This window comes from Hyperoodon ampullatus, assembly GCF_949752795.1.
Source record: "Hyperoodon ampullatus genome assembly, chromosome: 9".
NCBI lineage: Eukaryota > Metazoa > Chordata > Mammalia > Artiodactyla > Ziphiidae > Hyperoodon > Hyperoodon ampullatus.
In genome coordinates this window covers 81548151-81685538 of record NC_136922.1, presented here as the reverse complement: position 1 = coordinate 81685538, position 137388 = coordinate 81548151, and the positions used below count along the sequence as shown (strand labels likewise).

General features: G+C 37.3%; 2 protein-coding genes across 2 annotated transcripts; both read left to right on the top strand.

Moving 5' to 3' along the window:
• Positions 1–9058: 9058 nt before the first annotated feature.
• On the top strand, positions 9059–21981 carry NDUFA5 (NADH:ubiquinone oxidoreductase subunit A5; the record flags this gene model as incomplete). Its single annotated transcript, XM_079711663.1, has 4 exons — positions 9059–9079; positions 13541–13657; positions 18602–18667; positions 21801–21981. The coding sequence occupies 4 exons, from the start codon at positions 9059–9061 to the stop codon at positions 21900–21902; spliced, it is 306 nt and encodes a 101-aa protein (XP_079567789.1). The 3' UTR covers positions 21903–21981.
• Positions 21982–34241: 12260 nt separating this feature from the next.
• IQUB (IQ motif and ubiquitin domain containing) lies at positions 34242–95871 on the top strand (the record flags this gene model as incomplete). The annotated part of the gene is made up of 12 exons (XM_079710887.1): positions 34242–34662; positions 37206–37340; positions 40291–40452; positions 40542–40714; positions 40930–41085; positions 61486–61696; positions 69869–70044; positions 77788–77958; positions 80331–80507; positions 89552–89800; positions 90506–90691; positions 95689–95871. 12 exons carry the CDS (start codon positions 34242–34244, stop codon positions 95869–95871), a joined length of 2400 nt encoding a protein of 799 aa, XP_079567013.1.
• Between the last annotated feature and the right edge of the window lie 41517 nt (positions 95872–137388).

Genomic DNA, 137388 nt, shown 5'->3' with positions numbered 1-137388 from the left:
TACATATAACGTTACCGACATCCAAATAGGTGTCCCTTCTATATATATATATATAGCAAGAAGTGCATGTCCTGTGTCAAGTTGATAATTTTAGCAACTGATACGAGGAGCCTTAGGTTGAAATGGTTGCAGCACAGTGTTAAAGGGACTGTCCCTGGAACCACCCACTTTTATTTTGGGAACAGGAGACTTGGGCAGCGCTGTACGTGAACTTTCAGGGAGCCGTGCGGCTTCCCAGTCTTCACATTTAAGGCACCCACTGCCACCACACCTCTCACCTGCCCACAGGTACTCTGTGCTCCTGAAAACAGGTATGGGGCTTGTAGGCCTTTGACTGAGAATTTAAAATACAGCTCTTTGAGCTTCCCTGGTCGCGCAGTGGTTGAGAGTCCGCCTGCCGATGCAGGGGACACAGGTTCGTGCCCCGGTCTGGGAAGATCCCCCATGCCGCGGAGCAGCTGGGCCCGTGAGCCATGGCTGCTGAGCCTGCGCGTCCGGAGCCTGTGCTCCGCAATGGGAGAAGCCACAACAGTGAGAGGCCCGGGTACCACAAAAAAAAAAAAAAAAAAAAGCCATGAGGCTAGATGAGCTCACCAAATGAAAACACAAAGACATAAAAATAACGGCATTCAAGGGATGAGCCCTGTGGCTAACCAAAGACACAAGACAGAATGCAAGCTAAGGAAAGAAAAACATTTGCAGCAGGAGAGAGCAATCAACTGTATCAAATTCGGCTGCTAGGTTAAGTAAGATGAAGACTAAGAACTGACCATGGGACTTAGCAACCTTTCAGTTTGTCTTCTATTCCAGAATCATCTCACTAACTGTCCAGGCTTCATTTCAGAGATTTCCCATCTTTCTCCCCCTCTGCCCTGCTTCTCAGTATGAAGAAGAAAGACAGTGTTCTTACGTTTAGGGGCTCGTAAGACGCACATACAATGCCCCTAAATTTAGGAACGTTACTTCCTTTTCCTACTTCTTTTCTCTCTGAAAAAAATCTCTCTCAGCTCATTTTTATCTCATTTTATGAAAAAGGGCCATTAATATAAAAATCAGTGCTTTTAAAGTTTATATTAGCAACTATCTGAGAATAAAAATAATGTCATATAACAGAAATTTAAGTAGAATCGAAAACTGTTGTATTATAATTCCTTAGAAGGAGGAGCAAGTGCTCCAGGTGGAGGGCAGGACTGCAGCGTGATGACCGCGGTCCGAGAGGACTTCGGGGGCTGCTTAGAATTTTGCTGTGCTTAATAGTCCTCACTTCCAGCTTGTCCTTAGAGCTCACTTCCCATGATATCGCCTCCTGGGACATAAGATCATCAGAAAGGAAAGTGTCGAGATACTTTGAAACGGGTCAGTCTCACCTCTCGGGATCCTCTTTCTCAGCTGAAATATTGAAATTAGGCCTGGAACTATACGAACTTGAATTTCTCTTTTAATTTTAAGAATCTATAATGCTATCATTTTATCTTCAATAGCCTGAACGTTTTACTTTTTTTTTTTTTTTTTTCAGTACGTGGGCCTCTCACTGTTGTGGCCTCTCCCGTTGCGGAGCACAGGCTCCGGACGCGCAGGCTCAGCGGCCATGGCTCACGGGCCCAGCCTCTCCGCGGCATGTGGGATCTTCCCGGACCGGGGCACGAACCTGTGTCCCCTGCATCGGCAGGCGGACTCTCAACCACTGCGCCACCAGGGAAGCCCAGTAATGACTTTTTAAATGACAGGTTAATTCTTTTGGGTCCTAGCCATTCCTGGACTGGTTTTTTTTCCTGCTGTCTACATGTATCTGAGACTTTTTAGACCAAACTCCTTTATGCTGTACTGCTTATTAGGTTTCTTAGCAAAGGAATTTGCCAGAGCATCTAAAAGAAATAAAGTTCTTCATCCGGTCAATGGTATAAGGTTACCAAGATTGCCATTAACATCTGTCTCTTTATCACCACCTCCTGGCGAACTTACCACATGGCTTATGAAGTCAACTTAACTGGCTTTCTATGGGGAACAAAGGTAATTTTGGATACTTTATATCCCTATATTACAGGATTCAGTTGTAATGGAGAAAGGCCAAGTTGCCTGAGTGTATAATCTCCCTGAGACTATTTTTTACTACAGTATATATGTGTTATATAATATTATATATGGGAAATAAAGGAGCTCTTGAGAATTAAAGCTATGTTGACCATGAAATTTAGATAAAAGTTTCCAAAAAGTTTTAAAGCATATGGATTCATATTCAGGACCCTAAAAGAATATTAAAAGGAGGTTTGAAATTTATAAACTAAAAGATATTTTTAAAACTCCACTGTGATACCTTTGTAATAATTTCTATAGTTTTAATGAGAAGTTTTGGAGGCCCCTGACAATTTTCTTTCTTTTTTGTCACCATTCTGGTTTTCATGTCCATTTCTCCTTGTGTCAGTCCCTAGTGTAAGCAGCTCTTTAAATTTATTCTTTCATTACTCTCTGAGAGTCTTTCTCAATGCTCCCAGTAAAACATGACTTTTTTCCCAGTTTGCTTTCCTCTGTGGGACTCTTCAGAGTAAGTGGGCTTTGATGCATTTGAGGGTGGAAGGGAAAAGCAACTAGAACAACCTAACGGTATTTGGCTTTATAATTATTTTTAAAAAGGATCCCCTCCAATCAGTTTTTTCTTTTTGGTCCTGAAATTACCCAAGCACCTTAGGCTCCCATGCATCTTAATATAGGGAGCCCTATCTTTGAGGAGGTAGGAAGTAGAATATCCATTGGGTACTGGTAGCTGCTTTAGCCAAAGATCTTTGCTTCACTTTGTGTGAGGGTGTTAAATATTGGGTCTGATGACTTCCAATATTCCTTTTTTAAACCCTCATTTTTTAGTTTTTCTATTTTATTTCTCTAGTCTATAATTTGGCTAATATTTATCTGTTTAAACTTTTGAAACTCATTCTTTTCCTTAAAAAAAATTCTTTGGTATGAATTTTTACCTGCCTTATTGTTAAAGCCAGAAACCTAGGAGCTCTTCTTTCATTTGTCCTTTCCTTCCCTTCTCATAGCCAATCTAGCTGTAGCTTTTGTTGGTTTCATTTTCAAATTAAACAATGATTCTGCCCTCTTCCACTGCCAATCTTATTACAAGATTGTTCAAACCATTATCACTCTTGCCCAGATTACTGCATAGTCTCCTAACCATTTCTTTGTTCTATTCCTTCCCTGCTGCAATCCATCCTCCCAGTATTAATTGGAGTTGTCTTTTAAAAGTGTAAATCAGACAGTAAAATACCATGTTTAAATCATTGCCATTGCACGATCTTTTCAACCTGGTCCTTGCCACTCTACTGTTCACCCTTCTACCCTAGTCACACTCCAGTCATGGCACTCTCCCTCCTCACGCTTTTGCCCTTACTGCTCCCTCTGCCTGGACACTCTTTAACTCACTTTTTATGACTGGATGCTTCTCTTCCTTCATGCCTCAGAATAAATGTCACCTTCTCAGAAAGGTTTTCTTGCTCTAGGTATCCATGTATCCTAACACAGTTAATTCATTCCCTTTTGAAAATAATCTCATTTGGTAATTTTATTTATTAATTGATTTATGTGTGGTTTTTTTGTTTTGTTTTTTTTTGCGGTACGCGGGCCTCTCACTGTTGTGGCCTCTCCCCGTTGCGGAGCACAGGCTCCAGACGCGCAGGCTCAGCGGCCATGGCTCACGGGCCCAGCCGCTCCACGGCATGTGGGATCTTCCCGGACCGGGGCACGAACCCGTGTCCCCTGCATCGGCAGGCGGACTCGCAACCACTGCGCCACCAGGGAAGCCCTGATTTATGTTTTTACTGTGTGTCCAGCCACTAGAACAAAGCTCCCTGATGATTGAGACATGTCGGTCTGGTTCACTGACAGAACCCTAGGACCCATTACAGCTTCTGATACAAAGTAAGCAATCAATATACATTTGTTTAATGAAAGATTATTTAGTTTTTCTGCTGCTTATCCAGTTTTTAAAAATAGTCATATGCTTCCTCTCATATTTCTGAAGTCCCTTCTCTACTTTAGCTCTTGTCTCCCCCTCCTCCCATTTTATCTTGGTTATTTTATTTCACTTAATTTGTCCTTTTACTTTGGAAGAGACTAGTTAAAAATACAATATTGAGGGCTTCCCTGGTGGCGCAGTGGTTGAGAGTCCGCCTGCTGATGCAGGGGACACGGGTTCGTACCCCGGTCCGGGAGGATTCCACATGCCGCGGAGCGGCTGGGCCCGTGGGCCATGGCCGCTGGGCCTGCGCGGCCGAAGCCTGTGCTCTGCAACAGGAGAGAGGCCCGCGTACCGCAAAAAAAAACAAAAAAACAATATTGACATTTATTATATCTTTTCACCATTTCAACTTTTTTCTTATACCTTATTTTATCTTCCTATTTCTAAATTCTGTTAAATATTTATTTTTTAAATCATTATTGTTTTATTACCATTTTATTAGTATATTCTTATGTTAATAAATATTTATTTTAGTCTCATAAAATAGTTCTTATTTCCTCAAACAACTTCCTGCCTTTCATCACTTTTTTTCCTTCTTGCTTTTATTAATTAATTTATTCATTTATTTTTGGCTGCGTTGGGTCTTCGTTGCTGCGCGCCGGCTTTCTCTAGTTGTGGCGAGCGGGGGCTACTCTTTGTTGCGGTGCACAGGCTTCTCCTTGCAGTGGCTTCTCTTGTTGTGAAGCACGGGCTCTAGGGACACGGGCTTCAGTAGTTGTGCTCGGGTCCAGTTGTGGCTCGCAGGCTCTAGAGCACAGGCTCAGTAACTGTGGCGCACGGGCTTAGTTGTTCCGCGGCATGTGGAATCTTCCCGGATCAGGGCTCGAACCTGTGTCTCCTATATTGGCAGGTGGCTTCTTAACCACTGCGCCACCAGGGAAGTCCCTCCTTCTTGCTTTTAAATAAGAAGTGGCAGCATTTTGTACATAGAAATGGGGCTAGATATGTCCCCACAGATATCTTTATTATTCCATCCTCCCACAGGTTCTCTCTATTTTTCAATAGCCTATGTTTAATCTCAATTGTTAAACTTAATCCAAATCTGGGTGGGAGTGTTGGTTAGCTCCATTTTTACACATTAGACAACTCAAACACCTGGAAGCCAATAGCCACTCAGATAAAACTGGGTAATGGCTTTTATCTGACTTACAGCCCAATTTAGAATGAAATTCTGAAAACTATCATATTGGAAACACCCAGTTATCTGGTACGAACACTTTTTAGAAGTATCCATAGCGTAGATAAAGAAGAATACAGGAAAAAACCCCAAATTGTTTTGAACACGCCTGATATGAATGGAGGCATAAGAGATGGATAATATCCAAACTATTAGCATTTTAATATGTCAGGTCTGTTCTAAGAACTAACTTCAGAAAAATGAATTTTTTTGGTTACCAAGTTGGGAGAGGAAACAACACTCCCTGAGTTGAGATTATTTTCACTTCTGCCCCCTGACATGAAAACTAAGGGGAAAGTGACCCAGGCAGTACTCATCCCCTCTAGATTTTCAGGAATGAGCTCCTCCTGCCCTGAAAACTGAGATGTTTTCTTCCTTTTCTCATGCCTCTCTCAGGTAAAATCTTCCTGAGAAGATATTCTAGGCAAATACTCTAACTGTTTAACTTTGGGTAAGATCTGGCCCTTCACAAAAGAGTCTGTGTCATTAAGAAGCCATGTAGGAGGTCCTAACCCTTCCAGTTAATTAATTTTGGAGAAACAAGAACTCCCTTGTTGGGTAGGCTAGAGATCGTGCAGAGCAAATTGTGTTACAGATTTTAACTCTAAGTTACCTGGCCTGCTAACTTTATTTGCAGAAGAACTTTTGAACATCTGTCTCCTTCCTGACGAGGATTCCAACATTTATCCCTCTGGGAACTCTTACCTCAGAATATAGTGCATTTGGTGCCCTTGCTACTCACATTAAGACATTCCCAAATCCCCTTCTGATATCACAGATGCCAAGGTTGATTTCCCTTTGTAGCTAATTCTACTGCCACCAGCCATAGGACACCACTATCAAGCCCCTTCCATACATAGCCCTGCACCTCTGCAAAGGGATTAGCTCAGAAAACCTACACAATTTCCCACCACATAGAACTGGTTAGCTATGCAGTGCCTTAGCCAGGATCAGCTAGGTCTGTTTAGCAGTGGTGTCTTCAGCAGATGTCGTATGGCAGAAGCCTGAACCCAAAGTTACAACCAATGAAAACAGGTGCATCTTTTATAATTCCATGATTCTACATTCTAGAACACATCCCACAAGGGCAAAAATTCTAAGAATCTGGAGAGACAGGGAACAAAGACTGTGACCTCATAAATTCCCATTCATCTAAGTTCCAGTGACTATTTCAGCATTGTCTGCTTTGAAAAAGAGGGGCATTTCTTTCCAGTCCTAATGTGGTTTTCTGAATCTAATCTAGTGTGTCCAAATATATATGTCACCTTTGTAGAAGTAAATGGGTACATCAGATGATTTGTTCCAAATCCATAGTTACTTTATGTATGTGTTTACATCCATGCACATGTGTATCTTTAAAATGCCATTGACACATGCATATTCATTACTATATATTTACTCTGTCCTGAATTGTAATTGTGGATGATTTAAATACTAGAAGTTGGAAATTATGATGGAAGTGATGGTAAAGCCTAATTCTTGGGTAATCTGAACTGGAAAGATTATATCCCCATAGCTCATGTTTCTAGGGGCAGCTATTCTAAGGGAAGAGAGGAGCATATGATCAAGCTAATCTATTACTCAGTGTCAGTTTGTGCCCAAGGGGACAAAATTCAAATTCACCCATGGCTTTCAGTCATGGGTTTTGCACATCTTCAACTAACTACTGTAAAATTATTCCCCAAAGTGATTATACCAATTCACTCCCATCAGCAGTGTATGAGTATTCCTGTTGCTTCACATCCTTGCTAACACTTGGTATTGTAAGTCCTTAATTTTTGTCCATAAGATGGCAGTAAAATTATAATTAATTTGCATTTCCTTGTTTAAGAGGGAGGTTGAGTCCTTTTCATGTCTGTTGACTCATCCTGTTTCCATTTCTGTCAATTGTCTAGTCATTTTTTTGGTTTATTTTTCTACTGTATTCACTAAAAATATATTAGTTGGATGCCTATTATGTACCAGGTACTATTTCAGGCACATGCGATATGGTAGAAAAAAATTTCCGTCCACATATGGCTTATATTCTAGAAAGGATGATACCCAAAAACAATATAAGTAAGATAATTAGATAGCATATTAGAAGTTGATAAGGGCTGTGAAGAAAACTGAAGCAGAGAAGAGGGTAAGGAGTGTCTTCGTGGCGATCCGCAATTTTAGATCTCATGGCCAGGGTGGACCACACTGGGAAGGTAAAACTGTGCAAAGATTTGAAAGGGGTGAGAGAGTGAGTCATGCACCCATCTGGTGGTGGTGGAAGGGCTTTCCAAAGAAAGGGTTAGAAGAGCAGCTACCTGAGTATAGAGAGGGGGACTAGGAGGTTAGGTCTGAGAGGTGAGGGGCAGAGGGGACAGTCATGTGAGACATTGTAGGCAGATGCAAGAACTGTGGTTTTTACACCTTGAGTGAAAAATCATGGAAGAATTTTGAGCGAAGTATTTTCTAAAAGGATTATTCTAGCTACTGGGTTGAGAATGATAACAGCAAAATAAAAGATAACAAAATCACTTGTGTGGTTCTGTGTTCCATGCACTGAGTCAGGCACTTTACATATATTAACTCATTTAATATATTCCAGAGAGGTAGGCAAGAATGGAAGCAGGAAGACCTGTTCTGGTTATTAGTTCCTTTTTTTAAAATTAATTTTTATTGGAGTATAGTTGCTTTACAATGTTGTGCTAGTTTCTGCTGTTCAGCAAAGTGAATCAGTATACATATACACATATCCCCTCTTTTTTAGATTTCCTTCCCATTTAGGTCACCACAGAGCACTGAATGGAGTTCTCTGTGCTATACATTAGGTTCTCATTAGTTATCTATTTTATACGTAGTAGTGTATATATGTCAATCCCAATCTCCCAATTCATAGTTCTTTTCTTACTGATTGATGAGTTCCTTATATGTTCTAGGCACCACTTATCTTTTGGTGATTATATGTGGTTGCAAATATCTTCTCCCATTCTGTGGGTTGTTTTACCATTTAAGTTATATATATTCTCAATTTGTTGTGCTCTTCTCCCATTGACTTTTTAAGCAAATGCCCTTTTTTAACTCCAGTCATCGCACAATTTTCAGTTATTTCTTCTTCCCTGCTACCATTGCACTTGGCACAAATCTCTTTTGGAACACTTAACAAATTACTTATTAATGCACGTCCTCGTCATTGTTCTGTAAATCTCGCGATGTGAGATGCTGTTTTACAAACTATGTCCCAGCAACTAACACATAACGGGTGTTCAATACATGTTTGTAAAGGTAAGTGAAAAAAAGGGGGTATGGTCCGGTATCACTTCACCTGGGAAAATGAGAAAATGGATGTTGTACTTCAGTGAGTGAAATGAAATAGAAAAGGCTTGCGATGGGAAATGTCCTCTGGCTCTGTTTTGCCTCATAAGACTGAGAATACTGAACTAACCTTTGCACCTAAGAGATCACTTAGACGATACCTCCACGACTCCCCTCATTTTACTGCACACTATGCTATAGAAGAGAGGAATTCACCAAAGGTTAAGACGAATGCAGGTTCCTAGAGCGACTATTACCTCAATCTCCTGGTGTGTTTTTGTAGCTTGGAGGGTTTCCCTCAACCTTTGGGCAGGCAGATAGCATCAGAGGGACAGGAACTGAGACGTAAGACACCTAACGTAATCTTTGCCCCACCCTCCTGGTTTAGAGGCTTTGTGCACTCATTGCGCATGCGTCACTTTTTCTTTTAGGAATGGGCGGTGCAGAGCCTTTGCTCCATTAAAGAGCCTTAGGGGGCGGGGCCAAGCTGTTTCCAAGGTGACGGAATGGCGGCCTCTGTGGTGGATTGAGCGGGTCTGGGCGAGTTCCCAGAGGGCTGCGCGTCCCCGTTGCTCGGCGCTGTCATGGCGGGCTTGCTGAAGAAGGTGAGGCGGTTGGAGGTCACTGACGGAATTTAGACTGTGGGGACGGAGTCAGCCCGCGGGTGGTGGCCGGAACTGTCACGGGCTTGGCGGTGCTTCTGGGGGACTCATTTTGCTCTGCCCTTAGGGGTGACCAGTTTAGCGGCTCCGATCGGAGAGGAGAAGAAAACTCCGAACCAGCGGCTTTGAGAGACCGGTAGCTGGTCTTAGGCCAGTTTTAGCCAGGACAGCAGTGGTTTTGCTTGTCTTAGCGTGGGTATACGGGGAATTGTAGTAAACAGCATGAATCGTGTTTTGTTTTTTGAACAGACCACTGGCCTTGTGGGATTGGCTGTATGTGAGAGTCCACACGAGGTATGTACCTCTTTTCTTCCTGAGTTTCCAAGGAAGCCTAGAACCCTGCGACCTTGTTTCTTCAATGGTTAACGGGATACGGATATTACAAGCCCCAAATTACAACTCAGCGTGAGCTCTTGAGTCAACAGCGGTATTTAGTACTTGGTTTATCTGGTACCACGTTTTTGTTTGGTTGTTTTGCCATGATCTCTTTCTCAAGCCATTTGCTTGTTGAGTTTTTCCGTGGCATTCTAGTGGCTCACTTGTAGTTTTGCGAGTGTCTTCCCAGATCTGTATCGCCATTTTCCACCTTTTCCCCCGCCTTACCTTTTCTTAGGTGCCTTAGATTCTGTACAATTTCGATTACCAAAGATAGCGGTCTAGCAGTTGCCGCCTTTTGTCATCAATTTTCCCTTTTAGTAGGTCTTTCCCGTCGGTATTCAGACGTTCTTCCATCAAAAAAAAAAAAAAAAGACCTCCCTTGATCGTTCTCCTCCCTCCTATAATCACGCCATTTCTCTCCTTCCTTCCCTTTTCAGGTAACTCAAAAGTTATCTGTACTTAACGGTCTCCTATTTCTCTTATTCCATTTTGAAGGCACTCCAGTCAGGCTTGGCCAGAACTGTTCTTTTCAGTGTCACCATGCTGCTAAATCCGATGGTCAGCTCACGTTTCTCATCTTTATTAACCCAATAGCAGCATTTGACTTATTTGGCACTGTCCATCAAATACTTTACTGTGCTTCAAGACACCTCAATCTCCTGGTGTTTTTTTTTCCCTACTTCTTTTGGCCTTTTCCTTTTCTGCTTATCCCTCATATCCCTACTTCTAAATGGTGGAGTTCTAAGACTTTGTTCTTGGGTCTTTTCTCTGTTTGTATTTGCTCTCTGTTGGTGTCTGGACCCATTCCGATGGTTTTAAATACCACCTACACACTGATAACTCTCGGGTTTCCATGGCAAGCACACTGACCTCTCCCTTTATGGAAGTCTTGTATATTTCATTACTTAGTGGACATCTCCACTTGGATGTCAGGCAGGCAACCTAAACTTAACATGCCCCAAATTGGGTTCCTGATCTTCTCCCTAAAACCTGCTCTTCTCTCAGGTTTGCTCATCTCAGTGAACAGCAGTTCCATTTTTCTATTCACTCAGTCAAAAGGCTTGAAATCATCTTTCATTCTTTTCTTTCTCTCACACCCCACGTTGGGTACTTCAGTAAATCCTCCGGCTTCTACCTTCAAATTATATCCAAATTTTGATTACTTTTCACCACCTCCTCTACTACCCTGTTCTCAGCCGCCATCATCATGGCTGTGGATAATTGCATTTGCTTCCTAACTGCCTCTCCCTGCTTTTCACTGCCTCAGTTTGATCTTTTTTCAACAAAAGTCAGCCTGCTAAAATGTGAGTCGAGTCATGTGACTCCTTTCCTCAGAATTCGCCAGTGCTTTTCCATTTCACTCTAAATACCAAAGTGCTTACAGTGGTTCTCCAGATCACTCTTCAACGGACTGTATTCTACTGATTTATCTTGTATGTTGTCTCTCTCTACTGGACTGTAGGTTTTCATCAAGACAGGGATTTTTAAATTCTTTTGTTCACTGCTAGAACTATGCTAGCACATGGTATGTGCTCAGTAACTAATGTTTGTTGAGTTAATGTCTTGTACTCATTATGAGTTCATAATGCCTTTAGACTCATTGTCTAAAACTGAACTCATGGTTTTCCCTTTCTAAATCTGTTTCTTCCACTGTGGAGTATTTTTCTTGATGGTATCAAAGTCTTTCTACTCTGCAGACTGGGAATTGGACATCATAGTTGATACTTCTCTTACACTCTTTTATCTTCATGTTCACTCCAGCGATGAATTTTGTTGATCCTTTTCTATAACAGCTCTCCATTATGACCTCTCTTTTTTTGTCCTACTATTATTACCACAGTTTAGTCCCTTGTTCTTGTGTAGAGAATTGCAACAACCTTGTTACTGGACTTCTTCTCTGTTGCTCCTTTATCCTATTCTTTTAACTCACTACTGCCACATTAATTTTTCTGAAGCACACATCTAATCACAATTTCCCTAAATCTTTTAATTGCCCACATAATAAAGCCCCAATGCTTTAACTTGCCATGCAGAACCACATACAGTCTGATTTGCTTTTTCTCCAACCTTATCTCCAAAGCATTTTCTCTGTGTCCTATATTCTAGCCTTGTGCTGTCCAATAAAAATATAATGCAAGTCATAAATATAAACCATGCTTGTAGTACAAAATTTTCTAGGAGTCACTTTTTTTTAATAAGGAAAAAGTTAATATATTTTATTTTACCTAACATATCCAAAATATTACCGTTTCAATGTATAATCAATATAAAAAATTAATGATATTTTATAGTCCTTTTTTCATACTAAATGTTCAAAATCCAGTGTGTAGTTACACTTAACAGCACATCTTAGTTCGGATTTGTCACATTTCAAGTGCTCAATGGCCAAATTTGGCTAGTGGCTACTGTATTAGACAACACAGTTCAAGGGAAATAGAACTATATAATAATTACTTTATATTACCTGTATTTTCTGCCATTCAATCCTCTGTATGTATTCTATGTGTAAGATTGCCTTTTCTAACATCTTCAAATGTCTAAGTCCTACCATCCCTCCAGGTCTCTCTCAGATGCTGCCTTTTCTATGAAACCTTCTCTGACGTCTGCTGATGTGACTCTTCTTTCCCCAATAGAATAATAATGCTAACATTTATTGAAACTTAATGTGCGCCGGGTACTGTTCTAAGTTATACAAAATCCTATGAAGCTGATATTATTAACATCCTCATTTTAGAATCCATGTCTCTTACCAGGCCTTTCTATTGTCATGCCCTTTGCTAAAATTGAGAAGAAATGAGGCTAAACCACTCCCCCCCATACACACAATTTAGATTATATGTTATCTAACAAGCTCTACATTAGTACAGTAAAATACCTTCTATTATGGAACATCATATTCAAATATAGAAGTAATGTCTAAATATGCAGAGTACTTTTTAAGAAAAATGATTCTTAGAGGCCCTTAAGGTTGGTTTTGTTTATTCATATATATGGTGAATATATATGAATGAAATTAGGTATTAGCATCTACAGTTTCATACAATTAAACTAAAACAAATTTCAAATTAACTTTCAAAGAAATAATGTAAAATCCTCATCACATATGTATATTTATGATTATACTTAATATTTATGAACTGTGAATTAGGGTCTACTATAACAACTTTTTATCATATGACTTTATTGCTGGCTGCTGTATTGAACTTTAAGTTCAGTGTGCTTTAATATGTGCTGCTTTAATATGTGCAGTGACTCAGTTTTCCTGCTGCTTTTTTCTGTTGAGCCTGTGGTGAAATCTTCACATGGTACCAACTTGATCATAGTCACTAAGCATATGCACTGAAGTATCATCACTACATTCCGTTAAATTTGATCATACTGATAATATACTGCTTATATATTTTTCTATTTCTATAGAAATCCAAATAAAAAATTTTTTAAAAATCAGAATTTGCAGTGCTTAGGACCTCAATTTGAGACATACTGATTTAGTAAGTGATTTAATTTACCAAAAAGATTGTTAGCAATAAGTTAGAATGCAGTTGTGTTTTTTTTGTTTGTTTTTTGCGTTACGTGGGCCTCTCACTGTTGTGGCCTCTCCCCTTGCGGAGCACAGGCTTCGGACGCACAGGCTCAGCGGCCATGGCTCACGGGCCCAGCCGCTCCGCGGTATGTGGGATCTTCCCGGACCGGGGCACGAACCCAGGTCCCCTGCATCGGCAGGCAGACTCTCAACCACTGCGCCACCAGGGAAGCCCTAGAATGCAGTTTTATTTTTGTTATCATACCTTTAACTTCTGTACAACTTTTGTCATACATACAAATATGAAAAGTTTCCATCTTTATATTCACTTTTTCCTAAGCTGTAAAGGGATCGATAGGCATAGACATGAAGAACTTGCAGCAAGGAAAAGTTAAATGCTTTTTAAAAAAATAGTCGTGAGTTGTTTTTTTTTTAATAGTCAGTGAGACTTTAAATCTTTGGTGACATTTTAAACTGGAAATTTGTATTTTTTGTCTTTTCAGAGGCTAAAAATATTGTATACAAAGATTCTTGATGTTCTTGGACAAATCCCTAAAAATGCAGCATATAGAAAGTATACAGAACAGATTACAAATGAGAAGCTGAGTATGGTTAAAGCGGTAAGTAGCTAACTTGATTTTGTTTTCTTGGATGTATGGTATCCAATGCAACATTTAACAAAAAAAATTAAAAATTCAGTTGATTACTTTTTGCATATTCTGCGCACTCTCCTTTCTATTCTCCTTCCTTCCGTGCGTTTCTTCCATCCTTTCTCCCTTTCATTCATCAAACTCCTGTTTATTGAGTACTTTTTATATGACAGGCACTATAAATACAGGAGTGAAAGAATAAGATCAAGTCCCTTCCTTAAGTTAACATTATAGCTTTCATTTATCTCTCTTACCTGTCTAGTCCTTTATTGATCTTTTACTTCTTATCTATAGATTTATCAATCTTTATTTCATTTTTCTAGTTTTAGAGTAGAGAAGAATGAAAACAAAACCGAAAAAAATATGTATATTGTGTTTAACAACTGTCAGGAATAACTGTTTTAAAAAGTGCTTTGTTATGAAAAGAAGAGGACCAAGTTAGTCTCTTAACTACCAAAAATTATATTGAACCTTGTTATGGACAGAATGTTTGTGCCCTCCCAAATTCACATGTTGAAGCCCTAACCCCGCAGTGTGGAGTAATTAAGGTTAATGAGATCATAAGAGTGGTACACTGATCCAGTAGGATAAGTGTCCTTCTAAGAAGAGATACCGGAGAGTTCGCGTTCTCTGCCACGTAAGGACACAGCAAGAAGGTCGCTGTCTGCAAACCAGGAAGAGAACTCCCACCAGAAACGGACTCTGTCGTACCTTGATCTTGGACTTCCAGTATCCAGAATTGTGAGAAAATAAATTTTTCTTGTTTGAGCCATCCAGTCTATGTATGGTATTTTGCTATGGCAGCCCAGGCAGACTAATACAAGAATTTTACAGCTTCTGAATCAAAGGCCCTAGACAGGCACACAATAGACTGCTGCTACTTCTTTTATACCAAACTATATTGCACTGTTGTTAAATTTCCACACTAGCAGTTATTTCGTGGACTTTTGTAATTATCCAAAATAGTTTCATAAACTCCAAAAGTTTAGGACCACTTATACATGTAATAAGTGGCCCTAATATAGTTTTCTTATTATTAGATCACCAAACTCTGTAGTCCAGAGAGAATTCTTACATTTTCTGCAGGTATATGGCAAAACAGTGCAATTTGATTTGGAACTTTTATTCTTATCTTGGCAGTTCTGGAAGTAATTCACAGATTACAAGTCTCTAAAGGGGAAATTAACATTTCTTTTGAATTCATCTTTCTTTAAGGAAAATGGGCTTGTGCATTTTTTCCCATCTCATAGTAAGAAATTTCTTTTTCTTTTCATGAGGTCAGTCTCTTCAACTGTCTTTTATTCTCTGCTTTCCTTCTCCATAGCCGTGTTCCCCTTTAATCATTTCTTCTCTGTTTCTCTTTTAGCCTTCCATTTTATTATCATCTTTCAGTTAGCCTCAAAATGTATTTAGCTTTTTCTTACCTTAAAAGAAAAAGAAAACTTATATTTTCCTTTACTTTTGCCAATGTCACCCAAAGAAGAGTTCACTGTCATTGCTTTCACTTAATAGTTCTAAAATTCTTTTCTCTGACCTAGGCTGTTTCAGTTGCCTTATAACTAAATTGGTCTGTATTTAGTTCTATCATATTTCATTATATGCCCCACACTGCCAATAGAGGTTTTTTTTCAATATGTAAATCTGATCATGAGATCTTCCTGCTTAAAACCTTACTATGGTTTCCTGTTCAGTGTTTCTCAAAGGCTGAGTTTAAGGATTTATGCTGGGCTGGTTGTGTGAAACTCATCTAGCTACCTTTATCTGCATGATTTTGACGTATAGCCAGGTTTGGGAGCCACTGGCTTATAGGATGAAGTCTTTAGCATGGTATGGAAGCCCCCCCAAGATCTGGCTCTAAGTTATCTTCTCAATCTTACCTTGTCATTTCCTGTTTTGTGCATTATACTTCAGTAATACCAGACTGCTTACAGTTATGTGAGTTCCATGCAATTTTATTTTTGGTTTCTTTGTATTTTCTCTTCCCTCTTCCTGAAATACCCTTACCTTGTCTGCCAGGCAGTTCTTACTCAGTCCTCAAGATTCATCACTTCCTCTGTGAAGCCTTTTATGTCTTCTGTACTAGTCCATAAGCTACTTGTGAATTGCATTCATCTTTTTATCCCAAGAATCTAGCTTAGTGCCTGACACTTAATAAGGTCCTTAGAAATATTTGTTTATCCAAAAGGCTGTATACAAATAATTTTTAAAAACACCAAGCACTATGTAATAGCTGTATTGCTGAATCCTGTTTGATAAAATTAACACAGATTTTTAACCCCACCCATAGAGCCATGGAATCTTCAGGGAATATTGTAATGATTATAAAGTGTCTAAGCCTAAAATGGAAATAAAAGTAAATATTTTTTTCAGATTATACTATGGAGATAGAAATAGCGTAGTGGTGAAAAGCATTGGTTTGTGGTCTTTCCAAAATTTTCATCTCAACTCTAATACTTATTTGGTGAGTTGGCATATTGCCCATTTTCTCTGTCTCAATTCCCTCATCCATAACTTGGATATAATAATACCTGCCTTGAACACTTGTTGTTAGGACTGAATGGGTAATATATGTATAGTGCTTAACACAGTTGCAAGCATATAGTGAGCATTCAGTACATGGTACCTTATTAAGCTTGGTGGCATTATGCCATTAGTAAATAAAACTCACATTATTGACCCAACTTAAGTAAGACAAATTTTGAATTGTTTTCCCAACACAGGCTTTTCCTGAGTTGAAAATAATGTTGAATATTCCTTGCCTTCTCTACATTCTCCCTCCTGGGTATCATGACAGTGACCAGCTTCCCTGTTTTGTTATTAATTTTTGGCTTCATAGCTCAGTCATTTTGAGTTAAACAGTGTTTCTCAAACATGTTCATTTGCTTTGTTTCCCTCTCTTTTCTAACTACTTTGTATTTATTCAAGAAACACTTAATGCATGTCTATCATATGCTACGTGCTACGTATGGTTCCGGGCATGGAAGCTAGTGCCTACATGGCAATGAACAAAACATAAAAATCCCTGCCTTGGAGATTATACATTAATGATGGGAGGCAAAGAAATAAATAAGAAAAATAAGTGAATAAAGAAGTACATTCTATAGTGTGTTAGAACATAGTAAGTGCAGAGAAGGAAATTAAAGAAGGAAGAATGGTGTGTATGAGGGTAATGAGGGGTGTTACAATATGTATTAGTTTTCTATGATTGCTGTAACAAATTACAACAACCTTGGTGAGTTAAAATAATAGAAATTTATTGTCATATTTTTGGAAGCTAAAATTAGTATCGGGGCCAAAATCAAGGTGTCGGCAGGTCTGCACTCCCTTTGGAGGCTTTAGAATGGAATTCATTCCTTGCCTTTTCCAGCTGTGGTGGCTTTTGTTATTCCTTGGCTTGTGGCTGAGTCACTCCAGTCTTTACTTTTTCTTCTTCCATGTGTAATTTCCCTCTGCCTCTCTCTTATAAGGACACCTATAATTGTATTTAGGGCTCACTCAGATAATCTAGGATAATCTTCCCATTCCAAGATCCTTAATCACATCTGTGAAATATTTGCCATATAAAGTAACATTCATAGATTCCAGGGATTAGTTCATGTACAGTTTGTGAGGCATTATTCCAGCCTATCACAGTATAAATTATCAGAGTGGTTCTCACTAAGAAGAAGATATATGAGCAGAGACTTTGATGGAAGTGGAGGAACAAGCCATACAGATATCTTGGGTCAGCACACAGATGCCCTGAGACAGATGCCAATTCCTGTAGAAAATACCTTTTTTTTTTCTCCCTCTTTTCACTCCATTTATAGGCCAAGAAGCTACCCTATTTACTCCTTATTTACATATGCATGTGTATATATAGATCATGGTTTCTGGCTCTCAAAAAGCTTGGTCTACTAGAAAATAAATATATGTCATTGAATGTTCTAGTTACTATATTAACTTTTTTTTTTTTTTTTGGAGTCAAAGTGGGGAAGCACAGTGGCTATTTTATTTTTAATTATTTTTTTTAACTTCTTATTTTATATAGGAGTATAACCGATTAACAATGTGATAGTTTCAGGTAACCTTTTATTGAAGAATAATGTACATAAAGAAATGTGCAGACATTATAAGCATAGAACTTGATGTATTTTCACAAAGTAATCACACATGTCAACACTAAATCAAAAAAGAGGACATTTCCAGAATGCCAAAACCCTTTCTTGTTCTTCTCAAGGTTCCTACCCTCCTGAAGATAACTACTCTTCTGACCTCTAACACCACAGATTCATTTTGCCTGGTTTTGAACTTTTTATAAGTGGAATCATCAATATGTATTTGTCTGGTTTCTTTTGCTTAATAATATATTCGAGAGAATCATCTATGTTGTTGCATATAGTTGTAATTTGTTCATTCTCATTGTATAATATTCTATTATATTCAAATACTACAGTTTATTCATTTATTCTATTATATATGGTCATTTGGATTGTTTCTGGTTTGGGGATGTAATTTATGCTGCTGTGAACATTCTTGAACATGTCATTTGGTTAATGTATTATGCATTTCTGTTTGGCATATACCTAGGAGTAGAGTTCTGGGTCATAGGGTAGCATTTATTTTTAATGCTAATGCTTAAGAGGAAATATAGGAAGTACTAAGAAAATAAAATATTATTTTAAAATCTGTATTTTAGAAAAACTGAATTAAACATCATATTCTTACCCTTGATAAGCACATCAATAAACGTTTAACACTTTTAATATTAAGACAGAAAAGCAATAAAATAGTAGAGAGATGAAATGGCTCTTAACCAGATATTTGGTAAAAATTAGCAAGGGTACAATGAAAGAAAAATTAATTACATTTGTCATATTAAGTGCTCTTTGTGCTTCTTTAACTATTTTTTTCTTTTTTTCCCTTAAATTATAGGAACCAAATGTTAAAAAATTAGAAGAGCAACTTCAGGGAGGCCAAATAGAAGAGGTGATTCTTCAGGTAAAGAAAAGTTGAATATTCAGATGTTTAGCTTCAAATGTTCAAAGGCACAATGTTATAGAGGTACAAAATGACATTCCAGAAAGAAAGGAAAGCTAAACTTTTAAATTTATATCAATTCATCCAATAGAAGACTAACCACATAAGAAAATGCATACTCTGACATGTGTATGTCAGCTAAATATTTATCATTGATTATAATTTGAATTTATGAGGCTTTTGTTGGAAGTTTAGAATTTAATTAGCATGTTCTTGTTAGCCTTTCCTTAGTTCAGATTAGTAACAGTATTATTGCTGTTTGGATAATTTATCTTTTTAGATACATATACTTTTACATTTTAAAGGGTTACTATATTTTTAATATGGAAAAATACAGGTCTTTTGAGTCATAAAATTAAAATGTAGTTTCATTTTTATTTTTGACTCTTGAAGGTTAAATTCTTAAAATATGTTTTTGTATTTCATGTTTTGTAATTTATATTGTTAAAGTTTTTACTCTGTCATTTGTTTTTAGTGTTTTTCTTATATATTTCTTTGAGGGTTTTTTCAAATAAAAGATATTCACCTTAGATTTTTGCTATATATATATATTTTTTTTTTAGTCTGTTCTTTGCCTTCTGACTTTAGTTATTTTCTCCCATATGTAGAGGTTTTAAAATTTTTTACTTGGTCAAATCATTCTCCCTCTGCCCACTCCCCTTTTAATCTCCCCTCCTTCCCAATATTATGTATAGGTTTAGAATGTCTTCCCCTTATAAGGGTCTGATAAATGTTTAATTCTGTTTCATGTAATTTTTACATTTTTCATATTTTTTAAAAATGTAAACATTTTTTTCTTACGTTTTCTTGCCTTTTATCAAAATCTCTTACCAATAGACATAATATACAAATTTGAAAGAATTGTTAGATGGCTCTGTTAAAAGAGGAATGGAGTATTCAGACAGCTTTCTATAAATGTAGACTGTTTCAGTCATTCAGGGACCTATTTTCTTGGCCTTCCTATTCATTTGCCAGGTTGAATATGGTACTAGATAAAGTGTTATGGGAATTTAATGCAAACTTATTATTATTGTGTTCCTTCTGTTCCTCTTTCTTTTCTACCTGATTTCACTTTGATCATAACTTTAGTTTAGCTGGTACATTAATTTATCATGCAGTTATAGTCGTAGGGTACATTAAGTATTTTTACGTTATCTATGCAGTTCTCAAATTTTCATGGGCTATGCTAAGGTTAAATTTTAATAATGCTTTATTTAACCCAGTAGATCTAAAATAATATCATTGAAACATATCATCCATGTAAAAAATTAAGACATTTTACATTTTTTTTATACTAAGTCTTTAAAATCTGGTGTGTATTTTATACTCTCAGCACATCTGAATTTGAACTAGCTACATGTCAAGTGCTCACTCAGTAGTCACAGGTAGGTAGTGGCTACCATACTGGACAGCCCATTTCTAGAGGGACATATGAGAGGAATGAGGAAAGGGTAGTGTGTCGGAAGCCAGAGAAGAGGGAGGGAGTGGATATAGGCACCACATGCCAGCTGAGTCCAGCTCCCTGAAGTAGGGCTGACTTAAGTGGTGTTCAGGGGTAGGAACCCTCCTCAGCATGCAGTGACTTTTTGGGGTCATAGAGAAGGCATGAATGTTCAAGAGACAAAAGTCAAAGGGCATTCAGAGAGAGAGTCATCCTTAGGGATAGTTTTAATCAGTATTTTCTCATTTCAGCATTAGGAAATACCTCTACCCCCAGATTACTGTTAATCTACTCTTTTTAACTCATTATTTATGTACATTTTAGACTGTTGCTGCTAAACAGATTGGCTGTTTCACACCACTGGCATAAATGAGGCATTGCCTTTTTTTTTTTTCCTTAGTCGTGGCTCGCGGGCTCCTTAGTTGTGGCTTGCTGGCTCCTTAGTTGTGGCATGCAAACTCTTAGTTGCAGCATGCATGTGGGATCTAGTTCCTGGACGAGGGATCGAACCCAGGCCCACTGCATTAGCAGCTCAGAGTCTTAACTACTGCACCACCAGGGAAGTCCCGAGGCATTGCCTTTTAACTGGAGAATTATAGCCTCTGATAGAAACTAAGCATTTATTCTGTGTTTGAATTCTTTCTCTGATGTCCTGACAAGTGTTCAACAGTGTTCTTCTTCTAAGTTGGCCAGAGTTGTCATAGGTCTTTTTGCTGTGGAAAAAATGTGAAATAAGAAGATAGCTAAACAGGGAGATCAGCTCGGTGCTTTGTGTCCACCTAGAGGGGTGGGATAGGGAGGGTGGAAGGGAGACGCAAGAGGGAGGAGATATGGAGATGTATGTATATGTATAGCTGATTCACTTTGTTATACAGCAGAAACTAACACACCATTGTAAAGCCATTATACTCCAATAAAGATGTTAAAAAAAAAAAAGATAGCTAAAATATATTTGTTAAATATGTTGTAAATTGTGTTTGAGAGGAAAAATTAAATGTAACATAATCTGACTAAGGAAACTGATTTGATTGATCAATAAAAATACAACTATTGTATTCTCTTACACTTCACAGATCACAATTTTACAGATTGTGTGTCTAAAGGATTATGGATCATGAAATCAGTTTAGGTGGATTGTGACTAGTATTTTTTTTTTTTTTACATTCAATAGAAAATAGAGTGTATGACAGCTAGTAAAGGTGATGATATTTTTAGTTTTGTTTTAGTTGTATGTGCATCTTGTGGATCCCTTAGTTAAAAAAAAAATGTTTTTAAACGGTGGGCCATGGTAAATAAAGTTTGAAAGCCATTAACATAGATTAAGAGACATACTTCTTCAGAGAATTTGTAGTCTAAATGGTGAAACAGACAATTAAGATCAAAAACTCACCAACTAAACTTTTGAACACTCTAAAAGCAAATTTTAATCAAATAGAAGAAATCAAAAGCCATCCTTTCTTACTCATGATGATTGTGTAGCTGTGAGAATTAAGGTAATTTAATTAATGATGTTCAACATGTGATGGTGGAACAGCTTATTATGTATTAATATGAAAGAAGTAGCTCTACTAGGTTATATTTCAGTTATTAGCTGTGATAAATATCTGTTACACAATATAATCAAACGATCTTTTAAAAATTTCTTATTAACAGGCTGAAAATGAACTAAGTCTGGCAAGAAAAATGGTGCAATGGAAACCATGGGAGCCTTTAGTGGAAGAGCCTCTTGCCAACCAATGGAAATGGCCAATATAAACATCATTAAATGACTTGTGTGTTTATGGGAAACTGATGTAATTAAATATTCTGTTGTATTAAAAATATTTCCATATTATTGACATCTTATAATCAAGAAAACTGATACAGAACATATATAGGAGACTTGATAAAATCGTTGATTATGTAATAGGGACTTGTGAATCGGTTTTTGATTTGTAGAGCATTCATTCAAATTATTTCAAAAATATTTTTTAAAACAAATGTTGTGGGAAGATTTGAAAGTTAATTGGAAAAATTCCTATAGATCTCCAATGCAGGGGCCATATTCAAAAGGTGAAGTATTTTTAGTAGTATCTTCAACACATCATTTAATTTTTTTTATTCTGAAAAAACATAAAAGGTACTTAATTATTATTATTGTTTAAACAAATTTGTAGGTCACTGTTTGAAATGAAGTAGTAAGAAAAAAAACTATCAAATTAGAATTCATTGTACACTTGAGAAAATTGATTTGGTATTTGAAAGAAAAATTTTTATTCATAGTGGTAGTTGGAAAAACTTTTCCTTTTGTCTCATTTTTAAGGAAGTTAGCTTTCTGGCCCTTTGCCTTTAGTTTTCTTGATCAACCAAAGTACAGTAGGATAGAGATAGAATTTCTGTAAAAGAAGAGACACTAAGAGTTCTTAAAGTTTATCTGACTTACAGATAGGCTTATATTCAAAACATCTTAGTTGTATGGTTATAACTTCAAAGTGGAATCATTAAATAGTTTTCACTAATTTCCAATTGAGTGCAGCTGGGTATCAAACAAGATAAATGCTGTTCAAAGAAAGAAGCAGTTTGGTAAGTTTAAGGTTAAACAAAAATAAAATTACTTTTCGTATGTCCTCACCTTTTCTACCTAGCCTCCTATCATTTCTAAGTATTTAAATTTGGTAGTTCTTACCTTCAAAGATAAGAACAAAGTTCTCTTGTTTTTTGTGTGTGTATGTGTGCATGTACATATGTGTTTTGCTATCTCTTGTGGCCAAACAGAACATTTCAGAATTTTTGGAATGAGGGGAAAAAATGTATTTTTCTTTTTTTCCAATATTTCTCCCCTTATATAGATGTAAATTGAATGCTAAAGGAATATTTAAAGTGGATTGAGTTAATTTTTAGCAGTCAGACTGCAAGAGGACGCTTCTGTGTGGGAAGTGGGAAAAGCATTTGGGGACGAGTCCAGGGGCTCTCATTCCCAGGCTCTAGCACTACCGTGAAATCAGTGACTAAGTCGAGGCACATGGTCAGTTTCTCCAAAGAACCTATTTATTTCCTTCTCTGTAAAAGAAGTAGAATTTATGATTTATATCTTCCTTTTCAGTTCTAACCATTTGCTTTAATATATAATTTTACTGAGGTCAAAATATATGATCTTAGAGCATGTTTGCATAGGTGCTTTCAAGCTATTTTTCTGGCCAACAATTTTTTCAGGTCCTTTGGGTACATGAAAGCAGAAAGAAGACTTGATATATACTTCCAGCTCCATTTCTCCATGATCCTTGGCATCTTATATATTTCACCAGCAGAGCTCCTGTGGCTGTTAATAAAAGGGGACCTTATATGATGTTTACATTAGAAATTAGAATGCTAGTTGTAGAATAGCAGTAGTAGTCATAATAATAATGACTAATGTTTGTTAATGTTTGCCAGGCAATTTTCTAAGTACTTGACTAATGTTACTCATTAAACCTGCATTACAACTCTTAAGAGTGAGATCCTGCAAATTTTTCCAGATAAAGAAACCAGAATTCAGTTGCAAGTAGTGCTCCCCTGCAATTAGGCAACATGGGGACCCTGGAGAAACTGAGGCAAAGAGACAGTGTAATAACATACCCAAGGTTACATAGTAAGATGTGGAGCTAACTTTTGAACCTAGACAGTCTTGCTCCAGAACTCATGCTCCTAAACATTGTATTTTTTTTATGAATATGCTTGGGATGCTGTCCCTCCTGCCTGTACTGTTTGGACTGCACCAAAATAATGTAGATCTAAAAAAAAAAGAATGTAGGTCTGCTTTCTTAACTTTTTCTGTTAAAGTACCTATAAAAAACTAAAGTAATAAACTGGATTTCATTTTGTACAGAAATCTTCACATGGATCATAGGCAGATAATGTTAATGGGGTAGGTATTTTAAAGACATCACTGTGTGGTCCACTCGTACACTTCCTAGCTGCCATTCCAACTGCCCCTGTAATCTTACACCTGATTGTTTTTATGTCTGCAGATGTTTTCCAGGTGCTTTTTATAAACTTCCAGATTAACCTTTCCTGATCTTTTGCAGCTGATTCTTCTATTTAAAGATCTTCAGTTGTTGCTGAGTGGCTTCTAGACTAATTTGAGTAGTTTTCCGAGTGGCCCATTTCAGTCTCCCTGGGCTCCTCATAGGTCTCATTCAAGTAAATCACCATAATCCAGGCACCTCAAGAAAAAGAAGCTAATCCGTTTGAGCTTTGCAGACAAGAAAGTAGCAGCAAAGTGATGCCCCCTTTTTCCAGTCTGTGAAGTGAGTGCAGAATATTCAAATTTCTGGCATTCTTTTCCTTTGGGATGAAAATGGCTTATATCTAGGATAAGCATATAATTTTTCATTCATTGTGTAATGATTGTGAGAGTGAAAGGAAGTGTGATAAGAATAATAGGTATAAGCCATGGCTATCCTGGGCACACAGGATATGGCTCAGCCTTGAGGGTTGCCATCCTTCCTGATCAGGAGAAGCTGGGAAGTTGTCTGCCTTTCTGAATAGAAAGGATATGATGCCAGCAGTGGCAGCCATCATGTGCTGCCAGACCTCAGGTGTCATTTTGCCTCTTCCCCATTATTCCATTCCCTGACTCCTTTCCCTCAGAATTGGGGATGGAGGTAAGGAAGCTTATCTCTGTTTTAATTTCCTTTTCTAATCCTAAAGTATAGTTAGAGAAGTGAAGCTAATTGAGCTTTTTTTGTGGTTACAAGGCAAAGCAGATTTATTTCTGAGCACAGCAGTGAAGATTAGGATACTAGATAAAAAGGAAAGCAATCTTCTGTCAAATCTATCAAATGGAGAAGATCAGGATTCTTTTTTTTTCACTGTAAAAAGGCAGCTTACATTATTCTTGTGATGCTGGTGGGTGCAGGGGTGAGCAACCTGTCGGCCTCCATTTCTGAGCTGGAGGGGCCCCAGAGGCCCTGAGGCCAGCTCTCTAAGTGCAAGGGTCCCTGAGGGCTGCCTCGTCCACATTTGCAAAATGGAGTGCAGGGCAGCTTCTCCCCGGGTCAACCCAGCTGGTCAACCCAGCCATTTGCCTGCCTCTCACTTGGCTCCAGGTGGGAGCTTCCTCAAATTCACATGACTCTTGTTACCAGATTCTTAAGTAGCTGAATTTAGGACCTACTACGATGGGAAGACTTGCTGTGTTGCCTTCAGAAGTTAAGTCTCTTTACCTGATGCTTCATCAGGCTTTTCTATACTACGGCAGTCTATACTACAATTACAATGGAGAAGAAAGTAAATGAGAAGATAGGAGTTTTGTTTAGAGGAGAATGAAGAGGTTTATTTTCAATAGAATTCAGAAGAAATTGTAGGGGAGCAAAACTTGCCACCCCAATGTGTCTGTGGCATGCAGATTATTTTGAGCTGAAAACAATCAAGGCCTAAAAGACTCAGGAAGAAGTTTTGAAGGAAGCTATCACCATACATAACTATAGTATGAGCTAGGTGTATAGACAGGGAGGAACCTAGCAAAGTTTGTTAAAACTTCCGTGTCCCGTTGTCTCTGCATGGCCCAGCAAACATTTATTTACCAAACATTCGCTCTTCTATATCCTTGTGAAATGCCTTCCTCCCCTCTGAAGTCCCAAACCACTACCCACAACATCCTCTTGTCTTTAGCTAAAGATGGTATTTAATATGAGGGTTTCAGCCATTTTGGTGAGTTACTCAGTTTTCCTGGGTCTCTCCCATGTATGTGTTATTAAAATTTGTGTGATTTTCTCTGGTTAATCTGTCTCATGTCAACTTAATTCTTTGACCAGGCAGAAGACTCTAGAAGGGTAGAGGAAAATTTCTTCCTCTCCAACAAAATCAAAGTGGGAATGTGATACAGAAATTGAATTATTTATGGGGACTGAAGAAATTTATTCGAATGTTTTCATTTAGAGGTAATAAGCCAAAACTCTCCTAGTGAAGGAAAATATGAGAAAAATAGTGAATTAGAATAGGCTACCCCTAAATCCCAATGTCTTAATACAACAAAAGTTTGTTTCTTATTCATATTACATGTCTAATGAGGGTCGACAGTGCTCAAAAGAGTCACACAATGGATCTGGGCTGAGAATGATGACATTTCAACACGTGGTTTCATAAACACAGAGGCAGGGGAAAGGGAACATGGCAAATCATATATAGAAATAAGAAATAGAAAACCAAAGTTAAAAAAAATTTTTTTTGGAATGTACTATAGAACTCATAAATTTAACTTGCCACACATTGCTAACATAGAGTTTTCAAAGTGGTCTTTTGGTTTATATAAGTTGCTAATTTTTTGTTGTGTGTGTACATGATATGTATGGTCAATCAGCTTCTTTCTATACATGACTGTACATGAAAAGCATTGCAGAGATTCTTTTTTGGGATTTCTCATAATCAAATATGTTGGTTTCTTTTTCAGGTGAACATTTTAGGCATTTCTAAAGGTAAACATTACTATTTTATGATAATATTTCATTTAACTCTCTTTTTCTGTGACTGGAGGGTTGGTTCTTTTTCATAGGGTAAAATAGGTCCACAATTCCATATCTAAATTCTAAACTCCAAAAATGTTTGAAAACGGGAAGTGTTTTAATAACTCATTTGGAAGCAAAACCTGACCTGAATTGAGAAAAGGCTGTTTATGGTCTTTATCCCACTTTAATGTGATTATGAATATATTTTGTTACAGAAGTATTAATGTATTTGCTTTTGGAGTACTTCCCCAGACCCACTGAAGGTGTTACAGAATATACAGCATATGTCCATATTACCTTCAAAAATCTGAAAAAAACCTGAATTTCAAACACATCTGTCCCTTAAGTTTTCAGAAAAGGGACTATGGATCTGTATTTCCAGTCTCTTAACAAGCTCATAAAGGTATTATGATCCAAATTCAGTTCTTACCGATAATTTCTAAAGAATAATTTTCAGGTCCTTAGTATAAATTATTCTAATATTTTTTTCTGATTCATTCATTTGCATTTTAGCATGAAGTAACAATGGGAAATACTTTGAAATGCTTGATTTCATAAAGCCACTAGATGGCATCTTTGTAAAAATAAAAATATTTTAAAAGAAATGTTTATTGTATAAATAAAGGCTGAGATAAAGGTGGATTCTTATTTCATGAGAAATAAAGATAAGTCATTTTGGGCAATAAATCCTGAGAAAAATGCAAAGGTTTATGGTGAAAAGTAAAATGGTATTTTAAATTACTTTTCCACCTTCAGAATTGAGGGTCTTTCTCTGATTGGTTGTTTTCAGCTTGCACTTACATTTATTTTATATAACCAAACAACTGTATATCTGTGTGTGTGTTTGTGTGTGTATATACACATATATATGTATGTGATTTTGATGTGCTTTCCAACTTGTATAGACTGCCTGGGAAGCCTACCAATTAAGTTAGGCTTATATTGTAAAACTGAGTTGTATAAAATCGCCTCCACAGCAAACTATAAATAAAATATGAACATATAGTGGGTATCAAGTCACATTTAAAATGGTGAAGTACTTAAGTTATCTACTGCCAGGTTTTCATCCCTGCATCTCCTGCCTCTATGACTAAATCTAGCTTTTCATACTGTCCCTAACAGGGAGGGCAGTGAATGATACATTTTAAACAGGAGACCCAGAAAGGTGAGTGTTTAAAACCAATTAAGTTCTCATTACTAGTAAAATTTAAGGTACATTATGATTTTGGAGATGGGAATAGGGGAGCACTGGGAAGAATTTGCATATCTCCAGCAACATCTGGTTTATTCATGAGAGACTAACCCTAGTGGTTATCAAAATGCCCTTTGCTCTTCATGAATATGTGGATTCATGAAATGATTTAAATGCATATGCTTTGAGACTTTTTTGGTGGTCCAGTGGTTAAGACTCCAAGCTCCCAATGAAGACGGCCCAGGTTCCCTCCCTGGTCAGGGAACTAAATCTGGCATGCCGCAACTAAAAAAAGATCCCACATGCTGCAACTAAAGATCCTGCTGAAACTAAGACCGGGCGCAGCCAACAACAAAACAAAACAAAACATTTTTATCTAAAACCATTAGCAAAGTCAATTTCATCTGAGAATATAACACATTTTATATTGTTCTAGTAAGAAATATCCATTTTAAAATGAGATAAAGAAGGAAAAAAATTACATTGGCCATTAGGAAGTTATTGGGGAGAGGAGAATGCAATTTCAACAGAATGGCATAAAGGAATGAAGACATTGAACATTATGAAGGAAGAATGGACCTGTACTATATATAACACAAATTTTAATTTTATTACTTAATCTTACATCCTTTTTAAATATCAAACGGTTTTAGGTCAAAGGCAGCATAGAATAGTGGTTTAAAATGGAGGTTCTGGAGTCACACTGCTTGGGTTTATTTCTGGTTCCCCACCAAACCTCTTCTGAGCCTTAGTTTCCTCATTAGTAAGGGGAAGCTGATCACAGTTCTTCCTTTAAAAAATCATTGTAAAATTTAAATTAGAAGTATATGTAAGTGCTTAGTAACAAATAATAAATGTTAGCTATTTTGAAGTCACATGAAGTTTGTTACTACATATATAATAGGAACACAATTGATCCTTTCCTGCAATAATACGTGCTTCTTTAAAAACCTTCTCAATTTAAAGAATTTATAGTCATAGGAAAAAAAACCGTTTATAATTCAGTGATTAACAATAGCTTTGCTTCTCCTGACTTAAAAGGGGAATTATTTAATAGCTCCTATCTCCCTTTTCTGTTTGGCTGCAAGGGAGCTAAGAGCCAAGTTCCAAATTTAAGAAAAGCAAGTAGGCACCTGCTGTTGTACACCTGTGTTCTCCTTTGCTTAGGTCCTCACTCACTTCATATTTACATTTTCTCTAACCCTGATTTTTTATATCCATAGCGCGAATTGCTGTCAGTATTTGGTTCGGAGAACTGTGCCATTTCACAAGTGTGAAAGACAGCTTAGAGAGTGGTTACCATCAGAACCACTTTCGGACCTAGGTAGCGAGTAAGTAACAAATCCGCTGGCTCCCTCACCCCGCCCCAACCTCTGCTTCATTCCTTCTCTCCGCCCCCTCCCCTGGCTCCGCCCCCTCCCCGGCTCCATCCCTCGCCCCTTTTTTTCTAAGCGCGGGCACCGCCTCTTCTCGCGTGAGTGGTGTCCTGGTGGGAGGGAGTGGTGCCGGGGAGGTTGCTAGGATACAACCGGAAACAGAATTCGGCGCGTGTGGACTCTGCTTTCTAGGAGCCGGGGAAGCCGCTTCTACCCGACTAACTGCGTTTCTTAGGTAGGAGGACAGGTTCTGGCTGCCCTCGACTGGCCCGACCCGTAGGCCGACCTTGAGCGGGTGACTAAGGCGCTGGACTCCGAGGGCTCTGTGCGGGGCGTTGGTGCAACTTGGGCTCTGGGGACTGTATGGCCACTCGGGAATGTTTCACCTTTGCCTAAAAAACTGTGCAAAGCATCCCATCGGGCTCCCCTGCTGGCGCAGTGGTTGAGAGTCCGCCTGCCGATGCAGGGGACACGGGTTCGTGCCCCGGTCCGGGAAGATCCCACATGCCGCGGAGCGGCTGGGCCCGTGAGCCATGGCCGCTGAGCCTGCGCGTCCGGAGCCTATGCTCCGCAGCGGGAGAGGCCACAACAATGAGAGGCCCGCGTACCGAAAAAAACAACAAAAAACAAACAAAAAACTGCAAAGCATCCCATCTTTCTTGGTTCCTTTTCTGGCTCTTATCTCTAATTTGGGATTCGGAAGTAGCGGCATCAAGCTAGGAGGTGTACCTCACCTCCCACCCCGAGTGCTTATCACGGTTAATAATATAGAAGCAAGACGTGTGTGCAACCCAGCCTGGCATTAGAAAACGTTTAGCCATACATGGTGACCATTTTTAGTCTTTAGTAAATAGAGCGCTTTCAGACATTCCTCTTTCACTCCTCTCCACCCACGGTCTTTGCTGTGCCCTCTTAAGAAACTTAAAAGCTCAACAAGGCTATTTGGTAGAAGGGAAAACTGGATCCCTGCCTTACTACTTACACTAATATTCTAGATATACCAACGAAATTATGCATTGTAGGTGAAAGGGGGACGTTTTTGTATGCAATCATAGTAGAGCTTTTTTTCTTTTTAAACAACTTTTTAAAGATTATAACATTTACCCTTGAATACATAATACATAATTAAAAGTTCAAACAGTAAAAAGAATGAACAGTGAAAATCTGTCTTGCACCCATGTTCCCCACCTCCCTGTCCTCCATGGAGTTCACCTTCCAGAGGTATTCTACACATATACAAAAGTAGTCGTATCTGTAACGTTGTACATACTGGTATATGCTTTTGGTGGAGGAGAGGTCATTGAAAGGACATGACCTCCGGTTTACCCACTACCCAGGGGGCAATTGGAGGCTCTTTCCCCCTCCCCTGTCCTTGGAATGTACCTTCTGCCCATTGTTCCTGAACTAGGAGATGTGCTATTGAGACCATCGGAACTGTATACCTGACTGAACCCAGTTAAGATCTCATAAACTCAGGATTTTGGCGGGTAGATGTTGAGATTTACTGTCTTTAGGCTGCCTAAGACAACCCTCCTTTGTAAGTTTCCTTGCTTATTAAACCTGCCACCTGCAATCTGGAGCGGTCTGCCTCTTCGATTCTCCTTGCCCTTTGTGTACCAGGCTCAATTTCTGTTTTACCCAGGGAATTCTGGAGGTTGTGAACCAAGAGCTTTGCTTTTTCACTTAATTGAACAATACAGTATGTAGCCTTTAGAATTGGCTTCTTCATTTATCATAATTTATTTTAGATTCACACATGTTGTGTGTATCAATAGTTTATTCCTTTTTATTTATGCGTGGTATTCCATTTTATGAATGCATCATAGTATGTGTATCCATTCCTCAGCTAAGGAACGTTTGTGTTGTTTCCTGTTTTTGGTGATTAAAAATAAAGCCTTTATTAACTTTTGTGTGAAGGTTTTGAGTGAATGTAGTTTTTCATTCCACATAGGTAAAGGATACAGATTGCTGGGTCATATGATAAATGTGTTTAATTTTACAAGAAACCTGACAAACAGTTATCTCAAATGCTATATCAGTTTTCATTTTTGCATCAAGGTATAAGAGCTCCACTTGTATTCATACTTACTGGCTATTGTTGGGCTAAAATTTTTTTTAAACTATTCTAATAGATGTGTAGTGAAATCTCATTGTGATTTGAAGTTTCATTTCTCTAATGACTAATGATATTGTGCATTTTTCATGTGCTTGTACTCAGGGTCAGGATTAGAGTGAGGCAACTGAGGCAACTAGGTCTAAAATTTTAGGAGGCATTTATTCTCAGGTGCAAGTGCAGTATAGGGTAGTGCAGGTGCCATGCTTGCCTCAATCTTGTCCTGGCTCTGCTTATTTGCTTTCTTGTGTATATTCTTTGGTGATGGATCTGTTTAAATCTTTTACTCATTTTTTTCACTGTTTTTTTTTTTTTTCTTATTATTGAGTTCTGCAAGTTCTCTATATATTCTGGGTACAAGTCCTTTATCAGATAAGAGTTTTGCAAAAAACTACATCCCAGTGTATGGTTTGCCTTTTGATTCTTCTAGTTGTCTTTTTTGAAGAGCAGAAGTTTTTGATTTTGTTGCTGTTGCTGTTTTAGAAGATGCTATCTTGGCCATTTTGGGGGGAGGATGACCCACCAGATAGAAACAAAAGCATTATCTCAGATTCTCCAAAAAGGGTAGATAATTATGTTGCTAGGAGTTAAGGCTTCTTTATGGTGCTCTCTTTCTAATCAGGCCACTAAACTTTGTTATAGGAGAAAATAACCAAAAGGAAGATTTGTGTGTGTGTGGGTGAGAGCCTAAAGAAGTTTCTCGAACTTCTTAAAAGTTGAAGTTTTGTTCAGTTTTGTCTCATTTTTTTCTCTTTATTGTTACGGAATTTTAAAACTTAATTTCAGTTCTTTTATTGGTTGTTCTTGAAGTTTAACTATGCATATTTAATTTAACAATGTCTAGAGTTAAGAATATCATAGCTCTCAATTTTGTAAACAGTATAAGGAATTGATAATAGTTTATTCTCATCTTTCCCTTCCCAGTTACATATTCTTATTGTCTCATATTTTAATTTTCTGCTATTATTTTGTGTTGACAATATTTATTGGGGTTTACCCATATGTTTTTGATTTATTTGTTTGCCTTTCCTTCTTGCACTTCAGACTTACATTGGGCCCATTTTACTCCTCTTCAAGTGTATCCTTTAGAAGTTCCTTTAGAGCAGATATCTTGGTGATAACTTGTCTGTAAATGTTTCTGTTTTTCTTCTTGAAAGATAGTTTTGCTGGGTGTATAATTCTGGGTTGATAGTTTTAATTAGTCTATTATTTTAATTAGTCATGTGCTAATTTAATTAGTCATGTGCTAACCTTCTTTTAATTAGTCTATTATTGCCTTGGCTTCTATTTTTCTGATGAGAAGTTGCAGTGATTTTACTTTTCTTTCCTTTGCATTAATGCCAGCAAATAGGATTCAAAACAGTGGATGATATGTCCTTGATCACTGTTTGCTTTTCGGATTTTCTGTTTGTTATTCTGTAATTTAGTTACAATATAAATGGCTATGAATTATTTCTATTTATCCTGTTAAGTATATTTTTATATTGTGCTTCCTGGACCTGTAGATTCATATTTTTAATCAGTTTTGAAAATTTTTCAGCCATTACCTTTTATGATATTTTTTCCCTTCCATCTTTGTTTTCTTTTAGGACTACAATTTGAGACATGCCAGATCAGGGGCTGGCAGGCTTTTTCTGAAAAGGGCTTCACAGGCTATGTGCAGTCTCTGTTGCACACTCTTTGTTGTTTTTTTAATATATTTAATTTTTTTTTTCTTTTATTTATTTATGGCTGCGTTGGGTCTTTGTTGCTGTGCACATGTGGGAGCTTCCTGGACCAGGGCTCAAACCCGTGTCCCCTGAGTTGGCAGGGAGATTCTTTTCTCCATGGCTCTTAATCTCTCATATTTTTCATATCCTTATTTCTTTGCAACAGTCTATGTAAAATCTTTTGATTTATCTTCCAGTTCACTAGTTCTCCCTTCAGCTCTAATGTATTCATTGAATTCAACAAGTATACATTTTTATTCAGGATTTTATTATTATTAATTATTTTTAATTTGTCATCTGGTAGCCAGAGAACTTCACTAAGGTTAATTTTTTTCTCCATAAGGATCTATGCTTAAGTGAAAGTTCCAAACACAGCTTTTCCATCTCACTACTATTTCAAGTTTTAATCTTCCCTGTGCTTTTGCCTCAGAAATCAGCCTCAGGGTCACTTCCCCTATCTCCTTTTCCTGGCTGCCAACCTCTATAGGTAGGCTCCTGGCTATACTGGCTTCTCACTGCTCTGATCCAGCTGCTGCCTCTGATGCCTGGCTCTGGGCTGCTCTGGCCCACCCTGGCCCAAGCTCCTGTATGCTGTAGTACTGTTTCCCAAGCCCAAACTCTTGGTTGCTGTAGCTTAGGCCCTACTTAGCTCCAAGATCAACCCACATTTGTTTGTTGATATGTTTGTTTTGGGGGACAGAGGTCATTGGACACCTCTGCTACAATTTGTGAGAGCAAAGCTACTACAGTGTGTACTTTCCAGCGTATAGTTGCTGTGGAGATGTCAGGTTCCTTGGAGCTTCTATTCAATTGCAATGTCAGAAGCATAAATAGCCTTTTTTAGAAAAAAGGCTATTGAAAAAAATTCTTCTTTCACAAGGCATTGTTCATTGAATAAGAGATGACAATATATTTTAGAATTTTTAAAATATATTCTTCATAGAATATTTCTCTCAAATTTATTGTGTTTTGAGGTTCTTTTTTTGGTACACATTTTAACTTTTTGTGGTGTTTTTATTAAAAATTCACCAATGTCTTTTACCTAATGCCATTACTAAGATAATATTAAACAAATAATGAGCCACATTGTAGTATACTATGAACATTGCTGTATGCCAGCAATGAATTTGATATTTGGTGTAGAAGTTTTAAGTGTAGTAAATATATATATATATATATATATATATATATATATATATATATATATATATATTTTTTTTTTTTTTTTAAATTCAGGACAATGTCTGACCAGGAGGAAGGATCTGATGCTCAGAATGTTGATTCATCAAAAGAAAGAGAGGATGCTTTTGGGACTATCAATATTCCAGTTCCCTCAGAAGAGGTTCCAGAGTCAGATCAGACTGAAGACTGTGAATCTGAACTAGAACCATCTAGCGGGGGCCGTGAAAAACGTGTTGAGGAGCCGAGTGACCAGAGCGTTTTAAGACTGGAACTAAATGATGTCGAGCAACTCGTGGAAGACGTTACGGCAGATGAACAAGTTTCATATTCTCCAGGAGACGGTGGAGACTCTCTAGCTAAATCTGATAATGCAGTGCAGTCAGCCGAACAATATTCAAAAGATTCTCTGGCAATTCTGGAAAAAATAAAGGCTGTAAAGGAATCTCTGAAAACATCAATGAAAGATTCGTCAGCAACAGGTATTACCTAGGGAAGATAGGGTATTTTTTTCCGCCTCATTTTGAAGAATGGTGGTTTTTTCTTGAAGATTTATTTTATATTTGATATTACTTTCCCACTCCCTTATCCACCAAACCTCTGTGGCTATGCCACTTGAATCTCTTAATTATGTGTGAAGCCTCTCCTCTGTTCTGCCGCATCTACTTCCCTAAATAATGGAGCATCAATAAATTTTAAAGTATTGTTTCTCTGTTTTTCCAAAGTAAAATAGGTTCTTAAAATGTTTAGGGAGAAATTTTTGAGTATAATTGTAATTCTTTTGCATGCCATGTTGGAATTAATTATGTACATAGCTAGCAAGAGGTGGGATGGGAACTTGACACCATATTTTTCTGGTTTCATATACAGTACTCATTCCACATATCTCGTTGCTTTTACGTATTTCCATATTTCTGCTTAGTGTTAACTTTATATTAAGCTTCAGAAAAATCATTGTTGTCTTTCATTATGGGTTAATTTTAAAGACATAATGTTGATCACATGGCATGTGGAAGTTATTACTACGTTGTTGGTAACAAAGCAGAGGGGAGCAGCAAGAAGGTGGTTACATGGAGAATTCTACTTGGGTGGTTAACTGACTGCTCCTTCCCCCCTTGTCCATAACTTTTGAGAGAGTTTCCATCCATAGAGTGGAGAACATGGGTCATCATTTAACAATAACAGCAGCTTAGTCTGGCTGGTAAAATGTAGCTTTTGAATCTAGTGGAGTCGTTAGCTCTTGTGTGGTGTGTCCACACAAGTAAGAATAAAAAGGAGGAGGAGAAGTAATCAAGGCCATTTATGCCTAATTGAAATTGTTATCCCTCAATTACATTATTCATTGTGAATTTGGGCTCCATTTTTTGATAATTCTGTGATTCCCTGTGATGATAGCTTTTACCAAATATATGATGATTAAAAAAAAGTGGTCTTTGTCCTGTACTTCCTGAGGCTCACAGATTCCTGAACAAACTTTCCCTTCCTAAAGCTTAGGAAGTCGCTGCTATGGAAAATTTAAAATACATTAATCATAGAATTTTGAATCCAGGAAACAATTAAAATAGCCTTCTGATAATGTAACATCTGTGAGAGTGTTCTCTTATTAGGAGAGAACTGTGAAAATAATATTTAACAAGCTTGAAGAACCTTAGCATCAATAATGCCTTGTTACATTTCATGCTGGGATTAGTGATGAATGTCTCGTAGAGCTTTATGAAAACTGTCATGTCAGGCATCTAGAAATATATGAAACTTTTTTGGTCTACATGTGTACTCTCCACTCCATCTTACTTATATTATATCTTCTCCATTAAAATTTAAAGTCTGTAGATAAAAAAGTTAAAAGTTTACCCCGGGGCTTCCCTGGTGGCACAGTGGTTGGGAGTCCACCTGCCGATGCAGGGGACACGGGTTCGTGCCCCAGTCCAGGAAGATCCCACATGCCGCGGAGCGGCTAGGTCCGTGAGCCATGGCCGCTGAGCCTGCGCGTCCAGAGCCTGTGCTCCACAATGGGAGAGGCCACAGCAGTGAGAGGCCCGCATACCGCAAAAAAAAAAAAAAAAAAAAAAAAAAAAAAAAAAAAAAAAAAAAGTTTACCCCATCATAATTAGTTTTTAAGTACTATATACCCTCCCTATAATTTCTGAACAGATAATCATTTTATAATAACAGTTTTTCTCTATTTTTAACATGTGTCTTGATTTTTATTTTATAGAGTTGGGAGTGAGCTACATAATGTCCATTTTTGTGAAAAGGAGATTTGTGCATAGTTATTCCAGATATTTGTAAAAAAACAATGATTTTCTGTTTTGCATTTTGCCAGCTATAGACATAAATCAATTATGGGAAGAAGAATGGACTTAGATAATCTTTTGTCATCGCAAGGTCAAGGAAAATTTTCTTTGAAAATTTCCCTATTGGTTTTTCTTAACTTCATGAATACACACTGATTTCCTGATGCATGGTATAAATATCTAATCAAAGCATGTATGTTTCTAAGTTCAGGTCTCAGGGTCTCCCTTTGTAATACTACACAAAAACACTTGATGTTCTGAGATGTTTCCTATGTTTATATCTGAATTATATATACCAGATATTGGGAATCTTTAAAAATTTTAAATGATTTAAAAAGAATCTTTAAAAGCACTTTAGTTTCATTTCCTCTTTCTCATGGTATTCTGGGCGAGGAGGTAATCTCGAATGTGCACTGATCCTCATAGAAGGCAATGCAAGAGAGATCTGAACTTTGACCTGGAGTTGGGGGAGCAGGCATTGACCATTGATGCTAATTCTTGAGATTATGCATTGATTTTCAAAGCAAAATGTTGCAACTGAATGTTTGTCACTTCTCCTCTTAGAAAATGAACACTAGCTCTTATTACGGAGGTGTGGTGGGAGAACATGGCAGAGACAACCTGCATTCTATGTGATTACAAATTGTCCCATATTTCTCTGTCTGTGGATTCTATGATGCTGACCCTTGCTTTTAACTATGACTCTTTTTTTCTCTTATTTTTTTCTACAGTAAAAGTTGTACTTCTTCCTGTGGGCCAGGAAATTATAATGCCCTTTAAAGTTGACACTGTTCTAAAATGCCTCAAGGATCATTTTTCATCTCTATTAGGTGTCCCACCTTATGTCCTGCAGATAAGATGTGCAGGTAAGCTTGGAGGCTAATAAAACTTATGGAGACTTCTCTTTGATTTGTTAAACTAAATATCTTCATGTTTACTGTTTGAACATTATATGGTGGTTATACATTCATTCAACACATTGTTATTGAGGACATACTTTGTTCCAAATACTTTGCTAAGAGCCAAAGATATAAAGAAACATGAAACAAAATCCCTGTTTTCAAGTTGTTTACAGACTAGGAAGGAAGAAGATGTATGCAATGGTTACCACACAGTGTGTAAATGTTTTGATGGAGATATGTTCAAAAAACTGTGAGAACAGCGAGGAAGGAAACTGGGAGATTCTAGAAAGCTTCATCTGATAAAAGTGATAATACTTTTGCTAAGTCCCAAAGAGGTGAGAAAACCTGGGACTTTTGGGAAGTGGTAAGGAATTTAGAGGGAATAGAAGTAAATTATATATGGGAAGTAGGAGAAAATGAGGTTAAAAAGATAGATGATGAATGAGCATGGATAGAAAAAGAAGAGGACTGAAAATGGTTTATCAGTCTTCTGTACATTAAGGTCCGTTCACATTCTGATGATGTTCAACTTTATTTATATTTTGTGGGCAATATTGAGTAGCCCACCTTATATTAGCCTTGTGTCATGAGAGGCTGAGGTCTTAGTAACTGTGATAGAATTAAGCAGACTAGAATAGCTCAGGAAATGTTTCTGTAGAATATGCCTGCACAGATCATAATATTTTATTTTAAGAAGTTTGATACTAACTTATAAAGATGCCCCAAGTTTCGAGGGCAATAAGAACATTTTTTTTGTGTGGGAAAATCCGAAGTGCTAAAAAGGAGTAAGCCATACCTATGAAGTTGTTCCTCCTTGCCAAATCAGAGAAAAACAATCAGTTCAGTTTCAAAATTATTTTTAGAAAACTATTGTAATGAATGTGCTCCAGTAGTAAGATGTTCATGTATTCAAACAACAGGTTACTAAAGCTTGATTGAGGAAACAAAGCTAAAATTTAAATAGTTATTGTAACAATAATGATACTGATGATGATAATGATCATGTTGATGATGATGGCTAATTTAATGAGCACTTACTATGTGCTAGACCTTCTACAGAATATTCTGCCTACGTTATCACATTATCATTCAATCTACACAACAATCCTTTGAGGTAGGTATTACTATTAATTTTTTTTGAGAGATGGAAGCTAAAGCTTGAGGAACTTCTGCAAATTCCCAAAGCTTATGACTGGCAGAGTCTGAACTTAAATATAGGTATGACTCCAAAAAGGGAATTTGGAACTGCTTGGCATTAACTATAAGGTGAAGTTCAAAACTGGAGAAGAGAGAGCACTTTGAGACTGAGCACCTGGCCAGTGGTACCTAAGAAACTATTTCTTTGCACTTCATGATTTTTCTTCTTTATGTGTAAATACCATGCATCGCCACTGGCTTATGTCAGCAGCAATAAAAAAAGAGCTTGATTCTGTGTCAACCACTCTCTAAGACAGGTACTTTCTTCTAGTACAAGAACTAGAGTTCAAATTTGGTGGGACTAAGCCTACACTAGAAACAATTAGAGGACTGAAGAGGGCTCTGTGTTAGTTTCTTATGACTGTTGTAACAATTGACAAATTTAGTGGCTTATTTTGCTTATGGTTCTGGAGGCCAAAAATCCTAAATCAATTTCACTTGGATAACATCAAGGTGTCAGCAGGGCTGTTCTCTGGAGGTTCTGGGGAGAGTCTGCTTCCTTGCCTTTTCCAGCTTCTAGAGTTGTATTTCTTGTGTTCTTGGGCTTCCTCATCTTCAAAGTCAGCAGCATAGCATCTTTAAACCTCTCTCTGCTTCTGTCATATCATCTTCTCTGTAGTCAAATCTCCCTCCTCCTTCCTCTTAAAGGGCACTTATGATTACATTTAAGGCTCATGTGAATAATCCAGGATAATCTACCCATCTCAAAATCCTTAATAAAATCTGCAGTCACTTTTTCCATATAAGGTAGCATCCATAGACTCTAGGAATGTACATGGATATATTTTAGGGCCATTATTCAACCTATTGCAAAATCCATATAACGTTAATTTTTTTTAAATTAAGAATTTAAGGTGAAATTGAAACTCAAAGATTTTTGAATGTGCTTTCTTGAACATAGCTAAAATAGACTAGTGGTATCTGACATATTTCTAAGAATGAGTAAAACAAACCTTTGCTATGTTAAATTCCTAATTGTAATTTAGGAAGAACATACATTGGAAAACTGATATAGTTTCTATCATTATACAAAGCAGCAGCCAGTAACATTGTACATATTTATGTATGCCTTAAAATATAGAAAAATTTATAGTCAGTTTATGAAATAAACCAGTGGGGATGGGGGTATAAGTTGAAGCAATAAAACATAAAAATAAGGTGATGATGTACACTTTTTTCAGCAAAAACTGAGTCTTAGCTCTACCTTGGCATGAATTAATTTATGTGAATTTCTGATTATAGAAACAGAAAGGAAGGGATTCTTTAGACCTCTGAGTGTATGCATTAGGAGTGTGTATTAAAGTAATCAGGCTTTCCCTGATATGGATATGCCCTATGCTTATGTATAAAAAAACATTGTGATTTTTTAGAGAATCGATGTTTAGAATATGATTTTGCTCATATTATAGAATGTGTTTTTTATTTTTAAATGTTTATAGTTGCATGGTTATGTATATTTGTATTTCTGATGAGTTGAGAGTTGTATTTTTACTTTACTTATAATGCTGAATTCTTGCTCAGGAGTACCACCTTAATTTTTTCCATTGTGGAGTTTTTGATACTAATAATACAGCAAGAGGTGGACATGATCAATACGCTATTTGGTAATTAAACAATATATGTTCATATACGCACCATTGATGTTTTCCATCCCTTAAAATGAGTACATATAATCATTTCTTTGCCATAACACTTTTTATAATTTTACCTCATTTAGGAATGATTATTAAAGATCATGAGATGCTACTACAACATGGAGTTAAGCCCCAGGATATTGTCCAAGTGGAAATCTTTTCTTTACATCCAGATCTATATCCAATCAAAAGAATAGATAGATCAAGTGATGCCTCTCAAATCATAACTGTCAGAGTACAAACTGGTTAGTTATTTGATATCTTTTAGGTAAAGTATTTTTTTAGAGTCCCTTTGTAGTTGAACTTTCATTTAATCTTGGTTTTATCTCCTCAGGCATTGATCAGTACCAGGAAGTAGCTGTTGAGATTATAAAATCTGATTTTCACAAACCATTTCTTGGTGGATTCAGACATAAAGTAACAGGAGTGGAATATCACAATGCTGGAACACAAACTGTACCTAAAAAGATTCCTGAAAAACTGAATGCATTTTGTAGGGAAACACAGGTAATATTTTTATTTTTCCATGTAGGATTTTGAAGCTACAGAATCAACAAATGTTCTACTGTGTAGCTCTCTAAAATTAAAATCTTCTAGGGAATTATATGGTAATTAAAATAATAAAAGATATTAACTTAAATGTGTAGGAAAATATGCTCTTTACTCACTTTATGTGTATATAGTGGATATTTATTTAAATTTTTTAAACGTTTTTATTTCAGACAGTTTTTCAGAGAAGAAAGCTCCAGCAAACTACAAATACAACATCCACACAGATGACTAAAATTGGTGTGTATGTATCAAATATGACTGATAAACTGGTAGCACCAGGAAAATATTTTTCAGCAGCAGAATACCATGCTAAAAGATTAAAGGCGGTAAGATAACTTTTATTATAGGTGAATACTAAATGACTTTTTACTATGTAACCAGCATTATGCAACCATTACCACAGTCAATTTTAGAACATTCTCATCATCCCAGAAAGAAATCCCACATCCAATAGCAGCCAGCCCCTATTTCCCTCCAATCCTTTCTGCTTTAGGCAACCACTAATCTACTTTTTGCCTCTATTGATTTGCTTGTTCTGGGTATTTCATATACATGTAATCATACAATGTGTAGTCTTCTGTGACTGGTTTCTTTTACTTAGCATAATGTTTTCAAGGCTCATCCATGTTACAACATGTATCAATATATTGCAGTCTATATTGCAAAATAATATTCCATTGTATGTACCCAATTGTATATACCTACTGTAGGTAGGTCAATATATATACCACAATTTGTTTGCCCATTTATCAGTTGATAGACATTTGATTTGTTTCTACTTGTTGGCTATTAGGAATAAGGCTGCTATAAACATTCACGTACAAGTTTTTATGTGGATATGTATTTTCATTTCTCTTGGTATCTGCCTAGGAATGTAATTGCTAGATCATACGGTTATTTATTTATTTATTTATCTATCTATCTATCTATCTATCTATCTATTTATTTATTTATTTATGGCTGAGTTGGGTCTTTGTTGCTGCACGTTGGTTTTCTCTAGTTGTGGCGAGCAGAGACTACTCTTTGTTGCAGTGCATGGGCTTCTCATCGCGGTGGCTTCTCTTGTTGCAGAGCATGGACTCTAGGCGTGCGGGCTTCAGTAGTTGTGGCTCACGGGCCCAGTTGCTCCATGGCATGTGGGATCTTCCCGAACCAGGGCTTGAACCCTTGCCCCTGCATTGGCAGGTGGATTCTTAACCACTGTGCCACCAGGGAAGCCCTCATATGGTAATTCTGTTTAACCTTTTTGAGGAACTGTCAGACTGTTTTCCAAAGCATCTGCACCATTTTATGTCCCACCAGCAGTGTGTGAGGATTCCAATTTCTCCATATCCTTATCAGCACTTTTGGATTATGGCCATCCTAGTGAGTGTGAAGTGGTATCTCATTGTGGTTTTGATTTGCATACCCTGATGGCTAATGGTACTGAATATTTTTCATGTGCTTATTTTATTTTTTAATTTTTTTAAATAGTTTCTGCTTTATAACAAAGTGAATCAGTCATACATATACATCTGTTCCCACATCCCTTCCCTCATGCATCTCCCTCCCTCCCACCCTCCCCATCCCACCCCTCCAGGCGATCACAAAGCACCGAGCTGATCTCCCTGTGCTCTGCGGCTGCTTCCCACTATCTATCTACCTTACGTTTGGTAGTGTATATATGTCCATGCCTCTCTTTCGCTTTGTCACAGCTTACCCTTCCCCCTCCCCATATCCTCAGGTCCATTCTCAAGTAGGTCTGTGTCTTTATTCCCGTTTTACCCCTAGGTTCTTCATGACATTTTTTTTTAATTCCATATATATGTGTCAGCATACAGTACTTGTCTTTCTCTTTCTGACTTACTTCACTCTGTATGACAGACTCTAGGTCTATCCACCTCATTACAAATAGCTCAGTTTCGTTTCTTTTTATGGCTGAGTAATATTCCATTGTATATATGTGCCACATCTTCTTTATCCATTCATCTGATGATGGACACTTAGGTTGTTTCCATCTCCGGGCTACTGTGAATAGAGCTGCAATGAACATTTTGGTACATGTCTCTTTTTGAATTATGGTTTTCTCAGGGTATATGCCCAGTAGTGGGATTGCTGGGTCATATGGTAGTTCTATTTGTAGTTTTTTAAGGAACCTCCATACCGTTCTCCATAGTGGCTGTACCAATTCACATTCCCACCAGCAGTGCAAGAGTGTTCCCTTTTTTCCACACCCCCTCCAGCATTTATTGTTTCTAGATTTTTTGATGATGGCCATTCTGACTGGTGTGAGATGATATCTCATTGTAGTTTTGATTTGCATTTCTCTAATGAGTAAAGATGTTGAGCATCCTTTCATGTGTTTGTTGGCAGTCTGTATATCTTCTGTGGAGAAATGTCTACTTAGGTCTTCTGCCCATTTTTGGATTGTGTTGTTTGTTTTTTTGTTATTGAGCTGCATGAGCTGCTTATAAATTTTGGAGATTAATCCTTTGTCCGTTGCTTCATTTGCAAATATTTTTTCCCATTCTGAGGGTTGTCTTTTGGTCTTGTTTATGGTTTCCTTTGCTGTGCAAAAGCTTTGAAGTTTCATTAGGTCCCATTTGTTTATCTTTGTTTTTAGTTCCATTTCTCTAGGAGGTGGGTCCAAAAGGATCTTGCTGTGATTTATGTCATAGAGTGTTCTGCCTATGTTTTCCTCTAAGAGTTTGATAGTTTCTGGCCTTACATTTAGGTCTTTAATCCATTTTGAGCTTATTTTTGTGTATGGTGTTAGGGATTGATCTAATCTCATACTTTTACATGTCCCTGTCCAGTTTTCCCAGCACCACTTATTGAAGAGGCTGTCCTTTCTCCACTGTACATTCCTGCCTCCTTTATCAAAGATAAGTTGACCATATGTGCGTGGGTTTATCTCTGGGCTTTCTATCCTGTTCCATTGATCTATCTTTCTGTTTTTGTGCCAGTACCACACTGTGTTGATTACTGTAGCTTTGTAGTATAGTCTGAAGTCAGGGAGCCTGATTCCTCCAGCTCCGTTTTTCGTTCTCAAGATTGCTTTGGCTATTCGGGGTCTTTTGTTTCTCCAAACAAATTTTGAAATTTTTTGTTCTAATTCTGTGAAAAATGCCAGTGGTAGTTTGATAGGGATTGCATTGAATCTGTAGATTGCTTTGGGTAGTAGAGTCATTTTCACAATATTGATTCTTCCAATCCAGGAGCATGGTATATCTCTCCATCTATTTGTATCATCTTTAATTTCTTTCATCAGTGTCTTATAATTTTCTGCATACAGGTCTTTTGTCTCCTTAGGTAGGTTTATTCCTAGATATTTTATTCTTTTTGTTGCAATGGTAAATGGGAGTGTTTTCTTGATTTCATTTTCAGATTTTTCATCATTAGTATATAGGAATGCCAGAGATTTCTGTGCATTAATTTTGTATCCTGCTACTTTACCAAATTCATTGATTAGCTCTAGTAGTTTTTCGGTAGCATCTTTAGGATTCTCTATGTATAGTATCATGTCATCTGCAAACAGTGACAGCTTTACTTCTTCTTTTCCAATTTGGATTCCTTTTATTTCCTTTTCTTCTCTGATTGCTATGGCTAAAACTTCCAAAATTATGTTGAATAAGAGTGGTGAGAGTGGGCAGCCTTGTCTTGTTCCTGATCTTAGTGGAAATGGTTTCAGTTTTTCACCATTGAGGACAATGTTGGCTGTGGGTTTGTCATATATGGCCTTTATTATGTTGAGGAAAGTTCCCTCTATGCCTACTTTCTGCAGGGTTTTTATCATAAATGGGTGTTGAATTTTGTCGAAAGCTTTCTCTGCATCTATTGAGATGATCATATGGTTTTTCTCCTTCAACTTGTTAATATGGTGTATCACATTGATTGATTTGCGTATATTGAAGAATCCTTGCATTCCTGGAATAAACCCCACTTGATCATGGTGTATGATCCTTTTAATGTGCTGTTGGATTCTGTTTGCTAGTATTTTGTTGAGGATTTTTGCATCTATGTTCATCAGTGATATTCGCCTGTAGTTTTCTTTCTTTGTGACATGCTTGTCTGGTTTTGGTATCAAGGTGATGGTGGCCTCATAGAATGAGTTTGGGAGTGTTCCTTCCTCTGAAATTGTTTGGAAGAGTTTGAGAAGGATGGGTGTTAGCTCTTCTCTAAATGTTTGATAGAATTCGCCTGTGAAGCCATCTGGTCCTGGGCTTTTGTTTGTTGGAAGATTTTTAATCACAGTTTCAATTTCAGTGCTTGTGATTGGTCTATTCATATTTTCTATTTCTTCCTGATTCAGTCTTGGCAGGTTGTGCATTTCTAAGAATTTGTCCATTTCTTCCAGGTTGTCCATTTTATTGGCATAGAGTTGCTTGTAGTAATCTCTCATGATCTTTTGTATTTCTGCAGCGTCAGTTGTTACTTCTCCTTTTTCATTTCTAATTCTATTGATTTGAGTCTTCTCCCTTTTTTTCTTGATGAGTCTGGCTAATGGTTTGTCTATTTTGTTTATCTTCTCAAAGAACCAGCTTTTAGTTTTATTGATCTTTGCAGTTATTTCCTTCATTTCTTTTTCATTTATTTCTGATCTGATCTTTATGATTTCTTTCCTTCTGCTAGCTTTAGGGGTTTTTTGTTCTTCTTTCTCTAATTGCTTTAGGTGCAGGGTCAGGTTGTTTGCTCGAGATGTTTCCTCTTTCTTAAGGTGGGATTGTATTGCTATAAACTTCCCCCTTAGAACTGCTTTTGCTGCGTCCCATAGGTTTTGGGTCATCGTGTCTCCACTGTCATTTGTTTCTAGGTATTTTTTAATTTCCTCTTTGATTTCTTCAGTGATCACTTCGTTATTGAGTAGTGTATTGTTTAGCCTCCATGTGTTTGTATTTTTTACAGATCTTTTCCTGTAATTGATGTCTAGTCTCATAGCATTGTGGTCGGAAAAGATACTTGATACGACTTCAATTTTCTTAAATTTACCAAGGCTTGATTTGTGACCCAAGATATGATCTATCCTGGAGAATGTTCCATGAGCACCTGAGAAAAATGTGTATTCTGTTGTTTTTGGATGGAATGTCCTATAAATATCAATTAAGTCCATCTTGTTTAATGTATCATTTAAAGCTTGTGTTTCCTTATTTATTTTCATTTTGGATGATCTGTCCATTGGTGAAAGTGGGGTGTTAAAGTCCCCTAGTATGATTGTGTTACTGTCGATTTCCCCTTTTATGGCTGTCAGTATTTGCCTTATGTATTGAGGTGCTCCTATGTTGGGTGCATAAATATTTACAATTGTTATATCTTCTTCTTGGATCGATCCCTTTATCCTTATGTAGTGTCCTTCTTTGTCTCTTCTAATAGTCTTTATTTTAAAGTCTATTTTGTCTGATATAAGAATTGCTACTCCAGCTTTCTTTTGATATCCATTTGCATGGAATATATTTTTCCATCCCCTTACTTTCAATCTGTATGTGTCTCTAGGTCTGAAGTGGGTCTCTTGTAGACAGCATATATATGGGTCTTGTTTTTGTATCCATTCAGCCAATCTGTGTCTTTTGGTGGGAGCATTTAGTCCATTTACATTTAAGGTAATTATTGATATGTATGTTCCTATTCCCATTTCCTTAATTGCTTTGGGTTCGTTATTGTAGGTCTTTTCCTTCTGTTGTGTTTCTTGCCTAGAGAAGTTCCTTTAGCATTTGTTGTAAAGCTGGTTTGGTGGTGCTGAACTCTCTCAGCTTTTGCTTGTCTGTAAACGTTTTAATTTCTCCATCAAATCTGAATGAGATCCTTGCTGGGTAGAGTAATTTTGGTTGCAGGTTTCTCTCCTTCATCACTTTAATTATGTCCTGCCACTCCCTTCTGGCTTGTAGAGTTTCTGCTGAGAGATCAGCTGTTAACCTGATGGGGATTCCCTTGTGTGTTATTTGTTGTTTTTCCCTTGCTGCTTTTAATATGATTTCTTTGTGTTTAATTTTTGACAGTTTGATTAATATGTGTCTTGGCGTATTTATCCTTGGATTTATTCTGTATGGGACTCTCTGTGCCTCCTGGACTTGATTAACTATTTCCTTTCCCATATTAGGGAAGTTTTCAACTATAATCTCTTCAAATATTTTCTCAGTCCCTTTCTTTTTCTCTTCTTCTTCTGGAACCCCTATAATTCGAATGTTGGTGCGTTTAATGTTGTCCCAGAGGTCTCTGAGACTGTCCTCTGTTCTTTTCATTCTCTTTTCTTTATTTTGCTCTGCATCAGTTATTTCCACTATTTTATCTTCCACCTCACTTATCCGTTCTTCTGCCTCAGTTATTCTGCTATTGATCCCATCTAGAGTATTTTTCATTTCATTTATTGTGTTTTTAATCGATGCTTGATTCATCTTTAGTTCTTCTAGGTCCTTGTTAACTGTTTCTTGCATTTTGTCTATTCTATTTCCAAGATTTTGGATCTTGGAAATAGAATCTTGGATCATCTTTACTATCATTATTCTGAATTCTTTTTCAGGTAGACTGCCTATTACCTCTTCATTTGTTAGGTCTGGTAGGTTTTTATCTTGCTCCTTCACCTGCTGTGTGTTTTTCTGTCTTCTCATTTTGCTTATTTTACTGTTTTTGGGGTCTCCTTTTTGCAGGCTGCAGATTCGTAGTTCCCGTTGTTTTTGGTGTCTGTCCCCAGTGGCCAAGGTTGTTTCAGTAGGTTGTGTAGGCTTCGTGGTGGGGGGGACTAGAGCCTGTGTTCTGGTGGTTGAGGCTCGATCTTGTTTTTCTGGTGGACAGGTCCACGTCTGGTGGTGTGTTTTGGGGTGTCTGTGGCCTTATTATGTTTTTAGGCAGCCTCTCTGTTAATGGGTGGGGTTGTGTTCCTGCCTTGCTAGTTGCTTGGCATAGGGTGACCAGCACTGTAGTTTGCTGGTCGTTGACTGAAGCTGGGTGCTGGTGTTGAGATGGAGATCTCTGGGAGATTTTCGCTGCTTGATATTATGTGGAGCTGGGAGGTCTCTTGTGGACCCGTGTCCTGAAGTTGGCTCTCCCACTTCAGAGGCACAGCACTGACTCCTGGCTGCAGCACCAAGAGCCTTTCATCTACCCGGGTCAGAATAAAAGGGAGAAAAAGTAGAAAGAAAGAATTAGTAGAAGAAAGAAAGAGAGAGAGGAAGAAAGGAAGAAGGAAAGAAAGGAAGGAAGGAAGGAAGAAAGGAGGGAGGGAGGGAGGAAGGATGGAAAGAAAGAAAGAAAGGAGGGAGAGAGGGAGGAATGAAAGAAAAAGGAAGAGTGAATGGAAGAAGGGAGGGAGGGAGGAAGGAAAGAAAAAGAAAGTGAAAGGAAGAGGGGTGGGAGGGAGGGAGGAAGGAAAGAAAGACAGGGAGGGAGGGAGGGAGAAAGGAAAGAAAGAGAGAAAGAAGGAAAGGAGGGGCGGAGGGAGGGAGGAAGGGAAGGTAGGAAAAAAAGAAAGAGCAGGTAAAGTAAAATAGAATAAAGTATGAAATATAGTAGCATTATTAAAATTTAAAAGTAATTATTGAAAAAAAAACGGACCGATAGAACCCTGGGACATATGGTGGAAGCAAAGCTATACAGAGAGAATCTTACACAGAAGAATACACATACACATTCACAAAAAGAGAGCAGGGGGAAAAATCAAAAATCTTGCTCTCCAAGTCCACCTCCTCAATTTGGGTTACTTCGTTGTAAAAAGAGGAAAAGGGCGAGAAGTCTGAAATCTTGCTAAGTCCACCTCCTTAATTTGGGATAATTCATTGTAAAAAGAGGAAAAGGGGGGAAAGTCTTAAATCTTGTCCTCAAAGTCCACTTCCTCAATTTGGGATGATTCGCTGTCTATTCATGCACTCCACAGACGCAGGGCACATCAAGTGGACCGTGGAGCTTTAATCCGCTGCCTCCGAGGCTGCACAGAGAGATTTCCCTGTCTCTTCTCTGCTCTCACAGCTCCTGGGTCTCAGCCTTGGACCGGCCCCGCCTTTGCGCGTAGGTCGCCGGAGGGCGTCCGTTCTTCGCTCAGACAGGACGGGTTTAAAGGAGCCGCTGTTGTGGGGGCTCTGGCTCACTCAGGCAGGGCGGGGGGCGCGCAGAGTGGGGCGGGCCTGCGGCGGCAGAGGCCGGCGTGACGTTGCACCAGACCGAGGCGCTCCGTGCGCTTTCCCGGGAAAGCCGTCCCCGGGTTCCGGGACCCCGGCAGTGGCGGGGTGCACAGGCCCCCCGGAAGGCGGGGCGGACAGTGACCCACGCTCGCACACAGGTCCCGCGGCGGCGGCAGCAGCAGCAGCCCCAGCGTCCCACGCCCGTCTCCGGGGTCCGCGCCTTTAGCCGCGGCTCGCGCCCGTCTCCGGGGTCCGCGCCATTAGCCGCGGCTCGCGCCCGTCTCCGGCGCTTCCCAAAGCAGCCCTCTTAATGCCCTCTCCTCGCGCACCAGGAAACAAAAGGGAAGAAAAAGCCTCTTGCCTCTTCGGCAGCTCCAGACCCTTTCCCCGGACTCCCTCCGGGCTAGCCGTGGTGCAGTAACCCCCTCAGGCTCTCTTCCCGCCGCCAGCCCCAGTCCTCTCCCTGCGCTCCGACTGAAAGCCAATACCCGAGCCTCAGCTCCCAGCCCCGCCCGCCCCTGCCGCCGAGCAGACAAGCCTCTCGGGCTGGTGTGTGCCTGAGGGCACCGATCCTCTGTGCCGGAATCTCTCCACTTTGCCCTCCACACCCCTGTTGCTGTGCTCTCCTCCGCTACTCCGAAGCTTTCCCCCTCCGCCACCTGCAGTCCCCGCCCGCGAAGGGGCTTGTAGTGTGTGGAAACCTTTCCTCCTTCACGGCTCCCTCCCACTGGTGCAGGTCCCGTCCCTATCCTTTTGTCTCTGTTTATTCTTTTTTCTTTTGCCCTATCCAGGTATGTGGGGAGTTTCTTGCCTTTTGGGGGGTCTGAGGTCTTCTGTCAGCATTCAGTAGGTGTTCTGTAGGAGTTGTTCCACGTGTAGATGAATTTCTGATGTATCTGTGGGGAGGAAGGTGATCTCTGCGTCTTACTCTTCCGCCATCTTCCCACCTCATGTGCTTATTAACAATTTATATATTTTCTTAGGAGAAATGTACATTCAGATACTTTGTCCAATTTTAATGAGGTCGTCTTTTATATTATTGCTTTATTGTTTAAAAAAATTTTTTTAGTTATTTGCTAAGTGGTTGCTCCAAGTGTAATTTAGGGATTAGAATATACATCTCAATTTATAGCAACATACTTTGTATTAATACTAACTGAAATTTAATAAAGTATTGAAACCTTGTTCCAATAGAACTCCAAGTTTATCCCTTCTTCTTTGTGCTATTATCATACAAACATGTACATTCTGTTTATGTTCTAAGCCCTGTAATTCCTTTTATAATTATTGTTTTTATGCAATTGACTTTTAAATAAGAGTAGAAAAGAGGAAAATGTATTTATATAGTCTTTTATATTTTACCTACATAATTACTTTTTCCGGTGCTATTTATTTCTTCATTTGAGTTAAAATTAACATCTAATATCATTTTCTTTCAGTTTGGAGAATTCCCTTTAGTACTTGTGTATGCTTGTATACTTGATGGTGTCCTAAAGATCTCTGAGTCTCTGTTCCTTTACCTTTTTTCCCCCTTCTTCAGAGTGGATAGTTTCTAATGATCTGTCATCAAATTCATTATTCTTTCTTTTGCCAGTTAAGATCTGCTGTTGAGCCTGTTTTTTGTGTTTTCGTTTCAGTTATTTTACTATTAAACTCCTAAATTTCCACTTGGTTCTTTTTTATAAATTTCTGTCTCTTGATATTCTGTCACCAGACATTTTAAACAAAAACTTATTCAGTATCTAACCCTAAACGTAGTCAATATAGTATTTTCCTTCTTTTTTTCCAAATGGCATTAATCATAAAAAAAATTTGCAGAAAATTCCTCGCTCAGATTTTTCTTATTCTTACTTTCCATTGGGAGATAATTATACATGGAACTTTAAAGAAGTTTCTTGTACACCTAACATTATATCACAATCATTTCTCTACCTTTTAGTACTTATTATAAACAATTTAACAGCATTATATTATTCCACAATGTTAACACTATAATTTAATTATTTTCTCTTTTAGGACATTTAGACATGTTTTCACCAAAATCTTAATGCTATGTAAATTGTAGTGTGCATTTAAAAAATACTTAGAGAAGATGTTAGAAGTTGAATTACTAGGGGAAAAAATGATGACTTTTTAAAAGTTTTAGATATTACCAAGTGTTTTTCAGAAATATTGTACCAAATGATGTATGCATAAACCATTTATAAGAGCCCATTCCATGCTGACTACACCAGTAGCACATATTATTTTAAAAAATTGTTGTCTCCTTACAGATGTTAAATATATTTTTATATTTTCTCTCCACCTATTACTCATACTTAGTTTATGATGTCTTTCATTATAGTCAAACTTATTAATATTCCCTTTTATGGTTTTTGCATTTTATGTATTGTTATAAAAGGCTGTATCATCCCACAGTCATAAGTATAACTTTCTTTTATAGTTGGTGTATGTGTACAACTTTATCTGGATTCTTAAAAATGATATGAAGAAGAGTTAAATTTTATTTTTTCCAAATGTAATGCCAACTGCTCAGTACCATGAATAATCAAGTTTATTCTCTCCACAGTAATGTATACTAAATTTTCATATATATATGCACCTGTTTCTGATTTCTGCATTCTTTCATTAATGTATATGTTTTTCTCTATGTCAGTAATATATTGCTTTAATTACTACTGATTTGTAATATATTTTGAGGCCTGGTCCATTAGGTTCTACCTCACTGTTCTTCCTTTTCAAGACTGTCTTGACTATTAATGCAAGTTTTTCTTCCATATGAATTTCAGAGTAAGTTTGCAATTTTCATGAAAAATTGCAGATCTTGCTCAGAAGTACATTGATCAGTTGGGGAAAAATGGATACCTTTACCCTGTTAAACATTTGGGATATCAGTTAAACATGACATACAAAGCATATGCATTTTATCTCTGCTACTTCCTAGCATCATTTTGCTTGAATAAAAAGAATTGAAAGCAGGGATTTTGTTTTTTGCGTGACAAGAAACCGGGAGCTAGACTGCTGTTCTAGCCCAATTAGCTTAGGACATCGAGAGAGGAGCCTGTTGTAGTCTCAGTCTGTTGACTCATTGCCCTGAAGGAGACTGCTCAGCAGGGGAACCACATGGCTAACTTTGTAGTTGACTTTATCAGTGCCTGCAATTATTCCAGCCTGAAAATGTTTACGTTTTCAGTCCAAACTAATTTTCACAAAAGGAAAAGGTGGAGTTATTATAGACTTTTGGGGAGGAGTGAAGTTTTGGTGAAATTTAAGTGTTACAGTATTTTGATTGTCTCTGTAAAACAAGGTTGCGTGTAGATGGGTCAGCATCAAGTCTGGACTGAGGCATGGACCAGAGAGTCCTGTCCCTTTGGTAACAAAGTTAGGAGAGAGATGTGGATGTGTTTATTCTCTGAAGTTCAGCACGTTCGTTGTAAATCAAGTCTGCTTCTCTCTGTCAAAATAACATAGATCCTCCAGGCAAGAGTGGGGTGTTTCATTCTTAGTGATCTAATTTCAGACAGCAAAGTTTATGATAGATTATGATTTTAGAGAACAAAGTTTCTCAGAGAGAAAGAAAATAGTAGTCACTCAAAGAAGGGGTTGTTATGACATTTTATAGCTGCAGAGTGTTCTTGGGAAAAATATTGCTTCCTATTAATTTTGTAGCTGACTGTATTCGTGCCTGGTATTCAAGCCTGATGGATTCTTATTTTCTCAGTCCAAACGAATTTTTAATTTCTTACTGTATGGGGCCTGGCTGGTGGCTCTGTGATGTCATCAGGAACCTGAATTCCTTTTACCCTTCCACTCTAATAATTAATCTTACTATCATGAGCTTGTTACTGTATGATGATAAAATGGTTAACGAACCTTCAGCATAATGTCTGCATTCTGCAAGAAGGGAGAAGACAAGGGAGCATGTCCCATGGATGCTATTCAAGAATTTTCCCTGAAAGCCCCTGCCAGTGATTCAACTTGCATCTCATTGACCTGAACTGGGTCATGTGACTTCACTGTCCCTGCTGGGACTATGTGATAATTACATTTTTAAAGTTTCATATTGTTGCTCCTCAGTAAGACTGAGATTTTGTTAGTAAGGAAGTCGGAGAGAAAGGCTATTAGGTGGGGAAATGAACAACACTACACTACACTACAACACTTTACAAACTTGGGTAAAATGATATTAAGGGAATAAGAAAAGCATAAACATACAGGAACAAAGAATATATGGGAAGAGAGAAGAGTAAATGTGAGTCGATTTTTTAAAGTTGTAAAGCAGATGGGGAAGTGTTAACTTGACTTACTTGAGCAGACGAAGTGAAAATCTAAATGCCTGCCAAGGGGGATGGCATCAAGAACCAAATCAGTTTGCCCCACAGAATCTTGGAAAGTGAATTGGAGGTTCTGTGGAAGATGGAAGTGAGATGTGAGCTGTAAACAGAAGGATTGGTTGAAAGCCAGTAAAAGGAGTAAATTTCAATTTAATACGTTCTTCTATCTTGATAGATACCTTTTTATTTGTATCATGTTTATTTTATTCTTGAACTTCTTGAGTTCAATGCTTAGTATTTATATCTTTCTTGTTGTAAGCAAGATTATATTATGTGTGACTACTGATATTTTTGTACTCATTCCTGCCATCTCATTTTGTTTTTGATTTATTTATTCTTGTTTGTTTTTTTTTAATCTTTCTTTCTTTTTTTTTTTGGTTTAAACTTTTCTTTTCCATTTTTTTGTTCTTTCATAGGTCAGAAGTAGGTACTTTGTTTCTATTTTTCAAGTGGTTACTCATAAAAAGATTTGAATGGACTTAATGTTTTAATACCAAATGCATACTTAATCAGGCTCTATATATTTTCCATGAACAAGTCAAGGACCCTAGCAGGCTTTTCTTCATTTCTTCCTCCTCTTCACTCACTCCTCCCGTTCAGTGAGGACTTGATCTGGAATTACAATTGTATGTATATTACACCATTATAATTCACTATATAATTATAACTTCAGATTGTTTTTATATATTTACATCAATATAATATATATGAATTTTTTCAAATGTTATATTTAGCTTAAAACCTTTTTTGGAAGTGTTTGCTTACTTCTTTAATTTTTCCTCTTTATTGTTCTTTTGTTGTTGTTGTTTTTATTTTATTTTATTTTGTTTTTTTGATTTTTTTTCGAACATCTTTATTGGAGTATAATTGCTTTACAATGTTGTGTTAGTTTCTGATATATAACAAAGTGCATCAGCTATACGTATACATGTATCCCCATCTTCCCTGCCTCTTGTGTCTCCCTCCCACCCTTCCTATCCCACCCCTCTAGATGGTCACAAAGCACCGAGCTGATCTCCCTGTGCTATGCGGCTGCTTCCCACTAGCTATCTGTTTTACATTTGGTAGTGTATGTATGTCCATGCCACTCTCTCATGTCGTCCCAGCTTACCCTTCCCCCTCCCCGTGTCCTCAAGTCTATTCTCTACGTCTGCGTCTTTATTACAGTCCTGCCCCTAGGTTCTTCATAACCTTTTTTTTTTTTCTTTCAATTCCATATATATGTGTTAGCATACGGTATTTGTTTTTCTCTTTCTGACTTACTTCACTCTGTATGACAGACTCTTGGTCCATCCACCTCACTACAAATAACTCAATTTTGTTTCTTTTTATGGCTGAGTCATATTCCATTGTATATATGTGCCACATCTTCCTTATCCATTCATCTGTTGATGGACACTTAGGTTGCTTCCATGTTCTGGCTATTGTAAATAGTTCTGCAATGAACATTGTGGTACATGACTCTTTTTGAATTATGGTTTCCTCAGGGTATATGCCCAGTAGTGGGATTGCTGGGTAATTGCTACCATTGCTGGGTCATATGTTGGTTCTATTTTTAGTTTTTTAAGGAACCTCCATACTGTTCTCTATAGTGGCTGTATCAATTTATATTCACACCAACAGTGCAAGAGGGTTCCCTTTTCTCCACACCCTCTCCAGCATTTATTGTTTGTAGATTTTTTGATGATGGCCATTCTGACTGGTGTGAGGTGATACCTCATTGTGGTTTTGATTTGCATTTCTCTAATGATTAGTGATGTTGAGCATCCTTTCATGTGTTTGTTGGCAATCTGTATATCTTCTTTGGAGAAATGTCTATTTAGGTCTTCCACCCATTTTTGGATTGGGTTGTGTGTTTTTTTGATATTGAGCTGCGTGAGCTGCTTATATATTTTGGAGATTAATACTTTGTCAGTTGCTTTGTTTGCAAATATTTTCTCCCACTCTGAGGGTTGTCTTTTTGTCTTGTTTATGGTTTCCTTTGCTGTGCAAAAGCTTTTGAGTTTCATTAGGTCCCATTTGTTTATTTTTGTTTTTATTTCCATTTCTCTAGGAGGTGGGTCAAAAAGGATCTTGCTGTGATTTATGTCATAGAGTGTTCTGCCTATGTTTTCCTCTAAGAGTTTGATAGTGTCTGGCCTTACATTTAGGTCTTTAATCCATTTTGAGTTTATTTTTGTGTATGGTGTTAGGGAGTGTTGTAATTTCATTCTCTTACATGTAGCTCTCCAGTTTTCCAAGCAACACTTATTGAAGAGGCTGTCTTTTATCCATTGTATATTCTTGCCTCTTTAATCAAAAATAAGGTGACCATATGTGCATAGGTTTATCTCTGGGTTTTCTATCCTGTTCCATTGATCTATATTTCTGTTTTTGTGCCAGTACCATACTCTCTTGATTACTGTAGCTTTGCAGTATAGTCTGAAGTCAGTGAGCCTGACTCCTCCAGCTCCATTTTTCTTTCTCAAGATTGCTTTGGCTATTCAGCCAGTCTAGGTGTTTGGGTGGAGCATTTAATCCACTTACATTTAAGGTAATTATCGATATGTATGTTCCTATTACCATTTTCTTAATTGTTTTGGGTTTGTTATTGTAGGTCTTTTCCTTCTCTTGTGTTTCCTGCCTAGAGAAGTTCCTTTAGCATTTGTCGTAAAGCTGGTTTGGTGGTGGTGAATTCTCTTAGCTTTTGCTTGTCTGTAAAGGTTTTAATTTTTCTGTCGAATGTGAATGAGATCCTTGCTGGGTAGAGCAATCTTGTTTGTAGGTTTTTCCCTTTCATTACTTTAAATATGTTCTGCCACTCCCTTCTGGCTTGCAGAGTTTCTGCTGAAAGATCAGCTGTTAACCTTATGGGGATTCTCTTGTATGTTGTTTGTTGCTTTTCCCTTGCTGCTCTCAATATTTTTTCTTTGTATTTAACTTTTGATAGTTTGATTAATATGTGTCTTGGTGTGTTTCTCCTTGGATTTATCCTGTTTGGGACTGTGTGTGCTTCCTGGACTTGACTAACTATTTCCTTTCCCATGTTAGGGAGGTTTTCAACTGTAATCTCTTCAAATATTTTCTCAGACTCTTTCTTTTTCTCTTCTTCTTCTGGGACCCCTATAATTCAAATGTTAGTTCATTCAATATTGTCCCAGGGGTCTCTGAGACTGTCCTCAATTCTTTTCATTCTTTTTTCTTTATTCTGCTCTGCAGTAGTTATTTCCACTATTTTATCTTCCAGGTCACTTATGCATTCTTCTCCCTCAGTTATTCTGCTATTGATTCCTTCTGGAGAATTCCTAATTTCATTTATTGTGTTGTTCATCATTTTTTGTTTGCTCTTTAGTTCTTCCAGGTCCTTGTTAAACATTTCTTGTATTTTTTCCGTTCTATTTCCAAGATTTCAGATCATCTTTACTATCATTACTCTGAATTCTTTTTCAGGTAGACTGCCTATTTCCTCTTCATTTGTTTGGTCTGGTGGGTTTTTACTTTGCTCCATCTGCTGCATGTTTCTCTGTCTTCTCATTTTGCTTAACTTCCTGTGTTTGGGGTCTCCTTTTCGAAGGCTGCAGGTTTATAGTTCCCATTGTCTTTTGTGTCTGTCCCCAGTGGGTAAGGTTGGTTCAGTGGCTTGTGTAGGCTTCCTGGCTGGGGGGACTGGTGCTTGTGTTCTGGTAGGTGGGGCTGGATCTTGTCTTTCTGGTGGGTAGGACCACGTCTGGTGGTGTATTTTGTGGTGTATTTTGTGGTGTCTATGAACTGTGTATGATTTTAGGCAACTTCTCTGATAATGGGTGGGGTTGTGTTTCTGTCTTTCTAGTTGTTTGGCATGGGGCGTCCAGCACTGGAGCTTGCTGGCCGTTGGGTGGAGCTGGATCTTAGTGTTGACATGGAAATCTTTGGGAGAGCTCTAGCCGATTGATATTATGTGCAGCCAGGAGGTCTCTGGTGATCCAATATCCTGAACTCAGCTCTCCCACCTGAGAGGCTCAGGCCTGACACCAGATCGGAGCACCAAGAGCCTGTCAGCTACACAGCTCAGAAGAAAAGGGAGAAGAAAAGAAAGAAAGAAAAATAAATAAATAAAAAATTAAAAAAAAATTATTAAAATTAAAAATAAAATAGTAATAATAAAAGAAAAAAAAGAAGAGAGCAACCAAAACAATAAACAAATCTACCATTGAGAACAAGCACTCAAAACTGTACTAAGATAAACATAAAAATCAGAAACAAGTCTGTCGCAGACAGCAAACCCCAAGTCTACAGTTGCTCCCAAAGTCCACTGCCTCAATTTGGGATGATTTGTTGTCTATTGAGGTATTCCACAGATGCAGGGTACATCAAGTTGATTGTGGAGATTTAATCCGCTGCTCCTGAGGCTACTGGGAGAAATTTCCCTTTCTCTTCTTTGTTTGCACAGCTCCCGGGGTTCAGCTTTGGATTTGGCCCTGCCTCTGCGTGTAGGTCGCCTGAGGGCATCTGTTCCCTCGCAGACAGGAGGTGGTTAAAGCAGCGGCTGATTAGGGAGCTCTGGCTCACTCAGGCCGGGGGGAGGGAGGGGTACATTAGTTATAATTGGAATGCGAGGCGAGCCTGCGGCAGCAGAGGCCAGCGTGACGTTGCAACAGCCAGAGGTGTGCCATGTGTTCTCCCAGGGAAGTTGTCCCTGGACCATGGGACCCTGGCAGTGGCAGTCTGCATAGGCTCCCGGAGGAGTGTGGATAGTGACCTGTGCTTGCACACAGGATTCTTGGTGGCTGCAGCAGCAGTGTTAGCATTTCATGCCCATCTCTGGTGTCCGAGCTGGTAGCTGTGGCTTCCGCCCGTCTCTGGAGCTCATTTAGGTGGTGCTCTGAATCCCCTCTCTCCGCGCACCCCGAAACAATGGTCTCTTGCCTGTAGGCAAGTCCAGACATTTTCCCGGACTCCCTCCTGGCTAGCTGTGGGGCACTAGCCCCCTTCAAGCTGTGTTCATGCAGCCAACCCCAGTCCTCTCCCTGGGATCCGACCTCCGAAGCCCAAGCCTCAGCTCCCAGCCCCCGCCCGCCCAGGTGGGGGAGCAGACAAGCCTCTCAGGCTGGTGAGTGCTGGTCGGCACCGATCCTCTGTGCGAGAATCTCTCTGCTTTACCCTCCGCACCCCTGTTGCTGCGCTCTCCTCCGTGGCTCTGAAGCTTCCCGCCGTCCACCCCCCATCTCCGTCAGTGAAGGGGCTTCTAGTGTGTGGAAAACTTTCCTCCTTCACAGCTCCCTCCCAGAGGTGCAGGTCCCATCCCTATTCTTTTGTCTCCGTTATTTCTTTTTTCTTTTGCCCTACCCAGGTACGTGGGGAGTTTCTTGCCTTTTGGGAAGTCTGAGGTCTGCTAGTGTTCAGTAGGTGTTCTGTAGGAGTTGTCCCACATGTAGATGCATTTTTGATGTATTTGTGGGGAGGAAGGTGATCTCCACGTCTTACTCCTCTGCTATCTTGAAGGTCTCCCCCTCTTTATTGTTCTTGTTGGAACATATTCTCTAGTAATTATTTCAGATATTACACATGGGAGGTGAACCATCTAAGTCCTATTGAATGAACCTCGTTTTGGGTTTTAGTCTGAGTGGGTGTAGAAGGCTAGATTCAAACTTATTTTCAAAATTATTTTATTTTATATCTTTGAAGCTGTTTTTGATTAAAAGTCTGATGTCAATGGGATTCTCAGTTCTTTGTTTCCTCTTTCCGGAAGCTTTTAGGATTTTCACTTAATCCTTAGTAATCTTACTGTGATGTGCTTGAGACTTGGTGATGGATCCTTTCTATCTGAGAGCTCATGTCTTTAGTTTGGGGAAATGCTCTTCTATTATATTTTGAGCAATTTCTCTAATCCAACTTTCTTCATTCTGTCTGGAACTTGTATCAGACATATTTTGGAATGTCTGCATTTATCTTCCGTGGCTCTTAATATTCCTCCATTCTTTCTAATTTTTATGACCTTTCAACCTGCATTCTAAAAGATTTTCTTGTCTAAGTTTCTTGCTTACTAATTCCCTCTTAGACTCTGCACATTCTGTAGATCAGCAGAATAGATTGCTAGTTATTGGCTGATACCTATTCTTCCCATTGTAGTAAAGCTTAAGCTGGGCATGAGGCTGCAACACTGAAAACTGCATTTTATAACCTCTTTTCTATGCTGGTGAGGCCAAGGAACTAAGGCCTGGAAAAAAGAAATGTGAGGGGAAATGATGTGTGCCCCTTCTGGATATTGCTCTTAAAGTGACTGGATTGCAATTCTTTTGTCTTTTCCCCCATTCTACTGACTAGAAGATGATGATAAGTGGATCAGCCACTAGGAAACACAAGTAGGAAGCCATTTGTAATACAGCACAGAGCTTCCTACTAGTCCTAAACTGCTCGCCAATCCCTGGGCCAATCCCTGGAGTATCATGGGAGAAGGGAAAAACTAAGTTCTTTAAACAACTTTGTTTTAATATCCTTAATGAGTTTAACAAGTTTAATAGCCCCCAAGATAAACACATTGTACCGATTTTTTTTTTAATTTCAAAAATAAAAATGTCACAGTCTTTTGTTGCTTCTTTTGTATTGATTCAACAGCCTTTCCTTTCTCTCTGAAAATGTTAATTATCTAGTCTGGTCTTGTTTTTTGTTTTGCTTTGTTTTGTTTTACTCTAAAAGAGTGGTTCTAAAACTTTGGCATGCAGCAGAACATGTGGAAAATTTGTAAATATACAGAATCCATGCCCACCCCAGAATTTCTGATTCTTTAACTCTGGGGTGGGCCTGAGAATCTGCATTTCTAACAATTTTCTAGATGCTGCTGCTGCTGGTGGTCTGGCCACCATACTTTGAGAACCCCCGTTCTAGTAATTCTCTTTCACACAAATGTAAATTCTTCTACATTGAATGAGGAACCTTTTATTCTGTTGGCTGTTCTCAAATCTTTGGTTACTCTTGGGTGTGTACTCAAGAGTATTTGAAATTCCTGATGTCCAAAGTGCTACAACATATTTGTTTACTGTAGCCTTACCTCAGTGGCTTTCAGGGATGTGCAAGGCTTGATTCTGGGAAGCAGCTAGTTTTCTGGAGAGGGTGCTTCTATTCATTCTGGGCGTCACCAGCTTTCTGGGACACCAACCACTCTTGCCTAGAGGCAAATACCTCTGATGCTCTTTACCTAAATTGTTTTAGAGGAGCCTGTCCCTTTTGCATTTTTCAAGCAGTCACCTTGTTAGTTGCCCTAAGACCCCTTCTGCTCACAAGATCCACCAGTTTTGGGGTTGAAACATCTTAGAGACACTTCCGTGTTTTCTAGCTTGCCTCTCCAGTACATGATTAGGCTGTAGATTCCTTCGAATTCCACCCCTGCTCCGTGGGGGGTTTTCCGGTATGGACCGGAAAACCTGAGACAAATTTTAAAAGAGCTGTAACACTAATTCCTTCTTCAGTTTATTCCACGTGCCTCCTTTCTTGAAGGGAATTCTTTAAAGTTTCTGTTCTGTTGGAGGACTCCTTCAGTATGATCCAATATCTTTATTGATTTCTGCTTCTATAATTTTTCTCTAGTCATCAGGGGTTGGATGAGGGGAAGGGACGTGTCAGCATATTCTCTACCCTCAAACGATCTAGCCTCTCTATATTTTACTTTTTTTAAATGAGTTTACTAAATAAAAACAAAAAATCTCTCAGTTATATCGCAAGCTTTTTGTGACTCTAGTACTGTATTATATACCTTCAGACATATATATTTTTCTCACAATTTAATAAATACATGTTTGCTTTGGTGGTTTCCACACATAACCTACCCGCTGTGTGGTTAGTAAATACCATTTTTTTAAAGATATGAGCCTATGCTAATGACAATTAAGAAAAAGTAGATAACAATACATAGTATTCATAACAATAATAGTATTTATTGAGGACTTGTGGTGTACCAGGCTTGAGGTAAGCACTTTGTATGCATAGTATCATTATCACTATTTTGCACCTGAGGGTACTAAAGCACAGAGATGGCAAGTAACTTACCCAAAGTAACTAACTAGTGAGTAGCAGAGGGAAGATTTAAACAAAGCTGTACTCCAGACCCTGTGCCCTTAACTTTATACTAACTGCCTTCCGTGAAGGTATACTTGCTACTAGATTTCAAAGTCAGATAGCTGATGTGCATTATCTGTGACCTTTCTGTTGTAATGTATGTGAGAATACATGGCATAGAGCTGAAACTAGACTCTCAGTATTTTTTAGTACTTATTGAATTGGAATAGAAATAGTCATTGTTGCCTTTCATTGTGTAATAAGGTTGACCATATTTTATTTCCTTTAAGTATAGGTAATTGTGATACAGACTTACTACAGACGATGGCATGCTAAAGTTGTGGTAGACAATTTAAAAAGACAGAAAATGTTAAGGTTGCAGTGGGAAGCACAGGAAGAACTGAGGAAGACAAGAGAAAAAGAAGAATGGATGAAATTGGATTATTACCGGAGGCATAATCCTCGAACAAAAGAAGATTTTGAACTTCTTTACAATGCACTAGAACGTAAGTTTGAAATAGGCTTTGCATAAAATATTAATTTTATAATTTTTCATTAGTAAGAAAAACAGGTTTACTAAAGACAAAAGGGGGACCTTATTATTTTAGGAAGATGTCTGGTGTATCTGGACTAGAGAATTTTAAAAGATGAATAATGTCTTACATTTGGGACAGGAATTAAGGCTGGAGTGAAATTGGAAATGCTTTTATATTAACAATGGATGAATAAAATGTGACTACGGCTCTGTGAATTATTCAGTTTTAGTATGTTATCTCATTTGCTCCTCATCCCTATGAGATAAAAAGAGAAAGTATTGTCCAGTCTGTTTCTCTGATGGTCTTGGGAGTTTGTGAACTCAGAGTTGAACTGTCTTGAACCCCTCAGTCCAGCATTCTGTCTCTGATTCTGCTCTTTACAGGAGATACCTTTTTATTCCCCCCTACTAATGATTATAAATATATATATATATTTGTATATATATTCTCTACACATTTGATTTTATGGCTTATTTCTTCCATAGGATGTGTGCTAGTCATTGACACAGTTAAAAACTTCCGTTACTTGAACAAGCCAGTCACTGCCTACTTTGGGCAGTATACACACTGTTCTTCTTGAAGCTTTTCCCCAATACCCACCTTCTAATCTCAGCTTAAATATCACCTACTCAAAGGCTTTTGTGACTGACAGTGCAACTTGGACCTCCTATTATCATCTTATTGTTCTCACTGCACACCAACTTTTCATTTATAACACCATAATACGTTTTTTTTTTTTAACATTAGTTTCACTACTGGACTGTAAGCTCCGTAAGTGAATGACTCATTTATTTTTTGGATGATCTTTTTTTCTGTGTTTAGCTTACTTGCCCAACAAATACTGGTAGAATGAATAAGTGAATGAATGAAGGGAAACCCAAGGATGTAGCCATGCAACTGTCTCTAGCTTCTGCTTTCCCAAGGGTACCTCTAAAGTGGAAGTAGCCAGAACAGAAGAGTTATTTGTTACCTTAGATACCGGAAAGTGAAGTTGGGCTCTTGTGATGACATAGAAGAATTAAAAAAAGTAAAAGTAGCCTCAGTTTTTTTTTAGTTGAATACGGTCTTTTTATCCAAAGAAATAATAGTCTTTGACTTCTCTATGATTATTCATAATATTAACTTTAAGTAAATTTTCTTACTATAACGTTGTTTCTTTATATACTATTTATTTGTGGACGTTACTATGTGCTCTGTTACTCAGGTCATCCTTTCCTCTCTAATTGAATACAATTTTAGGTGTCAGATATCAGGTCTATTTAAATAGCTATATGATAATATGCTATTTACTGAAGATGATACAATTAAACACTAGGTCTAACAAGCAATAGTAATACATCTGTCTCTTTGATAAATGGAAGAAAATGAAAATGAAATTTCTTACATAAAAGAGACATCTCTTAGTTTTCTTCCAGGCCTAAAATTCTAAATTAGAACTCTAAGAATAATTTAAAGTTCTGTTTGGTTGTAGTTAAAATTCTGGTTCACAGGCTCAGTAATTTACATAGCTATTCTATTTACTATAGTTTTCATTCCATATTCTTTACTCCAGTGTTTGAAACTGTTGCCCTCTTGTGGCTCATAGTGACAATTGCATAGTTTGAATTACAACTCCTAATAACAAAGTTTAACTTTTCCTCCAGGTAACCTGTTCCTTAGTAATAAAAGCAAAATGATATCAATTTAGGAAAATGAATTTAACTATATAAGATAATATGCTGTATCAAAGACAAGACTATCTCCAGGCAACAGTGTTTGATTTTTATGTCTTTTTTTTTTTCTTATAGCAATATGTTGAGGGCAACTTCTTTCATTGATCTGACTGGTCACTCTTATCTCAGACTCGGTATTGGAGTCATTATCTTTAGGAAACCTCTCTTATCAACATGGATTAGGCTCAGAGCCTCTTTTCCTTGCCCCATTATTCTCTGTGCATACCATTCTCTTAACTGTCCATGTCTGTACCTAGGGCACCAGATAGGACCTTGTTCATTATGTCTAATAAATGTTTGTTGAATTGAATCTTCTACCCTTTGTCTTGTTTTAACTGGTGGAAATGGTATTTTCTGACTCTTCTCTAATTATTACCTCTTGATCTCAAGGTCCCTTGACTTCTAGCTTCTGGAGACTCCCTGGCCCCAGTCCTTTGACAGATCTGGCCCTGGGCTTTCAGTCTGAATCCTTCTTGGTTTTTTTCCATTCAGGCTTCCAGTCTGTGATAAGAATTTTAAAAAGAAGATGCGTATAAACTGCCAGTGACAGACAAAATATTGTATGTTCTGCTGTTTCTTGTTTGGAAATAGCAAGTTTATTAGATCTCAGAAATTTTAGAATGTGTATGGACTTTATATTTTAGTACTATCCTTTCATTTTATAGTTGAACTTCAGACACTGGAAATTAGGTAATTTGTTCAAGAATGTAAGTTAAGGTTATAAGATAAATGTATTCTTTGAAAGGAACCGGTTGCTTTCATATCTTTTTCTTTAAAAATATTGGAGGTTATTGACATCTGTTCTGGGCTGAATTATGTTCCCCCCCAAATTCAGATGTTGAAGTTCTAATGTCCAGTACCTCAGAATGTGACTGTATTTGGAGATAGGACCTTTAAAGAACTAATGAAGAAAAAGTGAGCTCATATGGGACCCTAGTCCAGTATGACTGGTATCTTTATAAGAAGAGGAGATTAGGACACAGACATGCACAGAGAGAAGGTCATGTGAAGACAGTGGAGGAAGGTGGCCCTTTACAAGCCCAGGAGAGAGGCCCTCAGGAGAAACTAATCCTGCCCTCACCTTGATCTTGAACTTCCATTCTTCAGAACTGTGAGGAAATAAATTTCTGTTATTTAAGCCTCCCAGTCTGTGGTACTTTGCAGTGACAGCCCTAGCAAACTAATGCAGGATTCCAATTTTTTTTGTTTGCTTTTATTATCATTCCCAGGGAGCATATATTTTATGAAAAGCAGGAAGAATCTCTCATTTTCCCTCAGTGTCTTCTCTGTATAGTTCTGGAAACTGTCAAGTCAGTTATAAAATCAGTTTTATATAGCTGTTCCTGGTTCCTGTGTTTTTCTATTCCTTATTAGTAGTGGGTCATGGTATTTTTCTGATGCCATGTTCTATCCTTTACTGTAGATTTACAGGGAGTTTGTTCATCTAATGGAGAATTTTATTGGAATTAAGGTCCATTATTTTCATATTTCTAATTAGCTTCATCGGGTTGTTTCCTTTTTAAAAGTCATACTAATAATTTAAGCAAAATACAAAATCTGAATATATATGGATATAAATGTATTTGAATACACATACGTATAGCTCCAGATTCACCCAGGACTTAAGGATTAATCTAGCAGGTCAGTATATTGCTTTTTGAGGTTGGCAGAATAGCTTAAATATCCTACTGGGCTAAATTTATTACTGGTCCCAAAGGTTTCTAATGTAAAACTGGGAAGTAAAATATGCTTACTAATATCATTCAGTTTTTATTTGCTTTCTGGGGACATCCATATAATCCCATGAGGTAAATATTCTCAGTTATTATTTCCACAAGCAAGCAATCTTCCTCTTTATTCATATACTGCCTTTTAGTATATGGATATTGTCAAATTTTTAAAGCTTTTTGGTAGGTAAAACTACTCTTAAATGATAAGCTCATCAATCATGGATTTTCTGGACTTTCATAACATAATTTAGCACTTAAATTTACAACCCTTTTGCTGAACACAATTTAGCTTTTAAATTTACAAATCCTCTTTTCGAATAGACCAAACTGTACAGTATCTGAATAATGTATTCCTGGTAAGAGACAGAATGGGATTCTTATAAAGAACACAAGTGACAAGTCCTTGACCTGATCAGGATGATTTCAAATTGAAATTTGAGAGGAGGAAGAAATAATATGATAAAATTATAAAACCAGATATCATGAAAGGCAGTGGTTATAATAGAGGAGGGCCAGAAACAACACTTATGACTTCAGATATTTACCTTTCGATGCAGGGACTAGTATTAAAGTAAACTTGAAATTTTAATAGAAGAAGGAAAATATAATTTCTAATTATATAAATTAATATATTCTGAAATATCCCTGCAACATGATGAGAGAGTAATCATGCCTGAAATATAACAACAGAAGAGTACATTTTACTTGATTGAATCATATCTAATAGAAGATAAGAGGAAGTAATCTTATGTCAAGAGTTGATTTACCCAAAGGAAGTCTTTAAAACTAATGGTGAAAAATGTCACGCTTTTGGGGAAAGATAAATGTAATGACAAGCAAAAATTCTGTCCCAGTGGAAGGATTTTACAGTCTATCCAACTAGGGAGAGGCAGAGACACGTTCGCTCCTTCAAGAAGGCATTATGTCTTTCTCACTTTTGTATGTACCATCAAACTTTATAGAGTTCTTTCAGATAATAATTGCTCAAAAATTGCAGTTGAGTATTTTGAATTGGCAAAGAAGTGATAGGATTTTGACAAGTATTAATATAATAACCAGATCAGGGAACTAGGTTTTTTGAAGTTCAGATAAAAAATAAGCTTGATTCTATGGCCAGAGTGTAGTTCATGAGACTCTGAAGCTTCATCATTCTGACAATAAAGTAATAAATCATCTCTACATAAAAGGAAAGAATTACATGGCTAATTAAGTAAATATGGCTTTCCAGTAGTAAAGCACCTAATAAGTTCACATTGAAAAGAACTGTGATGAATGTCAAAGACTAGAATGACTTTTTGGAATGTTTGTTCAGAATAAAGAACAGTAGGTCACTGTTTCTACTTTTGTTTTGCTTCCATGTTCTGTGAAGAACAGAAAACAAATATGGCTCAAAAGAGTTCAGGTTCACAGTCCAAATGTATGTCCCAGGGGATTAAAGCCATACTGTTATCTTTCAATAATCATGGAGAATGGGAGGTGTGCCCAGAAGACATGACCTTCCAGAGAAGGCTTGTGATTAACTGTCACATACATTACAGCTTTTTATAACTCTGCCCGGCTCCCTGCCCCAAAACACACTTTTCAGGGGCCTGATTTAAATTTGAGGCTTACTTATGTAAAATTCCCCCAAATTGACCTTACTGCAATTTTTGTTTCATCCTATGTATTTTGATATGTAGTGCTTTTTTTTTCTTTCCTTAATTTTTGACACTCATACCTTTTACTTCTTATTTGATTAAAATGTTATTTTTGATAGTATTCCTTACATTTCCAAGCAGATTGGAATATATTTCTTTTTTAAACTTTTGTTATTAATTGTAGTTGAATTGTACTGTGTCAAAAAATGCAGTTTTCGACATTTCTGATTTGGGGGATTTATGTTTTCTTCCATTCCTACTCCTAGAATTTATATAAATGTATATAAATGCTTCATAAAACTTTGAAAATAAGATATATTTTCAGACTTTGGTGTTCAGAGCTTGATGTATATTAATTAATTTAAATATGTTAATCATACTGTGTCAGATTTTTTTTGTTTTTAATTCTTCTTTACTTGACTGTCATAGATTAACTCATTTGTATTTTATTTATGTTTATATAATATAAAGTATACTCACCACAGTAGTGTTTATAACTGATAGAAGTTTTGCTTTTTATAGCTTGATGGGATGTGATTTTCAGTATAAATATTCGTGAGAGTCATACCTTTCATCATAAAATTATCTTCTATCCCAAGGGATGAATTTTGAGTGTTTTCCCCCCAATTTTCAATATATTAATATTGCTGTATCTGTCTTTTTTGTTGTTCATATTTACCATCCTTTTATGTTTAACCTTAGTCTTTGGCATCACTTTGTGCCTTCCAAAAACATCATGTCATTGAAATTTTAAAAAACCATAATATTTTATTTTCAGTCAAAAAAATCGAACCATTTCATATTTTTCAATATAACGATTATGCCTGATTTTGCTTCTCTCATCTTGCTTTTTGCTTTTTATTTCTAATTTTTTTGTCTTTTTCTGCACAAACATTTATGATTGTTACTCTTCTGCAATGATTTGAAATGTAAGCATTCTTTTTTTATTCCTTCTTAAAGTTTTTCAAAGACGTTCTTAAAACACGTAAACTATCAAATGGATTCATAGCCTACCCTTTTCTCTAGTTCTGAGTCCTGAGTTAAGGTTTACTACCTTCTGCTAGAGGGTCCACTTCCTGAGATGAGACAACAGCAGTGTGGGGGACGACATTTGTGCCTCCTTGAGTGTCTTCCAGTCGAATCTGCACTGTGTCTTACGGAAATTGCCCTAAGATTTCTACCACATGGATCACACCTCTCTCTGATTTCCAGTAGTGCTTCCGGTCTCTCCCTCTCCTAGGACCCCATTTCATGTTTTCTGTATCATTTCTAGAAGAACTTAGGAGAGAGGAGTTGGAGTTAACAGCCTGTATATAAACCTCCATCTTGTCAGAAATTTGGTATGCCATATATTAAAGAGGAACTAGGCCTGGATAGGACATGAAATTATGTCAAATAATATGCAATTTAAGAAAGGGAAGTGTTTTTGTCTGGAAAAGAGAAAACCTAAGTGGACTGTGACAGCTGTCTTCGATGCCATGTGGTGCAAAGAATAGACTGACTGTTTAGCCTCACAGGCTAGGACCAGGACCAGGGTGAGCAAATTAAACCTGTCCAAGCTTCTGGGAGGAGGATGCTGTCTTAGATGGGGAGGGGTGTTGAACTGTTTAATTTCTAAGGTTCTTTCCAACACTGTTTTTCCTTTAATATAAATAAGTTTGACATTTTTGAAATATGGGATATAAAAGAGTTTTCTTCCCCAAATTTAACGTGTATAAGAATTGAATGGAACACTTGTTAAAATAAAAAATTCCGAGCCCAGACATTTTGATTTATTTAAGTTTGGGGTAGGATCTAGTACTCTGTATTTTCTGAGGTTAATTTTGAGAATATGATGTAAAGTAAGTTTATAAAAATACTATTCTTTGGCATTTTATGGTTTCGTTTTAGGATGTATTTCATGCAACACATTCTATTTTTAATTTTTATTTTATATTGGAGTATAGTTGATTTACAATGTTGTATTAGTTTCAGGTGTACAGCAAAGTGATTTAGTTATACATATACATATATGTATTCTTTTTCAGATTCTTTTCTCATATATAGGTTATTACAGAGTACTGAGTAGAGTTCCCTGTGCTATACTGTAGGTCCTTGTTTATTATCTGTTTTATATATAGTAATGTGCAACACAGTCTTTGTTGATAGTAACCAACACTTTAAAATATTGTAAATATTATTCTAACTTAATTCATTGGTTTGAGTAAAGTGTAAATGTAATTACTTTATAACATTTGCTGATATAATTAGGGTTTTGTAAAGAAATGGAAAATCATTCTAAAAGTGCTAATAATGAAGAAAACAATTGAAGTCAATATTTCTACATAAAACTGTCAATTTGGGTACTGGGGGAAGCAGACACCAAGATGGAGTTTGAAGTGAAAGATAAAGGGAAGAGAGAGCAGGGAAAGGCAATGAAAGTCTTCAGATTGAGATGTAGGTTGACACCTGTGAAAGCTGAGAGAGGGAAGGAATGAGGACGAGGGATGGAGATCTTCAAACAGGTAGAGTTCTGAGGAAGTCTGAGCCGGCCTGACGGTCAGCTCTGATTGACCACAGAAGAGACCACTATTGGGCAGACATGGCCAGGCCCTGATTCTCCCATGGTTCTTACTCACTGACTGGGAGTAAGTGTGGGAAAAGTGTGGCCTCTGCTCCAATATGGCGGCAGATCCGAAGTGCTATAGCTGGTACTGTCAGACACTGTACTCCTAGCTACAGGTACTCTCTTGGAGGGAGATCTGAGCAGGACACGTTCATGGCTGCCACAAATCCAAGCCATATTTGTTCCAATACTGGGGGGTGTGCATGCTTACTTGGAGGCATAATTTGACATGATCTGTACTGATGTCTTACAGCTTCTGTTAGTTTGACTCTACTTTTATTGCTTTACGTCTCTCAGCTTTCATTTCATCCTATTTTTTTCATATATCAGGTATACAATATGAGTGATTCTATTCATGTATAATTTTATTTAAATTGTTATAAAAATAAAATACACTTGTCTGGAAAATGCTCTGTGGGATTTTAAAAACTCAGGAGTCTTTTATGTTATTCCTCTAGTCTGGAGGCAAGAAGAACTTGCACGCATTAACCAGTCTTTTACTGGAGCTGAAAGGAAAGCTGCTTTGTGTGAACTCCTGGAAAAAGAGACCCAGATGATTGCTTCCATTGGGAGACATAGATACATCGCTTATACGGCTAACCAGGAAGCATCGATACAAGCTTTTCTGGATAAGGTAATTGAAGTAACAATTATTTAAATATGAATATATCCTGAATTTTGTTTAGTATTTTGGTGACATATTTATTTACATTTTGTATATATTTTTCTTCTTATACAGCTTTAGATTTTCACTGCAGCTAGAATAACGATTGACAAGTCACATGAAATTAACGTATTCTTAAGAAAAGAGCTATGAAGGAAAATATGGAGACACCACCTTTGTGACTCTGTTCATTTAGACTTAGGCTGGCTATAGAAATTAGATGAATTGCACACCCTGATAAAGTGTAGAGTATTGAAGTCACAAAATGTCTGGCTCTGCAGCGCCCCATAGTAAGCAACTTGGGGGAAATAGCTATAGACTAGTGTTTCTGCTTTTGCTCACCAGGTCATTAAGTGACTAGAAATTTCTGACCAAAAGGATATATGATTATTGAAAACCATGAAAACATACAATTAAGGGAAAAACTAAAGTAATTACCCTTTTGTGGTGAAACTGCCTGCTTGATATTGAATAGCCTGTTTCCATAGTGACCAATTTCCTTTTATAAACTTGATCTTTCCAAACAATTAAAAGCCAATCCAGCCACAAGAAGAAAAGGGATGGAGTTCTTCAAGATATTCTCCTGTAGTGATTCTGGTTGTATGATTCTTGTTATTGAGAACATTTATTCTTAAAAACCATATTTTTTGATACTATAAATGCCCCCCACTCACCTTACTTATACGCTCTCCTGTTTGATCTCAGTTTTTCTTGTGGTTTTAACTACTGCCTGCATCCTGGAACTCCCTACAGTTCCAGGCCAGACCTCTTCTAGGAGCTTCCAAATCACATCCTGAATTGCCTGCTATCATTGCTCTTTGGATGTCCCCAGAGTACACCTCAAGTTGACATGTCAACCCCTGAGTCATATCATCTTACCTTTCCTTGACCCCTCACCTCCAAACTGATCCTCTTCTGTAACTCTCACATAATTTATCTTCTGTGAATGTTTCATCATCTACTTAAGTTGCTTCAGACAGAAACCTGGGCATTATTCTTGACGTCCCACTTAGCCACCAAACTGTCTGTTCTATTACTTTAATAATCTCCTCAGTTCTTTACTTCTTCCTTTCCAAACTCACTACCACTGCCTACAGGGAAGTGGCTCTGCCATGCACCTTGATGACCTTGCGTGTATCCAAATACGCCACGTAAACAAAGACTTGGACCACAGCTAATCTGAGTCTTGGTGGAATGCCTTGTGATCCTGCTGGCACTGGAGAGGATGGGAAGCTTCTGAGATGTTATGGAACAGCTCCCCTCTCCTGCTTCCCTATCCTCTGAGAGGCTGTCATGAGACAGGTCTTGCCTTGTGTGTGTAAGCTTGACACTGATTTAATTGGATCTGGATTTCCTTCCCATCTGGATTACTTTATGTCCCCAAATGAGGCTTTCGACCTCCAGTCTCACTTCTTAATTCCCTCTTCCATCATCCGTATTGTTGCCATAGGGACCTCATTCAACACAACTTTGCCCCTGGCCCTCCTTGTTGCCCTCAGGGAACAAGGACTTTTATAGTCGATTCTTGGCACACCTGACCCATCCCACAGTTGTTTATCATCTCTGCTCGCACACTACAGCCATACTGTTTCAGTTACGCTCAATTTCTTGCATGTTCACAGAAAGACCTCATGCTCTCAATGCTTTTGCATCTGCTGTGGCCTCTACATGGAACATCCTTTTCTTCCTTCTTCAGTAACCAAGTAGTCACCCTTCAAAACAAGCTCAGATGTCCCTTCTTCCAGGAAGGATCACTGATCCTCCTACTTTAGCCTGTACTATATACCTTCATAAGACTGTTTCATTTTTGTCTTAGTGCATAGTGGTCAATTTTTATTATATCTGTTTACATGTCTGAATCCTTCCTAGATTCTGAGTTTCTTAAGGCAAGAGCCATCTTTTATCTCCATAGCCTCATATCCTAGCTCAGTGCTCATCACAGAGTATCAATAAGTGCTTGTGGAGGAAGGTAGGGAGGAAAAATAAGGGAAAGAAATAATGGTTTGTAATTTTTTTTAATTAATTTATTTTATTTATTTATTTTTGGTTGCATTGGGTCTTTGTCGCTGCGCGTGGGCGGCGAGCTGGGGCTACTCTCCATTGCAGTGCGCGGGCTTCTCATTGCAGTGGCTTCTCTTGTTGCGGAGCACAGGCTTCAGCAGTGTGACGTGTGGGCTCCAGTAGTTGTGGCTCGTGGCCTCTAGAGCACAGGCTCAGCAGTTGTGGCACACGGGCTTAGCTGCTCCACGGCATGTGAGATCTTCCCGGACCAGGGCTCGAACCCGTATCCCCTGCATTGGCAGGCGGATTCTTAACCACTGCCCCACTAGGGAAGCCCCAGTGATTTGTAATTTTATATTTCAGGTACTATGAGAAAATATGCAATGTAGATACTATCATTTCAAATTCTTGAATATCTTCATTCTAGAATAGCTGAGTTCTACTGTATGGAAGCCATAATATTCATACTTCTCCAGAGTCATATTTTGAACTAAACTTATTCCTTTAGCAAGTTGCTCTATGTTGAATCCAGCTTCATCACTGGGCACTGTGTTCCTTATGTGTCTGATTGTTAACCTTAAGAGGACAGCATGGACCCAGGGCACAAGAAAGAGCTGGAGGCCTCTCAGGGGCCAATGGACAGGGAAGATGGGTGGTACTTACCTTCCTTATTTAAGGCTGAATCTTGTACAGGATTTCCTGCTTGTGCTTCATCTGCTGCTTTGTTTCCTATAAGCAATTTTAAATTCTTGTTGTAAATACTTATACAATGTCTATTCTTCATTATGCCTGCACACCCCTCACCCCACCCCCCAACCTCCAGCTTCATGTCTAGCATTGTCCCTAAACATGTTTTGAATTATAGAGAGTCCAAAGGTAGATCAAGTTCCAACATATAAAAGCGCCTCTGGAGCCAGTTAATGACGATTACTCTCTGTCATGAAGTATAACTTTCTAAGAAGTTCTTTAAATTTCACCAAAAAAGAAGAGATGGGGAGATTTTGTTCATGAGAATTCCTGTGAGGAAGGAAGTTTTTTGTTTTTTTTTTGTAAATACTTTGATAAGTTTTGGGGTAGAATCTGAGACCCTAAAGGATCCTGAGTATGGGAAGAATTGCTCTATCCCAGGAAATGGAGGTTTTCGAGTGTTGCCAGGAGAGAGAGTAGAGGGAGGACAGTTAGAAGGCAGTGGGTCATAGGTTTTAGAATTGGGATTCTGAACCTGTGGTCACCCCAGCTGATAAACCAGTTAATCTCACCAATCCCCAGGCTAAGACTTAGAGGAAATGGACATTTTAGCTGATACAAGAGAATTTTACCTCAGTTTTGACCAAAGTGTTATACAGGGCAAGACAAACACAACCACGGAATGGAACAACTGCACTTGAGGTCAATCCCCAGTCCATTACGTAGCCTAATTAGTCCATTCTTTAAAAATATTGACCAACGGTGACTTTTGACCTGCTTTTAACCTGTTATAGTAAATTGCAAAATCTTTGTTATTCTAATACAAAGTCATTTAAATCACCTTTTTATATATGATGCCATAATAAACATCATAGAAAACAATTAAGGTAGATTTTATAGTCTTTTGTTGTAATTACCTATACCAGTTCTATTCCATTTTATGCCTATCCCACCCTACCCATGCCTAGCATTGTCTCCAGTAAATATTCAGGAGGAGTCAGTGTTGATTTCATGAAACTTGAAGTAACTTATTCTACAGTTTTTTTGATTGCTAAGAAAAAACAGCTTATAAGTAATCCCTGAGGCTAGATCAGGTCAGAGTTCTTTCAAATGTTAACGCTAACAACCAGGGCCATGATGCAGATTTTAAGATCCACATTTAGCACCATAACATATAGATATGTAAAGAGAATATTTACTTTCCCATAATTTGGAAATAACTCTGGAAAATAGAATTTTATGGTTTTGTTTTAGTTTAACTTCAGTGTGTCTAAGTATTACGTAGTGTTTTGAGCTAATATTTTATTTTTTATCTTCTTATCCTGGACACAGAATTTCTCTGAGTAATGAATAATTACTATTTTAAATTAGTCCAATAAAAGCACTGAACTAATCAGTTATTGGGGATTCTATACTAAGCCTTCATTCTCCATAAAAAGTTTAAAGATTTTTGAAGCATTAGTTAAATAATTTGTAGTTTTATCACATCAAACATTGACATCCACAGGTTGTCAAATGTTAAAAACTCATAAATTAAGAGAGGTGAAGAAATTCAGGTCAAGAAATTTTAATGAAAAATCATCAGCCAGTCTCTAATATATCTTGGGTACTGCTTACCCAAACTGTGTAAAGAGACAATTTGAATTTCTTAAAGAGGTTTTCCCTAGAGTCAAGGCCATTTATTTCTTGGATTCTCTTTGATTTACACACCACTTCTCACAATCACAGGCTAAAAAACTGCAGTCTACTTTAGCTGTGTCATTTAGTTTTTTTTCTCCTTACTCAGGTGGCCAACAGGTAATGGGATAGAAAAATGCAACCAGCTCTTGCCTCTCTCTGAGCACCGCAGTACACAGGGGTGTCCTCTATGGACGGACAAAACCACTTCGCTGTGTAAAAGAAAAGCTGATCACTACCCAGTAGCTCTGGGGCATTAGTATTATTCTTAATTTGTCCCCTGAGGGTCTAGAGTATTAATTTAGGAGAAAGAAAAGACCGTCTCTCACAGTGCAGCCATTTCTTCTCTTTTGTGGAAGCTTGCTGCTCTCAAGGTTTTTGTTATCTCTCCACCTTCCCTTCCTCAAAATGTGTCTTCCTGCTGTTCTTCTGTTCCTCTCCTCCAGAGTCTATGCTGTTTCATTTGTTGGCAGCTAAGTGGAATTTATTATGCTCCTGTTTTCTGAAGCAATTTAAGGACATGATTGTTATACATCTCTTATTGCAGCCAAAGCATTCAAAGAAAAAAAGACATAGAAAGAGAAATAAGCAAAGTTGACATTTTTCTGCATCAGAATAAAAAAAATACCTTAAGGCCTGCAATCAGAGAAGCTTAGACTTGAAGACCAGGTTATCAGTGTTGGCAGAAATAAATCCAAATATAAAAACAACTTTGCCAAACAGATTTTTTTAATGTCATTTCAGTGCTTACACTAGGGAACTCAAACTTCAAATCTAGGCATCTTTGATTGTGTCACTCAGTTCCATTTAATCTGGCTAACTCCTAGTTATTCTTCAGGTTTTATCTTAGATATTATTTTCTTTTCACCAGTTAAGTGCTTCATATCAAACTGTAGTTACCTGTTTACCTGCATTATCAAGCATAATCAACTTTTATTTTAATTATTTATTAATCTTTCTATGCTCTTAGATTTAAGAGTTCATGAAATTAAAATTTATCTACTTGCTACCTAGTACACTGACCAATTTATAGTAAACACAATAAATACTTATTGAATGGATGAAAGAATACTGTAGGCCCTGTGAAATATATAAAACTACATAAGAAATTTATTTCTTATAATCCGTAAGGAGAAATAGAGTTATAATTATAGAACAATTTGGATCCAAATTGCATTGCCCCACTGCATACTGTGTGTGTGTGTGTGTGTTTTCACATATACAATAGGACAGATAATAGTGATTTCAGTGGTTTCAAACCATAGTAGTTAGGAATCTCTATAGAAAAGTTAGGATTTAAGTTAAAAATTTAAGGGTAGAAACGATTTGGATGTTAAATATATTTGGAAAAATCCAAGGTATTACTCTATCACAGTATCTTAGATGGGGCTAAAAACTTGGAGGGAAGGTAGAGTTAAATCAATACAACAGCTGAAAAAAACCACAATAAAGTAGATGAACTAAGCATTTCATTAAAAGGTTATTATTGTACTTGGATTATTACAAATGAAATAACTTATCAGCCTGAAGAGCTAAAGGTATTGTTCACATTACTGGAAGAAGGGAAATTACATTTAATAGATCTACCCTGAGGAAAACTGTGTGCAAAGATTAAGGCTTTAGACTTTAGAATATTGCTTTATGAAACTTAGCCTAAGATTGCTTTTCCTTAAAGGTTTTAAAAAGAGCTTTGCAGCAAACATTAGATTTCAGTAACACTCTGAGGCCTACCCCAAACAAGGCTGTATCCATTTAAAACAATATATTTTTAAAATTTCTAAGTGATAATAATTAAATCATAAAATATTTTCTTATTGAGCTATTTCCCTTTTGTAATCCTTAATAAATTTTATTAATTTTATCAATCTGCTAATTAACTCTATATTATTTAATATTAGATTTATGCCTTAAAAATAGAAATTAATCATAGGGCTGCAGCTTCTCATTTGCTAGATTAAAACTAGAACTGAGGATCTAAAGTTTCTGATGAAGATTCCTAGCTCTGCACAACATTCATTTTACCTTTGATCAGAAAATGATGCCATTACTTTGAAAACATATCAAATATAGTTGCTAAATGGTAGCTTTGTAGTTTTCAATGTAATTTAGCTAATATGAAATGTAAAAAAATTAAAGGTAAATTGAGGCTGTAACTAAAAATTCATACTACTGTCATACTAAATACAACCTTAAATGGTTTCTCTATTTGGCTATTCTACATTCCTGATGATTTATTGCGATACACGGGCTTCTATTTAAACTTTAAATTATATCAAATCTAAGATTTAAATGCTTGCAAGTATGGCATAAATTGGACTACAGGTCTCCAAAGCAATTACCAATCAGTCTACAAAAATGCAGCATTTGGACAGTTAGAAATCGTGATCAATATAGCCTCCTTTTTGATAGATTATAATCAGGAAAGAAACTGAGCAGCTTTATACCTTAAAGTAGAAGAGTCAGTGAATTTTCACTGTGCTCTTTCTAGGTCAATGAATCTTCTCTTAAAGTCTCAATAGTTTGAGTAGGAGGGAACAAAAGCACTGGCAAACATAGTCTTTAAATATTTTGTTGTGGTCCTGAGTCAGTGGAGGACTCACTCCATTTCCTATCTCTGAATTCTTAGCCTGGGACTCCTCACATGAGCTTCAGGGCAAGTTAGCTCCATCTTTGACCCTCAGTTCAGGAGACAGGCTATGTTGGGAGGCACCAAGCCAGATTTGGAAATAGGAAGTGAGAATCTTAGCCATTGTCAGGGAGGCAGGGGCCACAGCACTGCTAAAATAGCTAAATACAGCTGTTTTCCTATGGACATCTGCTTTGTGAAGAACTGTGAACTTGTTATAGATTTATTTTTATAGGAAACAGAACTGTAACTGAGTCCCATATTGCTATATCTGTAGGTCTAACGCCTTGAGGATTGTAATCATTGTTCCACAAGGGTTGTTCTCAATTGGCAAGGCATGATCAAGACACATTCATACAACTCAGTATAATTGAACCAAGTAGATAATTTTTTTAGCATTCTAAATAGCATGCTTTTTCCCCCAGGGGTTATTTCATAAATCCATCAAGCTAACCATCATACTAGTTAGTACAAATTAGTAGCAAATTCTGAATCCTGAGGAAGTGTTTGTACTTCTGCAGACTAAAGCTCTCTCATATTTTTTTTCCTAAATTGTTTTACTTTCCCATGGTCTACAAATTCTTCAAATAATTTTCTTAAGTTTTAGTGATAGTTTTATTCCATAAAGCACATGATGATAAGGTTAACTTATAGTAGAAGGAACAAAATTATTTTTGAATCTTTAATTAACTGATAATTATAAACATAATATTATTTTTAAGTGTTCGGCTCCAAAGCTGTGGAGGACATTTGATGGCAAAATAATTGAGATGGATACACAATTCACCATCAGAGCCAGAGAGCTGCAAAACATCTATAAATGCATTATGCTGAAAAATATCTCTCAAGATGAGAGACTAGATGTGCTCTTAACACTCAAGCATACTGTAAAGGTACGTTAGTTTCTCTTAGTTTTTGGGTATCACTACCACTATCAATAAAAAAATTGAATACTAAAATAAACAAGATGGCTTGTATTAAGTAATTATAAAGATAATAAATGTCTATATATATGAATTTTATTTTGTCAACAACTATATTGTTTGGGTATAATTGGGGGAGGATATGGTTGATGCATTAACATTTATCTACAAGTTCTCAAACTATATATATATTATGACACAAAAGTAAATATAACACAATGAATATTCTAAATGTAAATGTATCCTTAACTTTGCAATGAATGTAGACATATACAGCATGAGATTAGTACTCAACTCAGTTCAATAAAACAGCAATTATTGGCTATATATTATGACACTTTTTAATGAAAATTTTATTTTTAGCAATTTTAAAGCAGCATTAGTATAAGTATTTTTATCTCCTTTTCCTCATCAGTTATTGATTTAAGGCACTTTAAGTAGTTGAGTAAATGGTTCTTGTTGGAAGGTAGGTCCCCATAGGTCTCTCATATTTCTTTCCATCTTGAAAGCAGAGGCATAGACTCAATAAGGCATTGACTGTCTTTTTTCTGGACAGCCTTTTCAGAGATGTTTGTCAAGTGACTATGCCTTTGAAGCTAGAGATAGGAAGAGAGGGAGAAACCATAGGTCCAGAGGTGGGAAATAAGCATGGTATCTGTAGAGGGCAGTAGAAAGACCAAATTGGCAAAAAGAGAGTGCAGGTAGAGAGTACAGTAGAAATGTTCTTACCTGACATAATTAGGACCATTAGCTGGTTAATTAAAAAAAACAAAGGACGGACTCATAAAAGATAAGTTGTGCATGTCTTAATATGTTTAACCTAATATATCCACATATACATTTATTTAACAATATTTGATGGAGGATTAAGGCTTTTAAGCATGACTCGATTTCTGGCTGTGTTTATTGTGGCTGTACAACCTTAGATTAGTTATTTAATATTTCTGAAAATCAGTTTCATCATCTGTAAAATTAGTTGCTTTGAAGATACACATATATATGTGTGTATATATTTATACATACGTATGTATATAGAATATAAATTAAATATATAATTTATATGTCTCAATGCTTATAAATAGGGAGCCCTCAATAAATAATAAGTATTATTTTGATGACAGTTGCTAAGATAGACCAGTGAATTTTGAACCTGGGTGTATGTTAGAATCATCTGGAGAGCTTGAAAGAGAGAAGAAGATACACAGAGAAAGGGAGAGAGAGTATGAGAATAAATGAATAGGAATGATATCTAGGCCCCATTTCAGAGCAGTTAAATCAGATTCTGAAGTGGGAGGGCACTGTTAAAATCTTTTAAAATCTTCCCCAGGTCATTCTAATGTGCCCTCAGGGTCAAAGACCACTGATGCAGACTCTTGTGTTAGCCATACCAAGTACATATTAAAAAGAAGAGAAGAGCATTATTTTACAGTTACTGACATTACCCTCTGACTCCTTCATTCAAACTATGGTTTTTGTAGTCCCTCTTGGGCAGTCGGAACAACTTACTTCTATTTTATTACTTCTAAATCCTTCTACTTTAATCACTTCACTCTTACTTGGGCTTTCTTATTCAATCACCGTCATTTCTATTACTTTGTTAAAGATTATTGTGAATTATATAAACATGCAGAAAAAAATGTATAAAATATACGTGTATAGTTTAGCAAATATAAAACCACCAATCTTGTTACTGCCCTCTGGCCCCAAAACAGGACATTGCCAACGTCCCCCTTTCTCTTCATATCTGCAACTCACCCTCTCGTCCTCTAAAAGTAATTACCATACAGACTTTCATGGTAGTCATTTCCTTGATTTTTCTTCATAGTTACCACCTCTGTATACATCTCTAAATAATACGGTGTAGTGTTGTTTATTTTTGGATTTTATTTAAATGGAATGAGACTGTATGTATTATTTTGTGCCTTGCTTCATTTGCTCAACACTAATTTGTAAGATTTAAACTTTTACTGTATATAGCTCTAGTTAATTCATGTCCATATATCAGATAATACTCTACTGTATGAATAAGCCATCATTATTTAGGTAATCAATTTATTTATGGATATTTAGTTGTTTCTAATTTTGAGCTGGTGTGAACGATGACTTCGTGCACATTTTTTAAAGCACTTAATAGTAGAATTGCTGGGTTGTAGATTATGCATATCTTAAGTTCTACTAGATAATGTCAAAATTTTTTCTAAATTAGTGGCACCAATTTATACTTACGTCAGCAATGTTTTGTTACTTTTGGAATCTAGTTTTCAGTTTGATTGGGTGATAATTTAAAAAACTAATTAGTGATTTTTAAAATTCTATACTGAATATGGTTGTGATTTACACAGGAACATGAATGTAAACTGACTCAGGAAATTCTAGAATTGATTGACAGGGAGGTTGACCTTATGATGAGAGGAGTCAAACATGAGAACCTTGAAGGACTCAGAAAAAGGATTGCAACACTCTTTTTTCATTACATCAAAACACCTCTGTTTAATCCAGAAGTTGCAAGACACCTTAAGGTACTCTACCTTTTCTTCCCTGTATTCCTTTATCAAAATTCTAAGACGTGCTATAGTAAGTCAAAGTATATGCAGATTTTGCTTTAATACTTTACTGGGGTCCATGTGGAAGACCATCTTATTGGTGAAATCTCCTTTGAATGATATTTTTTATGTCGATAAATGAATCATTTAACTTTTTCTGTTTGTATTTCCAAGCTTGAATTCTCTCCTACTCTCTGGATTAAATATCCAGTTGAATATTAGTGTGTGGAACACATCATGATCTCTCACACCATCATGTTTTTCCATGTACTGTTGCTTCCACTTGGAATGCTGTCACCTACTTTACCCAGCCAACTCCTCTTCATTTTCTAAGACTCAATTCACATGTACCCTCCTTCATTAGGCCTCAGAGAGAGTTAAACTCTTCATATCTGAGATTCTACATGCACCTGTTTGTGTTCCTTTATAATACTTATCACAGTTATAATTATTACTGAACAGATCCACATAGATATCCTGCGAGAACTTCAAATGTAACACGTATTTGAATTAAACTACCTTTTCCAACTCTAACATGTTTAGCCTTCTTTGGGGATTTTTCTCTCTAAAGCCAAGATAAGTGCCTTACTGCCTTCTTACTTTGCAAAACTATTTAAAACACCTTTAGTAAAGTTTTGGGGGGTGATTTACTAAAGAATTTGAAACAGCATTTTGTTCCAGTGATTATGTTTAGACTAATAATCTATTTAAGAAGCTGACTAAACATGTATTTTGCTTTTTTAACATAAACAAAATCTCAATATTTAGTCAAAATTTTTAGAAAAATTAAAATTGTTTATTTTTTATATTCTTTCTTTTTAATGAAGTTTTGAAACTTAACTGTATTGCAAGATAATTTCAAAATATAACAAAAGTTCAAGAGGAAAGTTGACCATTGAATTATTTCTTATTCACATCGGTGTTTCATTTTTCCAAGCTACCTTTTAGTCTTCTATAGACTTACTCAGTTTTTATATGCTTGCAGTAGTATAATAGAATTTAATATTCTACACATTCATATAACACTGTATCATTTTATTCACTTTTTAAATTTACCTTTGGTAAAATTCAATCTTTTTGGTGAGTTTTGACAAATTCAGAGTCATATAATCAACAGCCAACAGCACAATCAAGATAAAAAATAGTTTTATCACCTCCCCCAAATTCCCTCATGCTGCTACTTTGTAATTAGCCCTTCCCCTGGCTACCTAACCCTTGGCAAACACTGATCAGAATTTTATTTCTATAGTTATACCTAACCTAGAGTGTCATATAAATGGAATGATATGCTATGTGCAAGTATACCATGTCTTATTGCACTTCACTTTACTGAGCTTTGCAGATACTGTGTGTGTGTGTGTTTTCTTTTTTCTTTTTTTTTTTTTTACAAATTGAAGGTTGTGACAACCCTGCATTGAGCAAGTCTGTTGGCACAATTTTTCCAAGAGTATTTGCTCACTTTGTGTCTCTGTGTCACATTTTGGTAATTCTTGGAATGTTTCAGGCTTTTTCATTATTGTTATATTTCTTATGGTGATCTGTGGTCACTGATCTTTGATGTTACTATTGTAATTGTTTTGGGGCACCATGGACCTCACCCACATAAAACAGCGGACTTAATTGATGTGTGTGTGTCCTGACTGCTCCACCAACTGGTGGTACTTCCAACTCTCTCCCTCTCCTCAGGTTTCCCTATCCCCTGAGACACAACATTATTGAAATTAGGCCAATTAATAACCCTACAACAGCCTCTAAGAGTTCAAGTGAAAGGAAGAGTTGCACACCTCTCCCTTTAAATTGGAAGCTAGAAATGATTAAACTTAGTGAGGAAGGCTTGTCGAAAGCTGAGATAGGCCAAAAGTTAAGCTTCTTGCACTAAATAGTTAGTCAACTTGTAAATGCAAAGGAGAAGTTCTTGAAGGAAATTAAAAGTGCTACTTCAGTGAACACATGAGTGCTAAGAAAGTGAAACAGTCCTATTGCTGATATGGAGAGAATTTGAGTGGTCTAGATAGAAGGTCAAACCAGCCATAACATTTCCATAAGCCAAAGCCTCTTCCAGAGCAAGGCCCTAACTCTCTTTATTTTTATGAAGGTTAATACCAAGTCTCAATAAATTTAAGAATATTAAAATCATATCAAGCATCTTTTCCAACCACAATGCTGAGACTAGAAATCAACTGCAAGAAAAAAAAAAACTACAAAAAGTACAAACACTTGGAGGTTAAATAATATGCTGCTAAACATGGGTCACTGAATAAATCAAAGAGGAAATAAAAAAAATATGTGGAGACAATAAAAATGGAAAGACAATGATCCAAAATCAACGGGATTCAGCAGAAGCAGTTCTAAGAGGGAAGCTGATAGTGATACAAGCCTACATCAGGAAATAAGAAAAATCTCAAAATAAACAACCTAACATTACACCTAGAGGAACTAGAAAAAGAAGAAGAAACAAAACCTAAAGTTAGTAGAAGGAAAGAAATAATACAGATCAGAGCAGAAATAAATAGAGACTAATGTCAATGAAACTAAGAGCTGGTTCTTTGAAAAGATAAACTTGATAAAGATAAAGATAAAATATAAAATATATAGGTAAAAGATATAAAGATAAATATAATATAAATATAATATATAAATATAATATATAATATATAATATATAAATATAAAATATAAATAAATATAATATAAAAAATATAAAGATAAAGATAAAATTGATAAACTTTTTGCCAGACTCATCAAGAAAAAACGAGGGGCCAAATCAATAAAATCAGAAATGAAAGAGAAGTTACAACCACCACCACAGAAATTAAAGGATCATAAGAGATTCTTATGAACAGTTACACACCAATAAAGTGGACAACCTAGAAGAATTGGATAAATTTAGAAACATACAATCTCCCAAGACTGAATCTGGAAGAAATAGAAAATATGAACAGACCAATTACCAGTAATGAAATTGAATCAGTAATCAAAAACTCCCAACAAATAAAAGTTCAGGACTAGACTGCTTCATAGGAAATTCTACGAAGCATTTAAAGAAGAGTTAACATCTGTCCTTCTCAAACTACTCCAAAAAACTGAAGAGGAAGGAATACTTCCAAACTCATTCTGTGAGGCCAGCATCACCCTGATACTGAAACCAGACAAAGACAGAAAATCACAGAAAATTACACGCCAATATCACTGATGAACATAGATGCAAAAGTCCTCAACAAAATGTTAGCAAACCAAATTCAGTAACACACTGGAAGGATCATACACCATGATCAAGTGGGATTTATCTCTGGGATGCAAGAATGGCTCAGTGCTGCAAATCAGTGTGATACACCACATTAACAGATTGAAGAATGAAAATTATAAGATCAATTCAATAGATGCAGAAAAAGCTTTGACAAACTTCAACATTCATTTGTGATAAAAACTCTCAACAAAGTGTATAGAGGGAACGTACCTCAACATAATAAGGGCCATATATGACAAACCTACAACCAACATCATATTCAATAGTGGAAAGCTGAAAGCATTTCCTCTAAGATCAGGAACAAGACAAGGATGCCCACTCTTGCCACTTTTATTCAACATAGTATTGGCAATCCTAACCACAGTAATCATACAAGAAAAAAAAAATGAAGGGAACTCAAATTGGAAAGAAGGAAGTAAAACTATCACTATTTGCAGATGACGTGATACTATGTAGAGAAAATCCTAAAGATAACACCAAAAAACTATTAGAATTCATCAATGAATTCAGTAAAGTTTCAGGATACAAAATTAATATACAGAAATCTGTTGTATATCTATACACTAATAACAAACTCTCAGAAAGAGAAATTAAGAAAACAATCCCATTTATAATTACATCAAAGAGAATACAATATCTAGGAAATAAATCTAACCAATGAGGTAAAACTTGTACTCAGAAAACTATGACATTGATGAGAGAAACTGAAGATGACATAAACAAATGGAAGAATTAATATTGTTAAAATCACATAATATCCAAGGCAATCTACAGATTTAATGCAACCCCTTTCAAAATTCCAAGGGCATTTTCCACAGAACTAGAACAAATAGTTCTAAAATGTCTATGGAAACACAAAAGACTTTGAATAGTCAAAACAATCTTGAGAAAGAAGAACAAAGCTGGAGGTATCATGCTCCTTGACTTCAGACTACTACAAAGCTACAGTAATCAAAACAGTATGGTACTGGCACAAAAACAGATCCATAGATCAGTGGAACAGAATAGAGAACCCAGAAACAAACCCACATTTATATGGACAATTAATCTATGACAGAGAAGGCAAGAATACATACTGGGGGAAAAGACAGTCTCTTCAATAAATGGTGTTGGGAAAACTGGACAGCCACATGCAAAAGAATCAAACTGGACTACTTTATCACACCAAATACAAAAATCAACTTAATGGAATAAAGACTTAAATGTAAAACCTGAAACCTTAAAACTCTTAGAAGAAAGCCTAGGCAGTATGCTCTTTGACATCGGTCTTAGAAGTATTTTTTGGATATGTGTCCTCAGGCAAGGGAAACAAAGCTAAAAATAAGTGAATGGGAGTACATCAAACTAAAAATCTTTTGCACAGTGAATGAAACTATCAATAAAATGAAAAGGCAGCATACTGAATGGGAGAAGATATTTCCAAATGAAATGTCTAATTAGAGGTTAATATCCAAAATATACAAAGAATGCATACAACCCAGCATCAAAAACAAACAACAGGATTAAAAATAGGCATAGGACCTGAATAGACGTTTTTCCAAGGAAGACATACGGATGGCCAACAGACGCGTGAAAATGTGCTCAACATCACTAATCATCGGGGAAATGCAAATCAAAATCCCCATGAGATATCACCTCACACCTGTGGAAGAGCCATCATCAAAAAGACAACAAATAACAAGGGTTGGTGAGGATACGGAGAACAGGAAACCCTTGTGCACTGTTGGTAAAATTTATATTGGTACAGCCGCTATGGAAAACAATGTGGAGGTTCCTCAAAAAATTAAAAATAGAACTGCCATGTAACCCAGCAATTTCACTTCTGTGTATTTACCCAAAGAAAACAAAAAGACTAATTTGAAAAGATATATGTATTCCAGTGTTCATTGCAGCACTGTTTATAATAGCCAAGATATGGAAGCAAGCTAATTATCTATTGATAGACAAATGGATAAAGAAGATGTAGTATGTGTGTGTATATATATATATACACCAACACACACACAATAGAGTATTAGCCATAAAGATGAGATCGTACCATTTGCTACAACATGGATGGATCTAGGGGGTATTATGTTAAGTGAAATAAGTCAGACAGAGAAAGAAAAATACTGCACAACCTCACTTATAAGTAGAATCTAAAAAATAAAAAAACAAAGCAAAACGAAAAGAGACTCGTAGATACAGAGAACAAACAGGTGATTGCCAGAAGTAAGAGCGTCAGGGGGGAGGCGAAATAGTTGAAGGGGATTAGGAGGTACAAACCTCTAGTTATGTAGTAAATAAGTCACAGGGAGGAAATATACAGCATAAGGAATATGGTCAATAATATTGTAATAACTTTGTACTGGGACAGGTGGTTACTAGGCTTATCCAGATGATCATTTCATATTGTATGCAAATGTTAAATCATTATGTAGAACATCTGAAACTAATATAATATTGTACATCAACTATATTTCAATAATTTTTTAAAATAAATAAATACATTTCATAAGGCTATAGCTGCCATAGATAATGACTCCTCTGATGGATGTGGGCAAAGTAAATTGAAAACCTTCTGGAAAAGATTCACCATTCTAGATGCCATTAAGAGCATTTGTGACCCATGGGAAGAGGTCAAAATATCAACATTAACAGGAGTTTGGAAGAAGTTTATTCCATCCCTCATGGATGACTTTGATGGATTCAAGACTTCAGTGGAGGAAGTAACTGCAGATGTGGTGAGAATAGCAAGAGAACTAGAATTAGAAGTGGAGCCTGAAGATGTAATTGAATTGCTCCAACTCATGATAAAACTTTAATAAATGAGGAGTTGTTTCTTATGGCTGAGCAAAGAAAGTGGTTTATTGGAATGGAATCTACTTTTGGTGAAGATGCCGTGAAGATTGTTGGAATCACAACAAATGATTTAGAATATTACATAAACTTAGTTGATGAAGCAATGGCAAGCTTTGAGAGGAGTCATCCAATTTTGAAAGAAGTTCTACTGTGGGTAAAATGCTGTCAAACAGTATTGCATGCTACTGAGAAACCATTAGCATAATGAAAGGAAGAGTCAATCAGTGCAGAAAACTTGATTGTTGTCTTATTTTAAGAAGCTGCCACAGCTACCCCAAACTTCAGCAATCATCACCCTGACCAATCAGTAGCCCTTAAGGAGGGCAAGACCCTTCACCAGAAAAAAGAGGACTCAGATGATAGCATCTTTAAGTAATAAAGTATTTTTAATTATGTACATTGTTTTTTTAGACTTAATGCTATTGCACATTTAACAGACTACAGTATAGTGTAAACATAACTTTATATGCACTGGGAAACAAAAAAATTCGTGTGACTTGCTTTATTGCTATTATTCGTTTTATTTCAGTGGTCTGAAACTGAACCTGCAATATCTCCAAGGTATGCCTGTAGTCTTTCGAGACTGGCTTCCTTCATTTAGCATATTGTATTTGATATTCACCCATATTTTTTTCAGTGTATCATTAGTTTTTTGTTATAAGTGAATAATATTTTTATGGTCTGGGTGTACCAGAGTTTATCTATTTACAATTGTAGGACATTAAATTGTTTAGAGTTTTGGGCTTTTGTGAATAAAGTCACTACGAACACCCAATTGTGAGTTTTTGTGTAAGTTGGTTGTTTGAGGTTAAATACCTAGGAAGTGGGATTGTTGAGTCATATGGTAAATGCATATTTACCTTTATAAAGACTGCCAAACATTTTTCCAAACTGATTATACCACTTTGCACTCCATCTGCAATGTATGAGAGTTCCAGTTGCTTTGCATCCTTGTCAGCACTTGGTATTGTCAGTTTTTATTTCATTTTTGGAATTCTAATAGGTGTGTAGTATTTTAATCTGCATTTTCCCAATGAGTAATAATATTAAACATCTTTTCATGCATGTTTTTGCCATCCATATATCTTTTTGGTGAAGTGTCTCCACATATCTTTTGTCACTCCCATTTTTTCAGTTGAACTGCTTATTTTCTCGTTATTGAAATTTTTAATATATTTTGCATATAAGTCCTTTGTAAGACACATGATTTGCAAATATTTCTCAGTCTGTGGCTTGTCTTTTTATTCTCTTAACTGTATCTCTAACAGAGCAGAAGTTTTTGTTTTGATGATGTTCAATTTGTTCATTTTTAAAATGAATCATGCTTTTATTGTTTGTTTTGTATTTAAGAAATTTTTGGAAGAATTAATATTGTTAAAATGTCCATACTACCCAAAGTGATCTACAGCTTCAGTGCAATCCCTATCAAAATTCCATTGGTATTTTTCACAGAGATAGAAAAAAAAAAAATCCTAAAATTTGTATGGAAACACAAAAGACCCAGAGTAACCAAAGCAATCTTGAGAAAGAAGAGCAAAGCTGGAGGCATCACACTTCCTGATTTCAAACTATATTACAATGCTATAGTAATCAAAACAGTATATTATTGGCATAAAAACAGACACATAGATCAATGAAACAGAATCGAGAGCCCAGAAATTGACCCATACTTATATGGTCAATTAATTTACAACAAAGGAGCCAAGAATACACAACGGGGAAAGGACAGTCTCTTCAATAAATGGTGTTGGGAAAACTGGACAGCCACATGCAAAAAAAAATGAAATTGGGCCCTTATCTCACACCACATACAAAAATCGACTCAAAATGAATTAATTATTTAAATGTAAGACCTGAAACTGTAAATCTACTAGAAGAAAACATAGGGGAAAAGTTTCTTGACATTGGCTTTGGCAACAATTTTTTGCTCATGACATCAAAGGCAAAGGCAACAACAGTAAAAATAGACAAATGGGATTGTATCAACCTAAAAAGTTTTTGCACAACAAAGGAAAGAATTCAACAAAATGAAAGCAACCTATGGAATGGGAGAATATATTTGCAAACCATTTAACCGATGAGTTAGTGTCAAAACAACATGTACGACTCAATAACAAAATAAGTTTAATCCAATTTAAAAATGGTCAAAGGACCTGAATAAACATTTTCCCAAAGAAGACATACAAATGGCCAACATGTACATGAAAAAGTGCTCATTATCAGTAATCAAAGAAATGCAAATCAAAAGCTCAGTGAAATATCATCTCACCAAAGTTAAAATGTCTACTCAAAAAGACAGAGGGTAACAAGTGTTGGCAAGGATGTGGAAAAAAGGGAATCCTTGCACGCTGTTAGTGGAAATGTAACATTATGGAGGGTCCTCAAAAAATTAAAAATAGAACTACCATATAATGCAGAATTTCAAATTTTGAATATTGATAATTGAGCCAATCTAAATTTAGTGTTAAGATCAATGAAATGAGAACACTTGGTTTAGTGGGCTTTTATTTCTGTGTGAATCTAGCTATTGCCTGTAAAAATAATTAACACAGCATAGCACCAAAAATCTAAATTCTTAAAAATAAGTGCCAAAGCACTTTCTTTTCTTTTCTTCTTGGAAAGTTTTCTTACTATTGCAACTCAAAGCCTCTACCAACTCATTTTTTTCAGTCAGTTAATTTTCTAGGTGATTTTACCATGTATATCTAAAAGTTTATGAATAATAGAGATGGTTAATATTTTGGCAGGGTAAATGAATACTACTTGAAATTTAAATTTTGCATAGAGTAGGAAGTTAAGGAAAAAAAATGACTTTTCTTTCTTTCTCTCTTTTTTCTCTCTTTCCTTTCTTTCTCTCTTCCTCTCTCTTTCTTCCTTCCTTTCTTTCTTTCTTTCTTTCTTTCTTTCTTTCTTTCTTTCTTTCTTTCATTTAGGTCCCTCAAGACCCACTGAAGTTTTATAAGAAGATTTACTTTTGCCTCAGTTGCCAGCTCTATTTGCCTTCTACAGAGTTTGCTGTATCATCCACCTCACACCACATTTACCGCTGTCGTCACTGCATTAACCTTGACAATGAGACTCAAAAACGAGAATCATGTTTGAAGTACAAATGTTTACTTCAACGACTTTACTATTCAGAAGCTGATTATGAAGATGATTCTAAAATTGCTTTCCTGATGCAGGTATGATCAGTAAATGTTGCCAATCATGGATGAAATTTGTCCATTGTTTTTACAGAAAAGATTTCTGCCTTCCCATCCGAACCTATTAAAATAATATTTCTTCTTCCTATGTTTATTCTTTGTGAAGCTTGCCTCTCTGGCAATTCTGAGTTTATATATGCAGACCTTGTGACAGAAAGTCATTTCAAGAGCTTTAGCTAATATGGTTTAAAATTTTTTTTTAAAGTTTTAAAACAGTTATTTCATTTCTTCCCTTTTCCCTCTTTTTTCATTAAAGCAATGAAGTTTTTAATAATGCTAAGTGAATTGCTTATTCTTTATTGAATCTTAATTTCCTCATTTGTAAAGTGGGAATAAAATGATCTGCAGTAACCCTGAGGATAAGATGATAGTTACTAATGAATTTTGAAAAGTACTTAATACCATATAAATCTAAGGTAAAATTAGCATATTGGAAGAAATATACACAGCTTACTCTGGGTTAAAGATGCAGTCATGACTGTGAGATTGGTAACATATTATGGTTTGGGCAGAATGAGCAGAGATTTGATGAAAAATAAGAAGCTATGTGTGCAGAAAACCTCATGAATAATGTTTTCCTTTAAAAAATATACTCAGTATAATTTGTTTTCTCAAGTAATAGAATCATTTTAAATTTTATGTTTAGAAGAAAACATTGATTTTCACAAATGTTTTGACATGCAGCTACAAGATATTCAGTACCTGACTGAGAACATCTGGGCATCCCAGTCAGTGCTCAGTGCCTGGAACGATCTCAATGATCTGGTCATGGTCAGGTGGGATAAGTCCTTGGAGTGGTCGCCCTGGAACTGCATTCTTCTTACCAAAGATGAAGGCACTACTCATCTCAAGCTAAAGAGTGTTGAAGAGGTAAGGAGGTCAAACTTGATTTGGGACCTTAATTTGGTCATTGGAATTATTAGAGGTAACTTGACTGCCTTTTACTACATTCCATGCATAAGTTAAATACTTCCATTGGATTAAGAAACAGAGAACCCATGGATAACAGTAACAAAATACATGGATGGTATGTATGGCAGAGATTAAAATTGAAAGGAAGCTAAGACACTTAAAAGGTAAAGATAAGACATCTGAAAGTCTTTCAAGTACCTAACATGAAACCAGACCCTCCTAATAAAAGCAAGTTCAAGCACATTAGTTCCACAGTAAATTCCATAAGAACAGGGATATTGATTAGTTTATTTGTGTCTATATCTCTAATACCTACAACAGTGTCACAGACGAGGGAATTAATAAGTATTTGTTGAATGAATAAATGAATATTATCACCAGATAGGTATTTTGAAACCTAGAGTCTGTCCTTTGATTAATCATCACAAGTCTGCCTAAAAGCACAGTAGATTCTCAAATAAATTCTGTTCATAATTTTGTGCCCTAAATGACAATCATACTGATGGGGTATAGTTCTGAGGCTTCATTTTTCATTTGCTTCCAACTAACTAGGAGTGGGGAAAGCACTGTAGAAATTAAACACCATTTAATTCCAGTAATTTATAAGATGCAATCTGTAAAACATTTTGATGAACAGAATTGAGGGGTCCCTGATGAGTTCCCCGAAAGCTCCATTTATACTAAGCAAACCTATGGTCCCAACAGCTGATATTGATTCTCTGCCTTCTACTGATTAAATTGCTGTACTTTAATTCCATGCAAGATGTCAGCTAAGGGAAAATAAAGAAATGACTTCAAATATAATAGTCATTTTGAATCGTGCTATTTCCTGCCTGTGTTTTTATTAGGGAGGGGGAAGGAGTAAAGAGGAGAAACTAGTTAAATTTTTAACTTTTTGGAATAATTTTCCATTAGAAGTCAGGCTAAGAAAAATTTTACTCTAGGGACTGAAGGAAAGGGTAACAAGAAACTGAAGCTATGTTAAATATTATATTTAGTAAACTAAGCTGCCTCATAAATACTTAATCACTGAAAGCCTAGCCAATACTAGCAATAGTGTTTCATATAGGACCCATAGTGGGATTGAAGTTCATTCCCAAAGCTGATATTCCACTGCTTCTTCAATTAATAATGCACACAACTCCCTTTGTGTATTTAATCAAATTACTGCAGTATCAAATTAAATGTTCTATTCACATGCATTTCCAATTTCAGGATCTTCTTGAATTTCTGGAAATAGAGCTCCATTTATGCCAAGCAACCCTAGTGTAAATAAAGAAATGACTTCCAATATAATTGTCATTTCAGACAAACTAAAAATTTTGCCTTTTTATGGTTTTGGGCTGGTGTAATCTTTTAAGTATTAATATTCAGCCTAGTTAAAGAATAGTTTATGTCTTGTGGTAATTTCCACAATTTCCTAAATGCACAGAGGTATTTGCTATCTCATTGAGTAAAAAAATATTCAATACTTAAAATAATCTTGACTCCTGCAATCATGATACAAATTGTAGGAAAAGCATGGAAAAAGACTTCTGTTCTTTGAACTGTGTATGAGGCAGATCAGTTTCTCCTGGTGTGTGCAATGGCCAGAGTAGGACAATAGTGGATTTAAAGTCAAGACAACTGACCCAGTATTTCCCCGTTTCTGTCACTAACAATCTGCAGGACATTAAGACCTGCCTTCTTTGCTTCGCAAAATTTTATAAAGGTTAGCGAAAAAACATGAAATTGGTATAAAGGATTAGAGTAGATTAGAGCTTTGAATTCTGGCTCTATCACTTATGAGCTGGGAGAAGTTGGGCAAGTTTGTTAATGTCTCAATGCCCCAGTTTTCTCATCTATAAAATGGGGATAATGGATATTGGCTATTTTTCCATATTATATTATTCTTTAAGAGTTACTTATTGTTCCTTTTATTATATATACCATAATGTGCTATTCTCATCTTTAATGATTACTTTTTGCCTTTATGCACTTTGAAAACCTATAAAGTTCTCTACATGTTTTGTTTAATGTTGTATAACAGAAATGTGTTAGCATTTCTTGAATGAAATATGGGCTAAGAAGTGTTGGAATAAGGTTAAATGACCTGGAGAATTTGTCTGTAGAGAGGAAACTTTTTTTAAAAAATTGAAGTATTGCTGATTTATAATATTATATTAGTTTCAGGTGTACAGCACAGTGATTCAATATTTGTATAGATTATACTCTATTTAAAGTTATTATAAAACAATGGCCATATTTGCCTATGCTGTACAATATATTCTTGTTGCTTATTTATTTATACATAGTAGTTTGTGCCTCTTAATCCATACTCCTATCTTACCCCACCACCTTCCTTTTCCCCACTGGCAGCCGCTAGTTTTTTCTCTTTATCTGTGACTCTGTTTCTATTTTGTTATATACATTTGTTTCATTTTTTAGATTGTACATGTAAGTGATAATATAGAGTATTTGTCTTTCTCTCTCTGACTTATTTCCCTAAGTATAATACTCTCTAGGTCATCTGTGTTGTTGCTAATGGTGGAATTTCATTCCTTTTTTACAGCTGAATAACATTCCATTGTGTATATATACATGTATACCATAGACAGGAAACTTTAAAATAAGCCCAGAATATTTCTACATAATGCTTTCTTTAAGAATGCCACATCCTTTGGCTCCTTTTCTCCAGGGCTTTCTTTATCTTGACTTAACACTATGGAAGGATCTTTAGTAAGAAGATATCTTAGTAAAGAGATATCTAACCTTTCAGAAAACAAACTTTAGGAGGAGGTACAGGTAGTATTTGTGATTTGGTTGAAAAGAAGAGTCAATTAAGATTAATGAAGAGGGGCTTCCCTGGTGGCTCAGTGGTTAAGAATCTGCCTGCCAATGCAGGGGACACAGGTTCGAGCCCTGGTCTGGGAAGATCCCACATGCCGCAGAGCAACTAAGCCTGTGTGCCACAACTACTGAGCCTGTGCTCTAGAGCCCGCGAGCCGCAACTACTGAGCCCACGTGCCACAACTACTGAAGCCTGTGCTCCTAGAACCCATGCTCCACAACAAGAAAAGCCACTGCAATGAGAAGCCCGCGCACCGCAACGAAGAGCAGCCCCTGCTCGCCACAACTAGAGAAAGCCCGCACGCAGCAACAAAGACCCAACGCAGCCAAAAAAAAAAACAAAAAGCAAAAAAGATTGATAGAGAGAATAGACGGTATTTATTAATTCAACCAGAATTTGCTTTTCAATCTGCCGGTTATTGTGATAAGTGCTTGGGGAAAAGCAAGGAAATGTAATGGATACAATACTTCATTGTTTCAATTGCATTTGAGTTTAGCTGCAAATAACAGACTAAGCAGTATAATGACTTAATCAAATATGGGGTTAGTTGTCTTATATAATAGGAATCCAGAGTTTGGCATCTGGGGACTTGTATGGTAGCTCCACAATGCTCTCAGAAACACAGGTCTTCTAACTTCTTCCTCAGCCATATTTAACCTTTGGCTTTAATCCTACTGATTATGTACTCTTAGAGACAGATAGCTACTTCATCTTCTGCGTTATATCCACCTCCTAGGTATGGCAAAAGCCTAAAGATACTTGACAGGTGAATCTTCCCACTCCTAAAAAGCTTCCCTGTAAGCTTTATCCAATGACTTCTTTTTAAAAAATGTACATATATATATGTGTGTATATATAAATATATATATATTTCTGCCATATATATGTGTGTATATATATATACACATACACACACATATATACACACACACACACACACACACACACACACATATATATGTCAGAAACTTGTCATATGGCCACCCCTAGCTATAATAAAGCCTAAGAAAGCTGAGCACATCACAAAATACAAAATAAGGCCCCTATATAGAGTCAGGCCTCTAAATATGAATGCAAGGGAGAATGAATATTGGGTTGGCAACTAGCAGTGTGCCCCTCTCATTAGAAAACAGATTGCCTTATATTGTGGCAAAGCTACATAACAGAGAAAGTTCAGAGTGTTGCTATAGCTGTGGAGAGGCAAGAAGCCTAAAAATTAATTATGAACAAATAAAAATGGAAAGGCACAAAGATTTGATAAAGGCAGGAAAGTTATTTTCTATTTAGAAGACAGAGAAGAGAAACAGAAGAGAAAGAGTGCAGGGACTCTTATCCAAAGTAGTAAAAAGAGTGACTAAAGAGAAGCTTACATTGTCACAGCACCATTGTGATCTTTATTTTGAACTCTGGAGATATAGAGGGAAGGACTAATTTTAGAAAAAAAATTCAAGTGGGTAATTGTATCAGTATTGAAATAGATTTAAAGAGAACTAAGGTGACAAGAGCATTCACACAAAAATATGGATTGACTCTTTACCTTATGGTGCCAAGACACACATGTATGAAAAAGACCCAGTTTGAGGGACTTCCCTAGTGGTCCAGTGGGTCAGACTCCACACTCCCAATGGAGGGGGCCCGGGTTCAATCCCTGGTCAGGGAACTAGTGCTGCAACTAAGAAGCCCACATGCCACAACTAAAAAAAGATCCCTTGTGCTACAACTAAGACCCAGCGCAGCCAAAATAAATAAATAAATATTAAAAAAAAAAGACCCAGTTTGAATCTTTAAGGAGTCTTCCTTATTATCATGGAAGAGACTCACAAGTAAATAGTGAAATTCAAGGCAGAATGAACTAAATATTACAATTAAAATACATGAAAGTGCTTGCAAGTATGGAAGAAGGAGGGGTTAGTTTAGACTTAGAGAGGTCAGAGGGAGAATCAAGAAAGGCTTCCAGGTTAAAGTGTCATAAAAGCTGAGCCCCGAAAGATGATGGACAAAGTGAGAATAAATGTTTTCTGGGCTGAAAGAACTGAGGAATAAAGGCACTGAGGCATAAAAGTGTTTTTACTTGGCAAGATATATTTGTGACATTTAATAGAATTTGATTTTCTTTTCTTTTCAGGGATATGAACCCTTGTTTATTCACAAGATCAAACACAAACACTTCCTGGCTAAGAACTATTTTTCACAAATTCCAGTGCTGGCTTCATTTTTACTTGGTGATGGTGAAGTAGATGAGATCAGAAAGAAACATCAATCAGAACCAACATCTAAGATTATAGATATCCACAGGCCTAGTCCTTAAAAGATCCAGGACTATTTGTTTGATGATCAGCATTTTTGTCCACTGCTAATAGAGTAATACAGAGGTAACACAATACGGAAGTAGAATTTTATCTTTTATTGATTTTAATTGTTTTTCATAGTGTCATAAGTTGTATGAAGAGAAAACATCCCTATACAAATGCTTTATTGTTAAATTTAAATATAATTTTGTTACTGAAATTAATATTTTAAAGAGAACATTTTATTTTTACTTATTTTCACATTAAAATTTTTTAAAATTTCAACTACATTATATTATAGTTAAAATCAACAGACAAACAAAAGCTAGGCTTAACTTTCAACTCAAAAAATTTATTTTAGAAAAAAATGTAGTTACAGGAGAATAGTCAGTATATGGATGAGAGGAAACATAGAATTCCCTTTCATGAAAATCTTTACATGTAGGATAAAAGATGCTATGTTTTAATATAGGGATTTGAATCTTCACATTTTATCTTCTACTTTCATCTTCCATTCTTCTCAAAATTTCAATGAAAAAACAAACTATAAACAAACAAAAAACTTCATTCCATACTGGAAAACAGGGTGAACAGTGGAACTATATTTTATTCTATGGTAGAAAAACTCCCTGTGGGGCAATGACGAAACTCTGTAAGAACAATAAAAATGGTCAAGTAAACGATAACAATTCCTTTCCCTAATAAACCAAAGGAATAACCTTGACCACATGCATGTCAGGGACGTACAATGATGAGCAATGGTATATGAGTCAATCTTAACAGGAAATAGGTTCAAAATAGGATAATTCAAGGAGAGTTTATTTACAAAGGGACTTCTTTTTTTTTTTTTTTTTTTTTTTTTTGCGGTACGCGGGCCTCTCACTGTTGTGGCCTCTCCCGTTGCGGAGCACAGGCTCCAGACGCGCAGGCCCAGAGGCCATGGCTCACGGGCCCAGCCGCTCCGCGGCATGTGGGATCCTCCCTGACCGGGGCACGAACCCGTGTCCCTTGCATCGGCAGGCGGACTCGCAACCACTGCGCCACCAGGGAAGCCCACAAAGGGACTTCTTATAAAGCGTGGGCAGTGTGTAGGGAAACTAAGGGAATAATGTAGGAATGTAGGATCACTATCAGATAAGCTGTGTCTACCCTAATCTCAAATGGATCTGGGGAGGGAACGGTCTGGGAACCCAGAAAGAGAGTGTAAAGGAGATAACTGAGATCAGTGAGCAACTCTCAGGGCCCTAGGTGATCTCATGAGCTACAGAAATAAATATTCAGACCTCACACTTCTCTCTTCCTCCAGTCTCTTGCTTGGGTTTCCCATTGGAAGAACCCAAAAGGAAAGCAGAAAAAATAGAAGTCTGTGGACATAATTCGTATAGCTTCAGGGCAAAGATCAGAGGAGACAAGTGGGAGAGTGGATTTGGCTGGCTAAAGAGAAGACATCCAGCTAGAGAGAAGAATTAAAAGTGAAAGTGAAGAGCTATAATTCAAGTAGCAATATTTCATACACAACATAATTACATATATTTGTATATATTATACATATATATAAGTATATATATGTGCATATGTGTATATTATATATATATAGAGAGAGAGAGAATTCTCTTAATTTCAATCAGTAATGAGGCTGTTCTCTCAAGTTTAATGATCAAGGAGTCAAGGAATTCAATCTAAATATTAACATTTATTCTACATAAATATTTAGCAACATTTTAGCAACATATTTTCTAGGATATCCACAGTTTTTTTACTTAGCAAAAGCACGGCACATGATTATTGTTTTTAAGGAACTAAACATTGAAAAGGGAAGCACTATAAACCTGTTGTTATTTTCAAGTTTTCATAGACAATTCAGATGTTCTGGGAACTTTCTAAACACTAAATTACAGATAGGATTAGATTGGGGACCATTCTGATCACTAATAAACAGGTAAAAATTTAACACAGACAAAGTGGGTTCACACTGGAATGGAAATGACCAGGTTTTCACAAGACAGTTCAGGAGAAACCCCCAGGTCAGACTAGGAAGAGCAGAGGAGGCAGCAGGAAGGGCTGGGGCAGCAGGCAGCGAGGGGGCAATAGTCAGACAGGGGCAAATGGAGGACTTTGAGAGTTCCTCTACTGCCCTAGGAGTAAAGCACGTGCTTATAGTAATGGAAGACTTGTGCAGTACAACTGGTGGGGGGCAGAGCGAGGGCAGCGACCAGAGCTATTGAATCATCCATGAAAAGGGGCAGCCCCTTAATTTAGGGCTGGGAAAATAACCACAAAGGAAAAAAAAAACAGGCTCAACAACAGAGAGACTTTGCTTAATAAGGTCAACTCTTCTGGGAAACTCTTTTCCATCCCATTGGAACTACAGCTCTCATTTTACACAGGTCTTCAAAAATCCACAGCAGAGGGGGGCTAGAGATGGTGTCAGGCTAGAGAGCAGCCAGCAGGGAGAAAGTCCGGTTGCTGCCTACTAGGCACCAGGATACTGGACAACAACGAGTTAAGGAGTTAAGTTCCCCTGCCTTTGAAGGACCTGCATTTCTCTAGTTTATGACCTGATGAGCACACCTCCCCTGGCCCACGAACAACTGAAACTGTAGAAGGTGTCTCCCTCTTTCTCCTTTAGGAGGACTCTATTATATGGATAGAGGCCTAAACAGTAGAACAGAACAAAGTTTTATATCCCAATATTGCGAAAACAAGCTGACAAAAGATGGTCGTCATATACGTAAAGATTCAAAAATCAAAAAAGGGATCCTTTTGAAGAATGAGAACAAATATTCATTTAACAGATCTCTTAACTATATTAAGGATATTTGATAGCATTTTTCATCTTTTGGAAAAAAAATACTGGGAAAAATTGCTATTACGTAAATCATTACAATAAATAAATAAATAAACAAAATAAACAATTGCTGAATTAGAATAAACAACACACTAATGGCAATGAAGAGCAGATTTGGTACTTGAAAGCTAAAACAAATACAGGGATTGGGTGGATTAGCTCAAGATAGTCCCCTAGAGATTTCCCTGGCAGTCCAGTCAGTGGTCAAGACTCTGCATTCCCAATGCAGGGGGCATGAGTTTGATCCCTGGTCGAGGAACTAAGATCCTGCGTGCCACACCGTGCGGTCAAAAAAAAAAAAAAAAAGGTCCCCTTGAATTCAGAGGAAAAGTCAAAGAAATGAGGAAGATGAGCAAAAATGATAAGTTTAACAGCTTTGCTCTACACTAGAAATAACATAAGCCTAAAATGGAGTAGAGAAGGAGAAACAATTAGCAAAGAGAGATTTAAGCCTAAAATGGAGTAGAGAAGGAGAAACAATTAGCAAAGGGAGATTTAAAGCTAATTTTCCTAAGCTAAAAAGGCATATATCCATAGCTGTATAAAGAATCTACCAAGTACTGGGAAAATTAATATAGAGATTCACATAGACACAACCTCATGACATTTCTGGATTTCAGAAATATTGGACAAATTCTATAAGCATTCAAGTTGAAGAGGAGAAGCCACAAGGAAAAAAGTCAATAACAACAGCATAGATTTCTCTTCTGCAACACTAAGTGCCAGAAGGTGAAGCAGGAACACTTCTATTGAAGACTTTTGAATTTTGAGGGTGAAAAAATGACCTAAGAATTTTACTTTGAGGCAAATTTTTTTTGGTGAAGACAACAGGAAGACATTGTTAGGCGGGAAGCATGTCATCGGTCTATGTGTACTCATTCTGTCCTCCAGCTGACCTCGAAACTGTGGAGGTAGGGTCTGGGCATGGTACTGTAGGTGAGAAATGGCCGTGAGCACTTCAACTTCAAGATCCTTTCTAAATGATCATCATTTGTATGGTTATGAAACAATGCAATGAACAAAAATAAATTCTCAAATACAAATCTATACTTCAAAAAACAAAAATATGAATCAACAACAAAAAAATACCCCGAGTATTGTCCCTAAATGTCTGTGTAGGAGGGTTCAGAGGGACAAAAGTATTCCAAGTCTTTTCAAGGGGAGACAAGTAAATGGATATGTAGGTAGGAAAGTTGGTATTCAAATATTTAGTTTAAAAATTTAAAGGCAACTGCTAGCAGAATGAAAATGGAATTATAAACCCCACATTTCTAGAGAGAAAAAGGGAACAGCGACAAACTTGAGAACTATTGTGAAATAAAGGCGTTTTGTTTGTTTGTTTGTTTAGGTTAATAGGAAGTATATATAAGAGAAAAACAAGATTAAAAATATCACAGTGCATAAATTTGAATGGGTTAAAATTCTAGTAAAGGATAGTTATTCTTATATGGTATCAAAGGAGTGATTGTGTACCAGATATGTACCAGATATGTACCCCCAATAAAATGACATTTAAAGATATATAGTAAAACTATATCAGTCATATACAACAAAATAATTGGTGGCAATATTAATATCGAGGATGAAATTGAGAAGAAAAAGAGCAAAAGAAGTTATTTTGATAAATTATTATTCACAATATAAATGAATAATTAATCTCTACATTGGGTATGAAAGTAGGCTTAAAACAAAAGTCAGTTGGGAAACAATTCTCCATAGGTTTTTAACATTTCTGCACGTCTTTTGAGCAGAGGTACTTAGTTCTCCTTTTTTCAAGGATGTTTGTAAAGCAAGCAGTCTTGGAACATAGAGACAGTGTTTACTGTTCCCTGTAAAAGGTTCAGAGTCTCTAAGCCCAGGATTCCCAGTCTATAAAACAGTTCAGTGTGTGCACATGTCATCTGGACTTTGTGTCACCCTGAGGGATTTAGGGCAAAATGCTGATATTCTGGCTGCTGCTGTTTCTGTGAACAATAAATTGTGCTTTATCTCTGACCCAGCAGTCTCATGTCTTTTACTATCATTTATGAACTTGTGGCACCAAACTTGTTACCTTGCAATTAGGACAGCATTTCAGATACTTCACAGTTCTTGATACAGATAACCTTAGAAATGGGGGGGGGAAAAAAAAAAAAAAGGAGAAATGAGTCAAGAGGTACAAAATGCTGTTTCTCTTCTCTTTCCAGGAACACTGGGTGATTGACTGTAATTCTCCATCCTCTTGAAGTGAGGCAGGATTACGTAGCATGCTTTGTCCAATGTAATGGAAATAAAATTATCTTGTGTCATTTTTGAGCATTGAAGGAATGAAAGATTCTGATTCTACTAACTAGATATTCTTCTTCCAATAAATAGAAAAAGAATGAAGGGCCTCCCTGGTGGCGCAGTGATTGAGAGTCCGCCTGCCGATGCAGGGGATACGGGTTCGTGCCCCGGTCTGGGAGGATCCCATATGCCGCGGAGCGGCTGGGCCCGTGAGCCATGGCTGCTGGGCCTGCGCATCCGGAGCCTGTGCTCCGCAACGGGAGAGGCCACAACAGTGAGAGGCCCGCGTACCACAAAAAAAAAAAAAAAAAAAAAAAAAAAGAATGAATGCTCCCCAATTCATGAGGTCAGCATATCCTTGATATCAAAATTTGACAAGGATAGTACAAGAAAGAAAATGATAGGCCAATTTCACTATGAATATAGATGCAAAAATCCTAAACAAAATATTAGCAAATAGGGGGTATAGCTCAGTGGTAGAGCATTTGACTGCAAAATATTAGCAAACCAAATCCAAAAAGTGTATTATTGTGAAGCAATTATACTCCAATAAAGTTGTAAAAAAAAAGTGTATTAAAAGATAAAAGCATATGGGTTTTCCTGGATATTCTTCATGTGCTTCTTCAGTTCTACCTTCCCCCCGCCTTCTCTTCTCTTGTTTGTGCCCTTGGAGGCTGATATTTTTGCAGTGCATCAATGAGTGCATAATATTCCTCAGTTGGGTTTGGTCAATAGGAAGCATCAGCAGGAAATTTGAGGTCTGAGAGAAAGCGGTTGAGATATTTATTACCCTGGCTTCTCCCATCTGCCTTTTGGTCTGTTGTTGTCAAGTGACTGCTTTTATCTGCCTAAGACCACAGCTGTGGTTGGATGGTCATCCCTCCTACTCTTCAACTCTCTTTGAGTTCTGGGGCTCATTCCTTCTTTTTACTTCTTCAGCTTATGGGTGATAATGGCTTTCTTTTGTAGCTGGGTTAAGGTGCTTCACTTTTTCTTTTTGATTTCCTTAAACAATGTCATCTCCTTTGTAAACAGTCCTTTTACTAAATACTTCTCAAATTAGCCAGTTTGAATCTACCAACAGGTTCTGCTGGACCATGAACAAAGCAGTAATTGGTACCAGGAGTGGTCCCAGCAAACGGGCTTTAAGATGTAATCCTAGGCTCGGGCTGCTTACATGTTAGAAGAGCATATGGGTACCCTCCATATAGGAAACGGGACACTGGTAATATGCAGTGTGTGGTAACATCATGATTACTCAAAACTTCTCCAGTGGAGGCATGGAACGGGGTGCAGGATGGCCGCTAAGCTTAGGGAGATGAAATGGCTAAGGCAATTAGTCAGTTTGATGACAAAGATTGTGGCATAAGATGGGTATTCTTACACTAGAGGGAGTCCATAAAGAAATGGATATATTGAAAGCCTTAAATGTCCAGTACAGACCCAGACAGAAATTCAGAAAGCCCTTAAGACAGCTCTAAAGAAATTATCTCCTGCATATACAGGGAATACGTGGCTAAGGATTAAGTCTGAAGCCTGATTGTAATGTGTGTAGAGTTGTCTTGTCAATTAGATGTGCACCCAGGTTAGATCTCATGCTAAGATAAGGATATTGGTGAGGAAGAACAAGGTATGGTCTGGTATGAGTTAGCCTATATACTGAAAGAGTTTCAGGAGTGTGTCAATTTTTACTTAGATTCAGGAGAGTATATATAAGAATTTATTGTAAGGGTGTTAGACTAAAAAGGGTAAAACAAAAGATTATATAAAGCCAAATTGATGTTCTTGCCTAGAATTCAAGATTTAATGTGTTGGCTTGAGGCCCTGAGAATTGCTGTATGTGTTAACTGGAGCCTAAACTCAAAAGTAACCTATATCAGTGAGCTTGAAATGCCAGAACTCCCCCTGGAAAATATTAGGAAGATGGGTTGTTAGGAAGATGGATCTGTTATGTGCAACTTTCTCAGACGCCTCTTAAAGGTGTCTATACTGTACAAGAGGGTCTTCACCAAGACATTAAAAAATGCGATCATAAGTGGATTATGATCCTTGAAAAACTCTATGGTGACTGTTCCCTGTAAGCTGGAGATGACAGTGGTGGCTGCAGTGGAATTTGACAGCCTGGTTTAATGGGAATAATGCAATCCCCAATGCTAGAAGTCAGGCTGAAACTTAAGCATCAGAAAAAAGTGGGCAGTTATAATAAGAACCCTAGGGGCAGAATGGTTTGTTCCTGCAGGGATTTATAACAATGGTTAATTGATGATCAGATCCACGGGCATGAAATGGACTGCTGTATTAGTTTTTTAGAGGCTGTAACAAATTACCACAGATTGGGTGGTTTAAAACAACAGGGATCTCTTCTCCCACAGTTCTGGAGGCCCGAAGTCTAAAATCAAGGTTCAGCAGAGCCTCATTCCCTCCGCATGTCCTATGGGAGAATTCCTCATTGCTCTTCTAGCTTCTGCTGGCTCCAGGCATTCTTTGGCTGCTTTGGCTGCATCACTCCAATTTCTGCTTCTGTGGTCACTTGGCCTCCTCCTCTATGTGTATCTGTGTCTTTTATTCTGTCTCTATGACAACACTCGTCATTGGGTTAAGGGCCTACCTGGGTAATCCAGGATGATTTCATCTAGAGATCCTTCATGCAATCACATCTGGAAGTATTCTTTGTTCACATATGGTCACATTTACCAGGTCCAGGTACTGGGACATGGATATATCTTTTTAGGAGCCACCTTGCAATCCACTATAGCAGTGTGGTTCTATATGACATATATGAGCAGAAAAATTCCAGTTCTGAAGGGCAGAAAAAAAATTATTTAAGGTATGGTCTTTTACCAGAGTTCTCAAACTTAAGCTATTTCACAGATGTTAAAATATAGAGGCATATTAAAATTTTTAAGAGTTTATTTGGTACAATCTCTTTGAATTGGGCCGTGTCAAACCTTAAGTGGTTAGGGGCGTTCTACCAAAAGGAACCAGGGGAAAGATTTATATTGAGAAAGTGTGGAAACAAAGAACAGAAATTATTATTATTATTTTAACATCTTTATTGGAGTATAATTGCTTTACAATGGTGTGTTAGTTTCTGCTGCATAACAAAGTGAATCAGCTATACATATACATATACATATATCCCCATATCTCCTCCCTCTTGCGTCTTCCTCCCACCCTCCCTGTCCCACCCCCCTAGGTGGTCACAAAGCACAGAGCTGATCTCACTGTGCTATGCGGCTGCTTCCCACTAGCTATCTATTTTACATTTGGTAGTGTATATATGTCCATGCCACTCTCTCACTTTGTCCCAGCTTAACCTTCCCCCCCCCGTGTCCTCAAGTCCATTTTCTACATCTGCGTCTTTATTCCTGTCCTGCCCCTAGGTTCTTCTGAACCATTTTTTTAAATTATTTTTTTATGTTCCATATATATGTGTTAGCATACGGTATTTGATTTTCTCCTTCTGACTTACTTCACCCTGTATGACAGTCTCTAGGTCCATCCACCTCACTACAAATAACTCAATTATGTTTCTTTTTATGGCTGAGTTATATTCCATTGTATATATGTGCCACATCTTCTTTATCCATTCATCTGTCAGTGGGCACTTAGGTTGCTTCCATGTCCTGGCTATTGTAAATAGAGCTGCAATGAACATTGTGGTACATGACTCATTTTGAATTATGGTTTTCTCAGGGTATATGCCCAGTAGTGGGATTGCTGGGTCATATGGTAGTTCTATTTGTAGTTTTTTAAGGAACCTCCATACTGTTCTCCATGGTGGCTGTATCAATTTACATTCCCACCAACAGTGCAAGAGGGTTCCCTTTTCTCCACACCCTCTCCAGCATTTACTGTTTGTAGATTTTTTGACGATGGCCAGTCTGACTGGTGTGAGGTGATACCTCACTGTAGTTTTGATTTTCATTTCTCTAATGATTAGTGATGTTGAGCATCTTTTCATGTGTTTGTTTGCAATCTGTATATCTTCTTTGGAGAAATGTCTATTTAGGTCTGCTGCCCATTTTTGGATTGGGCTGTTTGTTTTTTTGATATTGAGCTGCATGAGCTGCTTGTAAATTTTGGAGATTATTCCTTTGTCAGTTGCTTCGTTTGCAAATATTTTCTCCCATTCTGAGGGTTGTCTTTTTGTCTTGTTTATGGTTTCCTTTGCTGTGCAAAAGATTTTAAGTTTCATTAAGTCCCATTTCTTTATTTTTGTCTTTATTTCCATTTCTCTAGGAGGTGGGTCAAAAAGGATCTTGCTGTGATTTATGCCATGGAGTGTTCTGCCTATGTTTTCCTCTGAGAGTTTTATAGTGTCTGGCCTTACATTTAGGTCTTTAATCCATTTTGAGTTTATTTTTGTGTATGGTGTTAGGGAGTGTTCTAATTTCATTCTTTTACATGTAGCTGTCCAGTTTTCCCAGCACCACTTATTGAAGAGGCTGTCTTTTATCCATTGTATATTCTTGCCTCCTTTATCAAAGATAAGGTGACCATATGTGCATGGGTTTATCTCTGGGCTTTCTATCCTGTTCCATTGATCTATCTTTCTGTTTTTGTGCCAGTACCATACTGTCTTGATTACTGTAGCTTTGTAGTATAGTCTGAAGTCAGGGAGCCTGATTCCTCCAGCTCCATTTTTCTTTCTCAAGATTGCTTTGGCTATTCAGGGTCTTTTGTGTTTCCATACAAATTATGCAATTTTTTGTTCTAGTTCTGTGAAAAATGCCATTGGTAGTTTGATAGGGATTGCATTGAATCTGTAGATTGCTTTGGGTAGTCATTTTCACTATGTTGATTCTTCCAATCCAAGAACATGGTATATCTCTCCATCTGTTTGTATCATCTTTAATTTCTTTCATCAATGTCTTGTAGTTTTCTGTACACAGGTCTTTTGTCTCCTTAGGTAGGTTTATTCCTAGGTATTTTATTCTTTTTGTTGCAATGGTAAGTGGGAGTGTTTCCTTAATTTCTCTTTCAGATTTTTCATCATTAGTATATAGGAATGCAAGAGATTTCTGTGTATTAATTTTGTATCCTGCTACTTTACCAAATTCATTGATTAGCTCTAGTAGTTTTTTGGTAGCATCTTTAGGATTCTCTATGTATAGTATCATGTCATCTGCAAACAGTGACAGTTTTACTTCTTTTCCAATTGGACAACAGAAATTATTTGATTGGCTATAACTTAAAGCCTAGTTGGGTCTTTGTGATTGGTTGTCCTTAGCATTTTGATTTCATTACCTTGAGATATTTACAGGCTTAGATTTTTGGTTTCCTTACGTATGCTGCCGCGGCATTAGAGCTCCCTCAGTCTAATGGCTGTCTTGTTTAATTAATTTAACACAGACCCACAGACTCTTTATGCAGGGAGGGACTGGCTCTCTTTAAAGAATGACTTTTCCACAAACATGTGTTTACTCTATATGTTCCTCCAAGCCTTCTCCAGTGGGACCTATCTCATTGACAGTGCCCAGGAGGAAACAAATACCCAGACCTTCTAAGTGTTCTTAGATACTGGCTCTGAGATGACTCTGATCTCCAGAGATTCAAAACATCACTGTGGCTTACTGGGAGTCTGTGATGGCTAGGCAGTAAGTTGGTTCCTGCCCCAAATCAATTCAGCAATTAGTGCCTGGCAACCACAGAACCATCCTGTGCTCATTTCCCCAAGGTTAGAATATAAAGTGGAAATGCATATACTTAGTAACTAGCAGGATTCTCCCATATGTTTCCTCATTTATGCAGTGAGGATTATTATAATAGAAAGGGCCAAGTGAAAGTCCCTGAAACTGTCCTCCAGATCTCTCCTTTCCCCCCAGAAAGAGTAAACCAAAAGCAATACTGCATCGATGGGGGAATTGATGCCACCAAATACTGAGAAGGTTAGGATTCCTACCACAGTCCCATTTAATTATGCTTTGGACTGGTGCAAATCCTATCCAGATCTTAAAGAAAAGCTGTGGTTTATCATAAAGATAATCAGATGATGGGGTTTCCCTGGTAACACAGTGGTTGAGAATCTGCCTGCCAATGCAGGGGACACGGCTTTGATCCCTAGTCTGGGGAGATCCCACATACCGTGGAGCAACTAAGCCTGTGTGCCACAACTACTGAGCCTGTGCTCTAGAGCCCGTGAGCCACAACTACTGAGCCTGCATGGAGCAACTACTGAAGCCCACGTGCATAGAGCCTGTGCTCTGCGATGAGAAGCCACTGCAATGAGAAGCCCACACACTGCAACGAAGAGTAGCCCCTGCTCACCGCAACTAGAGAAGGCCCATGTGCAGCAGCAAAGTCCCAACACAGCCAAAAATAAATAAATTAAATAAGTAAATAAATAAATAAAAGATAATCAGATGATGATGCCAATTGCAGCTCTGGTTACAGATGTGACATCTGTGGTATCACGTATTATATTACTTTCAATCAAGGAACTCGCTTTACAGAGGCAGAAGTGAGACAATGGGTCATGCTTGCAGAATTCACCAATCTTACCATGTCTCTATTACCCAGAAATACCTGACTCGATAAAACTCTGGCATGGCCTACTAAAGGGTCAGTTATGGAACCATCTGGGTGACAACACCCTGAGAGGTTGGAGTGCTGTCCTACAGGATACAGCACATGCTTTAAATCCTTGGCCAATAAGTGGTGTCTCCCTCACAGCCAGAATGCATAGACTGGGAAACAATGGGTAGAGCTGGTTAATGGATGCTGCTGTCTTATCTTAAGAATGCACAGGACTAGGAACAAAGGGATAAGGCTGAGTGTGTCCTGTTTCACTATTATACTACATAACCTATGCACATCCCTTCAACGTTGGACTCAATGAGTGTGTAGACTTTTAATGCACAGGGAGGAATCTCTCCAGGGAACACAGTAACATTCATAGTAATATTCACAGTGAATTGGATTTTGAGACTCACAAAGCAATTCTTTAGAGAGCCCAAATGGTTAAGTTAGTGTGTCGTCCTAAGTGAACAGGTCATAATTTCTCTTTTCCACAGGTTGAGAGCTACCAATACCTGGTTAAGAAGAAACATTTTCTACATTGTTTTGGATATAAGATTATTTTATTCTCGTTAGGTCTCACAATAAGACTCCCTTGGCACTCCAAATTATACTCCAGGTAGGATGCTATGGTACCCTTATAGATGCAATACACCATGTTGCTTTATAGGAATAATGTATCATTCCATAACAGGCATTATGAAATTTCATTTTGGACTTTAAAAACTATCACACATTATATTTTATAGAATCATAATATATATTTAAAAGGAAGACTTTCTGAGGGAGAACCAAAAAAGTTTAGTCAAAAATAAAGTACTGGATGCTCTTGGCTTGAGAAAAATGTGTATCATGTTGGAGGATATAGTCTGTAGATATCCATTATATTCGGTTAATTGAAAGTGTTGTTGAATTCAACTATGTCCTTACTGATTTTCTGCCTACTGGATCTATTTCTAACCGAGGGGTGTTGAAGTCTCCAACTATAAAAGTGGATTCATCTATTTCTCCTTGCAGTTCTGTCAGTTTTTGCCTCATGCAGTCTGAGGCTCTGTGGTTAGGTGCACAACACATGAAGGATTGTTATATCCTCTTGGAGCATTGACCCCTTTATCATTATGTAATGCCACTCTTTATCCCTGGTAACTTTCCTTGTTCTGATATCTGCTTGATTTAAAATTAATATAGCTACTCATGCTTTCCTTTGATTAGTATTAGCATAGAATATCTCTTTCCACTCATTTACTTTTTGTGTGTGTGTGTGTGGTACGCAGGCCTCTCACTGCCGTGGCCTCTCCCGTTGCAGAGCACAGGCTCCGGACGTGCAGGCTCAGCGGCCATGGCTCACGGGCCCAGCCATTCTGTGGCATGTGGGATCTTCCCGGACCGGGGCACGAACCCGCGTCCCCTGCATCGGCAGGCGGACTCACAACCACTGCGCCACCAAGGAAGCCCTCATTTACTTTTAATCTGTATAAAAATTGTCTTCATATTTAAAGTGAGTTTTATGTAGGCAACATATAGGTGCGTATTGTTTTATGATACACTTTGACAATCTCTGTTTTTTAATTGGTGCATTTATTTTTTTTATTTTTTTATTTTTATTTTTTTTTGCGGTATGTGGGCCTCTCACTGTTGTGGCTTCTCCCATTGCGGAGCACAGGCTCCGGACGCGCAGGCTCAACGGCCATGGCTCACGGGCCCAGCCGCTCTGCGGCATGTGGGATCTTCCCGGACCGGGGCACGAACCCGCGTCTGCATCGGCAGGCGGACTCTCAACCACTGAGCCACCAAGGAAGCCCTCATTTACTTTTAATCTGTATAAAAATTGTCTTCATATTTAAAGTGAGTTTTATGTAGGCAACATATAGGTGCATATTGTTTTATGATACACTTTGACAATCTCTGTTTTTTAATTGGTGCATTTAAACCAGTGACTTTCAAAGTGATTGTTGATATAGTTGTAGTAATATCTCTCATATTTGTTACCCATGTTCTTTGTTTCTACTCTTGTCTTCCATTCCTTTTCTGTCTTTTTTGGTTTTAACTGAGTATTTTATATGAATCTGTTGTCTCTCCTCTCTTTATTATATTTACTCTAATTTTCTCATGGTCTCATCAGTTATACCTTTTTTTTTTAAGTGTTACTTAATGGTTACCCTAGAGTTGGCAATATACCTTTACAACTAATCTGAGTCCATTTTCTTTTTTTTTTTTTTAATTTACAAATTTTATTAAGTGTTTCTTTTTTTTTTTTTTAACAAATTTAATCAGTTATACATATACATATGTTCCCATATCCCCTCCCTTTTGCGTCTCCCTCCCACCCTCCCTATCCCACCCCTCCAGGCGATCACAAAGCACCGAGCTGCTCTCCCTGTGCTATGCGGCTGCTTCCCACTAGCTATCTACCTTACATTTGGTAGTGTATATATGTCCATGCCGCTCTTTCGCTTTGTCACAGCTTACCCTTCCCCCTCCCCATATCCTCAAGTCCATTCTCTAGTAGGTCTGTGTCTTTATTCCTGTCTTACCCCTATGTTCTTCATGACATTTTTTTCTTAAATTCCATATATATGTGTCAGCATACAGTATTTGTCTTTCTCTTTCTGACTTACTTTACTCTGTATGACAGACTCTAGGTCCAACCACCTCATTACAAATAGCTCAATTCTGTTTCTTTTTATGGCTGAGTAATATTCCATTGTATATATGTGCCACATCTTCTTTACCCATTCATCCGATGATGGACACTTAGGTTGTTTCCATCTCCGGGCTATTGTAAATAGGGCTGCTATGAACATTTTGGTACATGACTCTTTTTGAATTATGGTTTTCTCAGGGTATATGCCCAGTAGTGGGATTGCTGGGTCATATGGTAGTTCTATTTGTAGTTTTTTAAGGAACCTCCATACCGTTCTCCATAGTGGCTGTACCAATTCACATTCCCACCAGCAGTGCAAGAGTGTTCCCTTTTTTCCACACCCTCTCCAGCATTTATTCTTTCTAGATTTTTTGATGATGGCCATTCTGACTGGTGTGAGATGATATCTCATTGTAGTTTTGATTTGCATTTCTCTAATGAGTAAAGATGTTGAGCATCCTTTCATGTGTTTGTTGGCAGTCTGTATATCTTCTGTGGAGAAATGTCTATTTAGGTCTTCTGCCCATTTTTGGATTGGGTTGTTTGTTTTTTTGTTATTGAGCTGCATGAGCTGCTTATAAATTTTGGAGATTAATCCTTTGTCCGTTGCTTCATTTGCAAATATTTTCTCCCATTCTGAGGGTTGTCTTTTGGTCTTGTTTATGGTTTCCATTGCTGTATAAAAGCTTTTAAGTTTCATTAGGTCCCATGTGTTTATTTTTGTCTTTATTTCCATTTCTCTAGGAGGTGGGTCCAAAAGGATCTTGCTGTGATTTATGTCATAGAGTGTTCTGCCTATGTTTTCCTCTAAGAGTTTGATAGTGTCTGGCCTTACATTTAGGTCTTTAATCCATTTTGAGCTTATTTTTGTGTATGGTGTTAGGGAGTGATCTAATCTCATACTTTTACATGTCCCTGTCCAGTTTTCCCAGCACCACTTATTGAAGAGACTGTCCTTTCTCCACTGTACATTCCTGCCTCCTTTATCAAAGATAAGGTGACCATATGTGCGTGGGTTTATCTCTGGGCTTTCTATCCTGTTCCATTGATCTATCTTTCTGTTTTTGTGCCAGTACCATACTGTCTTGATTACTGTAGCTTTGTAGTATAGTCTGAAGTCAGGGAGCCTGATTCCTCCAGCTCCATTTTTCGTTCTCAAGATTGCTTTGGCTATTCGGGGTCTTTTGTGTTTCCATACAAATTGTGAAATTTTTTGTTCTAGTTCTGTGAAAAATGCCAGTGGTAGTTTGATAGGGATTGCATTGAATCTGTAGATTGCTTTGGGTAGTACAGTCATTTTCACAATGTTGATTCTTCCAATCCAAGAACATGGTACATCTCTCCATCTATTTGTATCATCTTTAATTTCTTTCAGCAGTGTCTTATAATTTTCTGCATACAGGTCTTTTGTCTCCTTAGGTAGGTTTATTCCTAGATACTTTATTCTTTTTGTTGCAATGGTAAATGGGAGTGTTTCCTTGATTTCACTTTCAGATTTTTCATCATTAGTATATAGGAATGCCAGAGATTTCTGTGCATTAATTTTGTATCCTGCTACTTTACCAAATTCATTGGTTAGCTCTAGTAGTTTTCTGGTAGCATCTTTAGGATTCTCTATGTATAGTATCATGTCATCTGCAAACAGTGACAGCTTTACTTCTTCTTTTCCGATTTGGATTCCTTTTATTTCCTTTTCTTCTCTGATTGCTGTGGCTAAAACTTCCAAAACTATGTTGAATAAGAGTGGTGAGAGTGGGCAACCTTGTCTCGTTCCTGATCTTAGTGGAAATGCTTTCAGATTTTCACCATTGAGGACGATGCTGGCTGTGGGTTTGTCATATATGGCCTTTATTATGTTGAGGAAAGTTCCCTCTATGCCTACTTTCTGCAGTTTTTTATCATAAATGGGTGTTGAATTTTGTCGAAAGCTTTCTCTGCATCTATTGAGATTATCATATGGTTTTTCTCCTTCAATTTGTTAATATGGTGTAACACGTTGATTGATTTGCATGTATTGAAGAATCCTTGCATTCCTGGAATAAACCCCACTTGATCATGGTGTATGATCCTTTTAATGTGCTGTTGGATTCTGCTTGCTAGTATTTTGTTGAGGATTTTTGCATCTATGTTCATCAGTGATATTGGCCTGTAGTTTTCTTTCTTTGTGACATCCTTGTCTGGTTTTGGTATCAAGGTGATGGTGGCCTCGTAGAATGAGTTTGGGAGTGTTCCTCCCTCTGCTATATTTTGGAAGAGTTTGAGAAGGACAGGTGTTAGCTCTTCTCTAAATGCTTCATAGAATTCGCCTGTGAAGCCATCTGGTCCTGGGCTTTTGTTTGTTGGAAGATTTTTTATCACAGTTTCAATTTCAGTGCTTGTGATTGGTCTGTTCATATTTTCTATTTCTGCCTGATTCAGTCTTGGCAGGTTGTGCATTTCTAAGAATTTGTCCATTTCTTCCAGGTTGTCCGTTTTATTGGCATAGAGTTGCTTGTAGTAATCTCTCAAGATCTTTTGTATTTCTGCAGTGTCAGTTGTTACCTCTCCTTTTTCATTTCTAATTCTATTGATTTGAGTCTTCTCCCTTTTTTTCTTGATGAGTCTGGCTAATGGTTTATCAATTTTGTTTATCTTCTCAAAGAACCAGCTTTTAGTTTTATTGATCTTTGCTATCGTTTCCTTCATTTCTTTTTCATTTATTTCTGATCTGATTTCTATGACTTCTTTCCTTCTGCTAACTTTGGGATGTTTTTGTTCTTCTTTCTCTAATTGCTTTAGGCGCAAGGTTAGGTTGTTTATTCGAGATGTTTCCTGTTTCTTAAGGTAGGATTGTATTGCTATAAACTTCCCTCTTAGAACTGCTTTTGCTGCATCCCATAGGTTTTGGTTCGTCGTGTCTCCATTGTCATTTGTTTCTAGGTATTTTTTAATTTCCTTTTTGATTTCTTCAGTGATCACTTCGTTATTAAGTAGTGTTTTGTTTAGCCCCCATGTGTTTGTATTTCTTACAGCTCTTTTCCTGTAATTGATATCTAGTCTCATAGCATTGTGGTCAGAAAAGATACTTGATACAATTTCAATTTTCTTAAATTTACCAAGGCTTGATTTGTGACCCAAGATATGATCTATCCTGGAGAATGTTCCATGAGCACTTGAGAAAAATGTGTATTCTGTTGTTTTTGGATGGAATGTCCTATAAATATCAACTAAGTGCATCTTGTTTAATGTATCATTTAAAGCTTGTGTTTCCTTATTTATTTTCATTTTGGATGATCTGTCCATTGGTGAAAGTGGGGTGTTAAAGTCCCCACTATGATTGTGTTACTTTCGATTTCCCCTTTTATGGCTGTTAGTATTTTCCTTATGTATTGAGGTGCTCCTGTGTTGGGTACATAAATATTTACAATTGTTATATCTTCTTCTTGGATCGATCCCTTTATCATTATGTAGTGTCCTTCTTTGTCTCTTCTAGTAGTCTTTATTTTAAAGTCTATTTTGTCTGATATGACAATTGCAACTCCAGCTTTCTTTTGATTTCCATTTGCATGGAATATCTTTTTCCATCCCCTTACTTTCAGTCTGTATGTGTCTCTAGGTCTGAAGTGGGTCTCTTGTAGAAAGCATATATATGGGTCTTGTTTTTGTATCCATTCAGCCACTCTGTGTCTTTTGGTGGGAGCATTTAGTCCATTTACATTTAAGGTAATTATGGATATGTATGTTCCTATTCCCATTTTCTTAATTGCTTTGGGTTCGTTATTGTAGGTCTTTTCCTTCTGTTGTGTTTCTTGCCTAGAGGAGTTCCTTTAGTATTTCTTGTAAAGCTGGTTTGGTGGTGCTGAACTCTCTCAGCTTTTGCTTGTCTGTAAACGTTTTAATTTCTTCATCAATCTGAATGAGATCCTTGCTGGGTGGAGTAATTTTGGTTGCAGGTTTTTCTCCTTCATCACTTTAATTATGTCCTGCCACTCCCTTCTGGCTTGTAGAGTTTCTGCTGAGAGATCAGCTGTTATCCTGATGGGGATTCCCTTGTGTATTATTTGTTGTTTTTCCCTTGCTGCTTTTAATATGATTTCTTTGTGTTTAATTTTTGACAGTTTGATTAATATGTGTCTTGGCATATTTATCCTTGGATTTATTCTGTATGGGACTCTCTGTGCCTCCTGGACTTGATTAACTATTTCCTTTCCCATATTAGGGAAGTTTTCAACTATAATCTCTTCAAATATTTTCTCAGTCCCTTTCTTTTTCTCTTCTTCTGGAACCCCTATAATTCGAATGTTGGTGCGTTTAATGTTGTCCCAGAGGTCTCTGAGACTGTCCTCTGTTCTTTTCATTCTTTTTTCTTTATTTTGCTCTGCAGCAGTTATTTCCACTATTTTATCTTCCACCTCACTTATCCGTTCTTCTGCCTCGGTTATTCTGCTATTGATCCCATCTAGAGTATTTTTCATTTCATTTATTGTGTTTTTAATCAATGCTTGATTCATCTTTAGTTCTTCTAGGTCCTTGTTAACTGTTTCTTGTATTTTGTGTATTCTATTTCCAAGATTTTGGATCTTGGAAATAGAATCTTGGATCATCTTTACTATCATTATTCTGAATTCTTTTTCAGATAGACTGCCTATTACCTCTTCATTTGTTAGGTGTAGTGGGTTTTTATCTTGCTCCTTCTCCTGCTGTGTGTTTTTCTGTCTTCTCATTTTGCTTATGTTACTGTGTTTGGGGTCTCCTTTTTGCAGGCTGCAGGTTCGTAGTTCCCGTTGTTTTTGGTGTCTGTCCCCAGTGGCTAAGGTTGGTTTAGTGGGTTGTGTAGCCTTCCTGGTGGAGGGGACTAGTGCCTGTGTTCTGGTGGATGAGGCTGGATCTTGTCTTTCTGGTGGGCAGGTTCACGTCTGGTGGTGTGTTTTGGGGTGTCTGCGGACTTTTTATGATTTTAGGCAGCCTCTCTGCTAATGGGTGGCGTTGTGTTCCTGTCTTGCTAGTTGTTTGGCATAGGGCGTCCAGCACTGTAGCTTGCTGGTCGTTGAGTGAAGCTGGGTGTTGGTGTTGAGATGGAGATCTCTGGAAGATTTTCGCCGTTTGATATTATGTGGAGCTGGGAGGTCTCTTGTGGACCAGTGTCCTGAAGTTGGCTCTCCCACCTCAGAGGCACAGCACTGACTCCTGCCTCCTCAATTTGGGATGATTTGTTGTCTATTCATGTATTCCACAGATGCAGGGTACATCAAGTTGATTGTGGAGCTTTAATCCGCTACTTCTGAGGCTGCTGGGAGAGATTTCCCTTTCTCTTCTTTGTTCTCACAGCTCCCGGGTCTCAGCTTTGGATTTGGCCCCGCCTCTGCGTGTAGGTCGCCGAAGGGCGTCTGTTCTTCGCTCAGACAGGACAGGGTTAAAGGAGCAGTCTCTTCGGGTCTCTGGCTCACTCAGGCCGTGGGGGGAGGGAGGGGCACGGAGTGCGGGTCGAGCCTGCAGCGGCAGAGGCCAGCATGACGTTGCACCAGCCCGAGGCGCGCCGTGCGTTCTCTCAGGGAAGCCGTCTCGATCCCGGGACCCCGGCAGTGACGGGCTGCACAGGCTCCCGGAAGGGCGGCGTGGACAGTGACCTGCGCTCGCACACAGGCCTCTTGGCGGCGGCAGCAGCAGCCCCAGCGTCCTACGCCTGTCTCTGGGCTCCGCGCTTTCAGCCGCGCCTCGCGCCCGTCTGTGGAGCCCCTTTATGCAGCGCTCTTAATCCCCTCTCCTCGCGCACCAGGAAACCAAGAGGGAAGAAAAAGTCTCTTGCCTCTTCGGCAGCTCCAGAGTTTTCCCGGACTCCCTCCCGGCTAGCTGTGGCGCATTAGCCCCCTTCAGGCTGAGTTCTCGCCGCCAGCCCCAGTCCTCTCCCTGCGCTCTGACCGAAGCCCGAGCCTCAGCTTCCAGCGCCGCCCGCCCCGGCGGGCGAGCAGACAAGCCTCTCGGGCTGGTGAGTGCCGGTCGGCACCGATCCTCTGTGTGGGAATCTCTCCGCTTTGCCCTACCCAGGTACGTGGGGAGTTTCTTGCCTTTTGGGAGGTCTGAGGTCTTCTGCCAGCGGTCAGTAGGTGTTCTGTAGGAGTTGTTCCACGTGTAGCTGTATTTCTGGTGTATCTGTGGGGAGGAAGGTGATCTCCGCGTCTTACTCTTCCGCCATCTTCCCAGGAAGTCCGAGTCCACTTTCAAATACCACTATACCACTTCCCAGGTAGTACCAGTACCTTATAACAACAAAATAATCCTAATTCCTCCCTCCCATCCCTTGTATTATTGCTGTCATTTGTTTCACTTATATATAAGTATACATGAGTATATATATATAGTCGAATACATTTTTGCTATGATTTTGAATGAATTTATCTTTTAGATTAAGAATAAGCAAAACAAAAGTTTTAATTTTATCTGCACTTATTACACTGTTTTTGATCTCTAGCATTTCTTTTTGGTTCTCTCTTAGGCTTTCCATCTCTCTGCTTACATTGCCCATCTGTTCATGCATGCTTGCCTACTTTATCCATTAGAACCCTTAGCATATTAATCATAGCTGTTTTAAGTTTCTGGTCTGATAATTCCAATATCTCTACCATATCTGGATCTGGCTTTGATGCTTGCTCTGTCTCTTCAAACTGTTGTTTGTCTTTTAGTATATATTGTATTTTTTTTTTAAATAATGGGTCATTAACTGGGTAAAAGCAACTGCTGTAATATAGGACTTTATTAGTGGTGGTAAGGTGTAGGGGGAGGGGAAGCGTTTTATAGTCCTGTGATTGAGTGTCGGTCTTCTAGTGAGTCTGGATTGTGAACTTCACACGTACTTCTTGGGTTTTGTTTTCGTTTTTCTTTCCCACTTAGTGGGACAGGATGGGCTAGAGTGAGCTGGAGTTGGGTATTTCCCTTCTCCCGGGTCCGTTAGGTGCTGATAAAGTCCCAGTAGGTTTGTCTCTGGTTAAATAGTTTCTCCTGAGGGCAGAGCTTGTTCAGAAGAACTGAATAATCTGACATATTTTGAAATGATTAATTTCCCCATTCCCCCTAAGCATGAGGGGATTTTTCTCTAATCTTCACTGTGAGAATCTTAGAGAGCTCTAGGAAATAAAACTTACAAAATGTGGAGATCTCTGATGCCTGGATTCCCCTGGATTTTCTGTCTCTCAGACTTGTCCACACTGAGCCTCTAGCAATTCATCAATTACAGTTCAGGGTCCCTACCCTGGCACTGGTTCCCATGGAGGTTTCTGCTCCAATAGGTTGTGATTCTCTGTATTTGCCTGTCCTTCTCTCCACTATTGGGGGTAGGGGTTCGTCCTGTGACCTCACTTCTCTTACAGATCTAAGAAGAGTTGTTGCTTTTTCAGTTTGTTTAGCTTTTTACTTGTTAGGGCGAAGTGGTGACTTCTAAGCTTTTACTTGCTGGATTGGGAACTAGAAGTCCCCTGGATGCTCTTGACTTGGAGAGAATTCTGATAATCCTTTTACCAACTTAAATTTAATGCACTGCAGATTTTAAAGAACATTTCTTACAGTAATCAAAATCTAATACACATAAAAATAGATTAAAATGTTATCAATGAATGTTAAAAAACATATACCTATACTGAATTTTCAACCTTAATGATTCAGGAGGAAATATTTCCATTAAGTTCCCATAAATGTGCATATTTCTGTAATCAGGAAAGGAATATACATACTAAACTATGAATCTTTCAAATATGAACAGTTTGTGATAATGACCGAGAGTCAAAGTCTGCTTTTCATAGGATCTTGTGGACAGCTGTTGCAAGATGTTTGTGAAATGTAAACTGAATTTGAATTTCTTCTCTCCCATATGCAATGCAGAATTGAATTATAATCTTAACAAATACGTGCGAAGAATGATTGTTCTCAGATTCTAGAGAGTTGACATTTTTACATCGTGTCGAAACTGAAATTAAGAGTATATCAAAACAGAATTCAGCAATGTTTAATCATTGCTCATTCAAGTGACCTGATGTGAAGACGAATATAGGGGATGCACACACAAATCGATGTGAACAGAGTATAAAGTTTTATACAAGTCAGAAGTCTGTGTTTTTTCTGACTCTCCAACAGGATGATACACTGAAGTTTGGTGTTTTACATCAGTATTGGATTTGTGAATTGACTTAGGTACAAGAACAAGTAATTGAAAGAAGGAAATTCCGTTATTCTTTCCTAATAGCTCTTCAAATTGTTATCATCTATCCTTATAAGCCTATCCCTCTTTGATAAAATGCATTTTCACATGCTGGATATTCCTCCTGGTTTGCTTTTCTACCTTCACTCCCCTGCTTCTGCTTATTCCAATCCTATGTATTTTGCAAGGTCAGCCCAACTGTACCTCATTCAGTCATTTACTCATTTATTCAACACATATTTCTTGAGTTTAATATGGACTAGTTATTATGCCTTGGGGCCATATGTCAAGTAAAATACTATTCATGCCCTCAAGGAACCCACGTAGACAGACAGACAAATAATTGCAGTCTTTCTGTGTCTCCTCATCTGTAAAGTGAAGTTGGCATTATTTCAGCTGCAGGATTGTTAAAAATTAAAGTGTGTATATAAAATATATGGGACACAGGAAGTGTTAAATGTTTGTTTAATGAAGGATTAGTGTTTCTTTGCTTTAAGTGTTTTATAAACCAGTATAATCTTTCTTTTATTATTTCATATGCAGTATGTTGATAGGAGACACACAGAATTAGGTTTACCCTTCAATGACTGGTCATTTTCTCAGTGCCCTACGTGGTTATTCACATACTGTGGGGATTTGTCCAAAGCCGTTGTATCCTAATTTGGTCCAAGTGTGATCCCTTATTCTCACTGTTTCCTTTTAATATACATGAAAACGATTCAAAAGAGACAGAACTCTGCTTTCTGGAGGTGAAGGTTTCAGGTGTATAAAGTGTGAACAGCTACTGCTGATACCTTGCTGCTATGAATTTTACAAGTGTTCAAGAAATTATTATGAACTTTCCGTGGCACTTCCTCAGAAAAAAACTTCCCCAACTTCACAAGAGCTTTATCTGCAGATGGATTGCCGTCTCTCTCCTCCCCCTCAGCTTGGCTTCCTGCTAATGCTTGCGTTTGGCAGCTTCCAGTGGTCTTCCTAACCTGCATTTATCTTTCCCAAATTAGAGGCAGCTGGGCAATTTTAGCAAGACAACAACTCACTAATTCTCTCTTTTCTAATTTGTAAAGCCAGTAATTCTCTCAAACTTCAGGAGGCTTTGAAACAAAGAACTGTATGTGGTCTTAAACTTTTTAGGCTTTATTAGTTTTCAAATATTCTCTAACAATGTGAAAGTTTTAAAAATATCAATTATTAGGATAAAAAATTATATATTGTGATAGCTCTATTCTCCTTCCCTGTTTTTAAATCAGTATGAATAAAACCAGCTGGAGTTGGTCTCCCAGTGTGAGAAACTAATTTCTACTATGCACAGCAAGTAGCCAGGAAAAGACCCTTGAGCTGAAAAACAATTTTAAGTTGCTTTCCAATAAAGAATAAAAAATTCTTATTTGCTAAACAAAATCTCCAGCTGTTTTATATTAACAATATATTTTTGTAATTGTTTTCTTTGGACAAAATTCCAGTGATATTAATTATTTTTAGCATAAATTTAGTCTGCTATTTTTTTCCAGCTTTTTAATTACGTTATTATTTGACCTAGCTCATCTTGATCTGCCTTTTAAACCATCTTTTCCCTGTGAATAACTCTTAAGGATAAACTTTATTGTGTAAGCCAAAATGCCACGTACTGTTCATGCTCCCTCCATGAGTTATGGACATGTGGAGAAGGAAAGTGGCCTTAGGTATTTGACACATCATAACGATGCTTTGTTTTAAAAACATCAATACAAAATGCTATGAATAAGAACTAGCAAAAATAGTCGAGTTATTCTTTTAATAAAAACTATATTTTATAAGACATAAATCTGGCAACGTCTGACATAAAAAGGATGCCAAATCCCCCAGTATACCTATAATTATTTACAATTTTTATTTGCAGTGACTGAAGTGTACATAAGGAATTAATTTTTATTGCATCATTTTATTGTTGAGGTAAAATTTGTAAATAGTGAAATGCGTAGATCCTAAATGTATAATTCAATGGATTTCAAAAAATGTATACACCTGTGTAACCAACATGACAATCAAGTTATAAATCATTTACATTACCTTAGAAAGTACTTTTGTGACCCATTATAGTCAGTTCCTACCCACTATAGATAACCACAAGTCTGATTTCAGTGATCAAACATTAGCATTGCCAGTTCTTGAGTTTTATAAAGGACTCTTGTGCTTAGCTTCTTTTGCTCAATATAACATTTTCAAGATTCACTGATGTTGTTGGATGTCTCAGCAGTTTGTTGATATTTACTGTTGAGTGATATTTTATTTGGATTGTTTCCAGTTGTTTTGACTATTATAAATAAGCTCCTATAAACTTTCTTTTATTAAGCCTTTTAACAGACATGCTTTTATTGCTATTGAGTAAATATCTAGAACTGAAATTGTTAGGTTGTAGGCTAGGTATGTCTCTGACTTTAGCAGAAAATGCTAAACGGTTTTCCAGAATTGGTTGTATTATTTTATACCCCGCCCCCGCCACCCAACAGCGTACAAGAATTTTCTTTGCTCTGCATTCTCACCAGCATTTGGTGGTGTAGGCCTTTTTGTCATTTTGGTGGATATAAGTGGCATCTCTTTGTAATTTTTATTTGTACTTCCCTGATGACTAATGATATTGAGCAGTTATCATGTTCATATTGATCATTCTTATGCGTTCTGTTGGAATATGTTTTTTCAGGTGTTTTGCCCATTCTTTAATTGGATTGTTTTTCTTATTATTTAGGTATAAATTTTTTTATAAATTCTGGATACAAGTCCTTTGTTAGATACATGTATTGTGGATATTTTCTCCTAGTCCCTGGCTCTCTGTTTAATTTTATTAATGGTGTCTTTTCATGAGTAACAGTTTTTAACTTGTTAAAGTCCAATTAATCAATTGTTTCTCTGGTGGTCTGTGCTTTTTGTTTCCTTTCTAAGAAGAGTTTACCTTCCCCAAAGTTGAGCAGATATTATTTCCTTCTACTTTGTAGTTTAAGCTTTACATTTAAGTCCTTGATCCATCTTGAATTAATTTCTGTACATTATGTGACACAAGGGTTGATTAAAGTTTCTTTTTTTAATTAAAAAAAATTTTTTACATCTTTATTGGAGTATAATTGCTTTACAACCTTGTGTTTCTGCTGTATAACAAAGTGAATCCGCTTTTTAATTTTTTTGGTTTTCAATTTTTTTTGAAATTACAAAGAAAATTTATTTTATATAAAATTAACTCATGCCTGTGATGAAAAATATTCAAATAGTAATACAACTTAAATATTCATAACAATTTCTATTCAATACTAAATCTACATATGCAATACTTTCCTCTCTTCCCTCACTATCTCTATCCCCCCTCAGGCCCCCTCCCCAGAACATTAACACTCCTGAATAACACATGGTAAAACTCTTAATGAACTGGTGTTTTTCTCCATAATTTCTTTTTAAACTCTATTTAAAACACTTGCAAACTATATATAAAGATCAATGATCCTGTGCATAATGTCAAAAGTTTGAACGATGTAACTCAAATGCAATAGGCTAGTAGCTGGAAATTACTCTAGTTCTAAAGTTTCTTTTTTTTTTAATATGGAGGATATCTAGTTGTTCTTGTACCATTTGTTGAAAATAATATCTTTTCTGCCTTCTTTTATTAGTACTTTAATTGATTTTCTCTACTGATTGCTATATATTTCATTAATACCTGCTCTTTTATTAAGTCATAGTTTCTATTTTTTGGGGGGGTTAATATCTTTTCCTAATCTTCAAGTGAAACTTAGTGAATTGATTTGAAACCTCTTTTCTTTCCTCATAGAAACATTTCATCCTATAAATTTCCCTCTAGGCAGTGCTTTAGCTATATTCAACAAATGTAATATGTTATAATTGCAATATAATTTTATTTTATAGAAATGCAAAATAGTCAAGTGCTATTCTTTGAATAAAATCTATATTTTTCAAGGTAAATATTCATCACATGTCTTTTATATATTTGACTCTGTGCATATAATATTACTCAGATTCATATAACCTAAAGGCACAGTTCTGAGAAGAAAAATTTGAGGCAGGTTTTTATTCATATGCAATTATATGTGTAGTCCATAATTTGACTTTGGGCATAAAAATTACTTCCTCTAAAATAATATATGAGTATATCAGATCGACTGAATTTATTAGGTTTTTAAAACTACTCAATCTAAGAAATGAGTGTTCATTCAAACTAAATTTATTTTAGTAGTTTACTCATGTTTGAAATCCAAATGTTGAATATTTTCAACTGTTAATATCAAATCAATCTGAGTTTTCTCTTTTCTCTCTCGCTTTCTTTTTCTGTTCTCTGAATTGTTCTCATGATGCATTATAATGAGTTCATATTTAATGAAAGAGATTGACCATATCCCTGGGAAGGGGTGCCAATCAGGAAACTAAATAATACACTCTGTGCAACGGTCTGTATTTTCATTTGCCAACGTTACTCAGGTAGAGAAATGCAGCCCCACTTCACCTGTCCAAAGCAGAAATGCCAATTAGTATTTCTGAGTTTAATATTATCCACAGTATGTTTGTCTCATTTACACACACATTAGCTAGAGTAATGTGGCTAATTCTGAAGGTTGAACAGGAAATCTAACTTAAGATTTTATAGTGTTCCCATATGTGTCATTTAGGCTGGAATGTATATGCATACCACAGCTAAAGAATGAGGAAGTGTTATTGAAAGGTACTATGGGACATTTGAGAAGACTTGGGCTTTAGTTCTGATGCTGCATTGTGCTATGTATTTAACTTTGGATAAGTAACTTAATTTCTTCATCTTTACAGTGAACTATTTGGCCCAGATAATCTCTGTGGTGCTTGCATTTCCAGAATTTTAGGTCTACAATAAACACAAACCAGACCAGAATTTGGATAGGCTCAGGAGAAGGATAACATCTGAACTGTATAGTCAGAGTTCTTCACAGGTGGTTGTTGATTCCTCTCCCAAACTGTACCACAAGGGAACTTTCTCTAGATTCTTCCCAATCATTTCAGTGAGTGCCTTGTGAGGTTTGTGGAGGAAAAGCGTGCAAGAAATATGAACACCTTTTATCTCTGGATATCTGGTCTTCAGGAGCTTCACACTGTCATACTAGCCTACACTCATCCCTTTGTAATTTATTAACTTTATTCAGCTGACTCTTTACTGGTATCTGTGGTATCTGACAGCATCCACCATAGATAAGCAACTGCTTCTCCCTGCAAGCCCCTGTCCACAGATTTCTGGTCATTTGTTTGCCTTGTGCCCTCTGGTGTCTGATTGGTTAAAGGAAATTTGTTAATTTGACATTTTTCCAGCTTTTTCTTTGTTGCAAGAGTGGGAATGATGCTCTTTCCAGTTTCCAAGGTGAAACTGATACAGTAGCAATTGGATATTCTTCATCATCCACTTAACCACCTTTTCAAGGGTGATATGTACATTATATTTTCACAATTCTACCTCCCTCACAGAACTTTATCTTGATGAAATTAGTATATATTAATGCCTGAAAGTCTTTTATTGATCACAGTCATACTTCTCTGCAACAAAACATTCATATAAACTGGAATTTCAGTTTTTTGGCGATGTCATTTAATTCCTTAAATTTGTGAATTGCATGCTAAAAAGCATAGAGTTCTATCTTCAAAAATAATTAAAAATAATATTTAATAATATTTATTTATATAAATATTTGAATACAAAATTTACAAATAACTTTTACTGATCAGTTGGTTAATCAGTTGGTGATTCTTCTTTAATTTTGTGCAAGGCAAAGAACTGAAAACCACCTGGCTTACACTAGGATTTGTTACTCAGTCATTATAATCATTTACTTTCCTAATTCTGAGAATTTTATAAGACTTACCAAATGACTATTAATCATATCTATTATTTTATTGTTTTTCACTTAGAGGCTTTTTAAGTCTTTTTTTCACTTTTTAACCCAATATGCCAAGAGAAGTCTATGAAAATTAAAATATTGTTAATTTAAAAAGACTTTTGCCAATACAATATTTTGGTTAAGAATGCTTTTTATTGTATTAGATTTTTTTTTTTTTTTTTTGCCGTACGCGGGCCTCTCACTGTTGTGGCCTCTCCCATTGAGGAGCACAGGGTCCGGACGCGGAGGCCCAGTGGCCATGGCTTATGGGCCCAGCCGCTCCGAGGCATGTGGGATCTTCCCGGACCGGGGCACGAAACCGTGTTCCCCGCATCGGCAGGTGGACTCTCAACCACTGTGCCACCAGGGAAGCCCTGTATTAGATATTTTTAAAATATTCTTTTCAAAACTTAAGACTGCAGGTTATTGATTTAACTCATGGAATTTGTGACGGCTATGGAACACGCCACTTAGATCTCTGGCTGTGGGGAGCATAACTGGCTGACAGCCCCGGTTGCTGCTTCTTGGATCCACCACTGTGTTTGCACTGAAGACTGGACTTTCTTTGGCTGCTTCCAACCAATGGTGGGTAAAGCAGTGCTAGCCCATTCCTGTGAATATGAGGTTCCTTTAACAGTCAGCTTTGGCTCAGGACTATCCACATCCATAGTTAAAACTTTCTCAGAACTGCATGGCAGTCTCAGGCTTTTCCTGCCCTGTTCTTTCTTGCTTTTCTCTTTTTGTAGGTGTCAGAACTGCATTGTAGTCTAAAGGCTATCCTGCCAACCCCAGCTCCTTTCTCCTTTTTCTCCATAGGATTTTTTTCCTAGTAAGTCTCTTGCCTGTCTAATTCTGTCTTGGCACGTGCTTCTTGGAGGACCTGAAGTAACATAAACTTCTGTATAATATCTGCCATTTAATGTAATTAACAAAGCCAATCCTCACAATCAACACAATCAGTCAAATTAGACTTCCTTTCTGTCAGAAAGTCTGGCTCCCTTTTTCAGTTTACATAAACAATTACAAAATAATGAATTTTAGAATATAATAAAAATGTCTAAGATAAATTATGGTATAAATCTCATAAAATATAAAAAGCAATCAATTCAAGTTTAAAATTATATAAGATCTAATGTAATGAGTACTACTGTAGCTAACATAACTACTGTGATTAAGTTTTTGGAAGGTTTTAAAGACAAAAACATGTAATTATTCATTACTAATTTTACTAATGTATTATATGAATAACTAATATAATTTATTTAAGAAGCAAAGAGGATGCTAAGAGGGATAGTATTCCTTGAATAAATGGGGATACATTCATATATTAGACTCTGATGTTCAGCTTTGGGGAATAATTAAAAAAGAATTATGTATGAAAAGTCAGAAATAACTCCATTAATTTCTTTAGGTGTTAAGTTTAAGCTTTTCCTATGTATTAACAAAAGAAAGAAGTATATACTACTAAAAACTAGTTGATCCAGTAGCTACTCTGTGTTTTTATGTATTCTTAATATGTAGAATATGGTAAATATGAAATTTTTTATAAGGTGAATTAAAAGGATGGAATGAAGATTTTATTATATATACTACATATATATATACATGAGACATATGTGTGTATATCTATATACATTTTATTATAAAATTTGACAAAATAGGTTCTTTTTTTAAACTTAAAAAATTTTTTTTAAATTGTATTTTTTTATACAGCAGGTTCTTATTACTTATCTATTTTATACATATCAGTTTATATATGCCAATCCCAATCTCCCAATTCATCCCACCACCACCATCTCCTGCCACTTTTCCCCCTTGGTTTCCATACATTTGTTCTCTACATCTGCGTCTCTATTTCCGCCTTGCAAACTGGTTCATCTGTGCCATTATTCTAGATTCCACATATATGTGTTAATATACGATATTTGTTTTTCTCTTTATGACTTACTTCACTCTGTATAACAGTCTCTAGGTCCATCCACATCTCTACAAATGACCCAATTTCGTTCCTTTTTATGGCTGAGTAATATTCCATTGTATATATGTACCACATCTTCTTTATCCATTTGTCTGTCAATGTGCATTTAGGTTGCTGCCATGACCTGGCTATTGTAAATAGTGCTGCAATGAACATTGGGGTGCATGTGTCTTTTTGAATTATGGTTTTCTCAGGGTATATGCCCAGTAGTGGGATTGCTGGGTCATATGGTAATTCTATTTTTAGTTTTTTGAGGAACCGCCATACTGTTCTCCATAGTGGTTGTATCAATTTACATTCCCACCAACAGTGCAAGAGGGTTGGTTCCCTTTTCTCCAAACCCTCTCCAGCATTTGTTGTTTGTAGATTTTCTGATGATGCCCATTCTAACCAGTGTGAGGTGATACCTCATTGCAGTTTTGATTTGCATTTCTCTCATAATTAGTGATGTTGAGCAGCTTTTCATGTGCTCCTTGGCCATCTGTTTGTCTTCTTTGGAGAAATGTCTATTTAGGTCTTCTGCCCATTTTTTGATTAGGTTTTTTGTTTTTTTAATATTGAGCTGCATGAGCTGTTTATATATTTTGGATATTAATCCTTTGTCTGTTGATTCGTTTGCAAATATTTTCTCCCATTCTGAGAGTTGTCTTTTTGTCTTGTTTATAGTTTCCTTTGCTGTGCAAAAGCTTTTAAGTTTCATTAGGTCCCACTTATTTATTTTTGTTTTTATTTCCATTACTCTAGGAGGTGGGTCAAAAAAGATCTTGCTGTGACTTTTGTAGGAGTGTTCTTCCTATGTTTTCCTCTAAGAGTTTTATGGTGTCCGGGCTTACATTTAGGTCTCTAATCCATTTTGAGTTTATTTTTGTATATGGTGTTAGGGAGTGTTCTAATTTCATTCTTTTACATTGTAGCTGTCCAGCTTTCCCAGCACCACTTATTGAAGAGACTGTCTTTTCTCCATTGTATATCCATGCCTCCTTTGTCATAGATTAGTTGACCATAGGTGTGTGGCTTTATCTCTGGGCTTTCTGTTCTGTTCCATTGATCTATATTTCTGTTTTTGTGCCAGTGCCATATTATCTTGATTACTGTAGCTTTTTAGTATAGTCTGAAGTCAGGGAGTCTGATTCCTCCAGCTCTGCTTTTTTCCCTCAAGATTGTTCTGGCTATTTGGGGTCTTCTGTGTCTCCATACAAATTTTAAGATTTTTTGTTCTAGTTCTGTAAAAAATGCTATTGGTAATTTGATAGGGATTGCATTGAATCTGTAGATTGTTTTGGGTAGTATAGTCATTTTCACAATATTGATTCTTCCAGTCCAAGAACATGGTATATCACTCCATCTGTTTGTGTCATCCTTGATTTCTTTCATCAGTGTCTTATAGTTTTCTGAGTAAAGGTCTTTTACCTCCTTAGGTAGGTTTATTCCTAGGTACTTTATTCTTTTTGTTGCAGTGGAGAATGGGATTGTTTCCTTAATTTCTCTTTCTGATATTTCGTTATTAGTGTGTAGGAATGAAGGAGACTTCTGAGCATTAATTTTGCATCCTGTAACTTTACCAAATTCATTGATTAGCTCTAGTAGTTTTCTGCTGGCATCTTTAGGATTATCTGTATATAGTTTCATGTCACCTGCAAACAGTGACAGTTTTACTTCTTCTTTTCCAATTTGTATTCCTTTTATTTCTTTTTCTTCTCTGATTGCTGTGGCTAAGACTTACAGAGCTATGTTGAATAATAGTGGTAAGAGTGGACATCCTTGTCTTGTTCCTGATCTTAGAGGAAATGCTTTCATTTTTTCACCATTGAGAATGATGTTTGCTGTGGGTTTCTCGTATATTGCCTTTATTATGTTGAGGTAAGTTCTTTCTATGCCCACTTTCTGGAGAATTTTTACCCAGATTTATAAAGAGTTTTTATAAATGGGTGTTGAATTTTTTCAAAAGCTTTTTCTGCATCTATTGAGATGATCATATGGTTTTTATTCTTCAATTTGTTAATATGGTGTATCACATTGATTGATTTGCATGTATTGAAGAATCTTCGCATCCCTGGGATAAATCCCACTGGATCATGGTGTATGATCCTCTTAATGTGTTGTTGGATTCTGTTTGCTAGTATTTTGTTGAGGATTTTTGCAACTATATTCATCAGTGATATTGGGCTGTAATTTTCTTTTTTTGTGGTATCTTTGTCTGGTTTTGGTAGCAGGGTGAGGGTGGCCTCGTAGAATGAGTTTGGGAGTATTCCTTCCTCTGAAATTTTTTGGAAGAGTTTGAGAAAGATGGGTGTTAGCTCTTCTCTAAATGTTTGATAGAATTCACCTGTGAAGCCACCTGGTCCTGAACTTTTGTTTGTTGTAAGATTTTTTTTTTTTTTTTTTTTTTTGGCGGTACGCGGGCCTCTCACTGTTGTGGCCTCTCCCATTGCGGAGCACAGGCTCTGGATGCGCAGGCTCATCAGCCATGGCTCACGGGCCTAACCACTCCATGGCATGTGGGATCTTCCCGGACTGGGGCACGAACCCGTGTCCCCTGCATCGGCAGGCGGACTCTCAACCACTGCGCCACCAGGGAAGCCCTGTTGTAAGATTTTTAATCACAGTTTCAATTTCATTACTTGTGATTGGCCCTTTCATATTTTTTATTTCTTCTTGGTTCAGTCTTGGAAGGTTATACGTCTCTAAGAATTTGTCCATTTCTTCCAGGTTGTCCATTTTATTGGCATGGAGTTGCTTGTAGTAGTCTTTTATGATGCTGTGTATTTCTGTGGTGTCCATTGTCACTTCTTCTTTTTCATTTCTAATTTTATTGATTTGATCCTCTCCCTCTTTTTCTTGATGGGTCTGGCTAAAGGTTTGTCAAATTTGTTTATCTTCTCAAAGAAGCAGCTTTTAGTTTTATTGATCTTTGCTATTGTTTTCTTTGTTCCTATTTCATTTATATCTGCTCTGATCTTTATGATTTCTTTCCTTCTACTAACTTTGAGTTTTGTTTGTTCTTCTTTCTCTAGTTCCTTTAGGTGTAAGTTTAGATTTTTTAATTTGTGATTTTTCTTATTTCTTGAGGTAGGATTGTATTGCTATAAACTTCCCTCTTAGAACTGCTTTTGCTGCATCCCATAGGTTTTGCATTGTCGTGTTTTCATTGTCATTTGTCCCTAGGTATTTTTTGATTTCCTCGTTGATTTCTTCAGTGATCTCTTGGGTATTTAGTAACGTACTGTTTAGCCTCCATGTGTTTGTGTTTTTTACATTTTTTTCCCTGTAATTTATTTCTAGTCTCATAGCGTTGTGGTTGGAAAAGATGCTTGATATGGTTTCAATTTTCTTAAATTTACTGAGGCTTGATTTGTGACCCAAGATATGGTCTATCCTGGAGAATGTTCTGTGTGCACTTGAGAAGAAAGTGTAATCTGATGTGTTCAGATGTAATGTCATATAAATATGAATTAAATCTATCTGATCTATTGTGTCATTTAAAGCTTGTGTTTCCTTATTAATTTTCTGTCTGGATAATCTGGTGTAAGTGAGGTGTTAAAGTCCCCCAGTATTATTGTGTTACTCTCGATCTCTTCTTTCATAGCTGTTAGCATTTGCCTTATGTACTGAGGTGCTCCTATGTTGGGTACATATATATTTATAATTGTTATGTCTTCTCCTTGGATTGAACCCTTGATCATTATGTAGTGTCCCTCCTTGTCTCTTGTAACATTCTTTATTTTAAAGTCTATTTTATCTGTTATGAGTATTGCTACTCCAGCTTTCTTTTTTTTTTTTTTTTTTTTTTTTGCATTACGTGGGCTTCTCACTGCTGTGGCCTCTCCCGTTGCGGAGCACAGGCTCTGGACGCGCAGGCCCAGTAGCCATGGCTCACGGGCCTAGCCGCTCCGCGGCATGTGGGATCCTCCCAGACCGGGGCACGAACCCGCGTCCCCTGCATCGGCAGGCGGACTCTCAACCACTGCGCCACCAGGGAAGCCCCAGCTTTCTTTTGATTTCCATTTGCATGGAATATCTTTTTCCAACCCCTCATTTTCAGTCTGTATGTGTCCCTAGGTCTGAAGTGGGTCTCTTGTAGACAGCATATATATGGGTCTTATTTTTGTATCCATTCAGCAAGCCTGCGTCTCTTGGTTGGAGCATTTAATCCATTCACGTTTAAGGTAATTATAGATATGTATGTTCCTATTACCATTTTCTTAATTGTTTTGGCTTTGTTTTTGTAGGTCCTTTTCTTCTCTTGTGTTTCCCACTTAGAGAAGTTTGGTGGTGCTGAATTCTCTTAGCTTTTGCTTGTCTGTAAAGCTTTTGATTTCTCTGTCATATCTGAATGAGATCCTTGCTGGGTAGAGTAATCTTGGTTGTAGGTTCTTCCCTTTCATCACTTTAAATATGTCATGCCACTCCCTTCTGGCTTGTAGAGTTTCTGCTGAGAAATCAGCTGTTAACCTTATGGGAGTTCCCTTGTATGTTATTTGTTGTTCTTCCTTTGTTGCTTTTAAGAAGTTTTCTTTGTCTTAACTTCTTGTCAATTTGATTACTATGTGTCTTGGCATGTTTCTCCTTGGGCTTATCCTGTCTGGGACTCTCTGCGCTTCCTGGACTTGGGTGGCTATTTCCTTTCCCACGTTAGGGAAGTTTTTGACAAAATCTCTTCAAATATTTTCTCAGGTCCTTTCTGTCACTCTTCTCCTTCTGGTACTCCTATAATGCAAATGTTGGTGCATTTAATGTTGTTCCAGAGGTCTCTTAGGCTATCTTCATTTCTTTTCATTCTGTTCTTTTTATTTTGTTCCACGGCAGTGATTTCCACCATTCTGTCTTCCAGGTCACTTATCTGTTCTCTGCCTCAGTTATTCTGCTATTGATTCCTTCTAGTATATTTTTCACTTCAGTTATTGTATTGTTCATCTCTGTTTGTTTGTTCTTTAATTCTTCTAGGTCTTTGTTAAACGTTTCTTGCATCTTCTTGACCTTTGCCTCCATTCTTTTTCCGAGGTCCTGGATCATCTTCACTATCATTATTCTGAATTCTTTTTCTGGAAGGTTGCCTATCTCCACTTCATTTAGTTGTTTTTCTGGGGTTTTGTCTTGTTCTTTCATCTGGTACATAGCCCTCTGCCTTTTCATTTTGTCTTTTTTTCTGTGAATGTGCTTTTCTTTTCACAGGCTGCAAGATTGTAGTTCTTCTTGCTTCTCCTGTCTGCCCTCTGGTGGATGAGGCTATCTAAGAGGCTTGTGCAAGCTTCCTGATTGGAGGGACTGGTGGTGGGTAGAACTGGTGTTGTTCTGGTGGGCAGAGCTCAGTAAAACTTTAATCCTCTTGTCAGCTGATGGATGGGGCTGAGTTCCCTCCCTGTTGGTTGTTTGGCCTGAGGCGGCCCAGCACTGGAGATTACAGGCTCTTTGGTGGGGCTAATGGTGGACTATAGGAGGGCTCATGCCAAGGAGTACTTCCCAGAACTTCCACTGCCAGGGTCCCCATCCCTGCCATGAGCCACATCTACCTCACGCCTCTGCTGGAGACCCTCCCAACACCAGTAGGTAGGTCTGGTTCAGTCTCCTTTGGGGTCACTGCTCCTTCCCCTTGGGTCCTGATGTGCACACTACTTTGTGTGTACCCTCCAAGAGTGGAGTCTCTGTTTCCCCCAGTCCTGTTGAAATCCTGCAATCAAATCCTGGTAGCCTCCAAAGTCTGATTCTCTGGGAATTCCTCCTCCTGTTGCCGGACCCCCAGGTTGGGAAGCCTGATGTGGGGCTCAGAACTTTCACTCCAGTGGGTGGACTTCTGTGGTATAAGTGTTCTCCAGTCTGTGTCACCCACCCACCAGTTATGGGATTTTATTTTATTGTGATTGCGCCCCTCCTACCATCTCATTGTGGCTTCTCCTTTGTCTTTGGATGTGGGGTATATTTTTTGGTCAGTTCCAGTGTCTTCCCGTCAATGATTGTTCAGCAGTTAGTTGTGATTCCGGTGTTCTCGCAAGAGAGAGTGAGAGCACGTCCTTCTACTCCACCATCTTGAACTAATCTCTGAAAATAGGTTCTTAATTGTATTACTTTATTGTATGCTTTAATTTTCCCAAGTTTAAGTGATATCACATTAAATTTGCATCTGCAGGTCTTATTTGTTGTAATTAGAATGATGTGGTACTTCTCGTTCTTCTTTGGTTGTTTATGGGTACTTTTTATTCCACTTAATCACTCATTCTGTGGATGACTACTGAGAAAAATGGAAACACAATGCTCACACTTAAGTAAAAAAAAAATCCATTTTCAGCCTTTATATTTTCTTTCATATTGTTGATTTGCTTTGCTTGCACCTTCTTTAGTAACTAATTCTTTGACAGTGGTTTAAGGATGGAGAGGTTAAAGTTGTAAAAGGAAAATCATCACTCTGAGTGACCGTGTTCTACAATATATTTGATTTTAAATCGTCTTAACAAATACCCAGTTTCTTCTTACTTTCGTCAAATTGATATAAGACACAGGAAGACAGGAAGCTTTTATTAAGATAGGTTTGATCTACTTTGATTACTCATTAAATGAGGTTCCCCAAGATAGTATTTGCAATGGCTCCTTAGTTTGTCACCTTGGAAGTTGTTACCCCTTGGAACAATGTACCATAGTGAGATTCTTAATGGCCAAGGGTATGACTTATGGTAGCCGATGGGATATTGTGAAAAGGGAGATGGAAAATAGAATTTACCTGATGTTAAGAAAGAGTGCAAATGAATGTTGAGAAATTAATTCCTTTAAAACTATGGGTGCCTTTACATCCCTTAAAAGTCTTCCTGTGCCCTTCTTGCCCCAGGGCCACTCATTTTTTTAGGTTGAAAATTGCTAACTTTGCCTTCCTTTCTCACACTATTGCTGGGTTTTAGCTCCCCTGGTGCAAAAGTTCTGGGGGCATCCCTGGCCTAACTTCTGTAGACATTCGAGTGTGTAAATCTATAGTATGGTCAGAGGAAGTAGGAGAAAAAGAAAAAAGGAGAGAAAGGGATTAAAGAAGAAACTAGAAAGAGGAAAGATGCAAATATCAGTCTATCTATAGAGAGAAGGAGATTATACACACACATACGCACACACACACACTCACAAGGATGAAGAAGATGCATCAACTAAAAGAAAACAGATATAATGCTTAGTACTTTGAAAAGTACTTGGTCAAGATAACTGTTTTGCATTTTGATGTGAATGTTAGGGTGAGTTATACCTTCTCTTTGACATATCTATTAATCCAGTTGTTCCTAAGTAGAGAGTCCATTGAAATCACCAGGGGAGCTTTAAAAAAATCTGCAGCCCAATTCTTTTTTAGACTTAATGAGTCAGAATTTCTGGGGTAGAATCCTGGAGTATCTGGAGGCACTTGAACAACCTATTGTTTACGTGTATTGTTGCATCCTCACAAGACACCTTCAAGATCTAGGAAGCTTGAAACACAATGCGAGGACATTGAGGGAGGATGACAGGGAAGGGAAGAAATAAAATCCTCAGGAGTTAGAAAATGAGAACATAACGATAGAGCTCACTTTTGTGGGCATATTTAAGGAAAAGAAAAAGAAGAGATCCATATGGATTCAGAGCTCCCTCAATTTCTGAGTTTTAGAGGATAGAGAAGAGAAAGGATTAAATGGGCATGCTAGGGTGCTAGAGGGACTGGCTGACCAGGGACAGGGCACAAGGGTCTGGAAATGTTAGAATGAAAGAGGGACTGGGAGGTGAACTGTGCCAGCAAAACTTTATCCATTTCATAAACATGTCTGGACCTAGATGGCCCTAAAGATTCTTCCTCTCATCTTTCTAAGTCTCATCCTGGAGAGAAGTAGAGTGGTCATCTGGCTCCACCCCTCCCTCTGCCCCGCCCAAGTCCCTGCTTCTAGTGTCTCTCTCTCTTCTGCCCACTGCTCACTCCCAGACGCTACTTCTCATCTCACAAGTTTTCCCTTTCATTTCAGATTTCTTTCCAATAACATTCACCATCTATGTGTGCTTAGCTTTCTATTTCCATGGTGAGTCTTGTTCTTTCCATAATCAATGGGGGTGGACTCTTGTTACCTGTCCCTTAACTGGTGAATGAGTTAGTTACTGGGAAGGGCACTGGAAATAGGCTAGTGATCAAGTGCATTTTCCTGTCACCCTCTCCAGAAAAGAAGTAACAAATGTAAGAGCGAATATGGATTCCAAAACGCTTTCGCTAATGAAACCCAGCACTTTCACTTGTTAACCATTCCACAGTCTGAAAGTCCTCCCTGCTGGGAAACTCCTATTACCTAACCAATCTTTTCCATGTCACAGACCAGGCCTATGTCCTCTGTTCCATTGCAAACAAAGATGGAGAACCATTTTTACCATTTTTAAATAACAGTCTCTCATTTGATACCTAGAAATATCACAGTTAACTTCTTTACCCAATATTTCTTCATGTCCCCAGATATTATCATAAATTTTGAAATTCTTTATTTAGGGACACACTACAGAAATCTTTTTTCACCCCATTTCCTTTAACTCCAGCTTTACTGTCTGGGAGGTGCCACAAGGCAGTTTTCCTCAAGGCCATTTCTGATTTCAGGGGACAAAACACAGGCTACCCTCTGTAGGTGTATTGACTCATGCCTCCTATTTCTTCTTGAGTCTAAGTCTGTAATCGGTTCCTCTGAAAGTCTCCTTCTTTGAAACTATGTGTTCAGAAAGGATATCTAAACTGATGTGCGGCTGAGTTTTTTCAGCACAAGTAATCTCTCAGACCTCTATTTTACTATTCTTCATTCCAGCTATTAAAATTCATAGCAGCGAACTCTGTGAAGACTGGATCTATGTGGGCTGGAGATAAATATAGGCCTTCATGGAGCATGTCGCTCACAAGGCAAGAAAATTTCAGGATGGTCTCTTTGCATTTGAATTTTAAAGCACTACAGCAGGAAGAAAGGACTGTTGCCAGTGTAAATTTATGTATGGATATGGCTTTTGAAAAGTATCTTTAGAATCAGCATATGGATCACGAGATCCTATAATAAGCTTGGATAATGAAAGATCGCTTATTTTTATTTCACTTTATTTTTAAAGATGAATTTATACATTTTAATATCCACAAGAGCCAAAACTATATTTCTACAAGAGAAAGAAATGGATGGTAATACAAAAGCTTGAAGCCAATTATCTCCTACCAAACAAAGTTATATGATGATCTCGTTTGATCCTTGGGAAGATAATATGAAGTAGATGAAGTCTAAACAGTGGCCATGATCTGTAAAACTAGGTTTTTTATTCTAGTGGCGTACTCCTTCCCAGATAGGATGGAAGTAATACTATAATGTTAATTTTGACACAGATAGGCACAGAAAAACATTAATAAACAGCAAAGTGTTAAGATCATTTATCATGGTATTATATGACTATGTAAAAACTCACAGAAGTGTCCACCACGAAGAGAGAATTTTACTGTATGTAAATAAAAAGAAAAGATTGACTATGATGTGGAAGGAACTAAAGATGGAAGATAGACTGTGACAAATGATTTTAACTGTAGTCCAAAGGAACGGCATAACTGCACTAAAGGGGGTGGGAATGAAAGGAACTGACTTAAGTAACTTTGAAAAGCAGAGTTTTGACTGGATAATGTAAGACTAAAGACAAAATTACTAAACATAGTCACTGAACACTGGTTGGTAAATGTGTTTCCTGCAGCAGTATGGGCTAACAATACTGAAACTATATATAAGCTAGAATGGAACAAACAAGTTAATGTGTTGTACATAATGTCAGAAAGGGTTTCTCACTGTTGGAAAAAGACACTACAAATAAGGGAAGGGGGAAGGCTAGAACTGAACCCTGTGGCACTAAATTAGATTCAGAGGTATCAATGTAAACTCATGTTTTAAAATATGCAAAGAGATAGATACAGAAATAAATATGTATTTGTGCATATGTGTAGGTAAGCGTACATACACACATTTCTTAGCTCTGTCCACTGAGAGGTCCTGCAAGCTTTGATACCCCAGTAGCAGTGAGCACACTCAGTGCCTAGATCTTTGTTTCTAAATATCTTTCTCCATAAAAAGAACAACGTTCCTTGGAGAAGTGGTTGGTTCCAGGGCTGGGACAGGTAAAATACAAGGTGAGCCTGAAATATGTCATAGTTCCAGAAAGTATAAAAGTACAAAAGGGTAGAAGCTTGTCAAGAGAACATAGGAGTCAGCGTGAAGGAACTCCTAATGGGTAAAGTTGGAAAAATTTGAGAAAGGAAATAAATAATGGCCATTTGGATTATAACCTGAGATGGTTAATTTTATGTGTCAACTTGACTCCTCCATGGTGCCCAGATATTTGGTCAAACATTATTCTGGACGTTTCTGTTAAGGTGTTTTTTAGATGAGATTAAGCAGATTACTTTCCATAATGTGGATGGACTTCATCCAATCAGTTGAAATCCTGAATATAGAACAAAAACTGACTTCCCCTGAGCAAGAAGGAATTATGCAAGCTGACTGCCTTTGGATTCAGACTACAACTCTTCCCTGGGGCTTCAGCTTGTTGGCCTCCCCTGTATATTTTAGAGTTGCACTTCCACATTGTGTGAGTTCATTCTTAAAACCCCTCTCTTACTTTCTCTTCATGTATACACACACACACACACACACACAACCTGTATATATGTATATACATGTCCTGTTCATTCTGTCTCTCTGGAGAACTCTTGACTAATAACCTAAAGAATAAGATAAATATCCATGAGTCCATGCTAATATAAATAACTAAATAAATAAATGGGGGAGAAGGGGTAAGTATTCATTACAAATGAATTCCAATTAATAAACGCAGAAGGGATAAGGGAAATAGAAAATCACTTTAGAACACCAGAGTAATTGTGGGCAAGACCTGTCCATGGATACTCAACAAGTGAAATAGGCTATTTAAGTAGTCTCAAAGTGTCTACCTCAAAGTATATATTTATTAATTACAATTTAAGTCTAGTAACTTTAAGCTGACAGCCGACAAATACCACCTTAACCAAATGGTGAAGGGTAACATCACCAATAATAAAGACATATTGATATCATGTAGCCCCTCATGTGATGGAATGCGAAGGGCACATCACCTCTGTGGAATTCTCCCACAAATCCATGACCTCTGTCTGACCATGAGAAAACATCAGACCAACCCAAATTGAGGGACATTTTATTTTATTATTTTTTTTAAAGATTTAATTTTATCTATTTTTGGCTGCGTTGGGTCTT